A 124,367-nucleotide genomic window follows, 5' to 3' on the forward strand; every position below is an offset into this window, starting at 1 on the left:
GGACAACTCTTGCCTGACGGACCACTAAAGACGATATGCCCAGATTCTGTTCAAGTAGCATCCACATCACAGAATAAGTGCATAGGGGAAGGAGAAACCAGTGACACTTCTGTACAGTCTTGGGATACTGGTTTCTTCCACTGCTAGAGAAAATGGCACTGAAGTCCTTCTATTGGTTTAAATAGAAGAGCAACCTGCATCTGAATCTTTTGGACCAAATTTGGATATTTGCACCTAACAGCAGTGACCTCATGTGGAATTATGGAGGTGCACATTTTTTGTATCATTACAGATTATCAGCATGACCCACACAAAGAGAATTTATTTATAAAAATCTAAGGGCTCCTGTCAAAAGGTTGCAGAGGGTCTTTCAAAACCCAGACACAATGACTGATTATGAACTGCACACCACTATACCAAGTGCACGAGAATGGTTAACAAATGGATGAAGCGCTGGAAAAATCTAGAATAGGAAAAAATAATCCTGCATTTCCAGAGAAATGCACTAGATGAACCAACACATCATCTGTCTAAATGTCTGCCAGATACCATTTTATTTTTACACATTCTTGAACAAACTAAATGCTTTAAATACTTGTAAATCCCAAATATGTGTGATTTAAAAATAAAGCCACATTACAGTTTTATTAAATAAGTTAAGAACAGTTACAAAAATGTGAAAATTTTAAAATTTATTTTGAAATATACTTATAGGATCACAGTAAAAAGACTGAACAAAACTGGGCAGGCATTAAAGTGCACTAGGACAGTTTACCTGGTCATGCTTAATCCACTAATAAGACTTCATTTTTCTGTTTCTACTCCCTTATACTGTGCAAGACAAAAAGTTTCAAATTTTGGCTTAGTTATTCATGCACCTTTACAAAAGTACTTTGCTTCCTTTGGGCCCAATGGTATGAGCGCCCTCAAAACACTTCACAGGATACGTTCAGCCCTAGCATTGGGTGAAAATTTTCAGCCAATAGAAATGTCACCAAAAAATGCCTTTTTCAGATCATCAAAAACTATTCCCGAATTTGGGTAAAATCTAACAGTTTCAGCCAAAACAACTTGAAATTTGTGTGTGGAAAAAGTCAAAACATTTCATTTCAAGCATTTAGAAACATTTCTTTCTGACATTTTTCTTCAAAATGGCATTTCATTATCAAATTTGGCCAATTTAAAAAAAAACAAAAGAACATCACTACAAAAGAGGGTGAAAAATACCACAAAACTGCCAAATCAAAACAAAAACACTCATAATGAATATAAACATGAAAAGACTATTTTGACTCTATCTGAAATGTTTCAGACAACTGGAAATGAAAGTTTTCCAAGTTTCTTGGTTTGATTAAAAATTTTTAAAAATTGGTTTTTTACAAATTTTTTTTTTTTAACTTTTCGGTTCAGCACCCAAACCAAAAAATCCATTATTTGCTCAGTTCTATTCGGCTCTTTGCAGGCTCAGGTTCTAAATAATCATGGGTCTAATGCTCACACACAGCTCCTGCTGACTTGTAAGTGCCCCTAACTTCTAAATAAATAGGAGATAGAGGTATTGCAAATAGGACGCGGGGACCAATGACAACTATGCTTGCACATTTATGAGCAGAATTTTATCCCATACTCTCCTGTGCATCTTCTTCTCCCTCTGACAACCAAAAGGACAAGATCATCTAGAAAATTACTTACAGGGCATTTCCAAAACTGTTTTGCTACTGGGAAATATCAAAATATTTTGCCAAATTAAAAACAATTAGTTTCCCAAAATAGGTTTTGAAGTGGATATGTCACATCTGGGTCAAGAAAAAAACCCACCCAGTTGCACTACAGTCCATAGGCAGATTTTTTTGCTCTTCTCTTCCCTAGAGTATGAAGACCAGGGCTAATCTTTTTTTGCAATGGAATTAAGCTTGCATCCTAACAGTCAGTACTCAAACACCACAAGAGTAACAGTCCAAGTATCCACTTTACCAAAGAGGGGAATTACAATATAGCCCTTTGAAAAATACAAACATTTGCATACATATAGCGATACACACAATTACTCCTGGGGGAATTCTGCAAAATTCTGCGTATTTTATTTGTCAAAATAACACGATATAATCATGCCAGTTTCAATTATTTTGGTAATTTATTTCAAAATAAATGTCAGCAACTATGTCTGTAACAATACAGACAACAAAAAAGATTCAGGAAATGTTTTTTTGACAAATAGATTCCTTACTAGGCACGTTACTACAGAACTCTGAGTAATAATTCATTTAAACTACAATACAGAAACGTATTTCCCACACCCCTCAGAAGCAGTGCAAAGGCCTGGGGGAATCAGGGGTGACTGAGGAGCTGAGGGAGGGGAAAGTAATTGCTGGGAAGGAGCCTAGGTGTGAACTTGGAGCATGTTGGGTGTGGATGGGAGAAGTACAAAACTGCATCTTTTTTGGGCAGGGAGGGATTGTTAGGGAGCCTCCACCATGCAGACGCTGACTGACCCCTAGCCCCTCTCAGTCAGGCAGGCACATCTGCCCCCATCCCCATGTGGCCCTGCACCCCCACTCAGCCACCCCACTACCTCATGTGGCCCTGCACCCCCACTCAGTCCTCGACCCAGTCTGTGCCCCACTAGCCCTTCTGAACCCCAGTCTGTGACCCTTTCCCCAGCAGCCCATGCTGTCCGTCCTCCCATATCACGTGCCTCCTGACCTGGCCCCACGGACAGGGCGCTGTGAGGGAGGCAGCCTCCCCTTTCCTATCCGCAGCTGGGGCTGCTCCCACCTAGGAGCAGCTGCTCTCTGTTCTGGCAACACAACAGCCCCTGGTGGGCAAAAGGAGTAACTGCAGCACCTTCCCAGCAGAATGTATTTTCTGCTGAAAAAAAATTCTGTGAAGCACATAAAGTCTGTGCATGCGTAGTTGGGCAGAATTCCCCTAGGAGTATACATGATCAGCTGTGTCATAATAAATGTCAAATGAACAAGAATTGGACATTTTAAAGGATATGCACAAAAATTTAGCACACTGAGCAAAATATTTCAGTTTAGCATAATCTTAAAATTACCAATAACTGTAACCAGAGGCATAAAAACCTAAATTTAGGAGCATATTCTGCTGTTACACATGCGCTTCACTGACTGCAGATGAACTATAAACTGATTTCAGCATGTTTGCATCAGTTCATATGAGCGCAGAATCAGACCACATACTGCACAACAAAACAAAGTTTTTAGACTAATGAAGCAGTGCAACATGCAGCACATTCCCAATTATTGATGTTTTATTCATCTGGAAATTTAGATATCTTCTCAAAAGTTGAATATTACTAACAGTTTCAATGTATTATTTGCTGGTAGTAGGAAAGTCCAATCATTTTACTTCAAATAACTGAAATACTGTTCCATATGGACACCAATGGATTTCAAAAAGTGTAACAGACCAAACTTCATAAACCATTTTTTGCAAAAAGGAAGAGAATCCAGCTCATGCTGCATTAGTTGTGTTGACTGTGTCAGGCTCATAAGAGCAAAGAGTAGTAAAAACATACTTTGTCAGTAAAGAGGCAGATGCAACTGAATGCACACAAAAGAAGCAGATGACCTGGAGTATGAAAATGCCATTTTTATATTGTTACTTTTCAGATTAGAACCACACTTTAAAGAGAAGGCTTTTCACGATAGAAAATTTAGACTCAAATTAAATAAATAAATAAGCTTAAGGCAAAGTCTGTATATGAAGTTGTTAATGTTAAAAGATGTTTGCAACAGAAGCAGCAAAGTTGCACAAGGAATCAACCTACAGAACAGAAATATCTGGATTAAGGAAGGTACCATGCTAGTCAAAAAGCTATTTTTAATCTGTTCTAGAACCAATGATTCTGGGTGCTAATGAAATGTCAGATGTTACACCAAGTCTGATCTCAGCACTACAGCAAACATCTTTGCTTGTTAATATGTGTGTTCTCTTCTTGACACAGAAGCTGAGTGATCTAGTTGTGCCACACACGTTTAATGTTGTTAATCATACTATGCTACTAAAGAAAGTTACAACAGAGTAGTCCTGCAGCTGGCAATTCTGTAATTCATCTTAGTCATAATGTATTTTGATGGAAAAGAAAGTCTATTCAACAGGAAGAGTGTTTCATTTAATAGAGAAGAGTGGTTCTGCACGCAAAATAGCATGGAGCATAAGGCCGTAAGAAGAGGCTCATCAGTTTAACAAAGTGGCTGTGTTTTGAATTAGACTTTGGGTGTGCGCTTTTGATACACAAACTGAAGTCCTGAATAGTTCATTACTAGGTGTACAAGAGTCTATCCTAAACACTATAAAAAAAACGCTATAATTTTAAAAACAAAGGAAATACAAATCAGAGATCCAGTTTACTACACGTGACATCTGTTTTGTCATCATCTACCTGTTTTGGGTTTACAGTAGTAGCATCAACAGGACTTAAGTAAAAATCCCTTAATAGTGGCAAAATTCTTCAGAAGTAGCTGCCTTTGTGCATCCACTTGAACAGTCTTGGCTCTCCAAAGTTTGCTCAGTTAGAACAAAATCTAATCAGGAGTGCACTGTCTTTCAAGCTTCCACCTGAAGTCACAAGGACTTCCCACAGCAAATTTTATGAAACATGCTCAGTGCAATTTTTTCCTTCAAGGAACCAATTTCAATTAATTGTTGTGGATTTCAAGAAGCAAATTTTATTCCTGGAGATTTTTTGTTTTGTAAATGACAACAGGCTTTTAAGCCCCACTCCTGCAATCTCATTTGAATGAAGGCCCGACTGTGCAAACTGATTGCTGGATCAGGGTCTAAATGTGTAAAGTTCCAAAACATTCTGAGCTACAGTGTTATATGTTTATAAAATGTTTTAATTAAGTTTCTTGAGGCTTAGTGAAAAGCAGTTTCCAAACAAAGGGTCTGATTTTGCACACTTTTACTTATGCAAGTAGTTTCAATGACTGCAGGCCAAGCCCTAGCTGAACAAATATAAAATATATTTTGTATAGAAAATACTAGTATATAAAACATTAAAAATCACCTTGTTTCACTTTGTATCAAATATGAACAGCAACTGTTACTCAAGTGAGTTTTGCTTTTAATACTCTAGTACCCAAATTGTTTCCAAAGAGTTCTGCTTTCCTGAAGTGCCAGTAACTGGGGATGCCCAAATTTTGAGGAAAAGAGGGGGGAAAAAAAAAGAGACACACACAATCGAGTTCTCATATGATATCATCAGAACAGAGCCTAAGCTGAAGAAAATAATTACATACCTTTTTTCCACCCTATTAAAGAGGCAAATATGAACAGAAATTAAGAAAACATTGTCAATTCGGTTTTAACCATTGTAGCTCTTTCCTGACTTTTAAAAAGTTCTGAGAGCAGATTTTTTGTCCAACTAGCCCACTTAGGCAGAGGTTGGCATGGGTACGAGCATGTTCAATGCACCACCACTTTTAGGTTTCTCTGCTGTAGCAATTCTGTTCAGTTTGTCAACCTGTGTCTGCCAACTGGGTATTTTCTTTGTAGTCATATGACGACGGGCGTGTTTTGTCAAGTGATCACTGCGCATGAAACGACGGTCACACACAGGACAAGCAAACTTTTTCTCTCCAGTATGAGTTCTTCGGTGGCGAGAAAGTTCATCTGAGCGGGCAAACTTTTTGTCACAGCCTTCCCAGTTACAGCTGAAAGGTTTTTCTCCTGAATGGATATGAGGGAAAACAAAACAAGGTTATTTTTACGATAAAAAAGAAAATGGCTTTAAGAACTAATAATTTAGACTCCAGCCTTTCAGACTCTTAAGCACATATATAAATTTATGCACACAAGTCCCATAAGATTAAGCATGTGCTTAAGTGGCTGCTATATCAGGGTCTTAGACAATAGTACATTTATTGCTTTTGTTAATTTTCTGATTTAACATTTTAAAAAAATGTTGCCAAACAATTCAGAGTTTAGGGGAGAATATTTTTGCATAAAGCTACAGTATCTTTTGACTGTGAACTTTGAGAAATGAACCCCTCTAGTAGGCTGTACTAGAAGTCAGAGGCTGTACCATGTCATTAGAAAGTACTGTAATCTCAAATAAAGTCTTGGATTTGATCTCAATGTCATAATAAAATGCTCAATTCTTCAAAAGAACACAGCAACTCAACTGCTAATAACAATTAAGAACATAATTACTAAGATTTTGGATCATTTACTGAGCTATATTTATCATTAGATTTGGGCAGTTCATCAATTCCACCAAAAAGAAGTTACATTTTATTACTCATGTGGTGTGAAACAGAAGTAATATAAGGGATCATCCTGCATTCCTTTCACAAACTAAAACTTCCATTGGCTTCATGAGCATTTTGGATGCTCAAGGAACATAAGTGTGAGCTGAGAGCTTTAACATCACCTTTACTAGTTTCTGATTACTATATGTGTGTAATACACAGTTGTGCAATTTTAGAGCTATTCTAATAGCAAGTGATCTAATACCCACTTTTACCCAGCGATAAACATTGACTATCCAAAATATACTTACAGATAAATCTGAAAACATGTGCTCCATTCCACAAGGAAGCACTAGAAAGAATTCTTACATATTAAGAGCTAAGTCCTTCCTCTATTGCACAAGATAATCTTCCTCTCTCTCAAAGCCGGAGTAAGAGAGGGAAGGGTAGGTCAGCTATTGTTCCTCCTGGCCTTCTGCAAGCTCTGTTTGCTAGTTAAGAATCACAGTTAGGCCAGTGTGCTCCAGTTCCCCTATATACATGCTGCAGTCTTCATGTTAGAAGGGATGCACACAGCTTCTTTTCAAACCAGAGGAAAGATGTTCTGTAAGGCACACTGCCCTTATCCCTGGGCCATCCTGCACTGCACCAGGATAACTCAGGAACCCACTACGCCAGCCATAAAGGCTCTTCCACTCGCCCACGCACCCTAAAGGGCAACAAGGGGAATATTCTACCTCTGAGTCAGAGATCCCCAATCTGTGGGGCTCATTCCCCTAGGGGGCACCAAGAAACGTTTGGGGGAGCCACGGCTGGGGCCAGGGTCAGCCCTGATGGGGGGGGAAGAGCACAACCCAGCTCCACTCTTGGGCCTGACCCCGGCTGCCAGCCCCATGCCTGGGGCTCCGCTCCCAACCCCAGCTCCACAGACAGAGGTAAGGGCGGGTACGCGAGGTAAAAAGTTTGGGGACCAATGCTCAATTTTCTTGTTTAGGGGAATATCGACTCCCTGAATTTAAAAAGATAAATTGTCAGATTAAGTGGAAATTAAAACAAGATTATGTGCTGAATGTCCATAGAGTTAGACCAAACTCAGGGGAAAACCAGGGAAGAAATACATCTTAAAATAATCTCCCCTGCCCCCTCCCTCCAAAATAAACAAATATAGCACTCTGGCACCCTTTTAATGAGAACCCAGCATGCATGACTTGCAACAGACCAGGATTTCAGAAGGGAGAGAGGAATTATTAAAACATACTTGGTAAAAATATATTTCTGCTCTGACTGCTCCCCAAAAAACAGTCCACAGGTATTTGTTATGTTCAATTTTCATTTCAGTTTAACAATTCTGTGCACACAGTGGTCACAAACTAAAGCTGATCAGTTTTATTTAACCAACAGTTCTATTACCCAGCACAGTGGAATTCACTACAGCTCAGGACCTGGTGCTCATTCTTTTAGTGAAGTCAGAATGCTAAAAAACTGGAAAAAAATACATAATTCCCTATTATCTTAAACAGGTGTATAGAGTGGATTCTGTTACGTATAGCCTGATGAACCATAAAAAGACAGACACAAAAACTACCTGTAGGATGATGTGTCACAACACCCCCTCTCCAAGAAAACTGGTTTATGTAATTCCTTCAGATCATATTAAATATAACACAACTCAAGTTTAAAAAAAAAAAAAAACATTTTGGACCAAGTTTTGCTTTAATTTACACTCTGAAATTCTACTGATGTCAGTGGAGTTAATCTGGGATTAAATTACAGAAAAAAAATTGTCCCTTTTTTGTCTGTCCTTGAAGAATGTCCTCTACTCTCCCACAATATATGGGAAGGTTTCTATGCCACCCACTTACCCCTCTCAGAATTAAAATGCAGAATAACATTCTTCCAACAATACAAGTGAATATTCTTGTAACAAAGGACTTGCCCTCCATACGCACCAGTGTGAGTACGAAGATGGGCTTTGAGGTGGGAACTTTTGAAGTAAGTTTTCCTACAGCCTGGGAAGTTGCAAACGTAATTTCTCCTCCTTGAGAAGTCCATTTGAGATGCACAGCTTTGACCAGAAGCAATAAAAACTGGTGCAGGAGCAAGAGGCAATAACTTGGTGTTTCCAACAGTCATTAGAGTTTGTTGGCACTGAGGTGTCTGTGCAACAGCAGTCTGTGGAAGAACCAACATAACAGTCCCCTGAGGCACAGAAGATCCCATGAGAACAGGCTGAGAAACTGGGGCTGTTTGGGGTAAAATAGGTTGGACAGTAGTTGCGACTGTCTGTGTAGGGGGTTTTATAAAGGCAGAAATCATACCTCTTTGCCTGCTAAAAGGGATCATTTGGCAGATGACTTGGGGGTTTGAAACAGGGGTAGGTAGCAGCTGGGTGGCTTTTTTCTGTAGGTAGTTGTCACAATTCTTTGGTAAACAAGTCCGCGGTGAAACAGGCCTTATTGGCTGTTGCCCTTTATTGGTAGTGTTACAACTGGAATTGTGCAAATAAGGCTGATGTACTGATGAAGTATCACTAATTAAACCATCAGCAGTATCCATGTCCTGTGAAACTCTGGAATGTCTTCGGTCTTGTGCTTCAGACCAGTCTGTGGAAGTGCTGCAATTGCCTGAAGTTACCTTTGTTTTAACTTGCACAGCAGGAATGTGTGGGTAAGCAGAACTATCGCCTGTATGACGTATAACACTGGTTGCCATGGCCCTGCAAGGCTGAGGGGCAGGTGGCTCAGATATTGCTGACTTCTGACTGGACTGCCTCTCCACGTTTATGACAGATGGTTTGGCTATGGCAGATGCACAGTTTGTAGCGGTGACTACGCAAACAGATGTATTTGCCATGACTGTCCTTGGTTTGGAATAAGTGACTTGTGAAGAAAGGAGCATTGTAGTCGATGGCTCAACAAAATCAGGGCTGTGGGGTGGGGTCATACACTAGAAAAATAAAACAAAAGTATACAAACATAAAAACAGTCATGTGTTTTCATAGTGGTTATCAACCTTACTTTAAAAATAAAGAACACACAATGAAGATCTAGAGCATAATGAAGAGTCTAAAGACCCATATTTTAGGAAGCTATGACTAAAACATTAACTTCTTATAGAGTGGCTCTTCTGGAAAGTTCAAAAGCCTGCTAGTATCAAGTAAACAGTGATGCAGCCACAATACTGCAGGCATCAGCTCTTTAGGCTCCAACGCCCATTTTCACCCCTCAGATAATGGATGCATCTATTTAAATACTGTTCACTGTGCGCTGTTCTTAGAAAACAGGATAGCAATTCATAGTGACATTATACCTGTTTAATTGCAGGTTTGCAATGACCTAAATCTTTTATTAATTATTATTCTGTCAGTTGGAAGCTCATCTTGGAATAGATATGTTTGGAACTGCTCTCCCCTCTCTTCTTGAGCCACTTCTCCCTCTTCCCTCCACTGCTGCTGAGAATTTATGCCTCTTCCCAACACTGCTGCAGAAGAGACCAGCCACTGTTAGGAGATGAGAATGTGACCTATGAGGTCTATCAGCCAGTCATCACCTCCTCTCAATCTTCCTCCTCCTTTTTCCTAGACTTTTATTATGCAAATGAACTATCAGGTAAAATGAATTTCTTAACATTCTGAAAGATTAAAACGAATTAGCTTTTTTTCCAAGTTCTTCTTGGATATCACCTACAACAATACCTACATAAAAAACACAAGAGAAGCTATACTGGGTCAGACCAAAGGTTCATCTAGCCCAGTATCCTGTCTTCTGACTGCGGCCAATGCCAGGTGCTTCAGAGAGAACGAACAGAACAGGTAATCATCAAGTGATCCATCCCCTGTTGCCCATTCCTAGCGATCTGAGAATCAACTGTCATCTGAAGTGGACCAGAACTTTGGAGAAATAATCAGGTGCATGTACAAACGCACAGGCTATGGAAGTATCACGATGAAGTGGCAAGTTTAATTTCAACTTGCTTTCATGCTTTATCATAGCGTTTAACAACATTTCTCCTGCATTCCAAGAATTCTTTTTTGTATTATCTTTGCAGGTAAATCTATACAGAGTCTACTCCTGGGGGAATTCTGCAACATTGTGCAATGCAGAATTTTGCAGAAATTAATGCTCTGTGCACAGAATTTCTTTTCCCCACCATAGAAATGGGCTGTAATGCTGCTGCCTGCCACTAGGGGCCACTGGACCCGGCAGAGCCCACCTCACGTACAGAAAACACTGCCAGGGGAAGGGACCAAGAGAGCTACAGGGTTGGGGGGGGGGGGGGGCGCCAGGAGGGGGAGGAGAGAGAGAGAGTGTGAGAGAGGGAGAGAAGAAACTCCACACAAGCTGGGGACTGAGCATCAGGCTCTTTCTCCCTCTGGATCCCTGGGCTCTGATGGGTAGTGGGGTGGCTGTCTGGGCTGGGGGAAGCCCGCAGCTGAGGTCTGTGGGGGAAAGGGATGGGTTTCTGGGCAAGGGGAGGCCCCGCAGTTGGTCTCTGGGGGGTAGGGGATTTGGGTGTATTGGCTGTGGGGGGCCCAGAGTGGGGCTCCGAGTGGGAGGGGTTGTGGGTGTCTGGCCCCCTGGCGGGGGGGGGGGGGAAGAGGGGGCAGAGAAACAGGAAATGGTTTTGTCACAGGGGTTTCTTTTAACTCTCTACTGCTGGGGGAATTGTGTGTGTTTCTCTGTCTGTATTGTTGCAGACATACTTGCTGACAGGTAATTTGAAATAAATTACAAAAGTACCTGCAACTGGTGTGATTATGTGGTGTTATTTTTGCCAAAATTGGAAGAATTCTGAAGAATTTTAAAATATTGTGTGCAGAATTTTTATATTTTTGGTGCAGAATTCCCCCAGTGTCCTCTTACTCAAAGTACTAAAGAGAAACCTACAATAAACTATCCAAATAAGCTTGCCCAGGACATCAGTTAAAATGAACACTTGATCAACGTTTTTCTACTTGGCTTTAAACAGGAGCTCAAAACATTTTGTTTGTATCATCACATCTATTACTGAAGAGATGACGGAATTATCCAAACTGAGAAATGTATACTTTACATGAAAATAGTAATTACATATACAGACAAGTTAGGGGGTAAACATCACTTTTGACAATAATCAGCATTTAAAAAACAAAGATACGGCTCTCTCCCCAAAGACAACAAAATTATTCAGTATAATGGGGATATAATATTAATAATATGTTATCTGTGGTCATGCATATTCATTTTGAATTTGTTTTTTTCTTACCAGAGTAGACAAAAAGTGATAATCCTTTGGTAATTCAGAGGCTGCTTCAGCATGCATTGTGAAGTCACCTGAATCTGAGATGGGCGTAAGTGGCCTTATCTTTAATAGGTCACCTTTCTGTGATCTTTGACCCCAGGAGCTCATACAAACAAGCGCCTCGACTGCTTCTATGTCATTCTGCTCTAAGGTGCTGCACGTAGACCTTTCACTGTCATGACGCTGTCTTTCACGTATAGATTCATATATGTCCACAATGTCAACCTAAAGGCAATCAGATCATTAGTTGTTAGGACAAGTCAGAAAAAAAAGTTACCACCACCCACATATTGTTTGCTTATAATGAAGGTCACTTGAAACTCATTGTATGCCCAATGCAAGATTTTTTTTTAAAACCAACTCAGTTATTCAATATGCAAACCTTTCCCCTCCCACTCCTACCAGAGTACATCTTATCTCCCCACTCCCACCCCAACTAGCCTTGCAGAAGAATGACTCACTAGAAAGGAATTGACCCACGTAGCTCAAATTTCCAGACTAACGTTCTTGGATTATTGTTGCTCTGAGTAAACATGTTCTGCACATGCACACACACATACACAAAGTGACTCCATCCCCTGCTTTGTGTAGGGAGGGCCATTTTCTGACTTGTCATGAGGGTTTTATTTAGCATCAGTCTAATATTTACTGCTGTTTAGAAGAATGAGATACGGGCAGAGAATCAAGGGCTCCCAAGTTCCAAGCACAGGTCTGCTGCTTACTCAAGCTACGTCTACACTACAGCATACGTAGGCATAATTTATGAAGCTCAGGGGTGTGAATGAATCACCCACCTGAGCGACATAAGCTACACCAACGTAAGCACCAGTGTGGAGTTTCTCCCACTGACATAGCTTCTGCTGCTCGCAGGAGGGCTGGAGTAGTTAAGCCAAGTGCAGAGTTCTTTCATGTTGGCTTAGAGCTATACCTGTCTGCGCCGTTCTAAACTCTCTAGTGTAGCCGTGCCCTCTCAGTGTATAAATTTGGCAAGTCATTTATCCCCCATATTATAGATGGAGGAAATTGAGGCAGAAAGATGCACACATAGGAGGGCACTATGATAACTGGATGTGCGTATGGTGCTCTATGGTAAAGCACTATGTAAGAGGTAGATATTATTATTAGGGCATTTGGGGATGGGAGAGGAACCCAAACATCAATTTGTTTACATAAGCAAATACTGCATTAGTGTACTTTTTGGGGGGTTAAAAATCCTGATCTTTCCTTCAGTGAAAACATATACAAGTTTTGCAAATGCTCACTGTGTGTGCTGTAATGACTCAAGTAGCCACATGTTGTTGCTCTAACACTTATAGTCACTTTTCCCCACATAAAATGAGTGATAACAAAAGGGTCCACTCCACCACTTCTTGCACACCCAAAACTCTAAACAAAATCAACTATAATTCTGAGTGTGTGAGGACAGCAGAATCAGGCCTTTCTTTAGATTATAAACTAATCTAGGGATTAGTTAGGGACAATGCTTAGATACTGCAATGATAGGTCCTACTTGAAAAAAAAAACTCAAGCAGATTAGATGGCATTGGGTGAAATTATGCCCCCACTGAAGGTCAATGAAACCGTGCCATTGACTTCACTAGATCCATAGTGCCATGCAGATACACATGTGTAATAAATACTATGTATTATGTACACAGTTGTGTGGCAGATACATTCAGCGCAATGGATCTAAAAAGCAGGCATTTATCAAATCCATAGAGTACTCATCCACCTGACAAATCATCCCAGATTTAAAGGAAGCCTCAAGGTTCAAAAAAAAAAAAAAAATTCCAATTTAAAGAGTCCTTAAACAGACTAACTGCTCTGAAAATTTTAGAAAAATTTCCCACAGCTCTTGAAAAATCATCTAATTACTTTATATAATTCTTTGATTACAACATGAACAGTAGAAACCACCAATCAGGACCAGGTCTCCACTGTGCCGGGCACTAGCCAAACTCATGAAGACACAGGAGCTGTCATTCTTTGCAAGTCTCCGCCCTCCAGGCAAGAAATAGCTTTCCAAAGCCCTCCATCCACACCACAAAGAGGTTACGCTCCACGCGGGGGATTTCCTTTAGACGGGCTGCGTTCGTGAAATAAAGGCGGTAACCAAACTCACAGCCGGCGCCGAGAGGAGCCCGACAGCTTGTCCCGAACTCACCCCGCGCGCAGGCACTGTCTGCAGGGGAAGTCGGCGCCTGCAAACAGCGGGCGAGCTGGCAGCGGCCCCAGCTGCTGGGCGTCTGCCGGAGCAGCAGCAGCGCCACGGGCCGGGAGATTCCCCAGGGCCAGACCCTGAATGTTTGTTTTCAGAGGGGGCCGATCCTCACCGGTCTCGTTTGCCCGCTCAAGAGGCCAAGAGGGGGAGGCCGGGCTCCCAGGCAAACCTGACGGAGCCCCGGAGCCGAGCCCAGCGGGCTGGAAGGAGGGAAAGCCCCACCCCCAGAGGGGAGGGGACGGCGGGGTTTCTCCCCACCCCGCGGGGCCCGCCGCCGCCGCCCACTCCGAATATAACTCCGGGGCAACGTGATGCAACAAAATACCCTGCGGACGGCGCGCGGGCTCCGGCTAGCGAGCGCCAAGCTGCAGCGGAGCCCGGGCTGGGCGGGTGCCCGGGGAGGAGGAGGCTGAGGGGGTGCAGCGCGGCGCGGCTGTGCTGCCCGCCCCGCCCTGGGCAGCTGCAGCGCCCCCCCCCGGGTGCACGGACCGCGCCGGGGGTCAGCCTCGCCCTCTGCCCCACGCCGACGGCAGCGGTGCGACCACGGGGGGCGGCCCCCGCCCGGCCAGGGCGCTGGGAGGGGAGGCCGGGCTCACAGGCAAACCACGCGGGCGCTCGCCCCCGTGTTCCTCCCGGGGCCAGCGGCGCGCTGGCCACAGACGCCCCCACCCCAGGGCATGCCCGGGGCCGGGGGCAGGGCCACGGGGAGCGGGCTTGGCAGCGCCCCTGGCAGGAGGTGGCCGGCTTGCTGCCTCCGGCGCCCCACGAGGAGCCCCGCATCTCGGGCGAGCGCGACGCGCCCATCACCCTGGCATCTGGGCACGGGCGAGCCCTGGGGGAGAGCGAACCCGCAAGGGAGAGCGGCTGGGCAGCCGTTCCCCCAGTGCCCCCCTCCAGCCCAGGGCAGCGCCGGCCGCGGGTACTCACAGCGGGGGCTTCTCCCATCTCCGAGCCGGGCATGGCGAGGCTCCTGCAGGCAGCAGCGATGTGACAAAGGCAGCAGCCAGCGCCGCCTCCGCTTTCACCTCCCCCGCCCGCGGGGCCGGCCGCGCAGCAGCCCAGGCGGGGGCGGGGGTGGGGGTGGGGGGGGCACACTAGCTACTCCGTGCACTAGGCGTGAAGGGGGAGGAAGGAGCGGGCAGCCCCCGCACCAATCGCAGCCTGGCCTGGCCCGCGCCGGACCAATAGGCAGCCTCGGCCGGCGTGATCGGGGCGTGCAGCCTGCCTGATAGCAGGAAGGACTCAGCGTGGGCATGTTCGCGGCGGCGGCGGCTCACTCGGAGCCACCCGCTGGAAACTAGGGGAAAGGTCAGCACGGGGAAAGGGGGGCGGGGCTGTTTGTCGCTGAGCGGCGGCCAGCCCGGGAATGCCTGCGCGCGCGCGCGGGGTGTGGGAGAGCTGCTGCGAGCTGCAAATCCCTCCCGTCCCAGCGAGGGAGCCCGGCTCCGGCTCCGGCTCCAGCCCGTGAACGTGAAAGGGGCTACGCCCCCCCCAGCCAGCACAGAACGCACCCCCGCCCCCCACGTACACAACTCTTGTTTTTAGAAACAAGAGCTCTGTCGGTGTAAGCTCCAAAGCTTGTCGCTCACCAACAGAAGTTGGTCCAATAACAGATATTACCTCACCCCCTTTGCGTCTCTAACATTCTTGGATCAGCTACAACAACAGTGCATACAAACAGTAGTATTAACTCTTTCGCAGCTGAGCAAAGCATGTAAGAAAGGAGAGGGCGGGTCCTTTTCAGAACTGCCCTGTCTGCACCGGCGCCAGGGACAGCACTACTAATTTGTAACCCTTCCCAGTGGGGGCTGGATGGCAACCACCGTGTCTCGCAGCCCCTTGTTCCCGGAGGACAGCCAGGGCTCCCACTTTCCCCGGCACCCCAGAGGAAGTAGCAGTGCTGGCCTGGCAAGGGACCACCCCGTGGAGCTGGAAAGCTTTCTTCCCCCTGGACTGATGGTAGAGATTCCAGCACCTCTACTGTGGGGTTTGGGACACATGAGGGGACACCTAGCTCCAAGGTCAGGTACGAGTTTGACTCAGCCACATCGATATCACTACGGTATTGCCAACCCCAAATGTTCAAAAATCGGGAGTCAGGCCCCACAGAAATCATGACATTAGCTCAGAAATCATGAGATTAGTACAGCGAGGGGTTTTCTTGACCTTCAGATTTTTGAGCCCTTAGCTCTACACTGCCCTTTGAGCCCTTAGGTCTACACTGCAATTACACAGCCGCAGCTGGCCCATGCCAGCTGACTCTGGCTAAGGGGCTTGAGCTAAGGAGTTGTTTAATTGTGGTATAGATGCTCCCTCTTGGGCTGCAGCCCATGCTCTGGGGCTCTCACACCTCACACAGTTCTTGAGCCCAAGGCCCCAGCCTGAGCCCAAACATATACACTGCAATTGTCCCCACAGCCCGAGCCCCCCGAGCCCAAGTCAGCTGGATGTCTAATTGCTGTGTAGGTATACACACAGGGTACATTTAGTCACATTTTCAATCTTTTCTTCACAGCCAAGAGGGCTAGAAACTTCACTTTTTTTAACCTGATTTTTCTATCATAACCTTTCAGAAATCCGGCCTTTTTTCTCCAAATGGTTTAAATGCTTGTCCACACCTTGGCCTCCAGTCTTGATTACTGCAACCTCCTTCTCGCTTACTTGATATCAATATCTCTTCCTTCCAATCCAGCCAAAATACAAGTTAAAAAGATTTTCCTAACCAGTCTATGAGACACACTACTTTCCTCTTTGAATCTCTCCCCACTGCCTGCTACATCAAATGCTCCTCATTCTCATCTGGAGAATCTGTACAACTTTGCCCCAGCCTACACCTCAGATCTGATTACAGGTTATATGTTTCCCCTTGTTTCCTTCTCTCTACCAATGATTTCAGCTCTGTCATCCTTTCATTTCCTTCCCATCTCCATATCTTCTTCTCTGCCACTTCATATGTAAGGAACAACCTCCTAGTCCCTGTGCATCAGCCTCTACATTTGCATTCATATGCCTCATGTCTTGGTTACAGGGCTAATTGTACCTCTGACCCCTTCTCTGATCTTCCTGAGGTATCCCCTCAGGTGTCAGGGCAAGTAAGTCTTTACCTCTCCTGGGGAGGAATCCTGCAATTCTCCCACTCTCAGACTGGATCCTGAGCCACAGTACCTTGTGGATCAACCCTGATTACCAAGTCCAGCTGAGTTTGGCACCTGCAGTTTTTCCCCTCAGGAGCTTGTAACCAACAGTAAATAGTGACCAGCGTGTCTTCTCAGACCACTTATTGTTTAATCATAACAGTAAGAACAAAGCATAACATGGATGAAAAAGGGTTTTAAAATAACCAGAGGTCTATATACACATGTATGTTGCCTGGGGAAGTTCTATGGCCTGTGTTATACAGGAGGTCAGAAAGGGCGTCTCGCACTCCCCGGTCCCTACCCATACGCAAAGTACGCAGCTGCATAGGGTACCAGGAAACTTGGGGCTGTGTGCTGCTCCAGCCCCTGCTCCGCCTCTTCCCCATGGCCCCCTCTCCTGCTCCGCCCCAGCCCCGCCCCCACGCCAGGCCTTCCTCTGAGGACTGCAGCAGGGATTGGGCCCACCCTGCACTCACTGGTGGCGGTAAGTGGAGTGACCCACTCACAGCCTGCTCCACGCCGCTGGCTCCCAGTGGTGCTGCCAGTAAGTGCTGTGGGGCAGTTCCTCCTGTTCCCCAAGCCCCAAGGCTGGGAGCCGGGGGAACAGAGAAGAATGGGCTGGGGCCGGGTCACTCTACTTCCCACCGCCCCGTGAGTGCAGGGTCGGGCCTGCCCTGCACTCACCGGGTGGCAGGAAGTGGAGCAACCCAGCCCCAGCCCGCTCTGATAGTTGTCATACATTTTAATAGAGCAGCTCCACATCCTTCACACCTCAAAAAGACTTGTTTCTTCTGTGAAGCCCACCTTTGCTAACTCATGTCAGCCATCTCCACCAGTTAAAAAAATGATTGTCAGAGACCAAGATAAAACTAAATAATAATAATAATAATAAAATTATAATAATTTAAAAAAAAATTGCCACCTTCCTCTGAGTTTCCCAATGCACTGAGTCTTACTTGTGCCTCTTGAACTAAAAATGCCTTTGGTCAAGAACTGTCTTTTTATTTATATTTTGTACAGGGCCAAATACATCAACCATGCTTAAAAATAATAAGAACATCAGAATGGCCCTACTGGGTCAGACCAAGGGTTCATCTAGCCCAGTATCATGTCTTCCAGCAGTGGTTAGTGCCAGGTGCCCTAGAGGGAATGAACAGAACAGGTAATCATCAAGTGATCTATTCGCTGTCGCTCATTCCCAGCTTCTGGCAAACAGAGGCTAGGGACACCATTCCTGCCTATCCTGGCTAATAGCCATTGATGGACCTATCCTCCATGAATTTATCTAGTTCTTTTTTGAACCCTGCTATGGTCTTGGCCTTCACAACATCCTCTGGCAAGGAGTTCCACAGGTTGACTGTATGTTGTGTGAAGAAATACTTTCTTTTATTTGCTTTAAACCTGCTGCCTATTAATTTCATTTAGTGACCCCTAGTTGTATTATGAGAAGTAGTAAACCACACTTCCTTATCTACTTTCTCTATACAAGTCATGATTTTATAGACCTCAATCATATCTCCTCTTAGCCGTCTTTTTTCCAAGCTGAAAAGTCCCAGTCTTATTAATCTCTCCTCATACGGAAGCCGTTCCGTACCCCTAATCATTTTTGTTGCCCTTTTCTGAACCTTTTCCAATTCCAATATATCATTTTTTGAGATGGGGCAACCACATCTGCACACAGTATTCAAGATATGGGTATACCATGGATTTATATAGAGGCAACATGATATTTTCTGTCCTATTATCTATCTCCTTCTTAATTATTCCCATCATTCTGTTCACTTTTTTGACTGCCGCTGCACATTGAGTGGATGTTTTCAGAGAACTATCCACAATGACACCAAGATCTCTTTCTTGAGTGGTAATAGCTAATTTAGACCCCATCTTTTTATATGTATAGTTGGGATTATACTTTCTAATGTGCATTACTTTGCATTTATCAACATTAAATTTCATCTGCCATTTTGTTGCCCAGTCAGCCAGTTTTGAGAGATCCCTTTGTAGCTCTTCGCTGTCTGCCTGGGTCTTAACTATCTTTAGTAATTTTGTATCATCTGCAAATTTTGCCACTCCTTTTTCCAGATCATTTATGAACATGTTGAATAGGACTAGTTCCAGAACAGACCCCTGGGGGACACCACTATTTACCTCTCCACTTTGAAAACTGACCATTTATACCTACCTTTTGTTTCCTATCTTTTAACCAGTTACCAATCCCATAATAGTATTATAATAATTATATAATAAAAATAATAATAACACTAATATTAATAAACAATAACATTAATACACACAAAAACTAAATTAAAAGACCATTATTAAGATTTCAAAGTCAAGCACTCGAAAGTTAGGACATGCCAAAATTAAAGCTGACTGTACAATCTTAATTTAGCTCTCTGTGAAATTTTCCAAAAAAAAAAAAAAAAAAAAGACAGTCTGAGGCAGATAGCTGGCATGGATAATTTCAGCCCAAATTGTTAAAGTTTGGCAAAGTTATAAGCAACTGAAAATAGAGTCTTATAATGGGCAGTGTTAGGCAATCTTAATAATAGTGTCTCTACCAGTCCCACCTATTATAAATACTCACCCAATGAGATTTTGCAGGTTAAGTAGATTGGCAAAGTATATCAAATGTCCTAAGAAAGACAGCAGAGGGAAGAATTTTGAGGCCAACAGACCATTAGGAAACAATACACAGGTACAGAGCTGAATCTGTTTTTATGCCCTCTGGGCAATAAGCAACACAGTATCCACCAGCCAGTATCCACACAGTAACTCCGTTTTCACGACTGCCATTAACTGCTGACTCTTCTAATGCATAGCCCAAGGAGAAACAAGTGAGAAATATTGGGAAAGTAAACCAAAAAGAAGTCTTTTAAAAAAAAGAGAAAGAGAACAATCTGCTGCACTTTTGGATAAGTGTGGGTGGAACGCAATTAGAACTTATTTGGGGCTCTGATAACGCAATCACTAGTTTTAAAGCCATTGCGGGGGTGGGGGGAGGGAGTTAGCTATTAGGATATTTTACCTGGAATTTTGTACATTAGTTTTATAATGTTTTATCTTCAGTGGTTCATCACCACCATTTGGATGTGTTCACCCTGGTATAAGCACAGCTGTACGGTGTAATAGTACACCATACAGCTGTGCTTATACCTGCAGATTCTGGGACTTCTGAAGCATCTATTCCATAATGCTCAGCATTATTGCTGGAAGCAGGGTCTTTCGGGTAATTTTTAGCTGCAAAGTATTGCATTTTGAGTGATGGAATTAGGAACCAGGATAGCTGGTCTGTGTCTTTCTACACTGTGGAGAAATTGTTGATTGCACTGGCTGTGCTAGAGATGATCTAAAGATGTTGGCTGAGATTTTCAAAGCTGCCTAAAGAATTGCTATTAAAACTGATGGGAATTTCATGTCCAAATCCTTTAGGTGGCTTTGTTATAACTAGCTGAGCCAACAAATGCTGAAAAACACCTGACCGGCTGTTTTGTGTGGATACTAGGAATGCATGTTGTGTTCTCAGCAATGCTTTGTTGCAACACCTCTTCACCTAGAACAAACATATCCAGAGATCTATAAGTGCAGTGGCAAAGACATATATAATAAATGTACCTTAAAGGAACTCCTTGAACTTGAAATCTAGTCATTTAAAAAAAATAGTTAAAAGTCATTTCAGGAACACTTGGTTCTGAGCCCTCCCCTGCCCCTGGCCAATTTTTGTGGGTTTAAATTTCAACCTACCCATTTTTAAAAGAACATTTCTGTATCCCCTGGTGTTGTCTGAAAAATCCACACAAACAAAAAGGGGGAAATAACTGAATAACTACATAGAGGATTGAGTGAAAAGTCCATAATGCAAAAAATAAACTGGAAAAATAAAGAAAATAATTTCTCTAATGACTTTCATTTATAGTGAAATAGATTCAAACAGCAGTAGAGAAACATTTCAGATAAAAGTCTGATTAAGTTGACAGCGTTATTTAAATATGTTTTTGTGGTTTAATCATTAAGTCTTTTATTCTATTTGGCCAATATCTTTACTTTTTACTCAATAGCTTTTACCTAAATACATTTTAGGCATTTTACATGGGAGGGATCATTCAAGTAACATCTTATCAAAGGTTTGACTCAAAGATACTAGTTGGGAATCAGCTAGTGGTGGCTTAAATGACATTAATGTGAGCCTTGGAGGGAGAGGGAAATGGGGAGTTGGCAGCAGTTGTTGAGCAGCATCATTTCTTCCAACATCTGTTATTGTAAGGGCTGGCGAATGGAATTGGCAAAATGGTTAGATATGACTGGAACAAAGATAATTACATTGATTTTGAGCTGAATACAAGATGTGTTTCTCAAAGGTAAACCTAATAGTATCTGTATACTGAACAGAGCTTGAGGGAATCCCCAAATGTTCATGGAGACTTTTGACACTTGGGGTGAAATCCTGGCCCCACTGAAGTGTGGCTGGGGTTTCACTCTTAGATTTCAAATGAAAAAGTGTTAGGACCCACTGAGAGTGACACCAGCCCTGTGGGAGTAACCTGGGTGCAGTGGTCCACTGTCAGAAATTCCACTCCGGGAGGCAGGGGCAACGCCAGCCTCTTCATAGTGGGTGGCTGAGGTGAGCTAGACAGAAAATTGGGGGGTCTGCAGCCCCTTCAGCATGAGGCCCCACCCCCTCAATGGCCCTGGCCCCTGCTCCTCCTCAGGTAAGTTCCAGCCCCATCTCCTTCCCCCCCACCCCGAGGCTCTACCCCAGGCTTGGCTGGCTGCTCCTCAGCTCCTCCCCACCTTCTGATTGCTCATAGCCGGTACAGCCACCAGGGTTGGGGGACCCACCTGCGGGGCTGGCAGAGCCCTTGGGGAGCAGCGACCATGGGCGTAGGGCCCAGAAGCCCGGGCAGGAGCAGGTCAGTTCAGGCGAAGCCCCTGGACAGGGAGGGGATGGAGGTGGGGCAGGGACTTTGGGGAAGGGGTTTGAATGGGGGCGGGGTGGGGGGAGGAGGCGGGACCGGGTTGGAGTCAGGGCGGGGCCGGGGGCAGACGGAGAGTTGAGCACCTGCCGGCGCCCGCAGAAGTCGGCGCCTATGGCTCTTGAACCCTCCGCCTGGGCTTACTCCTGTGCTGCTTCTGGCAGCAGGACTGTCACCTTCAGAGCTGGACACCCCGCCAGCAGCCACCACTTTCTCTGCTCTGCCTTCACAGCTGGGTGGCCGGAGCATGGTGGCTGCTACCAGGTGGCTACGGGCAGGCTAAGGTAATTTTTGGGGTGGCTATAGCCCCCGCAAGCCCCCTCCAGTGCCGTCCCTGAAGGTAGGAGACTGAAGTGGAGCTAAGTGGCTGCAATCCCCCCTCTACTGGAGGAGTGTAGCTGGGTACATGACTACCTAACACAATTTGAAACCACATCTATAGTCAGTGCTGTGTGTAGCTGCAGAACATGCCAACTAACCTCATTGAAAAATAAAGCATCACTTTTTTCCTAGACTGGACAAGGCCTTAGAGGGGCGTGGAACCCACTACTCTGCGGATGATACTAAACTGGGAGGAGTGGTAGATACACTGGAGGGCAGGGATAGGATACAGAGGGACCTAGACAAATTGGAGGATTGGGCCAAAAGAAATCTGATGAGGTTCAATAAGGATAAGTGCAGGGTCCTGCACTTAGGACGGAAGAACCCAATGCACAGCTACAGACTAGGGACCGAATGGCTAGGCAGCAGTTCTGTGGAAAAGGACCTAGGGGTGACAGTGGACGAGAAGCTGGATATGAGTCAGCAGTGTGCCCTTGTTGCCAAGAAGGCCAATGGCATTTTGGGATGTATAAGTAGGGACATAGCGAGTAGATCGAGGGACGTGATCGTTCCCCTCTATTCGACATTGGTGAGGCCTCATCTGGAATACTGTGTCCAGTTTTGGGCCCTACACTACAAGAAGGATGTGGATAAATTGGAGAGAGTCCAGCGAAGGGCAACAAAAATTATTAGGGGTCTGGAACACATGACTTATGAGGAGAGGCTGAGGGAACTGGGATTGTTTAGTCTGCAGAAGAGAAGAATGAGGGGGGATTTGATAGCTGCTTTCAACTACCTGAGAGGTGGTTCCAGAGAGGATGGTTCTAGACTATTCTCAGTGGTAGAAGAGGACAGGACAAGGAGTAATGGTCTCAAGTTGCAGTGGGGGAGGTTTAGGTTGGATATTAGGAAAACTTTTTCACTAGGAGGGTGGTGAAACACTGGAATGCGTTACCTAGGGAGGTGGTAGAATCTCCTTCCTTAGAAGTTTTTAAGGTCAGGCTTGACAAAGCCCTGGCTGGGATGATTTAATTGGGGATTGGTCCTGCTTTGAGCAGGGGGTTGGACTAGATGACCTCCTGAGGTCCCTTCCAACCCTGATATTCTATGATTCTATGTAGCTGGAGTGGCTAAGGGACTGCTGATACTGTGTAGCCCCTCATCAGCCACTACCAGTGGGACAGCCTGTGAAGCCCCTGAATGTTGAGTGGCAAACAGGGGATAGTCTTATTCATACATGAACTGCCTTTTTCACACAGATTTTTGGAAGAAAACAGCCATTCTTCAAGTTTTTGTGTGAACCTAAGCCCCATTGCTCAAATGTTCATGCATGGTCTGGGTACTGTGAGCCTCATTTTCAACCCTATAGTGCAGAAAAGGCAGATATGTTCAATAAATGTCTCCATTCTGTATTTGGGGGGAAAAAACAGATGGTGCAGTCTCATCATATGGGCATGAGAGCACTCTTTCCATTCCACTAGTACCTCTAGAGGATGTTAAACAGAAGTTACAGAAGTTGTCATGGGATAAGAGGGAAGATCCTTTCATGGATTGAGAACTGGTTAAAAGACAGGGAATAAAGGGTAGGATTAAATGGTAAATTTTCAGAATGGAGAGGGCTAACGTGGTGTTCCCCAAGGATCAATCTTAGGACCTGCGCACCATAGAGGCTGCCACACCATAAAATGACAGGGAAAAAAAGGACAAAAGAAGGGGCCTGGAGGGGAAGTCTGTAGTCACTTCCTGGGAGATGGGAGGTGTCTGGCAAGAAGACAAAGAAAGGAGTAATCTATGTTTACTCCCTGGGAAGAGAGAGTTTGGGTTGTTAAACCCAGAGAAGGGGGGCAGAGAATAGAGCAGGGGAATAGGAAGGAGTCCAGGGAAATAGCAGCAGGGTCTGTGAGCAAGCAGACCACAGTTCCTAGACAAAGTCCCTGGACTGGAACCCAGAGTAGTGGGTGCGCCCGGGTTCTCCTATCAGTTGCTTGGGATGTGGCATAGAACCTGGCCTTGGTGCAGAAGACTGTCTGGAACTGCATGTGGACAGCTGACCCAGTGGGACTTTGATACCCCAGAAAGAGAGGACTGTACAGTGACGTGGCTGGAGGTCTGAGGAGAAACGTGGTGTGAGCAACCACCAGTAGGGGGTATCAGACTTGAATGGAGCTACTCCCCACACATGGTCACAAGGAGGTGCCACAGTGGTGACTGGACCTCATTACACATCCTTTTCAGAAAGCAAAGGTTGAGATCTCTTTGGAAACCTTCCAATAAACTTCACCCTTGCTAGAGGGAGGGAGTCATAGAAACTGCAAGTTTCAGAGTAGCAGCCATGTCAGTCTGTATCCGCAAAAAGAAAAGGAGTACTTGTGGCACCTTAGAGACTAACAAATTTAGATTCTAAGATGCCACAAGTACTCCTTTTCTTTTTATAGAAACTGCAAGAAAGTGAGTGGTGGAGCGAAGATGGCTTTTAGGACACGGCAGCATCAGAGTAGAAAGGGAAGCTGGTTGTCGAAAAGAGTGAGAGGTGCAGGCGTTAGGGCTGCAGAATGGGCTGGGCATGGTGAGAAGGCTAAGGAAGCAGCTCAGAGAATCCATGAGAAATATCAGAGAAGATCATGGGAGTAGTTGGGAAGGGATTGGGGGAGCATCCCAGCTCTCCAGGGAATATCCAGCATCAGAGAAGTCTCTGAATTTAAAACCAGAGCACAAGCCACAGAGTTCTGGTCTAACTTGAAGGTAAGGCCCTGTGTGGGCACAGCTCTGAGGGTTAATAAAGATAGATCCCAAAGGACCACTTTGCCTTCCCCTGTTCCTTAAATGTTCCTCTGTTTATATATACTATTCTACCCAGCAACATCCCAGAGAGGGAAATGCCATAGAAGTGCTGAAAGAGAGAAATGGAGCAGCTGAAAATAAATAAGAGGGAAAAGGAATTCAAACAATGTACACTCCACCCTCATTGTCATGTCATCTTTCAGAGCCCAGCTGAAAGGGAGCCCTTATTTATTATTTGGGGACATCAAATAACATAGTGGATGTTTCTGAATCCCAAGTCTGGCCTCCAGACTACTAACCTCCCCACCTTTGTGAGACATATGTATGCCAGTTCCTTAGGAGGAGAGTAGGGGTGGACAGTGATGAATTAATCCTTTCTGATGCCCTAGGACAAGAATGCTGTCCTTTCATCCCACCCCTCCCAAAATTAGAAAGTAAAAAAATTGCCCCTCTTTTCCCTTCGCTATGGCCTCTGTCGGGCGGAAGCATTGAATTCAACAAACCAGCAAAATGGCAAGAACAAATGAATTGGACACAGTGTCCAAGTGATCAGAATACAACCGATGTGTCATTGTGAAATATATGTCCAAGTCTCATAAAAATTCAAAGAGAAAAATGTTTTTAAAAGTCACCTGTATACCCCTGCTCCAGTTTATTTTGACCACTGGATTCTAGCAAAATAAACCTGTGCCACCATTTTTTTTCTTTTGTCCCCGCAGACATGTTTCTTCTAACACCTGGAAAAGAAAGAGTGATGTAATTCAAAACCTTTCTGAGAAGTAGGAATATCCAATGGCATCATTGCTCTTTACATGCGCCAATGAGTCTTTGATGGCTGCTGAGTGTGATCTGTGAGTGACAGTCCCGTCCTGCAGGTAGGGCACACCCACAAACTAGCAATGCTCCATGTGACACCCTGGCACCCCAATATTCACTCACCACTGTCATGTAATTAGGATATGTTTTGTAGAAAGTATGTTATGTGAGGTATCATAGAATATCAGGGTTGGAAGGGACTAAGGAGGTCATCTAGTCCAACCCCCTGCTCAAAGCAGGACCAATCCCCAATTTTTGTCCCAGATCCCTAAATGGCCCCCCTAAGGATTGAACTCACAATCCTGGGTTTAGCAGGCCAATACTCAAACCACTGAGCTATCCCTCCCCCCATTCTAAAAGTCTTGATCTGCTAGACATTAATATCTCGTTGGACTGTGTGTTATCATCATATGTGAAGTGATGAAGTTTGGTTATGTATGTGTTACTGAAACATGTTGTGAGGTTGAAAACACCCACAAGCAGCCTTTCAGGTACAACAGTAAAAAGGCCAAACAATGTTAATTGCTTAATGAGGAAATGCACACAAGCACAAGGATTACCCCAGGAACTGTATACAATAGTATACTGTATACAATACTCAGAGATAGCACTACACAATGGGAATTGTTTGACCCAGGTCACAGAAAAAGAGCTTTCCAGCAAGTGGGAAGAAGATTTAAAAGGGGGACAATGACATCATGAGGATACCTCTCTTTCCCTGCAAAAACACACCTGGAAACACCTGAGGGGCAAGGACTGAACTGTGGGAAGTGATGGTCCCAGGGTAGAAGGATCTTTAGCCTGTGTATGAAAACCTGGGAAAGCCAAGGCAGCTTGTGCCTTAAGAGTCTGCCAGCCTGTTTATCACTCAAGGTGTGAATTGCTAATTTATATCTTACCTCTCTAGTGTGTTAAGCTCAGTTTGTGGTTTTTGTTTATTTACTAAGATAATCTGCTTTGATCTGTTTCCTATCACTTAAAATCTATCTTTTGTAATTAATAAACTTGTTTTTGTTTTCTCTAAAACCAGTTTGTGGAATTCATAACTGGGAGGCATAAAGCTGTGCATATCTTCCTCCACATTGAGAGAGAGGGCGGATTTCATGAGCTTACGCTGTATAGTTCTCTGTGCAGCGCAAGATAACACAATTTGGGGTTTACACTCCAGACAGGTGTGCACTTGGGTGCTGGGCAACTCTCTAGCTGAAGCCTTCCCATGTGGTGCTGATTTCAGTGTCTGTGTCTTTTTGCAGCTGGGTGTGTCCCTACCTGTGTGTATGCTACAGGAGGCTTGAGGGCCTGGCTCAGCAAGACAGTGTAAGGGAGCCCAGGCTGGTGGAACAGGCAGGCTCACTGGTACCTCAGTACGTCAGGTGGCACCCGTGGGGGGGGGGGGGCGGGGAGGTAATCTATCACACTCTGAATCCAAACAGCAGATTCTTTCCTCCTCTGACGCTGGACATAACAAAGCTTGATCTAGTCCACCATACAATGCCTCAGTCCATCTACAAGTCTGCTCCTCTGGTTGGAGGAGTATTCTGCACTCCTTTCCCAATCATCCACAGAGATTCCAAAGGATGCTAAATCATCTTTGCAAACATCCTGAAATCTGCACAGCAGTCTGCCTCTCTTTCTAGACCCTTCACGAGCTTCAGAGTACAGCACACTTTTTGGGATCCTGTAGTCCAGCATTCGATTGACATGTTCAAGCCACCTTTTCTTCCCATGAACGTTCCCATGAATGACATACCAGCACAATTTAACACTTCCACATTTGTCACCCAGTCTTGCCATATTATTCAAAGAATTTTATGCAAGCATCTGATATGAAAAGTATTTAGTCTTTTGGTATGTTTGGCATAAGTCATCCATGTTTCTGAGCCATATAGAAGAGTGGATAAAACACTTCTCATAAATATGTATTTTCACTTTAGTTGACAATTTGTTATTGTTCCAGGCTCTGTCTTGCAAAAGACCAAAGTTCCTGGTTGCTTTGCCAATTCTACTAGTAAGCTCAGCATCAAGAGCTATATCGCTGGTAACAGTAGAGCTAAGGTAGCAAAATTAGTCGACAACATCTAGATGAATACCATATAAGGTGATATCTGGAACTGGTTCTGAAGAGTCTTGGTGCATGATAATAGACTTCTTCAAGCATATTGCTAGCCCAAATATTTTGCATGAATCAGAGAACTTGGTAATAAGATGTTGTAGGGCATCAACACTAAGAGCCACAAGGGCTGCATCATCTGCAAACAAGAGGTCCCTCATGATGATCTCCTTCACCTTCGTCTTAGCTCTGAACCTTCCAATGTTAAGCAAAACTCCAGCATGTCTAGTGCTAAAATAGACACCATTTCGAACATCACAGAACGCATATTGAAGCAGGAATGAGAAATAAATATTAAACAATGTAGAAGACAGTCCACAACCCTGCTTCACTCCATTGTTGATGTTAAATGAGTCAGACTCTTGGTTTTCATACATTACAGTTGCCTTTATGCTATCGTGTAAGCATTTCACAAGCCTCTTCAGAACAATGTAAAGCCCTGACTGACGAACCACGTCAAAGGCTTTTGTTAAATCTATAAAAGCCATGTACAGTGGAATACGCTTCTCTCTGCACTTTTCCTGCAATTGTCTTACAGAGAAGACTATGTCTATGGTGGACTTTCCCGAGCAGAAGCCACACTGACTCTTGGGATATATTCTCTCAGCTAAAGTTTGAAGTCTAGCTAAAGATTTTTCCCACTATGTGAAGAAGAGATATACCTCTGTGGTTATTACAATAATTTCTGTCTCCTTTGTTTTAATAGAGTAGGATGAAACAAGCATCCTTAAAATCTTGCAGAACAGTTTTTTCCTTCCAACAGAGTAGCAACACTTCATGCAGTCTTTGCACATTTGTAGATTTCAGCAGGTAAACAGTCAGTCCTAAAGCTTTGTTGTTGGGAATCTTTTTGATGCTTTGTTCAAGTTCCTCCAGTGTAGGTTTGGCATCCAGCGAAGTCATAACTTCAAACCCAGGCAATTTGTCTAACACTCGGTCTACTACAGGCTCCCTTGAGTATATCATTCCATAGTGTTCAATCCACCTCTCCAGTTGCTTCCCTTTATCAGTTATAATATTGCCATCCAGATCTTTCAGTGGAGCTGTTTTGTTCTTTATCAGCCCAATGGCTGTTCTAATGCCCTCACACAACCGTCTACTGTCACCTGCATCAGCCGCCTGTTGCATGCTGTCACAGAGACACAACCAAAATTCTTGAGCACACCTCCTGGAAGCTATTTGAACAAACAAACAAACCAAACTATAGACTTTGATTTCTTGATCAGAAAGCATGTGTATCTCATTGCTCAAAGAAGGATCAGAAAACTCTAAAAATATTGATTCATCAAGGTAAGAATCTATAGATGGGACCACTGTTAGAATAGGCGAGTTAGCCACAATTAACCCATAACCTCCAAATGTTCGAAGATGGTTGTCTCTAAAAAGCAACACCTGAATATAAAGTACTTCTGTCTTGTTTTACCTGTTTGCCTCGCTCATTACACTTTAATTGTCCTTAATGTTGACAATATAAACAGAAATCCATTCATTAGTGCAACCATCTATTAAATTGTTTCTCTCAAGGCAGAAATTATTATTCAGTTTCTCAGCCCAAAATGAATTTCTCTTGAAAAGTTTCCCCCACACATAAAAATTAAACTTGTATGTAGATATATGTTGTAAGTGAATACTAGTGCATATGAAAAGCACAGTAATGAGACTTCTGAAGGCTGAAGTTACTGTTGGCTGAACCAGAGAAGTAACAATGTAATCTTCCACCTGCTGTCCTAACAATAGGCCTCAACCTCATTCTGACCAGATGGTATTTCATTCTCCAAACAAATTCAGTTCTTGGCCTTTCAGGTTCCACTGCCAAAGCGGTTGTGATGCCAAAAGTCATCGGGTGGGTGTTTTTAAATGCGGACTTGTTTTCTAGGACTTGATCTGAAGCCACCAATTAATTTCACGTAGCCCACCTAACAGCCACAATTATGGCAACTAGCTTCTTGGGTTGTATTCAAACCAGTGATCTCGGAGTGAAAAACCCTGAAATCCAGTATCAATTCCTTGCGTCATCCAAGAAACTAACATTACATTTTCATATGGATGTGGACATCATACAAATATTATGTTGTTATTTTTCATTTGTTGCATATTATGTGTTTATATGGTCCCTAGCACAATGGGGTTATGATCTTTGGTTGGCATTCCAGGTGCTGCCACAATACAAATAAATAATAAATAAAATAATAATAATTAATAATGAGACAAGGTGGGTGAGGTAGTATCTTCTATTTGACCAACTTCTGTTGTTGAAAGACGAGTTTTCGAGCTACACAGAGTTCTTCTTCAGTTATCACCTTGTCTCTCTAATATCTTGGGACTGACATGGCTACAACCACACTGAATACAATAATAATAATAATAACAATCATACTAATAATAACGATCACTTGTCTGCCCCTGCTACTTTCCCCACAGTTACTCCTTCTCTTATCTCTTATTGATTTAGTGACAATGGAACATGGATGCCAATACAAACATCTTAAAGTTTAACAAGAATAAAAAAGAATATTTACTGTCCTGCTCAAATGCAGCTGTCTTCATCTTTTTCAGTTACTCTGGATGGTACTGATATTACTTTTGTTTATCCTAGCTAAAACCTGAGCATATTTTACCCCATATGCTGTATTAAATCTTAAACAAACAACACTGACAGATTTCCTCTCTCTTTTTGGCTATCTCAGGACTTGCTCGGGCACGTTTCAGGCTACATACAAAGACACTGATTCATCCCAATTTGTCCTTCACTGCTTACTACCAATTTTTGATGTACACTTTATGCAGTTCTCCTTTAGGTAGGGTCAGAATTGTGTCCTGTGTCGCTGCAGCTGAGGCCTGGTACAAGGGTTGTCCATTAAAACTTTACATCTGAAGGGATTCTGGTAACACAGAAGCTTTTATCTGAAACATAAGAAGATACCAGGATTACTGAAGACTGCTGGGGCAGTGAAGGTTGAGTTTTAAATGTTCCTGCTGCCCCACTACCCCTAAGTCTACCACTGTCTTTTATATCAACATTGAACCCAGTAGTTTGGACAACTTGTTGTCACTCATGGAGCCCAATACATGCTCAGGAAAATCTAAGAATATCCCTAGCTCACAGTGTACTGGAATTAGTGCTCTGCTCTGAACTCCTACCTGAAGAGAGACTAAAAGCGTAACGCTCTGCCCCTTCCATTCTGATGTGTGGCAAATGCTCTAGGATTGATATGATGCCACTTGCATGGTCTCTTGTAGGCTGGCTGACAGGAAATGCATTCCCAACTCCCATTTTACAGCTGCCTGGTGAGGACTTGGTTGCAGTTTGAGAAACAGGGCTAAAATGAGTTTGAGCTGGGTTGTTCAGTAAGGTAGCTGCTACAGTGTAGATGGGACTTCAACACTAGAGTTCAAACCATATTAGTCAAAGCCATATTGAAAAATGGTTCTTGCTTGAAAGGCACTAGCACTATTTCAAACCCTAGGGTAAGGTTGTGTCTACACAAAGAGATTTTATCAAATTGAGTTGTATTGGTTCTACACTCCTAGCATTTGTTGCATATTATCTCACAGTAGATTGAAAGCTATTTTAGGGCACAGACTGTGTCCTCCTGTATGTTGGTACAGCACTTAGCGCAACGAGGTCCCAAACCTCTGGGTGTTAATAGAATACAATTAATAAGTAAAATACTAATAGAAGTATATGGAAACAATCATATGTCCATGGAAATGGCTGGTGGGGGTAGGCTCCATTGTTGGCCATGAGATACTGTCGACAGCCATCCCATCCCATCCCTTCCTTCAACAGGAGGGCGTCAGATTTATTTTAAGGAGCCCAGGATTAAATCAGTGTCTCTCAACCGCTTTCATGAAGTGAATTTACGCTACAACAAAAACAAATTCCTTCCCTATCTACTTCTCTTCCCCAACTGAAATCAACACAAACAAAGGGAGTCTGTGAGAAATCATGGATCAGGTCACCTCCCCTTTCCACACAATCCAAGTTGCAGCCGTTACCCTCCCTCAATGTATGTTCTCCCTTTGAACAGAACTTCCATTCTCCACTGACCCAGCACAACTTAAAGTAGGAATAGCTAATGAGACATTTAGGTGTGCGCCAGGGGAGAATGGATGTACGGGTCACAACCCAGGCTGATAGCACGTCATCAATAAAAGTGTTGTCATAGAGACAGAATGGCTCAGAGCATTGATATACCTCGCATGGTGGCTCAGAGCCCCCACCTAGATCAGCAGTGGTTGTAAAGAGTAATCCTCTGGTAACTGTTTGGTGGCAGCTGTGAAATGAGTTTGGAGAGCTCAGTTCTCAGGGAATCAGCCACTTCCCAAAAGCCGCCACCAAAGCCATTGTTACTAATTGGCAATTGTGTTATCAGAGAGAATGTGGATGGCGCTGTAGGCTAACCCACGCCAGCTCCTGCGGGGAGGGGCAGGGGCTCTCCAGCTCAATGTTGAGTCACCCTGATGGGGTAGGGTTGCTCCTGCCAGTTGTACACAGGCAAGGATTTATATAAATGCTAAGGATATACCTTGCTGCTTCTGCAACAGGCTCCAGGTTACTTTCTCTGTGATTCAATTTTAGTGACTGTTGTGGGATGCCAATTCAAACACCACAGGGCCAAAATCATCCTTGGTGTAAAGGGTGCAACTCTGCCGAGGACAGTTGCTTATTGGAGGGCTGAATTTGGTCCCTCATCTTGTTTGGTCTGTTTGGCTGTCACTGAGCTCACGGCTCTCTAAAACGTGGGCGTGTTTGATCCCAGGCTCTTATCTGCTTTTTGTTTAGTTGTCGTTGGCCTGTTTCTTGATCAAGGTTCATATGTACTCAAATAGCTAGGCAATTCATCCTTCCCACATGAGTTATTGCAAGGAAACTTACACAGGCCATTTGTTTTGACAACCTGTTTAGTTTGTTCCAAATGCCAAGTCCTGCTCTCTCACATTACACAGAATACCTGTGGATCACTGCATGGTGGGGTCAGCACCCAGACTCTGTGCACAGGTAAAAACACACAGCATTCTCCCCACTTCCCAGTTTTTCCCACAGCATTAAACAACCTCAGACAATGGTAGTAAGCGCACTCAGGGAGGCCACCCTCCTTAGAAAGGGGCTCTTCTTGGCTGAACAAGGAGGTTGCTCAACCTGTTCCAAGAACCACAATGGAAAATTGCCCTTCTTGTTCTTTTGGGTCAGTTCTAGGACACCGAGACCTTTTTAAGCCTTGTGTCCCTCTTTCCATCTCTCGCATCCTGTTGGGTGATGCTTGGCTACCTACTACCTCACTGGTATTCTGATCCTGTTGTCTGCCCCTGCCACCCCACTAATGACTCCTTCCCCCTTCTCCTCCTGTCCATGTGTGACCCAGGTCCCAGTGAGGGCCAGCTGTGGTCACTCAATTAGGGTGAACTGCAAAGAATGGAGCCATCCCCAAAAAACTGGTCGCTATTCCAAAACTTAGATTTACCAAGCCAGCATAAAACAGCTTCTTTATTACCTTACTGATTACTCAGAAGTCCAAACAACACAGTTCCCTTAAAGTGATCCAGCCTCAGGACTCCATCCAGGTACCTGTAGTAAGATGAGGCCCTGAAACATAAACCCTTGGTATCAGAGGCCTGGTATGAGACCTAAGGCCTGAGTTAAAGTAATGGTCAAGACTTTGCTAACATAAAGCAAAGTTAAGCTGAGAGCCAGAGGCAGGCCCTGCTCACAGAAGCTGGCAAGGAAAGGGCTGATGTTGCCTAAATATATGCTGTTGCACAAACATATATCTAAAGTGTATTGGATATCAGAGCCATACACAAATGGTACAAGAACATTCTTATACCGTCCACATAAATAACAAGGACAGGGGCAAAAGGCTAGTATGATGGATAGAGTTGTTTTGTTCGAACCAACATGTACAATGTGAGAGGCGGCACCTTACTGCATAGAAGGGTGGTGCACTGTTACGTAAAGGGGTTGCACCTCAAGATGTCAGGAGTGTTATGTAACTTGTTTGTACCTGTGTATAAGAATACATCCCTAGGGCGGTGTCTCTGTCCAGCCTAGGGGGCAGTGGAAAGTCCTGCCACTGACTGAGCTGTGTCCATTGTCAGGGAGCATATAGGGACTAGCAACAAACTGTAGATATATAATCCGGGGAGCTAGAGATTGTGTTTCTCTTCAACAATAAACCAGGCCGACGTGCCTTCGTACCTTACTGGAGTCTGGGGTCATTGGGGGTTCTCTAGGGGTCTGCTGTGCCAGCAATCTGCAAGGCCGGGGCAGCACAGAGAGGGGACACACGCACACACACAGCCGACTTATATCAACATAGAGCAAGAGCAGAGCACCACACCGGTGGCATCTGACAACAGTGCCCATGTCAAATATGATGATTTCTGAAAATCTTATTTCATCATATAAAATAAAAGGTTCTACCAGTCTCAAAGGATCGGACACATTACCTCCCAGGTTATTGAATATTCCAGATCTTACCCAAATACATGCTATAGCCAATTCTTATTAACTAAACTAAATTTTATTAAAAAACAAAAGAGAAAGTATGGTTAAAAGATCAATATACATACAGACATGAGTGCAAATTCTTAAGATTCAGATTCATAGCAGAGATGGTGACCTTTGTAGTAGCAAAGAGTTCTTTCAGAAATAGTCCACAGGTTATAGTCCAATGTTTATGTTTCAGGGCGATCAAATTAGAACTGGGATCTCAGTCCTTATGGCTTAGGCTTCACATGCATGAAACCTTAAGCAGATCTAAGATGAAAAGGATCAGGACTGAAGGATCTTTTATACAAGTTCAGGTCCTCTTTGACAAGCTGGAATTCCTCTGGGAACTAAAGGTAATTAGGATGACTTTGAAGGAGGTCCATCACCCATACTTAGCTATATGAATTAACATAAGGCAATTGGCTTGTTCCTCCACCATTCACAGATGCAAAAAGAAAAGGAGTACTTGTGGCACCTTAGAGACTAACCAATTTATTTGAGCATGAGCTTTTGTGAGCTACAGCTCACTCCGATGAAGTACAAGTACTCCTTTTCTTTTTGCAAAGACAGACTAACACAGCTGTTACTCTGAAACCATTCACAGATGATTTGCTATACATTTCAAAGAGAGATGAATACAAAGATAGTCCGTGTTTACAATTCATTTAAATGCTAGGATGTTATTTTGATCTCTGAATTATCAGAATACAGCATAGACAGGGACGGTTGATTATATCATTTACCATTACCCATATACACATGTAAATATGCAAAAACACAAACATTATCTCCCCACAGGTATTTAAGGGTTGAATTTGAGCCATTTATTTTGCAGGATGTTTAACACTTTCTAGCCATGCGTCACACCGTGAATGCCTCAGCCTCTGTCCTGTGTCCCTTTTTCTCCCTACAAAATCCGAGTTGTCTTGCTTTCCCCTGCTCCACTTTCCCTAGCCTTCAAGCTTCCCATTATTCTCTCTCTTCTGCTCTCCTCGTTCTTTGGGGGTAGAGAAATTAACATCACTTTGCTCTTCCATTTCTCCCCCAGCCCTAGGAATGTTTCCCCCTCCATCTCAGCTTTCTTGTAGCAGAAATTTAAAGCTAAGAAGGAGCCACACCAAAAATAATCATCTTCCACTGCAGCTGAAAAGGACAATGGCAAGCATGAAGGGAGCTGAAAACCCCCAAGGAGGCACTATGCCAGGGAAGTCCCTTTGGAGAATGCCAGAGCAAAGAGCCTATGCTGAGGACAGCGGGGACAGGACAGAAAGTCTGAGAAAAACTCTGTCCTTGGAACCCCATGGTAAACGTCAACTCCAACATGTGTCCTCCTCCTTCATGGAGATCTCCCTTCCATTGAGATGAGAACACGACTGTAAGATCTACAACTGTAGGGAGAGCACACTGTTGACACTAAGATCTACCATGTGACTCTAAAGCAGAATTATGCTTAGTGTTTATTAAAAAGGCCTTGAGTCCATTTGAGCTTGTGTTTCTTAAGTCACCCTTGCAGTGCACAAGACAGTGGTGATTATAAGGTGATCTGGTTCCTTCCACACAGACAATACCACAAACTGTTCATTGACCGGGTGAATTTTGGCCCTTAACATTCTATGAGCATTAACTAATTTTCAGTTCCTTGTTTTAGTGACAACCAAACCTGCTTGCTAAGACTGATGTGTTACAGTTTAAAAATAATAAACTCTGTGACTATTTACCACTTCTGGTGCACGGCTGCATTAATTTCGGAGTCCCTTTGGATAGCATTGAGACTACTCCTGCCTGTACAACCTGCCCCCTGGGCACATTTACTTCATTGTTACATCTCCAATAAACAACTCTGTCAGATTTTTCTTAGGACTGCTTGTGGGGCAAAATCCAGATGTGCTCAAAAACATGCTGATTTATCCCAATTCAAACTTCACATCTACTACATCACAGTAGTGCAGTGCAAGCTTGCTGTGGCCATATTTCACCTCTCCCCCCACCCACTAACAGAGGTTTCACCTGGCTTGTTCAAAACACGGGGGTTGAGATTGTAATGCTGGGGAGGAGGGTAGGGGAAATCACACTGCCTCATTGAAGCTGTTGGGAATGATAGGCACCTTCCATTCAGGCTAAAATGAGGGAATAATTAAGTGCCCCTTTGTTTAGGGAAAGCTAACACAATGGAAAACCACCACCTAATGACTAGAGCACAAGCAAGCCTGGGTAATGGCATTTCCCAGGCATCTGATAAAAAACATAGATGCAGGGGATTTGATTTGATTGCGGGGGTGTGTGACAGGGAGAGCGAGAGAGAGCAGAAACACCACAGAAGCACACACAGGAGGCAGCAAGGAAGCCTGACACACAGCCAGAGAAGCACTTGTAATGTGACTCTGCAAGAAAGCTATGAGAGAGAGCTTTTGGGAAGAGTGCTGACTGGAAAGAGACATGGAACTGTGAGCAAAGAAACTGTCTTGTTTGAGTCCTACTGTGTTCAGGTGAACAAGACTTTGATGCAATCCTGTTTATTTACATAGAATTTACATAAAAACATACCTTAACTCCATTATCATTTTTCTCCTCTTAAAAGATATAACCCACAAGACCCCAAATTTTGGCTAACTACATGGGTCAAAAGGGGTAACAATTTCTTTATACGAACCAAAAGATCCACTTCAGCTTGGTTCTCAGAAACCTTAGTGAAGAGATGGCAAAATTCTTCTTATTGCCTGAAAGCACTGGGCCTGGATCATTTGTAGAGGGGGTCATTACATACCGTAAAACCATAAGTGGTGCTTTTGCACTACCTTCCTGTACAACGCTATTTTTAATATGCACTAACTCATGATAGACAGAGATTCTGACAGATTTCCCAGCTTCTGATTCCACACCAGCACCCTGGCAACTGTTGGTTACATGAAAACATGATACAAGGACAATATTACAAAAGGACACATTTTAAAAAAAAACAACAATACAGTTTAATACGATGGGTTACATCCACCTCACTTCATAGCTGTGCAGTTCATTTCCTCTCCCCGGGTACAGGACTTGACATAGGTAAGCACTGTGTCTCCCTTTGTTGCATGTAGTTCCCTCCACCCTAATGCCTCAGGGTGGAGGGAATTCTATCTTTTTGGGTGTTTGTGGGTCCTACCCGCACCCAATTTTAAAGTGAGAAATGTAATCATGGTTGAATTTACATCAAACCACCTAACATATAGCCAAATGAGATGGGCAGCAACCAAGCAGGATGGTCAGATTTTGATATTCTTACTCATAAGTTCCTTACTTTACTAGTGTCCTGTCAAGGTTCCTTCCCCACTCTGAACTCTAGGGTACAGGTGTGGGGACCTGCATGAAAACCTCCTAAGCTTATTTTTACCAGCTTAGGTTAAAACTTCCCCAAAGTACAAACTATTTTCCTTTTTCCCTTGGACTTTATTGCTCCCACCACCAAGCGTCTAACAGATATATAACCGGGAAAGAGTCCGCTTGGAAACTTCTTTCCCCCCCAAAATCCTCCCAAACCATACACCCCCTTTCCTGGGGAAGGTTTGATAAAAATCCTCACCAGTTTGCATAGGTGAATACAGACCCAAACCCTTGGATCTTAAGAACAATGAAAAAGCAATCAGGTTCTTAAAAGAAGAAGTTTAATAGAAGAAAAAGTAAAAGAATCACCTCTGTAAAATCTGGTAAATACCTTACAGGATAATTAGATTCAAAACATAGAGAATCCCTCTAGGCAAAACCTTAAGTTACAAAAAGACACAAAAACAGGAATATCCATTCCATTCAGCACAGCTATTTTATCAGCCATTTAAACAAAACAGAATCTAACGCATATCTAGCTAGATTACTTACTAAGTTCTAAGACTCCATTCCTGTTCTGTTCCCGGCAAATGCATCACACAGACAGAGAGAGCCTTTGTTTCTCCCCCCCTTCAGCTTTTGAAAGTATCTTGTCTCCTCATTGGTCATTTTGGTCAGGTTCCAGCGAGGTTATCCTAGCTTCTTAACCCTTTACAGGTGAAAGGGTTTTTCCTCTGGCCAGGAGGGATTTTAAAGGTGTTCACCCTTCCCTTTATATTTATGACATGTCCCCTTATCAATGAGATCACTTGTGGAGTAAAGGGTTTCTGAATGTGAGTGACATTATCGGAAGCAGGCTCTCAGAGCTTTGGACTAGGCTACAGCTAGTACAAAGAGTCACTTTGAAAAATAAGAACTGTGACAGAGACAACTCTGCGCACCACATGGGAGTGCTCTGTGGAATATAGTTTGAGAATCCCTGCTGCAGGCCACACAATGTCTTTCTACTGATCTCAGTGAGAACAAGATGTAGGAACCACTGAGCGAAATCTATGGCTTTATGCAGTTGGTCGGCCCCCATAATAAGAATGGCCCCTTCTGGCCTTCACATCCATGAAGACTGCACAGAGCAAAAGCGGTATGTGGCCTCCGAGTCACAAGATGGGCTACTATTTGACAGCCCAAAACAGCTTGCAAAATAGTCCAGAAGAAATAATAAAACATAACGAGCTGGGTGGAGCTCCCCTGGGGATCACCGGTGATCACGGGCAGGACTCAACATGGTAGTGATACGCCTCACACCTAGTTTGCACTGTTGGATTTTCTGTGCCCTTTGCTTTTTCCTCCACCTTGAAGTGGTTAACATTTTCTCCAGGATCCTCCCTTTCTCCTTGTAACCAGGGGGCATAGTAAAAGCTGTAGGGAAACATGTTCGGGAAACATGGCTTCCCCTTAGTGCAGCACTGTTAGCTCCATTACGTCACACACTTGCAAGGTGCTGGGCATCAGGATGGGATTGTTCATGACATCATCCATTCACTGACCACACAACCTGATGCCATCAAATGTGGATTTTTTGCATGGTGCCTCCAGCTCCAACATGAGGTGTATGTGGGGTTTCACATCATTTCTGAAAATAAAGCACAGAAATTAATCAAGGTGGGAAGAGGTGGGGCCGTGGCAGAAGGGGTGGATGGGGGCAGGACAGTGCCTGGGGCTGAGTGGAGGTTGAGTACCCCCGAGGAAAATTAGAAGCCGGCTTGGGGGGTCCACAAATGGGATTTAAAAACTTTTAAATCAAAATGGGGGTCCTTGGGTTGCTAGGGTTTGAGAACCGCTGCTGTAATCCATTATTCTGAACAGCAACCAGTGCGATATTTATTACCTTGGCTCGACTTCGCATTTTGCTTGGTGACTTCAAGTTATGTCCCAAAACCAATGAGCAGCATATTCAAGAATGATCCTACTATTTTCATAACATAGTTACAGGAAATATGGAGTGAATTACTCTGCAGGCTGAAATAGGAAAACTATCCTGGGTGGCAGATCTGTTGGATAGCTCAGGCACTCCAAGCTAAGCTTTCCAGATGCAGAGACATGAGTTACAACAGATGTGACATGCAACTCCTGTAAATGCTACCAAAGCAAACGTTCAGAGTCTACAGCTTGAAAGTAGGGGAAAGGTCAAAGCAAAGAGCGGGGCGGCCATGCTGTCTCAATAGCTGCCAAGTAGAAATGAACCTGAGAACAGGGCAGGCTGTCTCCTAACAAAGGGGAGGTGGTTTTGAAGGATAACTGGCAGGCTTTGGAAGTGAAGACAGCAGCTCGGTGTTCTCAGGCTCAGCACTGCAAATACGTGCTGTACGTTTTATATGGGGTTGTCCTGAAAAACGGGTCAAGCGTACAGCCCAGCATGTGGATACTTAATGTAAACATAAAAGGGGATACATTCCGCCTCTGCTGGGGCGTGAGTAAATTTATCCCCTGCAGCACTGGGACTCCAGTGACATGAACAAAACAGGAATTTAATTTTTCCACCACCACCACTTAAAAAGGGGGTTTGGTTTCAAAAGGCCTGTTTGTTCTATCAGATTGCAGGAGTGTTATTTCTGATGCAGTGTAAGCATTATACGCCTACCTGATGTCACCCAGGGATGTGTGCCAGAGCAGAGATTTCCTGCTGTTTAGAAACTGGAATTGCAGGCTTTTGTGGCTGATTCACTAGGCCAGGGGTGGCCAACCTGTGGCTCCGGAGCCATGTGCGGCTCGTCAGAAGTTAACATGCGGCTCCTTGTATAGGCACCGACTCCGGGGCTGGAGCTACAGGCCCCAACTTTCCAACGTGCCGGGGGCTGCTCACTGCTCAACCCCTGGCTCTGCCACAGGCCCTGCCCCCACTTCATCCCTCCCTGCTCCCTCCTCTGAGCCTGCAGTGCCCTTGCTCCTCCCCCTTTCCCCCCAGAGCCTCCTGCACGCCACGAAACAGCTGATCGGGAGATGCGGGGAGGGAGGGGGAGGCGCTGATCAGTGAGGCTGCCACTGGGCGGGAGGTGCTGGGAGCATGGGTGCAGGAGCTGGTGGGGGGATGCCGATGTCTTACTGTGGCTCTTTGGCAACGTACATTGGTAAATTCTGGCTCCTTCTCAGGCTCAGGTTGGCCACCCCTGCACTAGGCAGTTTCTCTCCCCTACCAAAATGGTGAGTCTTGGCCCTGGGCCCTTGTGCCCCACCACTGCATGCCTCCCATTCAGTGAACGATCTAATTCACAGCAGAGCACAAACCGATCCCAGGCTGAGGTTTGGAACAGCTCATACGCCACTGATAGGAACTGAATGGTGGGCACTGGCTGGTACCTCTTACAAATTGGGCCGGATCATCAACTGATTGCAGTGAAGCTATGCTGAGGAACAGCCCCATTGACTTCAGTATCACTGTGCCAATGTACACCAGCTTGGGATCTGCCCCATTTAATTCAGAGGAGCAATGCCAATTTCTGCCGGTTTGGGATCTGGCCAGTGGATTCAGCAGAGAGGCAGCACATACAATTGGATTGTGCATGGGACTAGGTACCTCAAGCCCCTGCCCTGGTCACCGACTCACCGCTGGCCTAGAACGAGTCACCTAAGCCAAAATTTTCAAGCACAGGGGCCTAAAGATAGTCCCCTAAATCCGTATTGAAGCCTTGAGCACCCAAAGTCAACAGCAGCTGTGGGTGCTCAGCATGTCAAAATCAGGCAATTTAGGACCCCACATTGGAAAAGTTTAGCCTTCTTCCCACAGGGGAAATACATCTTACTTCCGTCTCACATAGGGCTGTTGTGAAGGCTTGCTTGGTTGATGCTTTTACAGGGCTTTGAAGATCTAGAAGTAAACTGTACCTTCAGTACCCTTCAGTACCATGGAAGTGAACATAATTGCATTGGTGTGGCCAGACTGTACAGTGGTATGTAAATGATAAGAGATTCTCATGGCTACCCCCTAAAGGCTGGGAACCACCGTGCTAGAAGAGATAAGGGAAAGAAGGACTATGTTATAATGACAGGTTTCAGAGTAGCAGCCGTGTTAGTCTGCACTCGATTAGAGACCTAAAAGTGACAATTCTTCAACAAAAAAACTTCAAAAACAGACTCCAACGAGAGACTGCTGAATTGGAATTAATTTGCAAACTGGATACAATTAACTTAGGCTTGAATAAAGACTGGGAGTGGATGGGTCATTACACAACGTAAAACTATTTCCCCATGTTCATTTCCTCCCTCCCACTATTCCTCAGACGTTCTTGTCAACTGCTGGAAATGGCCCACCTTGATTATCCTCCCTACAAAAGGTTTTCTCCCCCCCCCCGCTCCTGCTGGTATTGGCTCATCTTAAGTGATCACTCTCCTTACAGCATGTATGGTAACACCCATTGTTTCATGTTCTCTGTGTATATAAATCTCCCCCTGTATTTTCCACTGAATGCATCCGATGAAGTGAGCTGTAGCTCACGAAAGCTTATGCTCAAATAAATTGGTTAGTCTCTAAGGTGCCACAAGTACTCCTTTTCTTTATGTTATAATGCTGCCTTCTGTGATATGCCCACTCCCCAGACTAACGAGTAACTGGAGTGTGGGATTCTCAGGGAAGGTTGAGTTTGGTCTGGGATGTGGTTTGTGTTAAATTAAGTTGGTTTGATTTTACAGGTGCTACAATAAACCCCCTTGGGAGCACGTTGAATCTTCCTACAGCTTTTGGCAGTTATTTGTTTGTTGGGGAGGGGAGTGGAAATTGTGAGCATTTGGGATTTTTTTGACAGCCTGGGGCACCTACCTTACAAAGTGCCTGGCATAGGCAGAGGCTCAATGGTGCCAGTGGGGCTCAGTACATACATAGGAGTCTATTTGTATGTGCACATTGCACGGTTGGGGTCTAGGCCAAGTACAAAAACTCAGCAATAGTTAAGAATATAGAATTTCTCTTAAAGCCCAATTTTCTGCCATTTTGGCTTTCTTGTGGGCTGTGTTCTTCATAGCAAAATGTGACTCTCTGTTCTCATTACAGAAAAAGCCTCTCAATCCCAGCAATATGTCCAAAATCCTCCTTACTATATGTTGCATGAGATGCTAATTACTTTGGTATGCAGCCAGGAGAAAAGTGCAATAGCTTGAAAGAGTTCCCAGGAGTAAAAGAAGCTGTTTTCCACCAGATGGCTTACCCTAGTCACATACCGTTACTTGAGCTGCTTCTCACTCCCTGGTTGTTTTCTTTTCCCTCGTTGGTTTGGTTTGGTTTGAATCAAATCTGTACGTAAAACTAGTTGATAGATAAAAAACTCACTTTCTTTCCTGGCACTTTGTGTTTCTACCTAATACATAGAAATTTGGAAGGGGGGAAAAAGGAAGGAACAACAGAGATGGGCCCAAATTAAAACCCTGGATCCAAACTCTCTTGGACTTTGGAATCAGACTTTGTGGCTTGGACCCATTTCTAATTAATATCCTGGGTGGCAGGAGCTGGGAATTCTTCCAAGTTCTTGGGGAAATGGCTCTGCCCTGAAAGCAAGGGAGGAAATGTGTCATATTCTCCAACAGTGAATCCTCTGGCAGAGTAAAGCCATGTTGATGGGCTCAAAAGAGAGCCTTAGGCAGTCCTCTTAGGCTGCCTAGAAACTGGGAGTGTGTTTGGATGCATCTTTATGGCTCAGCCAGGCCACCAGTTTAATATCTGTGCATTAAAACATAATATCAATAACTCTATAATTTCAGTGCTCTGATTTAAATCTACAAATTCAAGTAAATTCAGAGGTAAACCAAGACCACCACCCTTCCTCCAAATCTTTTCACAGTCTCTTTTTCTGCATCATGTTCAAGCTCACCAGTCTCATCTTCCCAGCACCACCCCTACCCCTGTTTCTTCCTTCATCCCATTTCCACCCACTCTTACTCCTTATGCTCAGACTCTCTCCTGACTGCTCTGTTTGTCTCTTTCTTTGACTCCCAGCCTTTCATCTTCTTTAGTACCCTGCACCATGTTTGGAACAACCTCCCAACCACCCCCACCCCCTATCAAATACTGCCTTAAAACCACATTTGGCCGAGCTGCGCTCTCTCTCTCGTGCATGTTGGGTCTTGGTTTTGGTATTTCTGCACCCACGTAGCTGCACTGGTGCAAGGCTCTTGCATAGTGCTGATGAGCTGCACCGGTATAAAAAATGCCTTATGCCAGTGTAATGCATCTACTAAAAGTTTGCACCAAGTCAGCTGCATCCATGTAGCTGAAAAAGCCCCAATGTAGACAAGGGGTAACATTTCAAAAGCAGCCAACCTTAATTCTGCCATTGCCTAATTTTTGAGTGCTTGATGTCGCAACCTTAATAGGGCACTTGTAACATAATTGTTTGTGTATCGAGCTATGGCCACATAACATTCTGCAGTTGTAGTGTATTGTACTGTACTGTACTTCCTCTGCCCCCTAGAGCTTCCTATCTAGAGGCACAACTAGGTCCAATACAAACACAGAGATCGGTTGTGCTCATTGTAGGAGGAAGACATCATGAAAGAGTTGAGCTAGCTCTGTTCAGATCGAGACTCAGGAATCTTGGGTTCCCTTCCAGGCTCTGGAGGGACGTGTGCTCTAATGGCTCAGACTCTTCTGCCTGCTTCCACCCAAGTTTGACTTCTTTGGCCCCATCCCTTCCAACCTGTCCCCATTCCCGTCCTGTCTCTTCCTAATCCCTGGTTCCTCATGCCAGCTACATTCTCCTTGCTTATTGATCCTAATCTCCACTCCTCAAGCTTTGCATCCCAGTCCCACTGTCCTGGCCCAGCCACTCCCAAGTGCTCCCTCCCAGCTCCACATCTGATTGCTCTCTCCCCTCCCCAGGTTACTAAGGAGTGACCACATCCTGAGAAACAACGGTTTTACCCATCCCCTCGGAGTGGGGTGTAGTTTTCGGCACAGTGGAAAGTTACCAAACATAGAATAAAGAAAGCAGCCAGATGACCAGGAGGGGTTTAACTAAGGAAACACTGGAACAGAGGATTGTAGCTAGAGGGCGTGGTCTCCCTCCGTGGCGGTCGGAGGTGGGACCGCGAGCGTCCCATGGATATCTGCAGCCACCATGCCTGAAGCAGAAGGGTGGGACAGGAACCGGATCTATAAAAGGCTGGCCTTGTAGCTCAGTTGGAGTAGAGCTGCCATACGAGCAGGGCATCTCTTCCCCCTGCCCCATTGCTGACAGAGGCCGCAATACTGCCAGAGAACTGGAGAGACTGCCAGAGCTGCCAGACACCGAGAAGCTGTTGGGGCTGCCATGCACCGTTTATCCCAGCCAGACCGATGCCAACCCCGGAACCCAGGTACTCCTGGACTGGGAGCATAGGAAGGAGGCCAGGGAAGCTGAATAGTGCTTTGCTGTGTTACTCACTGCAAGCTGGCCAGCGTGTTGCAGACCGATTTCCCTGCTGACCTAGTGGTGGACCACTCTGCCACTGTTAGGGCCCTTAGCTGGTCTGTGTCCCCCTACCCCCTCTTGCCACCCCACCACCAGGAGTGGCAGCCTCCCCATCTTTAGGCCAAGAGGCCTGCATTGCTCTGATGGCCGCCTGAGCTAGGACACCAGATGGTTTAGCTGGCTCTCTCGCCAGAGAGCTAATCCCCACCCCCCGTAGACTGCTGTGTTGCTCTGCCTGACTGTAGGCTGGAGCCATTACATGAACCGATTGCTGCTCCAGGCAGACAGACTCCCTACTGTTCTGCCTGTCTACAGGCCAGAGCCCTTAACTGATTGCTGCCTGTCCTGATTAAGGGACTGGCGCCTATAGACTTCTTGCTACCCTGCCCGACTGTGGGCCAGAAGCATTAACAGTGTGCTGTCTTGCCAGGGCTCTCAGACCCAGTTGTTGCCTGGCCTGGACTGCAGGCTTGGACCTATTGATCACTAACAGTCAGCTAATTCCCCCCATGAAGAGAGTCACTCTAGGAGCATTGCAGTGAGAGGGTATGGCCTCCCTCTCTGATGGACAGGGAGGGGACCGCGACTCTTTTACAAGGACCGTGAGCAGAGCTTGAGCTAGCGGTTGTATGTCTAACCGGGCTGGGAACCCCCCGCCCCGGTTGCAGCATGGACACTCTGGGAGAGGGTGTGTTTAAGGAGCAGGGAGTCTGAAGGGTCCAACTAAGCAGCTGGATAGTGAGCTCAAGTGCTCAGGGTGGAGTGCGCAACAAAGTGTCTGCCCCCTGAGAGTGCACCTAGGAACCTCCAAGACTGAGGCAGTGGCTGGACTCCATTCAGGCTCTGACGACTTACAACATCCAGGGACCAAGGTTTGGGTCCCCCTCACAGCAGTCTGCAGGAGGCACCCAGCCATATCTCCGACATGGGTCAGTGGAAGAATCTGGCTCACAGCTGAACACAGGGTCACGCTGAGGCACCTGCACTGTAACTCCCATGAGGCACTGCAGCTGTTCAGGTGAATGCAGATGAGCGTCAAACTGAGCCAAAATAAAGCGTCGCAACAGCTCAGCAACGTCTCCACTCGGAACGTTCCATGGCACAAAAGAGTCACTGCTTGAACTTTTTGCCCTGATTGAGGATGAAAACAAATGTTGAAATTCCAGTTTTCAACCATCTCTTGTAATAAACTGTTGCATTTGGCTTTGGTACATTGCCCTATTGTAAATGTATTTCAATAGTGCCAAGATTTCACCAGACCCAGAATACCCTTTGTGGCATGCACTCACATGCACCCTACACCTTTCACGCATATAATTAAACTGGTTCTCATTTGGCACCCTCTCTGCCTGCCTCTCATTAGGTTCTTTTATATGGGATACTGATGCTGCCTTGTACCGGTCATGTCACTGGCATCCACTGATACAAGCAGTATGCATGCCAGGTTTGGGACTCTCCCAAGATCAGAAGTCCATGAGAACAAGCCCTAACTTCTGCTTTTGGAAGCTGTTCCACCTACGCCCTGCTGTGACCTCACCTACCATGCCCCACTGACCATGCTCTCCCCTGACCCATTCCCTCACCATTAGGCCTTTATCTTCTTCCTCTGGGTCTTCTTGGGACTAGCTCCTGCAATATTTCCCCTCCCCTAGCACCAGGGAGCAGAGACCCTTGCAAAGGTTTCCGGGATTCATTGCGTAGAAGGCAGCAGGAGAGGCTGAAGAACGGGAATGGCACAGTTCACTCGTGGGGCCGGGTGCTTGTGGGACTCTTGCAGCTTCCTCCCCCCCCACCAAAAATCTCCTTAGGGAAAGAGAAGCCTTACCTAGCAACCCCAAGAAGATGGCCACAGGGGAAATGGCCAGTGAAAAGCCTAGGACAAAGGGGAGATGTTGGAGATCTTAATGCATACCCTGAAGAAATGTAGGGCCAAGTGAGTGGTGGGGCCAGGTCCTAACAGTCCTGACCATTATTTGTATTGCAGGACTATGCTGGGCCTGAAGTACCAGGTCTCTTAGCTCCTCACAGTCTCTGTGCCAGTCTCTGAAACACTTGCTCCTGCCTGTTCTGAAAAGCTTTATCTATACAGCCAGTTCTCCAAGCAGTAGCATCTCATCCATCCGCCATCCCCCTCCTCCTTCTCATTTGCATTTGCAAATACAGGTTGCACATTTCTCCTAACAACCTATCTAAATATAGTGCGCAGGGGCTGGGCTTAGCACAACTAGACACCTACGTCCAAGTCAGGGACTCCCAAAAGGCGCACTGCGCTGCAGGTAAGAGGTTTGCCTGCTTGACCCTCTCTGACATGCCTGTGGATTAGCAATCATGTGCAAGAGACACCCTGGTCAGCCAGCACCGAGACCTCTGCAGCTAAAGGCACAACCTGCTTGAGGTTAAGCTAAAGAACCGGGCTCTGCAGCTAGGGGCTCTAACTGACTCATCCCCTCTGTGCATCAGGCACGGTGGGTCCCACAGACTTAAGCATGATCCAATATGCCCTTTGGAACATGGCATCTATACAGAATCACTGGGTAAGGCAACTCCCATCTTTTCATATGCTGTGTATTTATACCTCCCTACTTTATGTTCCACTCCATGCATCTGATGAAGTGGGTTTTAGCCCACGAAAGCTTATGTCCAAATAAATTTGTTAGTCTCTAAAGTGCCACAGGAACTCCTCGTTGTTTTTATAGAATCATAGATGGTTAGGATTGGAAGGGACCTCAGAAGGTCATCTAGTCCAATCCCCTGCTCAAAGTAGGACCCCAAACTAAATCATCCCATACAGCTCATCTGTGCCTTCCCTTGCATGAACGCTCCCATATCTTCTGGCAGTGCCTAGGGCCAGCCTTTGAAAAAGCTGGCCAGAACTAAGTGACATTGCAAGAGAGGGCTGAGGGATAAACAACCCTTCGCCTCAGAAAGGAGCGGAGAAAACAAAAAAACAGCAACAGAGAACATTATTGTGTATGGCAGCTGCAAGCCCCACTCCAGAGCCTGGCAGCTGCGCCACAACACCATCCAGAACCACTTAGTGAAAGCCATTGCACCACGCCTGGGGGAGGTCGCCGTGAACTGCGCCATCCCCGGTACTGACAGCCAGTTGCGACCTGACGTGGTAGTCACCGACGAGACCCAGAAAAAGATCATCCTTGTCGACATCACGGTCTCCTTCGAGAACAGGACCCCGGCCTTCCACAAAGCCCGAGCTCGTAAGCTGGAAAAATACGCCCTTCTGGCCGACACCCTGAGAGCGAAGGGCTATGAGGTGCAGATGGATGCCCTGATCGTCAGAGCCCTGGGCACTTGGGACCCCTGCAACGAGCGTGTGCTGCCGACCTGTGGGATCGGTCGATGCCACACAAGGCTCATGCGGTGCCTCGTGGTCTCGGACACCATCCCATGGTCCAGGGACATCTACATCAAACACATCACCGGCCACCGACAGTACCAGGAGGTGTGAGCTGGTACGACATCGTGCACCAACTATGGGAAAGGGACTGAGAGACTTTTTCCATTGGACCATATGAACTGGAACCATACACTCACTGAACATTAAATCCCACCAAATAAGGGTAGATCCATCCCCATCATTGTATCCACTCATTATACTCCACACTGAACATAGCCATTATATGGACAACATACCCCCACATCTCAATGTCTGTACTTTGACCGGTTAAACTTTTACCCCCAATCAGAGAGATTGCAGGTTATGTATTCCTTACGCCACCAGTTCCTAAACCAAATTTTGCACCCCTTGATAATCTGTACCTTATTCCCTGATAACCAGAAACTTCTATGCTTAAACTCTGTACCATTTTCTTTTTACTTCAACATTATCTTAATAAAATTTATCCACAGCTGGGCGCTCTGCAGTGCCAAAGAGACACATTCCCTGCCCTAAAGAGTTTGGAGTCTGGGTTTAGACATAACCTGGTAAATGACAACTGACAAAGGGAGAGCAGAGGGAAGGGAGAGCAAGGGCTGCAGTTAAGATCATGGGATTGCTTGTTTATTTATGTGCTTGTTTTGCTGGCAAAAGCAGGGTTGAGGGAGTGACCTTTGCAGTGAGCACTGAAGTTGATCCAGGGCAGGAAATCAAATGGGTAGGTTTGTGAGAGAAAGAAAGATGCAAGTGCGTGCATCAGCATAGAAGTCAAAGTCCCCAAGGATGAGGGGGGCGGGGAGGAGAGCCATCAGTGAAGGGGGGGGGGGGAAGCTGGGTAGTGGCAAACAGTAATGCTAGGAGACAGGAGAAGTGACAGCAGGTAGCTCTAAGGAGGAATTAAATACACACAAGAGACTCTTCATACCTGGTTATTAGATCACTTGAGTTTTTCTTTTCATCAGATCAAAGAGTCTGATCTCTGCAGTCAAAGCAGCAGAATAAGGGGAACAAAGAGCCTGCATGAAAAGAGGGTGACTGGGGATTTAAAAAGAGGGAAGAAAACCACATTGCCGCTATGTCACACAGCCTCTCACCTCTCACCCCAACTTGTGGCCAAACACTGAATCATCAGCTTTCAACCCTAACAACAGGCAACCAGCCAATCCATTCATGCCATCCCTCCAACCCACAGGAGAACATGCACCTGCTGCATGATCAGGCAGGGTGGCAATCAACAGCCAGCTGGGCCACCTGACCCTCCCCGCAAAGCACAACAGGTACAGCCTAATGCTGGGAAAGCAGAAACAGCTCAAGCCAGGAGCCAGCTCTGAATTTGAATAGCTCAGAAGTGTTTGGCTAAAACCACAATACATGAAACACATACAGCTCTTTAAACCACTACGAACAAGGAGCCATGCTAGAGGGTGTTTCATCCCTTGGAGCTCCCCTCGGAGAAAGCATGTTGACTCAGGCCCCTGTTCGCACATTGCCGCTAAGCAGCTGGCTGTTGACAAAGCTGAACAGCAGGAACACAGATGGAGCTGTCCCACAGGGGGGAAATAAACCAAGCACCTGATAAATCTGATGTTACCAGGGCTAAGGTAAAAGGCAATAGCTTTTCAGCATTTGTTCTCATTGCTGTTTTAATGATTTACTTTTGGTCTTGGGACACTGACCTTACCTTGGTCCTGGCAGGGGCTTTTGGAACAGCATGTCTAAATCAGTCCTCCTTCCCCATGGCAGATATGTACATTTCCTGTTACTTGTACGGAATGTGAACAACAGTGGAAGTGGGGTCAAATAGTCTGAGAAAGGGGCTGGGGCTTTGTCACTTGCTTGCTGTCACGTCTATCACCTGCAAAATGGGGATAATGATCCAGTCCTTTGTAAAGAGCTTTGAGACAGTGGCGTAGCTAGGAGAGGAAATTTGGGTGGGCCCAGACTGTTGGGTGGACAGACAGTGACAGACTCTGCTAGCTCAGCTACTCCCCCATCGTCATGCCCTCTGCCTAGCCCTGGTGCCTGCAGACACAGGGCTTCACCTGCCAAGCTGGGCACACGCACTGGGCGGTGCAGAAAATGGCATAATAGAGCTGCCGGAGCATAGCTTTCTGAAGGGCGGGTGCATAGCTCCCTCCTGGATTTCTGCTGCCTGAGTGATGTTCTGAGCCACTGTGGCAACAGTACACCCCTGCTCACCTTTCGGGGGGCCTGGATGCTAAGCTGATGCTAAGCTGCTGTCCACCCTGGCCCACCCGTAGCTACGTCCCTGCTTTGAGAAGTTTGGAGTTAAGACATCACCACACCTGTTAGCACAAAGAATTATTACAGTGTCATTGAAGGAAAGTTAAGCCATGAAGAGCCTAGAGACCTGCCTGGCCCCAGAAGTGATCTACTGGACTATTTATTATTGTTTGCAAAGTCTATGCCTTTTTTTAAAAAAGAATAAAGAGTAAAATTAAAGGTGGCATCTTGCTGGGAAAATCCCAACAGTATCCTTGTCTGGCCTTTTGAGCCAGAGCCCAAGGTAGTACTCCTAGCTCTGTGGTGACAAATAGGTGAGCCACCCAATTCTTGGGCACTTAAACGCCCCCCCCTCCCCCGCTGCACCCCCAGAGGTGACCACAATCCAAGGGCTCAGGTAACTCTCTTGGGTAGCTGTGGCTGGAGATATGTATGGGCTTTGTCAGTGTCTCTCTTTGAGCGCTCCCTTTGTCTCCATCCATTCCACTTGCACCTTCTTTCCCGCCACCCCACCTACTTGGAACAACCTCCCCGGGAACGTACACGCAGTCCCACTACTCTCCTCACTCAGATGCCTGAACCCCTACCGTTTCCATGGAGCGTTCGAGCTGCAGGGACTGGGAACTCCCTGTACTTCCTGGGGTAGCACTCCGGTTTGCATGGAGTTCTCTTGCCTTTATACATCGGGGGCTAGAATTACTACTGGCACAAGTGGATGCAACCCTGCTGAAATGTCTGGAGTCAGATCCCCCAGCCAACTTGGCTCATTGTGCCAGACTCAGGGCAGCTCTCGGGGCAGCTAACTGTTGGGCACACAGTGTTGCACCCTCCACCCCCAGCTGTGCTGACAGTGCTATGGAGTTAGTCTTAGACCATGCATGACACCTGCTATTCAAAGCCAGCACTGGCTTCCAGGTGCAAATCAAGATGCCTAAACCCCATATGGTTTGGGTCCTGGATTCCTTTCAGATTGCCTTTCCCTTCCATCATGGCAGTGAAGAACTTCACTTCAAGCTCAGTGCAGGACCCTCTACTCTATAGTAGTAGGTTTTTTTTCTCCACGTTGGTCGCACAAAAGGCTAAGTTCATTGACCTACATGGCAGAGCACAGTTCATCTGTTGATTCAGGCTATTGCCCGAAAAGACCGATGATAGAGATGGTGTATTAGAGTTCAGTACAGTTGACATTAGGCACTGGATTGTTTTCTTTGGTATATTTGTACGTGCACCCAGAGACTGTGTGATGGGCATATTTTACATATTGCAAAATAAATCAAGCTTAATCTACTGAGCGTGCCATCAATTCCCAAACTGTGTGCACAGGCAATCGGACAATGGAAATATAGCTTTGTACAAATAAGAAACCACAAAAAACACTGACAAATATTTAAATTACCCAAAATAAATTATAAAAGACCTGAAATACCTTTCACTGCACCATAAGTGATGCATCCAACGACAAGGCCAGGGAAAGAGCTGTCACTGTGACCTTTCTGAAAAGAGGCTGACAGCCTCTGGCGCAGATTTAGAATTCAGATTTCACATTAAAAAAAAAAAAAGATTGAAGTCAAAGCAGCAACCAACCCTCTGTTATAAAGCTCAAGCTCACCTCTCTGAGAGGTAACTTGGATCCTGCTGTAGGGTGGCTGGTTTAAAAGTACACGTTCTGAAACTCTAGGAGTTGATTTACCTTCAGCTCCATCATGCCTCTCCTTTGCAGATAAGAGGATTACCCCCCCAACCAAACTCCCCCCTCCTCCCCCCCCACCCCCAGAGAGAGAGAGAGAGAGAGAGTCAGTGAGTAAACTCTGGAGAATGCTATGACACACAAAGAGCACAGGCAAGAGCAGTGCCAGCTTTTCCATAACAATCTCAAGAATTGGCTTGTTAACAGCTCCAACTGTGCTTTGGGCCCTGAGATCAAACCAATTTCATGAAGGCCAAAAAGCCATTAGGTTGTAAGTTTTGGACACCACCACCACAGGCTGAATTTGATCTAGCCACCTTAGATGAAAGGCTCTGCATCCATTAGCAATCCACTGAACTGCTCAGTTCCCCCACCCATAGCAGTTGTCGTTTCAGTCTTTGCAACCGGGCAAATCACAGCCGGCAAGCCTATCCTTCTGCCACCGGGGGCTGCTTGCAATGGAACCAGTGCAAGTCGGCTCAAAGGTGCGTGCAGGGCTTCATGATTCTGCACCCCCCAACATGCTTGTACACACACACTAGGGTCTTACTATGCCCCAGAATGCAGTAGGTCAGGGCCAGGGATGCTGATGCACTGGCCCTTGAGGGGACAGGGATACAAGTGCTACAGACACTGCTGTAGCTGAGCCATTCTGCCAGCTATGCTGCTCCTCCCCAAGGGGAGCCTCCTTTCCACTAGGAGAAAGTGCCGAGCTCCAGTTCTGCTAAGGCTGTACTTAACCTAGTAGCCATGGGGAAGAGGGGCCCTGGCTGTAAAAAAGTAAAATGTCTTCCAAACAAACTGGGTACCAGAGAAAAGTCAGTGGCCTCCCCAAGAGCTACAGAAGCACCAGCAGCATTCCAGCTTCTCTCAAAGCTGCTGTTTGTTTCTTTTAAAAATTAGTAATTTCACAAGGCCCACCCAATGCTACACAGAGAAACAGGAGCATTTTTCACAAATAGCCTTCACTGCAGCATCCCGGGGCGGAAACACACAGCAAGGTATTTCTGAGTCCACAGTTGCAGACAAGAGCCGGAGACACTGCAAGAGTCTAATAGGAGAGATTGGGGGAGTGGCAGTGGGTTATAGATCCTTTTGCCTGTACGCTCACCTTGTCTGAAACAAGCACTGAGCAGGTTTGTATTGACCACAGCAGCTTGTGATAGGAACTTGGTGCTCATGTCACAAAAACCAAATGCCCCCCACCTACCGGCACCCTCATGAGTAGAATCAGCAGTCACTATCGGCCAGTGGTTCCCAAACTTTAACAGCCTGTGAACCCCTTTCACTAAAATGTCAAGTCTCACGAACCCCCTCCTAAAAATGAATATTTCCAGGGATTTTCTCCTTTACCTGAGTATAAATTATAAAAGCAGTGATCTTGGAAATATTAAATTTGTTTTTACGACATTACACATTATTATTATTTATTATAGTATTTTTATTACATTACGAAAACAGCAAACACTCTTCCCAGATCTCACTTTTGTAGCTTGTATCACTTTGAATAAGCCTGTTATAAGAAAAGGCTCCTATATTTCATCAAGGAGTATCAAATGTGAAACAGCATGAAGGTATTCAAGAAGCCAACTCAGAGTTCCTCCTACATAGCATTCAGGTCTGGAGCAGTCCAGGCAAACAACACATGTTACAATAAAGCTTAAACTTGTTCACAATTTTAAAAACACTAGCTGCCTACTTAATTTTAAAAACAGCAAAAAATATCCACCTCCCTTTCCATTTCTTATAAGGAGTCTTGAAATTTCAATCTCCTCAGTGTGATAATATGCTTGCTTTGATCTGCATAGCTCTTGGAAGTCCAGGGGCTCCGGGCTGCTGGCCCCATGTTGCCTGGGGTCCCTAGAGACAGCTCTGTCTACCATTAGGAAATCCCCCCCCCTCCCCAAGAACACCCTGTAACATTTCACAAACCCCGTTTGAGAACCACTGCTATAGGCTGAGACGTGCAGCAGGTCAAGGTACGGGAGCTTGTGCTGCCATCCCCTCAACTGTACCTACTCTGTGGCTAAACAGAGATCTTCACGCTCCAACCCACAGTCTGGCACTTCTCATCCCGGACAAGATAAGGAAAGATCCATTCATTCAGCTACTTAACTGTAGTTCTACACAGGCTTCTGTCAGCTCCCCTAGGAAAGCCAATGGTACCCAGTTTCAGCTAAAAGCAGGGAGAGGCTGATCCCTTGAGAAATGGCATGACTGGTAATGTCCAGTGTTCCATTCAGGGCTACTGGGCTGTAAAGTCTCCAGCTGGACAGAATTACGTTTGCAGAGGTACCAAACTGTAAACAATGGGCCAATTGCGCTTACCAAAGTGCAATCAGGCGCTGCAAATTGGTGCTTATGATGCAGCAGTTCTCCACTTTTTTTTTTCTTTTTTTTGCCTTCGAGGACAGGCTGAGAGTTTAGAAAACGCTTCCTAGAGGCTATACGGAAAGAAACATCTTCTGATCTTTTATTTTAAACCTCTCAGTTCAATTAAAGAACTATATTAGTGACAGCAGAACTCCACAGTCATTAGAACAACAATGGGTGAAATCCTGACTCTACTGAAACCAATGGGAATTTTGTCATTCATTTCAATGGAGCCGCCCAATAATCCTTTACCTTAATAACTGTCAAAATATGCATGCGTACGCACATGCACACACTCTCTCTCAAGTGATCTATTTGGCTTGAAACCAATAAATATTAAACACAGTTTTGGTGTTCGCTATGAGGAGATAAAAACAAAGCAAGGGGCGCCTCTGTTGGCTGATATCTGTAAGAGAAATTAGAAGGCAAGGTTGTTTTTTTTTTTTGTTTTGTTTTAAAATTGCATGTTAGTCACAGCAGAAGGGAGGCTAAAATTTGTTAATTACATGAGAGTCTCGTAATTAGAAATGGACATATAAAATTTAATAGCTTTGGTTTAAAATATATCTTCAATTATACAATTAAAAAAAAGCAAAACAGTAGGCAAGACCAAAAACTCCAGTTTGATCAAACATACAACATTGCTATTATAATAAGACCCGTTTCCCAGAGTATTTTATAGTGGAAAACAATCCCTAATTTAAGTCACATACTTCGTTAAGGTAACAGTACAAGAAAATCATATCAAGTCTACATCTACAAATGATCTAAATCTACTTCCCTAGCCCTAGACTGATTCTGTAATAAAACTTCCACTTCCAATAAAAATGAATTTGTATGTCTACATGAGTGTATAAGAATTCCCTCGCCACAGTAACATTTCCCCCCGAATATATAAATGGAAGCCCAAATTACAGTAAATTCAGAGAAACTTGAGTACAACAGAGTTCTGTTTTTTTCTTAAAACCAGGACGTGCTTAGGAGAGATTACATGCTGGTGCAGTCTCATCAATATGCCCACAGCATTACAGACATGTTTCTTTTTTAGGTTTGAGTCCTACAAGCTGTCTGCAGTCTGCAAAAGCACTGAGCACTCAATGTTTGCTGAAAACTTGTACAGAGAGATTGTCACACAGCATGGAGAATATGGAGTGCTCAGTAGGTCAGCAAAACTCTGTCCCTGCACCAAATTGATCACTGAGGAATAATGGAGGGGTAGCAGGCCTGGTGCTGGAAGACGGGGGAATAGTCAGAGTAAAGGCTATGATACAATGCATAGCAGCAATTTTAAATATTTTTAATATTAAATATTTTAAAATTTAACAGTGTTTTGGTCACAGGCAGCCACTGCTCAGTTTCTCTTCCCACAGCTGCAGGCTTGATGCTTCACGATGAACACAGAGCATGGTGAGCTTGCCAGCCTGCAGGGCCCACTCCCCAGACACCTACTTGGATTGTGAGCATTGTGCTACATGGCCATACTGGTGGCTTGGGCCTTAATCTCTCAATCCTTATCTATTCACCTGCAGGATCAAGTTCTCAGGATCACAGGGTCTGCCAGACTGGATCAGCGTACTGGCTCATCTAGTCCAATATCTTGTCTCTGACAGTAGCCAGCACTGGATTCAGAAGATGGTATGAGAAATCCTGGAGCAGGCAGTTACGGAATAGCTGGCCGTAGGGAAAACTTCTTCATAAACCCAAGAGGTTGGCTTATTCCCTGGAAGCACAAGCACACAGCTCCTCTCAGGTTCAAGACTGAGAATACACAATCTTACTACAGGTACAGAATATGAGTAACACAGCCATTGTAGAACTTTATTTGGTAGTGTACAACACAAACCTAACCCACCACACCTCACGGTGTACAGAGTGGTCTGCTGTACGGTAAGCATCATTCCTTCTGCTTGGGAAAATCCTCTTTAAACAAGTCATCTCTGTGCGTTCTATGAATATAGAATGTGTGCTCAGGTTTGGCGCATACTAGGCTTTTAAATAGCTGGTTGCCTGTATAGAGTATCCTTTTAGGGAGGGTTCATTGCATATATTCACTGTATATACATGAACACCATATTTTTTGTATATATTATATATGACTCCTATGTACACATTTACAAACCTTCAAAAATATATTGCACTTATATACAATACAGCTTCATGTCAAATGAGTTCACACAGCAACTTAGGTAAGTTCTTCATGAGCAAGGCAGTTTTACATTCCCGCAAAAATTAAACAAGTGATTTCAGCAACATGCCCTGTTCAGCAGTAAACATTATTGAGTCTAGTCTCCCATAAGCATCAATGAGAGTTGTGCAGCTGCATCTACAAGAGAGCAGTCCAATAAGACACTATCAGCTGATAGGCTCACATGAATATTTAATAGATAAATAGAAGTTAGAATATCACCACTATTTCAAGGCTTCTCTCCCCATCCCCATTTGCTAATGTTTTGTACATAAATATTATTTAATTCCTGATATCTTTGTTCACTCATTTCAAGTGCACTGAGTTATGAGCATTGTTTTGTCCTTTGGGAAGAACAAAAATATGACTGTATCAACTTTGCTAAATACACAGTGCTCCGATCCCTGGAAGAACTGAACTCATTGGGTTTCTTCTAGAGAAAGCGATTAGTGTGTTACCCGGAAGACTAAATTACAGAAAAATGTTCATCTGAGACCTTCATTTAAAATCCACAGAGGTTCGATGGCTTTGGTCTTAGATCTCAGTGAGAGTGAGCTTGTAAGATCCTCCAGTCTCTTCAATCTGTAGCTGGAAGGTGTCTTCATTCGAATAGTGCTTCACAATATTGTCGTCCATGTTGATCAGGATTCTAGAAAGTAAGGCTGGTAAGTATTATAGTTTAAAGTGAAGAAGTTACCAGAAATGCATTAAGTGTTTCTGATTTAAAGCTAAGAGAACACTTCTGGACTGCCCAGAAATAACTCGGGATCTCTGCTACCCCTCTTTGACCCTTCATCTCCTATCATGGTTTAACTCAGTGCTTCTCAACCAGAGGTATGTGTACCCCTGGGCGTATGCAGAGGTCTTCCAAGGGGTACATCAACTCATCTAGATATTTGCCTAGTTTTACAACAGGCTACAGAAAAAGCACTAGTGAAGTCAGTACAAACTAAAATTTCATACAGACAATGAAATATTTATACTGCTCGACATATTACACTGAAATGCAAGTACAATATTTATATTCTTATTGATTTATTTTCTAATTATATGGTAAAAATGAGAATGTGAGCAATTTTTCAGTAATAGTGTGCTGTGACACTTGTATTTTTATGTCTGATTTTGTAAGCAAGTAGCTTTTAAGTGAGTTGTAACTTGGGGGTATGCAAGTCAAACCAGACTCCTGGAAGGGATACAGTAGTCTGGAAAGGTTGAGAACCACTGGTTTAACTGATCTAATCTGCTTCAAAAGTTACTGTTGTGGCTTGAAGCCACACTTACAAACCACTGTCACAATCTGAAAGAGCTGCAAGACCAGCATGTGGGAAATGGAGGGAGAATGATCTCAAAAATGATAAATAGAGCTGGGAGAGAGTCACACACACAAAATCGCCTGGTTGTGACACTCACCTGAATGCAAAACACATGGGAGAACCAGGTCCAAGACCATACTCTGTCTGATTCCACTTTGTATAAATAATTAAATGTTCACTGGTGCAGGGACTTGGACAGGGGTCTCACATCCCAGGTGAATGCCCTAAGCACTGGACTAGAGAGTCAGTCTCTCGCTTTCTGTCCCAATGAATATTTATTTATTTATGCAAAAAGTAGAACAACTCCAACAGGAGAGATGGAGACAGACTCCATCCCAGAATAGCCTGGGGGATAAGGCACTCACCTGGGATGCAGGAGACGCAGGTACAAGTCTCTGCTCTGAATCAGGATGCTGGAGGCATCCCAGGCAAGTGCCAAAACCACTGGGCTTTGGTTATTCTCGGGTGCGGCCTCTATATTTTTGCAGAAAATATCAAAAGGTCTCAGGTTTGTCCCACAGCAGAACAGGAAATTTTTTGAGATCTTGAAGGTTTTCATTGGATGGGAAAACCTTTTCCAACACAGCACTCCTGACCCACAATCTTTATGATCCTAACTCAGTTTCAAGACACATGGATAGTTCACAAAGCTCTGAACTGGTTCAGCTGGACACCTAACAAATATAGAAACAAGGTGGGTGAGGCAGGATCTTTTATTGGATCAACTTCTGTGTGTGTGGCTCAAAAGCTTGTCTGCCTCACTGAGATCCTCCTCATGTCTGGGAAAGGTACTCAGAGGGTACACAGCAACTAGACACCCACAGCTGGCCCATGCCAGCCAACTCAGACTTATGGGGCTGTTTCACTTCTAGTAGACATCTGGGCTTGGGCTGGAGCACAGACTCTAGGACCCTGTGGGGTGGGAGGGTCCCAGAGCTCAGGCTCCTGCCCGAGCCCAAAAGTCTAGACAGCAGTAAAACAGCCCTACAAGCCTAAGCCCACGAGGTCACGTCAGCTGGCACAAGCCAGCCATGGGTTTTTCTTTGCTGTGTAGACGTACCCAGAGTTTCACAGCTAAATACAAGGAGGAACAGGCTGTTTAGCATAAGTAGTGAACACACATTTCAAGGGACCATTCAAGGTGAAGTGGCCATTTAAACACAGCTACAACAGTGCACACAACTTAACAATTATGGATGTAACAACAAAACACAATGGGGATGGCAATTCAATTGCTGCAATCTGGATACATCACACCACTTCCTCTTTTCCTGAAATGGTCTTTATGGATACAGATGCCTGCCTAAATTGAATTGCCTTTGGTTAGCACACTTTCAATTCACACCTTTCCCAGGCAGTCCTGCTTTAGTATTTTGACTCATATGAGGACAGCTCTTTACAGCACATTCCAAAGGCATGGAAAATTAAAGGATTGAATACTGTGTCTAGTTCTGGTGTCCACAATTCAAAATAGATGATAAATAATTGGAGATGGTTCAGAGAAGAGCCATGTGAACGATTAAAGGGTTGGAAAACATGCCTTAACCTTACAGTGAAAGACTCAAGGAGCTCAATATATTTACCTAACAAAGAGAAAGATAAGGAGTGAGTTGATTATAGTCTGTAAATACCTACATGGGGAACAGAAATTTGATAATAGAGGGCTCTTCAATCTAGCTGACAGAGGTATAAACAAGATCCAATGGCTGGAAGCTGAAACTATACAAATTCAGACTAGAAATAAAGTGCAGGGTTTTTGTGTTTTGTTTTAAACAGTGAGGGAATTAAAGACTGTGGTGGATTCACAATCAACAACAATGTTAAATCAAGACTGGTGTTTTCCTTAAAAAAAAAAAAAAAAAAAAAAAAAGATTTGTTCTAGTTCAAACAGGAATTAATTCAGGGAAGTCTGGGGTCTGTGTTATGCATGAGGTCAGACTAGATAATCAAAATGGTCCCTACTAGCCTTGTAACCAATCCGTGCATTTTGGAACAGATTTAGCATCTGTGTTGTGTATGAAGGGAGCACGTGTACATGCAGGGGGTTTATAATGTGTATTTTATTTTTTTTTTAAAACAGCTGGACAACATCACAAGATATCACCCTTTCTTTGGAAAGCTGTGGTAGATGTTACTTGAGACATACTCACCCTTTTTTACATTTCTTGAAGATTTTTCCAATTTTATCAAAAGGAACATCATACTTGTCAGATATCTAGAACATAAAAAGAAAACAGAGTCCCTAAATGAGAGAGACTGTAGGTCACTTTGTTTGATTTACATCATTGTATCGTGCACCTGAGTAAAAGTGAAATACAAAAACCCTGCCTTGCAAGATTGACATTCCTAAAAAGTAGCCCAATCAATCAACAGGACATGCCAATTTTTAATCATTATGATTTCCAGTTTACCAGTGGATTAATTACTAGGACAGGAATCAGAGTAACAGCCGTGTTAGTCTGTATTCGCAAAAAGAAAAGGAGTACTTGTGGCACCTTAGAGACTAACCAATTTATTAGAGCATAAGCTTTCGTGAGCTACAGCTCACTTCATCAGATGCATATCGTGGAAACTGCAGCAGACTTTATATATACACAGAGAATATGAACCAATACCTCCTCCCACCCCACTGTCCTGCTGGTAATAGCTTATCTAAAGTGATCATCAGGTGGGCCATTTCCAGCACAAATCCAGGTTTTCTCACCCTCCACCCCCCCACACAAATTCACTCTCCTGGAATTTGGGTGGGGGGGTGGAGGTGAGAAAACCTGGATTTGTGCTGGAAATGGCCCACCTGATGATCACTTTAGATAAGCTATTACCAGCAGGACAGTGGGGTGGGAGGAGGTATTGGTTCATATTCTCTGTGTATATATAAAGTCTGCTGCAGTTTCCACGATATGCATCTGATGAAGTGAGCTGTAGCTCACGAAAGCTTATGCTCTAATAAATTGGTTAGTCTCTAAGGTGCCACAAGTACTCCTTTTCTTTTTAGGACAGGAATGCAATCAATCAGTTTCAATGCTTAAATTTTCTTATTTTCACTTTGAAGTTTCTGGTCAAATTTTTCAAACATCCATATTTAAACAACTAAATAAAAGTGCTCTCATGACTGAGCCCTGAGCGAACCCTCCGATTTCAACAAACTACTGAATCATGTTTTAACCACAACTGCCTCTATCAGGTGGTAACTGGGTTCCACACCATGGTGGCTTTATGTATGGCAGAACAGGCCTTGAAGAAAACTGGCACTGGTCACCAGGGATCTTAGTTTTCCATGATAAAAAATAAAAATAAAATTCTCTGATAAAAACCCTAATTTTTCTGCAATTAAAACAAAATGCTAAACTTTAGTTTCCCTAGCCACTGGGGAGAGGGAAGGATATGCTGCCCCCACATCCCAGAAGCAATGAGGTGAGGAATGTGCATGCTCTGCTAAGGAAATATCCTACAGCTGCAAATATCCTACAATAATTGGCAAAATGAGGTCAGTATAAAAAACAGCAGTCACCTCATTAAGTATTTTATTACATAAACCACATAAACCCGTAAAACCCACAACAAAGTGGTTGTTATTGTTCTACAACCAATTTTCTTTGGCAAGTTGCTTTATCTACAGTTTTGTTTTTGTTCTAATCTCACACTGATAGCAAATACCCATCTTGCATTACGTAGTAACAGGTGGGGATTTCCTGATTTAGATCTGTTCTAGTACATACATTCTGCTTGCTCCTACATCAGGGTCTGAGTAGAACTGGGTCAATGCTACAATTGGGTCAATAAACTCTTCTTCCCCCTGTACCCCCAAAGATTAGGTGCAAATGCTTTGTAACACATCGTAAGTGCAAGTCACAAAAGCCATGATGGAATCTCAGATTAGGGAATGGATTTTGGATCCCAGGACTAAGGCTAATGAGTACTTTCACTTTACCACCTTAAACCCTTCAGCCGTCAAACCTTAACAAGACACTGGTTGGACAAAGACAAGCAAGCAAAATCAAATGACCAAGAGTTTCAATGTTTGTTGTAAATTCAACAGGTACTCCCCAAAGTAACCTCTACACTTTCCCTGTACCCCAGCAGGCAATTGGAGGAGTGGGTGATATTTTGCAATTTAAGGGCTTGTCGACACTGCACCACAGTGCAGACTATGGGGGTGTGAATTGCAGAGCGCACCAAAATTTCATGCACTAACTGCTCTGCATGGATGCTGCTGGTGTAAAGAAGGTACCTAGCTGGTGCGAACATAGTCCTGTTTGAAACCACAGACCTTTTTAGTTTGTACCAGCAGCCTCCACACAGAGCAGCTGGAGCACATTTTGGTGTGCTCTGCAATTCACGCCCTTGTAATCCAAATTGTGGCGCAGCATAGACGTAGCTTAAAAATCACACTATTGTAGCCAGTAGCAAGAGCTACAGTTAAGGGTGCACAGCAGTTTCCATTCCAACCTCTCCGTTTTCACGTTTTCACACGCTCACAACTTCCTGAACTATTCACTTTTTTAATTTACATTTTCCAGGCTTGGTCTCAGACTAAAGAAGAATTTTATTTGTGAGTGCATGTGGGCATGTCTGTATAAAGTTAAAACAAAATCCCTTCAGCCATTTTTTATTATGGATAATAAAAAAACAACAACCAGTTTTCCCATTGCAAAAATAGATATTTTGCTGTAACCCTTGTTCAAAAACACCTTGAAATTTGGCATTAACATAGTCCCTTGGAATGAGGATACAATTCGCTAGGCTTGGAGGGAAAACAAAAAGTAATGAGAGACTGATAAAAATATAAGCCATTTGGACATGCTCCAGAAACTGTTCCAGCAACTAATTAAAATGTTACCCCCAAACTATGAAAAACAAACAGTCACAAAGTAGGACCCTGCAGATTAGTTTTGATACCAATGGAAAAATCTGAAAAAGCTTCTTCTGCAGCTCGGTGGAGAGGATCTGGATGAAAAATGAACCTAGGAGTGTATATTTTCCAATATGACTAGTGATTTTGGGTGCCTCAAGGTTTTTGGACATCCAGTCTGAGACACCTAAAAGGTACCTGATGTTCACAGAGTGCTGAGCAGCACCCATTCTTCAAAAATCAAGCCCCTTCAAGATGTCTCAAAGTTGGACACACAAAAATGGAGGCTCCTAAAATCACCAGTTACTTGAAAATTTAAGCCATGAGCTTCATCTGCTCTCTTATGCACAGATTATTCAAACTCTGAATTCTTAAGAGTGGAAAAATAGATCCCAGGCAAACATGTTTAATATTTCTAGAATCCAGCTATTCTTGACTGAGAGATCACTACTTCGAATGTATCTGGAACTACCACTAAACTCGCTAGAGCCCACTGCAGACTTAGCTGCTCCCCTGATGAGCTAAGCCCACCACAGCACCAGTGAAGGATGCCGGTAAGGAACGGTCTTTGCTTGCTCTATTTTTCAAAGTCAGCTTTAAATAGAAACTGAGGAGTTAACTGCAGTGTTCTCCCCCTTACTCAAAGGTCACTTAGGCGGAGAACCAGCACCTACTTTTTAACTGGAAGCAACAGAAATATTTAGATGACTCAAACTGCAGCTATGATTCAAGCTCCGCCATACTTTAAGTATTTAGGGAACCAGATGTCATGCTCATGGTTTCACAGACAGGATGCAAGGTTTTATGAACTGCCCTGATACTTACAGCTTCCATTAGACCTTTCAGAGATGGTGTCTTTAGCATAAGTGCATCAAAGACTTCTTCCAACTCCTTTCGGACATACAGCAACACTGAATGCAAACCAGAGAGAGTGCTTTAATATATATTTGTTCCTTGAGGACAAGGCATAAGTGAGTGTTGTGAAAGCACAGAGTAACATACATTAAGATAATGCAGAGAAGATATACACACAAACTTAGTTAAATCAAAAATGTACCTTTTATATGCTTGTTGAAAGAGTGACAAGCAACAAGACATGCAGAAGTGTCCCAAGCTCAGGTGCTAAACACCTTTGCCTTTGAAACTATCCTGCATTTGTCTCCATTTGTTAATGAGATAAAAGGCTACACTGGAAATGCTTTTAGAGAAGGCAGAGTAGTTGAACAAGTGGAACACACATCCTTCAGAGTCTCTTGGCTATGGGATGGCTTGGCCCATGCTATCTGGCTGCCTGGAGAAACTGTTAAATAAAATAATGCAGCAGATACCAGTTCAGTTACTCATGTTGAACTTGCTATTCCTTCTCTTTAGTTTCTTGCAACGGTCTATACTTTCCCCCCCATTTTAATCTTGTCTCTCCCCCTCTTTGCTTCCCCATTTCACTTCCTTGCTATTGTTCAGCAATATTTATTAGCAATCATGTTGCTCCATTTAGTAGGATATGGATCTGATTCCCCGCTCCAAAGACTGGACTGAAAGAATGAGAAGCCAGACAACCAGAGTGTCCTCCAGCTCATGGAGACGGAGCCATTACACAGAAAAACAGCCCCATTAAAAACTACATTAAGGCTGTGCAATAAGCAAATAAGAGCAGGGAAATGTGGACATGTAACAGCTTCAAAGTCCTTAATTCACCCTCTAATTACTAGGTATTGTGGCACATATTGTTTACTATGTTTGATAGCTCACTGCTCTGATGCACCTGTGATTTGGAAAAATATACTGTAACATCTAGGTCAAACGGGGTGAATTAAGCTTGGATGCTTGGAGATTTTTAATTTGGTGGAGGAGGTTTTAAAAATGAAGGCAGAAGGAGGGGGGCGCATTTAAAAGCGAACAGAGCAATAACCATCTATACAAGGGAAGCAGTGTGGCTTAGTGTACAGAGCACTGACGGACTCTGGACTTCTACTTCTGGTTCTTGCATTGGCCTGCTGGGTGACTTTGGGCAAGTCACTTCACCCCTGTGCCTCAGTTTCCCCATCTGTACAATGGAGATAATACTGGCCTCCTTTGTCAAGTGCTTTGAGGTCCACTGATGCAAGTTGCAGTGGGGGAGGTTTAGATTGGATATTAGGAAAAACTTTTTCACTAAGAGGGTGGTGAAACACTGGAATGCGTTACCTAGGGAGGTGGTAGAATCTCCTTCCTTAGAGGTTTTTAAGGTCAGGCTTGACAAAGCCCTGGCTGGGATGATTTAACTGGGAATTGGTCCTGCTTCGAGCAGGGGGTTGGACTAGATGACCTTCAGGGGTCCCTTCCAACCCTGATATTCTATGATTCTATGATGAAAAGTGCTATATAAAAGCTAGGTATTATTATAGAGCATAAATATGATGCTATGGCAGCTACCCACAGAATAAGGTCCCCATTTTATGATTTACTAAAGCTCTCATTAATTCTCATTTTCCCTTAGCAAACATCTTCATTTGTTTATCGCAGCCAGAGGGGAAGGACAGCCATATGGTTAAGGTTGTAACTGGGACTCCAGAGACATTGGTTCAGTTCCTCATCTGCCACAGACAAGTCCTTTAACCTTCTGTGCTTCACTTTCTCCATCTACGAAACGGGGATGATAGCACTTCCCTAATCAACAGGGTGCTGAGAGGTTAAAAACCATGAAAAAAAAAAAAGCCCTGGAGAAAGTGGTACGATTCTAGCTGCGGGAAACAGACACAGGGAAGTTAAGTGTCTTGCCAAAGTTTACTCAGCAAGTCAATGTCTGAGCTGTGAATAGAACCAGAAGTCCTAATCACGAGACAAAAACTCCCACTGTTCTTAAAACCAAAAATTATGTATTTGCAAGTTTAGCTGGCTCCCCTGCTGAGGCACAAAAGGGAATATTTTCTTCCCAAAATAAGTGCTAGCAGGAGATGCACAGATGAGAATCAGATGGGCACATCAAAAGAGAGCAGACACTACCCTCCCTGACCCACCCAAAGAAAAGCATTCCTACCCCTTACCTGGCTTTCTTTCATGGCAATGCAACAAATGTGTCAAAAAAAGAAAAAGTTACCTCGTTTTGGTTCCTCTGTTCTGGTCAACTTATTGGGAGGTGCAATAAAATCATCTTCAGTTATATAAGGCCCCCTCTTCATATTAGAGCTGCAATAGGGAAAGAAAAAAAAAGCATCATCAGTAGGAGCAGCCTTCTTGCCTGGAAGCAGGGAAATGGCCACGTCATGGATCTTATGATGTACATAATTTGAGAACCTGGGTAACTATTACCCTAATTACAATGGGCATTACTTTCTACACAAGTCAATACACATTATTTACAACTGCCCAGGTGCTTTGATTCTGCTGCTGCTGCTGTTGCTTATAGGTCTGACTATGGTCTGGGGCTTACATAAGGGGAGGAGTAAAACACAGAATATTAGAGTACATGGCAAGCTCTTTGGGGCAGGGACCTCACCTTCCTAGTTGATTTTACAGCACCATGCAATTCAATAGTGTTATAGAATGGATGAAATAGCGAGTCTCTTACCCTTCACCCTCCAGTTCTTCTGGTGCAACTGGAAGGACCTTTAAAACAAAACAAGAAAAAATTTTGAGTATACAGAGAAAGGTGCTCTATATTCAACTATATTGGATAGTAAATGACATGGGACCATTAACTGGAACCTACCACAGTGTGTGTGGCTAGCTAGCTAGATAGCTAGCTAGCTAGATAGAAAGAAAGAGGACCTGAGAAGCCAACAATAGGAACATAGAGATCAGACCAGAGCTCCTAGACCAGTATCCTGTCAGTGGCCAGCATCAAACGCTTTACAGGAAGGTGAAGTATTACCTGCCCACAAAGCAAGTTTTCTTCCTAACTCCCATTTGTTAGGCTTATGCCATGAAGCATAAAGGTTTATATGATCACACTTAATACTAACTTTTTGCTCCCAATTGTTATACATTTAAGAACCAGCCCAGTGGCTATGTACAGTATTATTACATAGGCAGACAATGCCCCTAATTTTATATTAAGGGCACACAATGGCATCACATACATGAGTCCCACGCTGAAGACTGGAATGGTGAAGGTCAGGAATAAAAAGAACTGGCTGAGTGTCAAGATCTTGGGATGGCTTGAAGACAGTGACGTCTGTCCGCTTGTGGGAAGGAAGCATTGGCACTTTGACATCGGGAACTGTAAAGAGATATCAAAGATCATAATATATGGATATTTGTAATATATGGATATTTAAGACAATGACATGGTTGTAGCCTTACTCGTTAAGAGCAATGTATTGCTGTTAAGCAGTGATGTGCTGGGGTGGGTGTGAAGGGGAGGGTCTTCGGATCCCATTGTTAATTTCTCAGCCTAGTTTTTTTTGGGGGGGGGTGTGGAGAGTAGGGGAAAGTGTGAGGTTTTCCCTTCTCTGATGGAGTCACCTATTCTGGGGACCACTAAATCACCCTGGCCAAAGATGCTTATTCCTTTTGGAATGGGTCACATGTCAGGTATTTTCAGTAAAATCTTCCCAAAAGATAGCTAAAAATCCTCGCGGTTCCTCCCACACACCCCAATTTCAAATGGCAGAGTTTAAACACTACTCTACTTTCAGTGCACTCCTATTTTTTCAGGAATCTACCACAAGCCTTTCCAGTGAGTGGCAGGAAGTGTTTGCCAAGTGGCATTGCTTCCCTCCTTGGCTGGGGTTAGGAGAAAGGGCTTTTGTCTAAACGGGTAAACAAATGAATTAATAGATTTCCCCCAGTAGCTCACTCCTTCTCTGTGAGCTCATGCACTCTGGTATATGGGCATGCCTTGTTTCAATATTGGTAGCATATCACTTCTTAAAAGCGCACAGAGCTGATCAATATTTGTTTCACTTAAGAACATTTATGAAGGATGGTCTTATGGGCACAGGACTGGGAGAGTCACATCTAGGTTCTAGTCCCGCCTCTGCCACAGACTTCCTGTGTAACTCACTGTACCTTTCTGCACAGTGCGGGGGATATTTCAACCTCACAGGGGCTATGAAGCTTCAGTCACAGAGTATTGAAAAGCATTTGGAGATCCTCAAATGGAAAGCACTACAGAAGCATTGTTACTACTGTGAAGTAGAGTTCGGCAAGATGCCAACATTTTGCAGAATGGAAAGTTGTGTGAAAAATTTTGGTTCACCATTGTGAATTGAAACAAAACATTTCAGTCTAGTTCAATATTAATCTGTTCCCTTGTTAGCCACTGTGTGCCTCCTGGCAATGTCGTTTGGGTGCTTCTGGGATGGACCACATGTACTACAGAGCACTGTGGTCACAAGACTCCAATGATGCAGCACATCAGTTCAACCAGCGGGAAGAAACCACAGTGCATCATGGGAGATGTAGTTCAGCTAGGAAGCCTAGCCTACAGAAAATGGAGTATGAGGTATCTAAACTACAGCTCCCATGAGGCACTCTAGCAGCTCTGATGAACAGAGATTAATGTCAAACTGACCCAAAATGAAAGATTTTAATTTGGGTTGGCAAACTGAAGTGTTTTGATTTGGGTTAAGCCTGCCCAAAATGAAATATTTCATTCTGAATTTCCCATGGAAAAAAAGTTGAAAAAAATTTCAAAACAATTAGTCAAAAATTTAAATTCTGTGGGAAAACTGATTTTCTAAAACTTCAACCAAAATTTACCAACCAGCTCTATTATGGAGCAATCCATATAGATACAGCAATTGTGTCTCTGGAAGCCACTGTAATGCTTATAGCTCAAAAATAGCCAAACAATATGTATTCAACCTTAATGGGGAAATAAACAGTACATCTGGGCTCAGCCCAAGCATAGGAAGTTTAGCTCCATAAGCAGCATTTATGAAGATAGATACGAACTTCTACAAATGGGGGGTTTAGCATGCAATTACCCTTTCTCAGCCATTAGCTCTAGTACTGTACACAGTCGTCTCTGGATCCTGCTTGGGCTACTGTACTTGGGATAGGAGACACCCCCCCCACACACACATACACACTTGTTAAATGCTAGCAAAGCATTGATCCTTCTTTTTATGATATATTTAAAAACTCTGCCCTCCCTGTAACTGCCCTTGAACAACTGAGTTTCCCTGTGTGATTGTGTTCTTCTGCGACCGCAAGGCCTGCATTTGCTGGGTCAGGAAACCCTGTTTAAACAAACTGTGAGGTTAATGCTTTATTGAACCAAATCAGACTGTTAAAAGCAGAGCTTCTGACAAGCACATCAAGTGGATGTAACATCTTCAAACAGCCCAGAGGAGAGACAAGGAATACACACTTTTCCTTGCTGCACAACGTGAAGGAGAAACAGGGATACAAACTTTACACCAAACAAACTCTGTTAATGTATAACTGACCATCAAAACATTGGCTCCGTAGGAGTCAACATAAAAGTATGATCTGCAGGAGAGAATTAAGAATGAAAAGCAAACAAATTTGGAAGGATATAGCTAGAAAACCTTTTGCTCATTCCAGCATCAAGCCCCTCGGGCTTACTTTTACATGCGTAGAAACAATGCCTAACTAGAGTATTAACTAAAAAGGGGCAGCTCAGCTCTAATGGGTCAAGTACAAGGCTGGGAATCAGGAGATCTGGGTTTGTATTGCAGACTCTGCCAGTGACTTGCTGCATAGCCTTGGGTAAATCCCTTAAGCCTGATTTGCAGAGGTTCTGGGTATTTCCAGCTCCTACTGACTTCATTTGGAGTTGCAGGTGCTCCACCAGTTCTCAAAACTAAGCCCTTAACATTCAGTTTCCCATCTGTAGAAACAGGGATAATAATGTTTACCCAACTTTGTAAAGTGCCTTGCACAACACTTTTCATCTTTGATTGCAAGTGCCAAGTGTGATTTCATGCTGGTCCAAATAGCACTGCCTTCTCCCTCTACTCTCTGGCTCCTAAAAGCCATAAAGTGATTGGATGTACAGTGGAGCCCACTCAGTGAGCATATAGTTTCTTTTCGAGTGAAGAAGAATTGAAGTTCCTAACTTATCCTGTGCATTGCAAAAATACAGTTCACAATCCCATATACAGTGGATTCAAGTGAAGCTATTTTATGGGAGGAAAAAAAGGCAAGCAATGACTCCTTTCTAGGAAAATTCCATTGTACTGAAAACAAAACTAGTCTGTAAGTGACATGAGGCCTACGATTTAAACACTTGGCGGAATAATTTCTACTTACAGGCATTCAATTGGGAGCTGGGGTCAGTGCACTTGCCTTTTCTTTTGCTTTGTTTTCGTTCTTCATCCCTGATCTTCCTTTCTGCTCCCTGTCAGATGACAGATTGGGGAAGAAGGGAGAAAGAAAAAAATAGTCTCTCAGTTGTTTGTTTGTAATACCCTCAGTTCAAGGACATTGATCTTTACAGAGAGAACACGTGGCGGTCAGTCTCACATTAACCACTTCATCAGGTCAGCCAGAAAATACCTCTTTTGAAATCTGTCCAGTACTTATTCCGAAGCACTGTCATCAAATCAAAATTTAATGGAAGTATGACAATCACTTGAATTTGTTTTAAGTTTGGGACTGTGGTAAAATGGCAAGTTACCACACAGTTACTTCAGCTTTTCCATACACTTAAGAGAATAGCAGTGTCTAAGATATAAAACAGCGATCATTGAATTTTTCTCTGATCAAAAATATTCCTGATGCTATAATCAAGCTAAATCCAGAACCCCTAGAGTTTTACAAGGATGGAACAAGACATACTAGCATGTTGAAGAGTCTTGGTCAGCAGCAACTGTGCCATCTTTCACAGCACTAAAATAATACAAGCATCACTTTTCATCCCTCAGAACAGTGCTAGCTTCTATGGGATCAACAAACACCTAATACAGAATAGATGGAAGCAGAACCTACCTCACATTTACAGAATTCCCTGTCCCTCCAAAAAGAATGTGACCAAAAAAAAACCTCAACAGCTAGTCAAGTTTTCTATGACGTATAAGCATGTAGATACCTCAGGAAGTAGGGATGGTCTAAGGCTCTGCCAGGACCCAATGAGATTTGAATTTGTTTCCAAACTCTGCCAGAAAATTCTTGTGTGATCTTGGGGCAAGTCACTTAGTCTGTCTCAGTTCTGTGAAACAGGGATAACAACTCTTCACTTTCTCCCAAATTTCATCTGTCTTGTCTATTTAAACTGTAAGCTCTGTGAGGCAGGAGTTTTTAAATGTATTTTGTACAGGACCTAGCACAACAAGGCCCCAGTCCCAGTGGGGACCTGTCACAGAGTGGGTAGGTGGTGCTGCTACTGGTTCTATTGCATTAATTCAAAGTGAAACAGTGATGGAGTCTCCTTAAATTAGCTAAAACCTAAGAGTAAGCCATATATAGGCCGGACTATTAACTTCGGATTCAGAACAATCATAACCAAAGGATTGGCTAGCCAAAGTGGCAGCATCCCTATGCTCATCTGCATGTGCCAAACACCTAAGTCCATTGCCTGCCCAGAACATAGGATGCAGTGGAAAATTGTGAGGTGTGGAGGAAGATTTGGTGATTTGCTTTGTAAAAGGAAAACTCAGATTGGCTTGTAAACAACGCTTGGGGAAAGGACACGTCACACCAAACACAGCAGAAATGTAGTTTCTGCAGTTAAAGTAGTTGCATTTCTGAACCATTTGCCAATTTTCAATACAAAAGTAAAAATGGAGGTCCTTGCACACTGAATTCTCCCCCAACACAATGAAATTTGACAATCTGATCAGGAAAAACCTCTCAAATAAATAATAATAATAATAGGCAACTATAAGCTTCACACAGTGTTAAAGCAACTCCGATGACAGCCAGAAGTAGTCACCTAGAATCCTCCTGTTATTCTCACCCACAAAAAATTGTGTAAGAAAACATACAGGCTAAGCAAGAGAAAATGTACAGGCTAAGCAAGAAGAGTCACTTCCAAATGACTGGATTTCAGGCCAGAATTCAAAGTGTTCAGTGATTCAAAGTCGATTCTCTTGCAGTACTGACAACCAATAGCATAACTTCATCTGCTGGGCTAAGCCACTGTAGCAGAACCAGCAAAGGGTTTTTGGGCTCAACAGCAAGGAATCACTTTAACAAAAAGAAACAAAAAAATCACACTGCTAGACATCTGATAAATTAAGAAACAATTATACAACATAATGTAGGTTAATAACGGTGTTTGGACAACTCAACACATCTATAACGAGGCTGTTACATGAGGCAGTATTGTCTAGTGATTAGAACACAAACGTTCGAGTTCTAATCCTGGCATTGCCACCAGCTCTCTCTGACCTGGGCTAAATCACCCAACTTCTTTATATCTCAGTATCCCCCCCCAGCAAATGGAGATATTTACCTACCTCATAGGGGAGATATGGGATTCATTAATGGTTGCATGGCACTTTGAAGATATAAAGCTATACACAGGTACCAAGTATTCTAGTGTCATTCTAAGTAAACTCAAGGGGGTGGTGACATTAAGCCCCAGGATGGAGAACTGGTCAGTAGCCCAGGAAAGATGGTATTTGAGCTGTGGTTTACAAGACTTATCTGTTGTTTAGTGAAGCTTATGATCAACCTTTGTAACTGGTAGTGGGCTTTTTGATTAACAAGCAGTGAGTTCTGCCAAGCTAGAATAAATGTTATTTTATTAAAGCAAGGTCCCCAGATGCCTCAGTGAGTGGGGCCAGTACATGTTCCTTAATAAAGATGGGATGTGGAATCAGAAAGGCAGAATGACTTTTGGCGAGGGTGGCAAGAGCAAAGGTCAACCTCACCAGAGATGATGGGGGCGGGGGGCAGAGGAGGAACTGGCAGAGCCGACACCACAAGGGGAAAGAGGAGGAGACACGAAATTAGAAATAGAGGAGGGGAGGCCAGCCAGCTCCAGAAATAAATTAGTTCAAAGAGGAAAAAGATGACCCAATATTAGACTTGCAGGACTTCAAGGCAGCGACCAACATCTTTGTTCTATAAGGCACCCAATGTTTTGGTGCTGTGAAAGCAAGCAGCATGGATATATTCTATCATGAATAATTTTTCCTTATGTTAATGGCCTGTCTTTGTCCCCTAAAAAATGGGATGGAATTAAAAAAAAATAAAAAATACCAAGGCTGCCACCATTAACACAACCCACTCTAACTTCAAGACTGAAGGGGCACAACAACAGCCTGCAACATTAACAGAGCAGAAGTGTTGGAATGTAACAGCAGTCGAGAGTCAGTGAGGGCCAGATGGGTCAGTTCAAATTTTGCCTCAGCCCTATATTTTCTTGTTCACACAGGGTTAAGTCAAGTACTTACTGTTATTCATATGTAATATTTCAGAATTGCAATTTCTCTATTGTACATTTTTAAGACATGTACGTGTATATTTCCAATATGTATTTGAGGAAATCCTCTTTTGTTACACACCCACAACCATACAGCTGCATGGAACTTGGTTTTTAAAAAGCGATGCTGGTTCTGAGTCACAGGAGCACATTAACAGCCTCTCAAATTCCATATACAACCAAATTCCACTTATTAAGCTTTGGAACATAGGAATCTCCAGATTGGATCAGACCAGTCGTCCATCCAGTCCATATTCTATCTGTCACTGACAGCCAAGACCAGATGCTTCAGAAAAAGCCTCAGGAAAACCCTGTATGAAGCAAGAGTTAATCAACGTGGAGAGCCTCTTCCCAATCCCATCAGTTAGAGGGTGGATTATGTCCTGGAGTTTAAGGGTTCAGTTCCCTATTAAAACTTCTGGTTTGTGGGGTAGCTTTTTGTTTGTTTGTTTTTAAATCCTTAAGATTATAATTTCACTCCTGGGCCAGTTTATATCCATTTGTTCTTGTGTCCACATTGATACTGAGCTTAAATAATTCCTCTCCCTCTCTGGTATTTATCCCTCTGATATATTTATAGAGGGCAATCATATCTTCCCTCAGCCTTCTTTTGGTTAGGCTAAACAAGCCAAGCTCCTTGAGTCTCCTTTCATAAAATAGGTTTTCCATTCCTCGGATCATCCTTGTAGCCCTTCTCTGTACCTGTTCCATGTTTAAGAAGGATAAATTCAAACTGGGAGACCAGAACCAGTTGAGACAATGATAGTCAAATTTCTTTTTGAGAATTGTTACCTCATGAAAAATTGGGTTTATTTGTTAAGCACCAACAATGTGCTTAACCCTGTACAAGCCAGACTCTGTTCTGAAGAGCTCATAATTTAACAAACAGGTAGAGGAAGCGTAACAGGATCCTCAACCCTAGAGCCACTAACAGCACCATTATAAGCAGAGCTGTGCGAGTAACTGATTATTCAGGAAAAAGTAAAGGAGTACTTATGGCACCTTAGAGACTAACAAATTTATCTGAGCATAAGCTTTCGTGAGCTACAGCTGAATGCATCCATTGAAGTGAGCTGTAGCTCACGAAAGCTTATGCTCAAATAAATTGGTTAGTCTCTAAGGTGCCACAAGTACTCCTTTTCTTTTTGCGAATACAGACTAACACAGCTGCTACTCTGAAACCTGATTATTCAGGGTGGTGGCTGCTCTAGAAATAAAATAAAATAAAAAAAAGAGTTTAGTTCAGGTTGAACTGCATCTGAAATTGTTCAGAATTTTCAGTGAAATGAAAATTTCAGGTTTGTTCCTGAGCAGAGATTTGAACCTATGCCTACCATATTCCAGGTGCATACTCTAATCACTGGGCCAAAGCTTAAAAACAGAGGGCAGCAGCACCAACACCTCCTCTGGCCATTCTGTGAATGGCTGAAACTGTGTGTGTCAAATTTGCAAATAATTTGGAGTCAAGCAAAAGTGCATTTTTCAGCAAATAATCTATTTGCTCAAAGTGAATTATAAAATCTGCTGTCTCTTTATTATTAGCAATTCTTGTACACAGCCAGCAACTGCCTGGAGTTTTTTTTTCTGGCAGTCTGAGTAGAATGATTTTTCTCAATTCAGTGATAATATAACAACCTGGCATGGTGTACATGGCATGTCCTTACTGTGTGAAGTCTCATTAAATATGAATTAAATAATGAGATAAGCGTCTAGCAAGTAAGTAACAAGACAAGAGCATACAGTAATAATGCATATGACATATGCATGTTGCAAGGCCAAAGGCCAGTGCTCCCAGTCCTTCTGAAGTTTATGGACAGCTCACTTCATCTGTACATTGTGCAGTGGGTCACTACTATTCTATAATGCCTGGACTTCCAAACAGATGTTTATTACAGTGGAATATACAGATCCAATCTCCATGGAAAAGCTTCCCTCTAGCTGAAATCCCAGTTTGAACATTTGGCAAGGCAATGCAACTGCATGGGGGGGTTCATTTCACAGTGAAGTTTTGCTGCAGGTAAATTCCACTGTAAATATCCTCCTTGAATTGAAGTAAGCTAGGGCTAAAGGATATGTATCGGGATAGAAGGAAAGGGTTCTTCCTTATTCTGTAATATACAGACCTAGTAAGCACCTAACCCCCACACCCCTGCAGACAGAATTGTAGGCCCTGATCCTGCAACTTGCTGCACACAGGCAGACCTGGGTGCCTATGCAGAGCCCTGGTGATGTTAATGGGGTTCACCCATGTGCAACAAAATACAGGCACATCTTTCATTGGCTGACTCATTAAGCAGATTAAGTGAGGGGATCTGGGAAGCAGGTCTTTAGAGAAGATTTCGCATTTCATGAACATCTCTTCTCGCTCTCTCACCTAGTGGGACTGCTAAACACTGAGGATGGCGTGGAGGTTAAAGAAATTCTAGGCATGGCCCAGTATCTAAACAAATACTTTGCCTCAGTCTTTAATGAGGCTAATGAGGATCTTAGGTATAATGGTAGCATGACAAATGAGAATGAGGATATGGAGGTAGATATTACCATATCTGAGGTAGAAGCGAAACTCGAACAGCTTAATGGGACTAAATCAGGGGGCTCAGATAATCTTCATCCAAAAATATTAAAGGAATTGGCACATGAAATTGCAAACCCATTAGCAAGAATTTTTAATGAATCTGTAAACTCGGGGGTTGTACCGTATAACTGGAGAATTGCTAACATAGTTCCTAGTTTTAAGAAAGGAAAAAAAAAAAAAGTGATCTGGGTAACAACAGGCCTGTTAGTTTGACATCTGTAGTATGCAAGGTCTCGGAAAAAATTTTGAAGGAGAAAGTAGTTAAGGACATTGAGGTCAATGGTAAATGGGACAAAATACAACATGGTTTTACAAAAGGTAGATCGTGCCAAACCAACCTGATCTTCTTTGAGAAAGTAACAGATTTTTTAGACAAAGGAAACGCAGTGGATCTAATTTACCTAGATTTCAGTAAGGCATTTGATACGGTGCCACATGGGGAATTATTAGTTAAATTGGAAAAGATGGGGATCAATATGAAAATTGAAAGGTGTATAAGGAATTGATTAACAGGGAGACTACAGCGGGTCCTACTGAAAGGTGAACTGTCAGGCTGGAGGGATGTTACCAGTGGAGTTCCTCAGGGATCGGTTTTGGGACCAATCTTATTTAATCTTTTTATTACTGACCTCGGCACAAAAAGTGGGAGTATGCTAATAAAGTCTGCGGATGATACAAAGCTGGGAGGTATTGCCAATTTAGAGAAGGACAGGGATATCCTACAGGAGGATCTGGATGACCTTGTAAACTGGAGTAATAGTAATAGGATGAAATTTAATCATGAGAAGTGTAAGGTCATGCATTTAGGGATTAATAACAAGAATTTTAGTTATAAGCTGGGGACGCATCAATTAGAAGTAACAGAGGAGAAGGGCCTTGGAGTATTGGTTGACCACAGGATAACTATGAGCCGCCAATATGATATTGCCGTGAAAAAAGCTAATGCGGTCTTGGGATGCATCAGGCGAGGTATTTCCAGTAGAGATAAGAAGGTGTTAGTACCATTATACAAGGCACTGATGAGACCTCACCTGGAATACTGTGTGCAGTTCTGGTCTCCCATGTTTAAGAAGGATGAATTCAAACTGGAACAGGTTCAGAGAAGGGCTACGAGGATGATCCGAGGAATGGAAAACCTGTCTTATGAAAGGAGACTCAAGGAGCTTGTCTTGTTTAGCCTAACCAAAAGAAGGCTGAGGGAAGATATGATTGCTCTCTATAAATATATCAGAGGGATAAATACCAGAGAGGGAGAGGAATTATTTAAGCTCAGTATCAATGTGGACACAAGAACAAATGGATATAAACTGGCCATCAGGAAGTTTAGACTTGAAATTAGACAAAGATTTCTAACCATCAGAGGAGTGAAGTTCTGGAACAGCCTTCCAAGGGAAGCAGCGGGGGCAAAAGACCTGTCTGTCTTCAAGATTAAACTTGATAAGTGTATGGAGGAAAAGGTATGATGGGATAACATGATTTTGGCAATTAATTGATCTTTAACTATTCACGGTAAATAGGCCCAATGGCCTGTGATAGAATGCTAGATGGGGTGGGATCTGAGTTAATACAGAGAATTCTTTCCTGGGTATCTGGCTGGTGAACCTTGCCTGCATGCTCAGGGTTCAGCTGATCGCCATATTTGGGGTCGGGAAGGAATTTTCCTCCAGGGCAGATTCGAAGAGGCTCTGGGGGTTTTTTGCCTTCCTTTGCAGCATGAGGCATGGGTCACTTGCTGGAGGAGTCTCTGCACCTTGAAGTCTTTAAACCATGATTTGAGGACTTCAATAGCTCAGACATAGGTGAGAGGTTTATTGCAGGAGTGGGTTGGTGAGATTCGGTGGCCTGCATTGTGCAGGAGGTCAGACTAGATGATCATAATGGTCCCTTCTGACCTTAATATCTATGAATCCCCTCCGATTCCCCTTCCACCCATGAACCCTCCCAATATTCCAACAGCACCCCTCACTGAATACAAAAATCATGGCCCAGTGTTTAGAACACCACCCTGTGAGACCCAGGTTCAACTTCCTGCTCCACCACAGGCTCTCTTGTATCACTAAGAGTTAGTGTAATGCCGACAGAACCCGGTCATTGGCAGGCAGGATCGAACCGGGGACTTCTGGAGCTTCGTGCATGAGCCTCTACTACATGAGCTAAAAGCCAGCTGCCTCTTAGCTAAGGCTGTAGAGCAGACTCATTTAACTCTCTCTAAGTGGTCTCAATGCCACTTGATGGGACAGAACACTACACCCAGGAGGTGTGGGGGTTACATTAGTTTCCCAGACCTGAAGAGTAGCTCTGTGTAGGCTCAGAAACTTATCTTTTATTGGACCAATTTCTGTTGGTGAGACATTACCTCACTCACATTGTCTCTCACATTAAAGATTGTGAGGCATTCAGTTACTATGGTAATGGTGATCACTTAAGTACCTAAGATAAATAGATGGAACACTTAAGTTTCAAGCCTTGGCCACTGTTGACAAATAGTTCTTAGGAGGAGAGAAGGTGACTAATGAGTCATCCTCTGCAGTCAGATGGAGGCACTGCTGCAGGTTGGGACACACAACTAATAGAGGTGACCGGTCAAGTCTATTTTTATACTATTTAAACAGAGCTTGAGCCAATATTTGAGTGATCTGTATTGACAGAGATGTGTTCCCTATGTAAGTCCACTTCAGAATCTGGGTGAGGGACTGTCTATGTGCAACAATCATGCTAAGAAATTACATCCTCAACTTGACAATATTTTTTGGGTGCAAAGAGATGCCCACAGATTAAATCTGAAATATATATTTTACAATGCAGGTCAAATGTATGAGGTATAGGGGAGGAGTCATGCAAAGAGAGAAGACAAAATCTAAAGTGAAAAATTATATAAACGGGGTAACTAACTAGATCTGCTGAAATTTATGATGCAGACTAAAACATTTTCCTCTGAAGCAATGAGCGGAGTGTGGATTTGCCAAATTAACAACTGGTTTATTAAAAGCGAGGGAGTTTGGAAGTCTGTTATTTTAGCTTGTAACTGACTGAGGAAAGGTAGTCCAGGGGTTAGGGCACTAGCCTGGGTTCAATTCTCTTCTCCACCACAGACTCTTAGTTTGTGTCACTTAGCCTCCCTAGGTATATCTATACTGCACACTAAGCCCAGGCTCTGACTCAGGTTTGAGCCAAACACTCCCTTCCATTTACACATAAAATAGTTTGGACTTGAGTCCACAAGCACTCAGGACCTGCTATGGGGGTTGGTCAGAGCCCAAGTCCTGCTGTCACTCTGGTCCAAGCCCTGTTCAGTTTGGAAACAGGCCAAACGACAGACCTGAGTCACAAAACCAGGTCCCGCAGTCCCCGGCTTAGTGTGCGGAGCAAAATGAGGATAACAGCACTTCATTTCCTCACAGGGGTGTTGTGGAGGGATAAATACATTAAATTGCGAAGACCTTTTATATACCACTTTTCATCAGAAGAGCTCAAAGAGACAAACCTATTTTTTAAAAATTATTGAGTAAATAGTGAGCAAAAGAAACCCTCAGGAAGAACTAAAGGTAAAATTTTCATAAGTGCCTAATTCCCATTTTCAAATAACTTATGTGTTTAGGAAAAAGTCTGTGGGATTTGGGAGTCAAGTCACTTCGGAGAAAATTTTCACAAGTGCCAAAGACACTATTCTGGCCCTGCTTACAGTATAGCCCCTGTGATGGGGCAGAATAAGGCTGGGTAAGTGTCCATCCATGCATTATAACTGGAGTGATAGTGACAGAAATATTAAGATTAAACATGCAGTGTTAGGCAATTTTTAATGGTAGCCTGCACTTTGGGGTTGAGAGTTCAGAATTTGGTTGGAAGAAGCCCTGGGCTCATAGGTGTGCTTTTTGCTGTTCCTGGGAAAGTCTGCCCAGATTTGGATGAGTTGTAAGCCATGAAAAATTGTCATTTGTGAAAATGTGGTCAAGTTTTTAAAACTTCCACCTCCTACAATGCTGCACTCACAGCTTTAGGTGCTCTACACCTGTGGAGAAAAACCAAACCATAAGCGCCAAGCAGAGCGCTCATAACTGAGGCATTCAAAACTAGTGGAGACTTGAAAATTTTGGCCTCAGTTTCCCCAACTATAAAATGGTATTAGTGATACTTCCCTATCTCACCAGGGCAGTAGGAAAGCCACACACATTACTGGTGAGGTTCTCAGATATTTTTATAATGAGCACACTAAGAAAGCACACAAAGAAATAGAAAATTCCATATTTAGCGATTTTGGTAAAAAATAGACTTGTTTGTTCCCTGCCTCAACAGAATTTCAAGTTTGAACTGAAAACCAAGTATATAGAGTTATTTGCCGTTGGCAACTGTGACATTCAGTATCATCTCCCAATGACCATTCCCAAAGTCAACACTGATTGTGCCTAAAAATGTTTTGCAACACTCCAGCATTCTGAAGGCAGCACATTTGTCTGAGGTCACTTCAGCATCTCTGAACCAGTTTTTTCCCCCTTACAAACGTCAAACACATACGGAGTTTTCAGAGATTATCTAAAATAGCATGTGTTAGAATCATAAAGGAAAAGGTCATTTACACTAAACAGAGCTGGAGGGACAGCCTTCCCCAAGCCCTCATTTCCAAACTGGCCTGAACTTACCTTGTCACAGAAGACTTTAATCTGGCAGTAGGCCCTGTGGATGGGTTTGTTACTCCTGTTATTGTAGCTGTAGGTGTCAATCTGAATGTTCAAGGGCAGCCCTTTAACTCCTTTCTGAGAGGAGAAATCTGTGCTGAGGCAGTTTACAGAAATAAAAACCTGTAAAAGAAGAAAAAAGCTTCCATCAGCAGCAATACATACATTCTTAGTGTTTGCTTCAGCCAGCCATACTGAGTCACAGTGTAACGACTCCACTTGGGTTTACTGTAGGATTTGAATCCAAGACCTTCAGAACTAAAGCGGTGAGTTTCTACCACATAAGCTAAATGACTGCTCGCATGAATCAGTGGATCAGCTACTAATGGGATTACAAAGACCCATCCTCCTAGTGTGGATTACAGCAACAAATATCAAATCTCATGCAGACTCTAGTTAACTTCTGAAGATTTTTATGCCCCAAGAAATATTTTGCCTATTGTAACCCCTTTTTAGGGGAAGAAATCCTTTCAGGCCCCATTTTCACTGGCCAAAAGAACAGTGTTTAAAAACCTTACTTAAAACCGGGGTCAGACATGCTTGCAGCAAGCACAACTGAAATCAGTTTGGATAGTAGCAAAACCATATTAGCTCCATGATCAAATTCTACTCTTGAGACTGATCAGTTTTTAAATAGAGTTATTTAATACGGGTTCCAATCCAGCAAAGACCTAAGGACATACTTAACATACAAGCACTCCCATTGACTGCAGTGAGATTACTTATGGGTCTTAAAGGTAAGCACGAGCCTAAATCTTTACGGGATCAGGGTCTTGAACACTTCCTAGCAGTGTTCACAACATCCTGCTAGTGCTCAGAAAAAGGAAGTGGAATATGAATCCTTTTTCATTATTCAAACTAAATGAAAATGTTAATGGGAAAAGTAATTTTTTTTAAATAATTTGAGTTTCATAATGCAAGGGCATGGGTACAGTTGCAGATGTAGAGTGCTGTGAGTTAAACCCGCCCTCAGAGAGCGTAGTAGGGAAAGCACTGCAGTGTGTTCACACTGGCAGCTGCAAGCACACTGGCATGGCCACATTTGCAGCAGCACTGGGAGCGGTGCATTATGGACAGCTAACCCACAGAGCACCTCTTCCCATTCTGTGGCTGGGGCTTGTGGGAAGAGCGTGGGGGGTGAGGGGCATTTTGGGTCCTGTCCCAATGCCCCGTGATGCATCGCTTCGCATTCCAGCAATCCCTGTGCTTCCGTCCACATTTGGTGCCATCTTTCAAAATTTTTTGTACTGTGCGCTCTGTCTTCCCTTTCAGTCTGCGGGAATGGAGCCCGAACTGCTGAGGAATATGCTGATGGGTCTCGCCAGCACGTCACAAATGGCAGTCGAGTTACTTCTTAAGCTACAAACTGACAGTGAGGAGTCCAGTGATGATGTCGACTTGCATAATGCACATGACACGAGATGGCTTGTAGCATTCATGGACATTCACCGCAGTGGATCGCTGCTTTTGGGCTCGGGAAACAAACACTGAGTAGTGGGATCACATCGTCATGCAAGTCTGGGATGATGAGCAGTGGCTGCAGAACTTTCAGATGAGAAAAGCTACTTTCATGGGACGGTGTGCTGAGCTCGCCCCCACCCTGCGGCGGAAGGACACGAGATTGAGAGCTGCCCTACTGGCAGAGAAGCTGGTGGCTATTGCAATCTAGAAACTGGCAACTCCAGACAGCTACTGATCAGTCACAAACCAGTTTGGAGTGGGAAAGTCGACCGTTGGAATCGTGTTGATGCAAGTTTGCAGGGCCATTAATCGCATCCTGCTCAGAAGAACCATGACTCTGGGTAACATGCACAATATTGTGGCTGGCTTTGCACAAATGGGTTTTCCTAACTGCAGAGAGGCAATAGATGGCACGCACATTCTGGCACCGGACCACGTAGCCTCTGAGTACGTTAATTGGAAGGGGTCTCTCTCTATGGTTCTCCAGGCGCTTGTGGATCACCCTGGGCGTTTCATTGACATTAACGCAGGCTGGTCTGGAAAGGTCCATGATACATGCATCTTTCGGAACACAGGCCTGTTCAGAAAGCTGCAAGCCAGGACTTTCTTCCCAGATCAGAAGATCACCATAGAAAAAGTCAAAATACCCATTGTGATCCTTCGAGACCCCACTTACCCTTTAATGCCGTGACTCACAAAACCCTACACAGGAAGCCTTGACAGCAGCAACGAGCGGTTCAACAGGCTGAGTCGGTGCAGAATGACTGTGGAGTGCGCTTTTGGCCATTTAAAGGGCTGCTGGTGCTGTCTGTATGGGAAGCTAGACCTGGCTGATGACAACATCCGCAAGGTTATATCTGCATGCTGTACCCTCCATAACATTTATTAAGGGAAGGGTGGAAAGATTCACTCAGGCATGGACCTCAGAGGTACCAAATCTGGAGGCTGGATTTGAACAGCCAGAGAGCAGGGCAATTAGAGGGTCCCAGCATGTGGCTGCAAGGATTAGAAATGCCTTGAAGGAGTAATCTGAGGCTGAAAGCCACCAGTAATGTTTGCTGCCCTGCATGGGAGTGAAGTGCAATGGTTCCAATGTTAGAAGAAATCTGTTTGCTACACTGACTTGCAGTGCCTGTTGCTTTCCTGGGCTAAGGTATCTTTTACTTAATGCAATAATAAAGAATGTTTTCAAAGCCAAAAAATCCATTTATTAAAAAGAAACAAACGCTTGGGAAACAGAAAGGGCAAGGGGGTGCGGTTAGGTGGGGAACAGTACAATCACAGATTTGCATATGTCCTGTTATCATACTCAGCCTTCCTGCAACGAGTGCTGCACTTCTGGCTGGCTAAATGCATGAGATGGGGGTTGAGTGCAGTGGGTAAGGGTCGTAGTTTGCAGGGCTGGGTGGTGAAGCTACAGGTGTTGGATGCAGCTGGTGGCGATAAGAACCTGGATGTTGGGGAAAGTGGATTGGAGGTGACATGGGGGCACAAGGGAAAGAGTTTTGGGACAAGGGCTGCAGTGGGGGAGGGGAGAAGCATGGAAGTGCTTCGCCTGTAGAGCGTCGGCTTGGCACTCCATAATGCTTAGCAGCCGCTCTGTGGTTTGGTGCCGGCAATCCACATTCTGCTGGCGGACCCTCCTTTCACTCTCCCGCCACTCCTGTGCTTTTTGATTTTCATTAAGGGACTGCTGCATTAGTCATGCAGCATGTCCTCTTTGCTTCTATGTGGCCGCTTCCTAATTCTTTGGAGTCTTTTGGCCAGTGATAACACGGACGGCTGAGATCTCAAGGTTGCATCTGTAAAGCCAAAATGCAACACTTAACAGAGGCAGCATTGTTCACACCAGACAGAGCAATGATTCGGTGGTACTTAAAGACAGTCTACACAATAGCAGAAATTGCACGTCCCAAAGCAAGCGCACATAACCCACAGGGGCCCCAAAATGCTGAGTAAGCAGATGGGCAAGTGGGACTGACTGTTTCACGGCTGTGCTGTCCTCTGGGGTTCTGTGCCTTGGAGAGAGCCAACAGCTGCAAGGGGCCCCTATACTGAATACTGTCCCCACATTTTCCACAGGAGTTCGTCCTGGAAGATATCTTACTGCTGAGGGTGACCTGGGAAGCAAGGGAGGATCTTCTACTACAATGCAGCTTCCGCCATGGCCCGTATGCAGCTTGCCCGTGTGCAGCAATGGTCCCCCCGCCCCTCACAGACAGCGGTGTGGACATGTTAGCCTTACTGGGACAAGGAGCACAGTAGCTCTGCCAAGGAACCTGCACAAGCGGATTGCCCAGCTTCTGCATGAGACCTTTGAAGAGATCACTGAGGCAGATTACCACAATGTGAGAGAGAGCACATCAACGCCCTATTCCGCATCTAGGCATGCATGCAGCCCTAACCCTCCTCACCCCAAGAGCCCGCAGCGAACAACTTCCTTCCCAAAATAAAAGCCAATTTCCAGGCACCTCCTCTGGTGTTTGTTCTTTCCCAAGCACCGTCCGCTGCGACTGGCTACCTTCCTTCTGGCTTGAAAACAGCTCCTGGCTGCATGCATCTAGGGATACCAGGCTGTCTCCCTCCTCCGCAGCACCCTCACTCCTGCTTTCCTCCTCCTCCTGCCTTGTTGAACTGGGCTCTGAAGTGTCCATGGTGGTCTTCGGAGTGGAGGTGGGGTCACCCCCAAGTATTGCGTCCAGCTCTTTGTAGAAACAGCAGGTCGCAGGGGCAGCATCAGAGCAGTGGTTTGCCTCACGGGCTTTGTGGTAAGCATTCTGCAGCTCCGTCACTTTAACCCTGCACTGCAGTGCGTCCCGGTCATGGCCCCTTTCCATCATGTCCCTTGATATCTGCCCGAAGGTATCGTAATTCCTACGGCTGCAGCGCAGGTGGGATTGGACAGCTTCCTCTCCCAAACACTGATGAGGTCCAGCACCTCGCCATTGCTCCATACTGGAGATCATCTGGAGCGTGGAGGCATGGTCACCTGGAAAGATTCGCTGAGCGCTTCCACGTCTTGCTGACCAAACAGGAAGGGGATTTTCAAAATTCCCAGAGAATTTAAAGGGCGGCTCTGACGGTTGGTCACCTGAGGACAGGGCAGTAGAGTTCAAAGTGATGACCAGAGTGGCTAGAACAGGCATTGTGGGACACTTCTGGAGGCCAATGAGAGAGCATTAATAGACCAGGGCGTCCACACTGGCACAGCAGTGCTCCAGCCGGGGCGCATCAAGCGTTACGCTTCTCGTTGAGGAGCATTACCAGGAGCACTACAGCCGCGGAGTCCAGGCGCTATATGTGCCTTGCAAGTGTGGACGCATCATGAATTAGGGTGCCCAGGGCTACTTTAATGCTCCCTAACTTGCAAGTGTAGCCATGCCCCTAGATCTTAGTAGTAGCAGAGGAATGGAATTTTCTAGTTGTCCTATTTAGGGGCACACTCATTCAAGAATAAAAGATAGGAATCCCTTCCCATCCTCTAAAGAAAGCAAGGATTTCAGAGCCAGAGGCCACAGCAAGTACCTTAACCAAGACTTTGAAAAATATTGCTCCAATATCTAACTGCAAGTTTGTTTTGCTTATTATAATAAACTAAAATTCTAAATATCAGTAGTGAGTGAGGGACCCCTGCTGGTATTTAACTGGTATTACAATTTGCAAATTGAAAACAGCTTACCCAGTTTAAAAAATAAAGGTGTTTTTATGCAGCATTGTTGTCATAAGTTGCAACACGTTTTACAAGTATTATAAAAAGGGGGGTAATCTAGTAAGTATTACAGGTGAGATACAAGTTATTCCTGTTTCCAAGGGATTTTTTATAAGAATACTGTCTGCAGCACTGAGAAGGTAGCTTAATTATGATGAAAGAAGGTGCATATCTGCACTAGATTTGAGGTTCCCTGATAAAATTGTTACTAAAGTTTGATTTTCAAAAATGCACATGCAATTAATATGAACAATGGCATGCACAATTAAGAAACACAGCCAACGTGACTGTCGAGTCAGGAGAGTTTCATGCAAATGGCCAGATACGAAGGTAGCTATTGGCACGCACCCTTACCATAGTATTGCATTATCACTCTAATCGAACACACAAAACAGTGTAGTTTTAAGAGTCAGTCCCTTAATGTCTCTTTGGTTGCCCACAACCTCTGGGAAAAGATCTAGTGTTAAAAACATATGAACTGTTCACACATTTTTCAATAAATATCTATGAATCACTATGGCAGTAGTATGGCAGCTAGCCCCACTTTTGAGAATTTTATAAGAACGAACGAACTACTGCTACCTGACATTTTAGGCTGTGCACTGAATGGATTTTGCATGGAAGCAGCAGCTAAAGCCCTATGATCCTGTCAAATTGATTCTATACACTTTTGTGCAATATTCCAAAGCAACAGTGCTTCAGGTTTTTGATTTGAAGGAGGCAAATATGTAGCTAAATACCATTAGAGCTGGAAAAAGGTTTTAAGAGTTTTAAAAGTAAACCACTTATAGTAAATTCACCAGAATGGTTTGCCAGCTTCTAAGCCACCCACTCCTCCCTGATCCCCCACAAGATGGTGTGGGCATATCAACACAGCCAATATTGAGCTATTTATAAGATGCAGTGCAGATCTAGGTCCTGCTCATGTAGCCTGTACTCGGGTAGAAAGCTCTGACTTCGAACAGATGTTTTGTCTGAGTAAAGACTGAAGGATTGGAACACCTGAGAGCATTTTGCATTGTATAAGGGAGCGAGTGGAGGACTGAGGAGTTTCCTCTGGTTTTGGATTTATATAATGGATAATGTTGTCTTATAAGCAGAAGTGTTATTTTTAATTAGTACCGACTCCTAAGGGTTGCATGTATATAGCTTTGTCTGACCATAATGAATGTTTATTGGTGTACGTCCCTTGTGTCTGTATCACTTTAATGAAGTAGGAATATTTGAGAAAAAGCAAAGACTGTTTTCCTCCAGAACACATGTGCAGATACAGCTATTACGACTGGTTTAATAGAGCCTTGGAACTTTCAAAAATATATCATTTAATATTACACCTCTAAGCTCCAAAGCACATGGGGGGAAATCTTTAGACTAGATAGGCATCGATTCCTTAGTGCCATTTTCCTTTGGTTGGGAGGTACTGGCATTCTCAAACTCTAGGTCTCTCTTTTCAGCTTTCTTTGCATTTGCTGGAAGTGGCGGTGGGGAGAGAGGTTTTTGTAAATTCTAATCGACTGACCATGCAGAGCATCCTCAGCACTGTAGTCTGAAGTTAGAAGTTTCTGTCTAGATGCTAGACATGTACAACATTGATGGACTTCAGTATACACATCCCCTATTTAATCCACTAGTTCCATGTGAATTTGCAATTATTCATTTACCAGGTAGCAAGGATTTTTGTTCCATTTGAAAATAGCCTTAATTTGATTAAGTCTGGCTTTAAAGGCTGAATCCATTTCTAGGATAAATATCATTATTCAATCTTCTACATTCTAGAAGAGGGAGAGAGAGAGAGAGAGTCCTAAATCCTAGTCTTTTCTCTCTACCCCTTTTGGATACAACAGGAACCAGTCTAAACTGGCCATATGCAGAAACTCAGCTTAATTCAACATGATGTGTCCAATCCTAGTGTGAGAGTTTCACCCTTTCCATAGCAATATGCTAGTCGTCTGATGCCAAACAGATTGCTTTAAAATCCCACCTGAATGGAGTCTACAACGGTGTTCTTGGGAACAGTTTTTCTAGTTAAGTGTAAACTTGATTTCACAGATCTTGGGAGACAGACCAGTCCTTGCTTACAGACAGCCCCCCAACCTGAAGCAAATACTCTCCAGCAACCACACAACAAAAACACTAACCCAGGAACAGGAGTACTTGTGGCACCTTAGAGACTAACAAATTTATTAGAAGTTAAGTATCCTCACACCTTCTTGTCAGCTGTCTAAATGGGCTATCTTGATTATCACTACAAAAGTTTTTTTCTCCTGCTGATAATAGCTCATCTTAACTAATTAGCCTCTCACAGTTTGTATGGCAACTTCCAACTTATCTGTGTGTATATATATCTTCTTTCTGCATGTTCCATTCTATGCATCTGATGAAGTGGGCTGTAGCCCACGAAAGCTTATGCTCTAATAAATTTGTTAGTCTCTAAGGTGCCACATGTACTCCTGTTCTTTTTGCGGATAAAGACTAGCACGGCTGCTACTCTGAGACTTGATTTCTTTCAGTCACTTGATTCAAATCTGTCCTGAACAAAGTTCTTAAAAAAAAACACAAGGGTGAGTGACTAACCCAGCTACATCCCCACCCCAACATTTTCAGAAGAGAGAAAAATGTAACCACAGAAGTCATTCAGCATCTTTAGCCTGTTCAGCAAGATTCCTCTTCAGCTGTCCAACCTATTTTTCTGAGGGCAGTTCCACATTCTTGGCTAGATTAAGATTTGCTTGTTACTTTTCAAAAACATTTTCATTTTCATCTTACCTCCCAGGATTCAGCTTTAAAAAGAGATGGCATTTAAAAAGCACAGGATCGTCAGCCCCAAATGTTCAAAACCCATGGGTCAGGCCCCAGAAAGTAAATAGCTTGGCTTAAAAAGCATGAGATTGTTACTGAAAAAGAGAGACATTTTGGGTTATTTTTGCCTTCTCATTTTGAGATGTTAGGCGATACCCGCATCATATTTTTAAATTTGTCTCTGCCACCAAGAGGTCCAGAAACTTACTTTTATTCTTAAAGGAAAGTTGAAATTCCCCCCTAATCACACAGCTCCTGGAGCTGGGAATTTGAGGGGGGGGGAAATATTGTGAGTGTTGGCAATACTGCATATACAATTTAGTATCAGGGAAGATGCATGTATGTGTTAACTTTTATTTTACACTTCTATAGTCCTTTCCATCAGAGACTCTCAAAAAACATTACCAACAGTAATTAAGTTAGCTTCCCAATGCCCCTTTGAGGTCTGTAAGTATTATTCCTATTTTACAGAGCGGAAAAGTGAAGCAACAAGATTAAAGCAACTTCTCCAAGGTCACAGAGGAAGCCTATGGCAAAGCAGAGCAGAGAATCCAGATCTCAGGACTCTCAGTCTGTGCTTTAACCACAAGACCATCTCATATTTCAAGGAAACCTACTGTACCTACCTTAAAATCTACAAGAAACACATCATTAATTTTAACAAACGCAGGGATCTTTAAAAAAAATTGATAAATTAAGTCAGAATATCTGTGATGTGCCCTCAAGGAAGAGCAGCAGATGCAGCCAAGAACTTTTCCACATAGCAGTTTTTACTAACAAGACCTGCCTTTCAAACAAACCAGGAAAAATGAAAAAGTGTAATTAAAGCACAATCAAAGCACTGCAGAAGCTTCCCGGTCACTGAGCTGAAGAATAGCTTCTTAATGAAGTCCTGTGTGCCCAAATCCCTTCTCTTCAGTTTATCTTGGCACCACACAAATGATTCCCACAATTTAATTTAGTCAGAAGCCTAAATAGTGGAGCTTTCAAATGAAGGTAAATGATGTTCACTGTATACATAGTAATAAAAAACAGGAGTCACCAAAAAGCAAGCAAACAAAATGGTTTGGGAGATATTTATACTCCCGGATCAGGGCCCAATCCAGTGTGGCAATTCCTATGCTCCTAATATTCACTGTGGTTTTATTTTTTGAACTACTGCAGGCAAATCAAATCCTATTAATTTCCATGCATGCTACATTATTCTTGTACCCAGAAGAGTAAGATACGGTCCAACAATTCAAAGACACATTAGGTACTGTTTTTATAGTCAACATTCAGATAAAGCTCCAATTCTTTTCTAATATACCTGAAGGCAAAGTGCCTCTAGTTTTTGACAGAAAGTTCTGCAGCCTCATTTGCATCTCTTCAGCTACGTGCAAGTTTAAGCTTTCACAGATTCCAAGCCCAGAAAGGACCACTATGATCATCTAGTCTCACCTTCTGTATAACACAGCCCATAGAACTTCTCTATAATAATTCCTGAAGCGTATCTTTTAGAAAAAAAAAGAAATCATTGATAAAGAATCCACCACAATCCTTAATAAGTTGTTCCAATGGTTAATTACTCTTACTGTTAAAAACATATGCCTTCTTTCCAGTCTGAATGCATCTAGCTTCAGCTTCCGGCCACTGGATTGGGTTATACTTTTCTCCAGTCACATCCTGGAGACCAACCCAGACCTCGACCCTCACTCCCCACCCCCAAAACTCCTGCACAGCCCATCATCAAATATTTGTTCCTCATGTAGGTACTTATATAGACTATAATCAAATCACCACTCAACCTTCTCTTTAGGTTACTGTACCAAAGTCTTCATTAGCTCCACATGCAGAGGGCATGCTCACCAACTTATTCTGCACAGACTTATTTCCCAACAGAATATCCTCACATTTATCAGATGTGAATGGTCTTCACTGAAGACTGGCTCCTTGGCAAGTATGAGGTTTTCAGTTTAGCAGTTCTGACTCAAAGTTCAGAAATAAGTACTGGAATAATTTCCTTAAGGTAACACTCGCTCCAATAAGTCAGCCAATTTTTAAGTGTACTTTAGAGCCAACAGCCATCTGGAGAATATTTAAGCCCAGTGTGTATTTAATTCATGGAGTCACATACACTGTGAACAGGAACTTGAAGTGTGCAAGGCACCACCAAATTTCCACTTTGGGCTCTATTCACAGATGCTTAAAATACTTGGGTAGGCCTCCCTCGAGCCTTGGCATGCAGAGGCTAAGCAGGTATTCCTCCCCCCCCCAATCTACAATACAGGATACCCTCCTTAGCAACTGACAGTGGTTTACTGTGCTTTGAGTAGGGCTGCTCTTTGGCACTGCAGCAGGGAGCATTGAGCGAAGGGTGGGGCAGCATGTGCTATATGCTGGACCAGCCAGCACACAGGAGCGCACACAGGCAATCGGTCCACTCCCTGGGCTCAGCGGTGCAGTGCCATGCGATGTGGCCTGGCTGCCACTGGCTCACACCACATGTTCTGCTCACCCAAGATGCTTTTAGTTTTTGGTTTGACTCAGACTTCTTGCATCAATCCAGAGTATCTGGAATTCATGTGATCAAGTTTATGCTATTTCTAGCTCATTAGTTAGAGGCAGGTTAAACTGTAACAAGCACCTTCTTAAGGGTTTCATTTGGATACTTTATTCTTCTTGAATTCCAGTCCTAAAATGTTAGGGAATATTCCTGTGTCCTCCTAAATAGGTATAACATTCCATCAGAGAACTGACTGTATATGCTGTACCTAGCATCTTGGGATCCTTTGGGTGGATAGTCACTATAACTAGGCTTGGAATTTTAATTGGTAAATGTTGTTTTTGCCATACACATACAAACCACCCCAAAAATATTTCTATCAATAAATCAAAATGTACAGGGCAAAATAGCAAAAACGCTGTTGAGAACCTAGAGTCTAAATCCAGTGATTTAGACTTATGAATTGGGCTGGTTACAAATGGACTAGCAAATGAATAGTAAAAACATGTATGATTGATTGAAAAATATTTACTTTGTATATTTTGACATATGATTTAACAATTTGTGTTTTAACAGTTTATAAAATTTTTACTTTTGAATCTCACTGTCTACTGTCATTAAATAAGTTCGATCCCCATAATTTCCTGCAACTGAAAATTTAAAAAAGCTTAAAACAAACTGATATTATGTCAAAATTATATTTAAAAAATTTGAATTCTGCCAATCCTGTCTATAACAAGCCACCACTGCCTGTTTGGATTGATCTCCACACCAAATACTGTTCACAGGAACAAATCTTAGCCTCACCAAATGTCTTCGAATAAGGAGAGGCCCATCAGGTCTTAGCTTGCCCTAACTTAGCTTACTTAGGAGGCCTTCACTTGCCTTCTCTGGAGACAGTGCACTAGTTTATATGGTCTCTTTGCTGGGCTGCAGAAAGACTGTCACACTAAAACTATCCCTGCATAAGCACAAATGTAACTAGGATGCCTACAGTACCTTTCTTGCCATGGTCTGGGGGGATGCAAACTCCAGGGCAAGCCCCCGCCTGGACCAAAATTTAAAAGCGTACAGCAAGAGGATGCAGAAAAGAAGATGTGGGAGCTCCTCACCACTTCTTTTAAGTGGGAGCCAATAAAGCCAGTACATTTGTCCAGACTCAATAAAAGGGTTTGAGGACTATTCAGGTAAGGGATAGTCAGGCAAATTTATTATTCTGCCTGCACTAGTTCACTCATAAGATTGTTATGTCTGTGATTGTGTAGTGAGAGCACTCATATACTTCAGAGATGGAAGACATAGATGTGCCTAGACTGACACCACCACAGCTTCATGATACTCTGTCAGCATCTGGACATAAAATGGTATTCTGGGCATGGAAAAGAGATTCTAACAGAGAGCTGCTGGTAGCTTTGCCTTCTGTTCATGGAGTCAACTCAGTCTTGCAAAAAGGGTTATATTACAACTTCTTTTGATGAACGGTTGACTAAGCAGCTTTAGGCCTGGATTCCACCCAAGTCATTCATTGCCCACCCAAAGAAAAGCTGCATTAAAGCAGAGAGATTTTTAATTTAATACAGATGGCCCTAAGTAAGTTGTTTTTCTAAGACCACCTTCAGTAAGTATTGTGAAAACAAAGGGAAAAAATCTAAGAGACAAACTGACAACTCTTGCTGGGAACATTTTCGCTTCTAAAAAAGACAGTGCTCATGAAGACCAAACAAGATGTAGCCAATTTTGATGCTGTCACAATATTTATTCCTTTACCTCCCACATGCTTCATGGTTTTTGCATCACAGGGAGGGGAAGCCAGGGGAGCAGACATGGAGATAAAAATTGGGCAACACATGCATGTGTGGGCTTCACACCCAATATATGGATTGTTTGGTAGATGTGCAGTCCTGTTGCATGTGTTATGGCATCACTCTGGGTATCCCAAGAACCAGTCTATCCAGAATCTACAGTGGCAGGACTGGTGAAAATGGAAACAGGAAGAAAGTTCCACGAAGGACATTCAGCAAGGGCATGAGACAGAACAATACAGCAACATCCAAAGCTGAAATCTTGCCATGGAATGAGTGCGTTAGTTCAAGTTTGACAACTATGGATGGGGAGGAAAACCTTCAATTTTCCACAGCAAAAATAGATATTTCAAGACATTCAGTTAGCTCTTCTTCTAATGGAACATCCCAAGGCTGTCGGTACCTGTTACCACTGGGCAGCAAAACGTGATAACTCCACGGAAAAAAAAAAAAAAAAAAAAGCTTAGATCACCAAGTCCTGTGTTGTATTGCACAGGATCTGTTTTAATGCATCAGAACTTAAATCAAAAATTTGCGTCCAGCTTGCAAGTGGTTAAGAATGAGTGAAACTTGGGTTTGTGCTCCAGAATTCCAGGATAAATTATTTAAAAATCCGTTCCTCAGAAATGTGTACGTTTACTATGACTTCCTCTCCACACTTCATATGCTGCACTCACTTTTGCCCCATGTATTTGTGGTTTTACAGCCTTTGCTTTAACCTGACACCTTTCTTTTATTGGAAATGCAAATAGGCATTTGACTCACCATCCGCCCATTCACATTTCACAGTTTCATTCCCAAACTAACCAAACCTGTACCTTCGTAATGCAACCAAAGATGTCAACACCTTATTTTAATGAGGCATATGACTGATGGTTCATTAGAATGGCATCCATATATATACATGCAATATTCACATAGAAAGTTAAAATTGTTCCTACAGTGAACGCCAAACAAAAATTATGCTAGAATGTATTAAAATAGTATCTCAGACCCACCCAGACAAAAATAAGTCTTCGTCAAATCACAGTGAGTGATCCACCCTCTTCAGAAAAGTCAGTTCAGTGAAACAGACTCCTGCTTACTGCAATACATGGGCAGGTTCCACTGTACAGAGAACACCCATGCTAGGCAGCCTCCTGTTTCAAGAGACCAGCCCAAACTATCTACAAATGGTTTGGGACAATTCTTCTCCACCTTTAGTAGAGCAATTAAACAGCTGATTGTCTGTCATTTAAGATGTCACTGAAGTCAGGTTTCCCTGCAACTTTTCTTAGGCAGGAAAGAGTGAAAAAAATACTAAAACTATGTCCAATTTCCGGGATCACTCACAATAAAGGTTCTCTGGCACCAAATGCCAGAAGTGCTGTACATATTACTACCTTCTGTACCCTAGCTTTAATGAACACAAGTGAGGGAATGTCTACACTTCAATTAAACACCCACGGTTGGGCTGGGTCAGCTGACTCTGGCTCATGGGGCTTGGACTATGAGACTGTAAAACTGAGATGCAGACATTTGGCTTGGGCTGGAGCCCAAGCTCTGGGACTCAGCCAGAGCCCAATCATCTGCACCTCAGTTTTACAGCCCCACGACCCCAAGTCAGCTAATGCCAGCCATGGGTGTTCAACTGCAGTTCAGACATAACCTGGCCTAAGGGACATCTACCTTGGAACTGCAGGAAGCTATGCTGTTGATTTAGAAGGTGGGTCTCTTTAGCCAGCACAAAATTGCATTGGAGCACTATACTGTTAAAGATGTCATTTGTACCGGATATAAAATCCCACAGATAAAATCGCTTGTGTTCACTGAAGCATCCCATGGAATCTTTATAAGAGGAGTGTTAATATCTGTATCCTTGTCAAGTTCCAAACTGGGTAAGTCCATTCTGTCTAGCTACATCTCTCCCACAGTTTGAGCTGAGCAGGCTTCCTTGCCCCAAACTACTGGCTAGTACTATTAAACTGCTATTACCTTTCACTCAAGAAGTGGCCATATTTCCACACGTGGGAAATGATCCCTGGATATTGTCAGCCTTGTACAGTAGAATATATGGATAACAGAGGATTTAAAAAAAATCAGGGGAGCCAGTTCAGAGCCATTAGACTCCAGATTCCAAAGTATGATGGCTAATTCGGATTCCTGCATAGCCAGCCAGCCTTGAGGAAGCCTGACTGGCTGCATTAGCCAACTCTCACAGACTTGAAACCAGGCCATGCCCCCAAAATTTAAGGGTCAGGATGTTCTGCACATCTAATGTCACACCAGTAGAGGTGGTGGGACAGTGGCGCTTGTTGTGACTGGAAAAATGGAGAGTGCTGGGGCCAGGCCATAAGATTTTTATATAGAGACCATATTTTTGACAGTGAGGGCACCAGTGATGATATTCACGGTTATTAAAGCAGTACCTAGAGGCTTCACCTGAGAGGAGAGAGCCATAGAGTAAGAGATAGTTCCTAGCCCAAACAGCTTACAGTCTAAGTCAGGGCTGAGCAAACTTTTTGTCCCAAGGACCACATCTGGGAATAGAAATTGTATGGCAGGCCATGAATACTCACAAAGCTGGGGTTGCGCTGCGAGAGGGGGTGAGGACTCTGCCTGAGGTTGCGGGCTCTGGGGTGGAACTGGGGATGAGGAGTTTGGGGTGCAGAAGGGTGCTCCTGAGGGCAGGAGGAAGATCAGGGCTGGGGCAGGGTTTTGGGGTGTGGGAAGGAGTGCAGGCTCCAGCTGGGGGTACGGGCTGCGAGGTGTGCCTGGGGATAAGAGGTTTGCGGTGCAGAAAGGTGCTCTGGTCTGAGATCAAGGAGTTTGGAGGTTGGGAGGAGAATCAGGGCTGGGGCAGGGGGTTGAGGCAAGGGGGAGGCTCAGGGATGCAGGCTTGTGGCGGCTCTTACCTCAAGCGGCTCCCAGAAGCAGCAGCATGCCCTTCTCCAGCTCCTACGCAGAAGCATGGCCAGCCAGTCTGCACGCTGCCCTGTCCACAAGCACTGCCCCCACAGGCCACAGTTCCTGGCCAATGGGAGCTGCGGGGTCAGTGCTTGGGGAAGAGGCAGTGTGCAGAGCGGAGCCCCATGGGTGCCCCTACATGTAGGAGCCAAAGGGGGCCATGCCGCTGCTTACAGGAGCCAGGTGGAGCAGCCCCCGACCCTGCTCCCTGGCTGGAGCACCAGAGGGGGGCCATACCACTACTTCTAAGAGCTGTGTGGAGACAGGGCCAACTCTAGGCACCAGCAAAACAAGCAGGTGCTTAGGGCGGCACATTTCTAGGGGCGGCATTCCAGCCCCCGCCACCCCAGCTAGCCTCTGCCTGCTCCCCTGAGCATGCCACCGCCGGTCTGCTTCTCCCTCCTCCCTCCCAGGCTTGCCAGGCTTGAAACAGTATTCCCACAGTATTCTTGCCAACAAGTTAAAGAAGTATGGGCTGGATGAATGGACTATAAGGTGGACAGAAAGCTGGCTAGATTGTCGGGCTCAACGGGTAGTGATCAATGGCTCCATGTCTAGTTGGCAGCCGGTATCAAGTGGAGTGCCCCAGGGGTCGGTCCTGGGGCCGGTTTTGTTCAATATCTTCATAAATGATCTGGAGGATGGTGTGGATTGCACCCTCAGCAAGTTTGCAGATGACACTAAAGTGGGAAGAGTGGTAGATACGCTGGAGGGTAGGGATAGGATACAGAGGGACCTAGACAAATTGGAGGATTGGGCCAAAAGAAATCTGATGAGGTTCAACAAGGACAAGTGCAGAGTCCTGCACTTAGGACAGAAGAATCCAATGCACCGCTACAGACTAGGGACTGAATGGCTCGGCAGCAGTTCTGCGGAAAAGGACCTAGGGGTTACAGTGGACGAGAAGCTGGATATGAGTCAACAGTGTGCCCTTGTTGCCAAGAAGGCCAATGGCATTTTGGGATGTATAAGTAGGGGCATTGCCAGAAGATCGAGGGACGTGATCGTTCCCCTCTATTCGACATTGGTGAGGCCTCATCTGGAGTACTGTATCCAGTTTTGGGCCCCACACTACAAGAAGGATGTGGAAAAATTGGAAAGAGTCCAGCAGAGGGCAACAAAAATGATTAGGGGACTGGAACACATACTTATGAGGAGAGGCTGAGGGAACTGGGGATGTTTAGTCTTCAGAAGAGAAGAATGAGGGGGGATTTGATAGCTGCTTTCAACTACCTGAAAGGGGGTTCCAAAGAGGATGGCTCTAGACTGTTCTCAGTGGTAGCAGATGACAGAACAAGGAGTAATGGTCTCAAGTTGCAGTGGGGGAGATTTAGGTTGGATATTAGGAAAAACTTTTTCACTAGGAGGGTGGTGAAACACTGGAATGCGTTACCTAGGGAGGTGGTGGAATTTCCTTCCCTAGAAGTTTTTAAGGTCAGGCTTGACAAAGCCCTGGCTCGGCTTTGGCACGCCCGGGGGAGTTAGGGCGGAGGGGGCACGAAAAAAAAAGCGGGGGCGGCAAAAATCCTAGAGCCATCCCTGTGTGGAGCAGCCCCCGACTCTTCTCCCCAGCTAGAGCGGGACAAGCCCCAGACCCCGCTCCCCAGCAAGAGCTTGAGGGCCAGATTAAAATGGCTGGCAGGCCAAACCTTGCCCATGGGCCATAGTTTGCCCACCCCTGGTCTAAGTAGACAAGGCAGAGGAAAGGTAGGAGCAAGGAAGTGCTATTGTCCTTATTTACAGATAGGGAATGCAGGCAAAGAAAGTAAGTGACTTGTTCAAGGGGACATGCAGTCTGGGGTAGAACAAGGGGCTGAACCCAGATCTGCCAAGTCCTAACCCAGCGGGTGAATCACGCTTCCCATTCTTCCCATGTGATCAATGGCATCAGCCATGTACACCTGATGCCCTCACCAGCACCCTGCCCATTCATCCATCCCCCCGGCTCCAAACTTCTGAGCAGCATCAAGCAGCTTCGCTGGTTAAGCCACCAGCCATAAAACAATCGTTTTCCCCCATGTCACATTCTTCCTCTCACACACCACCTTCCAAATTAAGTAATTCAGAAGTGAAGGTGGGGAAATATTTAGTCAAAGATCTCACATCTATCACTGGCTCATACAAGCTGGCAGGGCCACCTTCAGCATTTCCCAGCCTTCATTTCAGTATTCTCTCCCCCCTTCAGTTCCAATGCATTTTCCATGATATCTTTCAATCTTCCTTCATTCCGCCTCCCACCCACTCCAAAAATGAAACCCCTGTGGAAGGATTCTCCCCTGCCTCTCAGACCAGGCTTCCTCCTGCCCTTCTGGAGCACCCTCAGCTCTTCACCACCCCAGGGGAAGGCAGCACCAGGGTCTCACCCTTTATAGGGTTTAACAGTCCGCTGCTCAGCCCAGTGAATATCCTGACCCACCTACTCCACTATCATTGTGCGGCTTTCTCGAGGCTCTTTGTGCTGTCTCAGAGTAGCCTGCAGGGGGCATTGGGGAGCTGCTGCAGGGATAGTAGTAGAGTACAACAGAACCTGCTTCTCTACACCATTTGATTTTGGAGTTACAAGCTCCTCCCACACGTTTACATACATGAGTGCACAGACAGTGCACAAACACGGTCAGCTACAATGTCACTGTCTTTGCTCAGAGCATCACTATATCCTGCATCAGGTCTCTGATGCATCACAGTGCCAACGCACATGCAAAGCTCTGGGGTTGCAGCTGCCCAGTTACAGGGCATTCTCCCTGCAGAATACCGGAAAGAACCGGGCAGCACTCAGTGCAATGCACACTATCCCTTAAACACCTGTTTCAAGCTACTTCAGTTTCATGAAATAAGCGTTTTCTGTTTCATACACTGAAATGCAGGAATCTGTAGGCTTTTCATGTTTAAAAGACAAAGAATATTTTCATGCCATAACAGTGTCATCACATTTTACAAAATCCATGGTGCATACAAACTCCATTAGAAAATGTACATTTCCATGGCCGACTTCTCTTTTCTTTTGACAAAGCATCTCCGCAGCTGTGGATTGTTACTCCCAGGAGCCCCACGTCAAGGATGCGTGCTGGGAAGAAAGGCTATGTACCCACAATGCGCTGTATCACAGTTGCTGGAGGCAGTGTCATGGGATATTTTACTTCACGCTTCTAAAAAACACATTTATAGGTGTCAGTCCAGTGCTCAGGTTGCCTATCCCATAAATTACATCATACACACGAACGAAGACCTGAGCTTGGCAAGACAACTGATATCAGGGGCGTGCACGAGGGGAGGTGGGGGAAGAGAGAAGCAGCAACACAAACTCCCCCCAGTAATCGTTGAGGGCACAGAACTCCTCTGGCCTTGGTCCTGCGGGGGAGGGAAGAGCAAGTGCCTGCCAGGGCTAGGATGGGGGGCATAGAACATGCCCCCCCAAAAGGCATCAAAGTTAAAATTCTGCGCATGCCCCTGGCTGGTATGGATGCACAGCACCCACCACCATTTGCAACTTTCTCTAACACAGGCAAATCTCTAACATTCAGCAACAGCCCAAGCCATTCCCACAGAAGACTAGAAACCAGAATGAGTGGGGGAGGGGGAAAGAAAGCCACACAGTATCCCGGGATGAATCCTTTGGCTATGGGCCTACCATTTCAGATAACGGAAGGGGCTGAGTAAGCACCCACCAGATAATCAAGGCTCCACTGTATATCAGTTTGTTAAGTGCTTTATCAGTGTACTATCACTGTCATCATTAAAAATAAAGCATTGTACTTATTGCTTTGAAGGACTTCCCTGTAGCATGGGAAGCTCAACTCTTGCCTCATTCCCCACCCTCTCCATACACTGCACCACACAAGCTTTTGTAAAAAAAGTGAGATAAATGAACCATGCAATAAAAATTGTTGAAATTGGCTCAGTCTCCTCCTGATAAGATCACAGTGTTGGGAAAGAGCTACAGCTCCCTCGATGAGTAAGCTGATCAAGATTCACTGTCAAATGCATTTGCTCAAGGGGGAAAAAAAAAAAACCCAACAAGGTTTAAATAGGAGATGTAGAAACCCAGTGTGCTTGTTACAAAGGCAATCCTTTGTGGATCTGTCTCATGTAAAACCGTAGGGTATGTGGCAGCTGGAAGGGAGCCTCCCAGTCAGGGCAGACAGACTCCAGCCGAGTGCATTACAAATAGCTGCATGGCTGTTGCACTGGGTCTGAGCTTGGGGTGGCTGGACACTGTTAGAGCCGTAATCTCCCCACTGCTATTTGTAGAGTGCTACCTTGAGCCCAGCAGCACAAGTGGCTCCCCAGGCTGGGAGCCTCACCCCTAGGTGCACTGTAGAGACGTCTGTGCTTAGCACTCTAGCGAACACCACGCTCAGGCCCACAGGCTCCCTGCTTGCTTCACTCTCAAAATCTTCCATTAAACTGTCAGTTTTACTTGCTTTTGTAAGTTTCCAGCAGTCAGGACTCATGCTCAAAGGCCTGACAGCACCAATTTGGGGGTCTGTCTAACCTATAGCTCCAGCTATTTTTGTGCATGGATTTAATGCCAAACGGACACCCCTGGAAGCGGCCAGTGTCTAGTTATCCACAGAACAAGCAGCACAAGCTTCCCCACACAACTCCTCCAACATGGCACCTCAACCGCACCGGGAGGAGTGGCAGTGGGGGAGGGGAGAGAGAAAAGGTACTTCACTCTCTCCACAATCAGTCCCTGGGCTGACTGCTAGTAAGGGTGCCAATTATCTCAGTGGTAATTTTGATGTGAACACCCATCCACTAGAAAAACGGGCCAAGACCACCTGCTTATTTCACACAGGACATCACAGACCAACGGGACAGAAATGACTTTCGTCTCTACTATCCTGCACTGGATTTGAACCAGTGATTTAGAGGAGAATTGTCCCCCTCTGCCACCCAATCCTCCAAAGGTATTTTCCAGACATTCAGGTCTCAATCCCCCTTTCATAAACCCAAGATGCACATCACTGCCCCAGAAAATACTGTCCCCTCTCCCTGGTCAGGCAGGTGCGCACATTTCACAGGATCTGTAATAAAGTTCACTTATGTATCCAAGATCAACACTGTGCCTTTAGTTCACATCCTTGTCTACTCTCCTGCTTGTGCATTTACCAGCCACAACTGTCTCAAGAACTAAACTAGCCTTTTCATAACAGTGAAACAGATGGTCTCAGTTTCCCAATCTGTAAATAGTTCTTACCTACTTCTGGTTGTTGAAGCTCAGTTAATTCGTGTTTGTAAAGGACTGAGTTCCTTGGATGTAAGTATTATTAAATCTTATCTGCAGCAGTGAGAAAACATGTAGCTCTTTACTCTTGGATCCTGTACAATCTACTGATGGCAGCTATTATTCTATCCAGTTTCCTGAACAGTCCAGCACTTCCATGCCTCAAAACGCATTCAAACCTTTCAGTACGTGTGCATGGGAAAGGCACCCTGCTGCCCAATTCCAGGGTAAAATGGAAAACCATCCCTTTTGGCATGAACAAAGCCAGGACACTAGATTCTAAGTTCAAGGAATTTTAAAGACTGGCATCTGATACCAGACTCACTAGTAATATTTAAGTGAAAACATGCTGCTACAAAACCATTCAGGTTGGAGGTATAAAAGCCACCAGAGCTGGGCAGTGAAGAGTAGATATTATTTACTTTACTTAGCGATAAATACTTAGAACAGCTACCTACTGCCCATCTCCTAAGTGCCTCTACCTCTCCACAATCCACTTTCATTAAGCGGTCAATACGGTTTCCTTCTCCAAGGTCTTCACACCTCCCTCTTGAACGGTTATCCAGTGCATCTCTGAGACTGACAGACTGTGCTGGGCACTGGCCTTGTCTTCTACATGTGCTGTAAAGCACTGACATTTAGAGCTCGACAGACAGACAACCCTGAAATACTTTTCAGTGAGGAGTTCTGCCATTCCCCCATTAGTACTATTTCCAGATGCAGCACTTCAGAGTCCTTCTGGATGACAGATGCTGTATACGTTCTCAGTCATCTTCACTTTGTCTGTTACTAGCTTCAAACATGATGTGTGAGATATGATCAGCTGCTCTCAAACAGGAAGGAAAACTCTGTAAACTGGAGACTAAGCCTTATACCACCAGCATAGGGATGAGCCTTAGGAATTACACAATTAACCTGCAAGAGTCAGTAAATTACAGAAAACCCTCTAACACTTTGCAGCTGCAACTACATCAGCTCAACAGTGGTATAATCTGATCGAAACTGGACCCTTTTTGCTCTCTTTAGACAAGCGTTCTAGCACTTTGAAGATGCACAACTCCTCCACACATTTACTTGGGGTATGGCTTCAAACAGCAACAGCTGCAATTAACAAAACACACCAGCTGTGAGAGTTGCTGACACACTACATCTACCACCTAACACAGTGGCCCAAAACACTGAGTGAGGATCATATGGTGGCTCAATGAGTTCACCTAGAGGCCACTCAGATTAAAATTTATCCTTGCATGCTAGGATCTGTAGTCTCAGTGGAACATAATTCTATAAGGGCAGCTGCAATCTATTCTGTTTAATGCAATTTAGGTGCAGTGGTCTAGGATCCTGGCAAATTGCCAAACTGGCCCCTCTGTTGGAGCATCCCAAAAAGTTACTGGCAACTATCACGACACCATATATTGGTTCCCAAGTACACTAAACCATATCTCCAGCACCTCTGCAGCACTCTTTAGGAAGAAGTTTGGTGCTTCCATGCGTCAGTATTTGTCCAGCAAGATAGATTTCCCTGCTAAGAAACAAAGTCACTGCAAAGCTTTTAATATTTGCTCACGCAAGCCTTCTTAGCCAGCAACATTTTGCCTATTTCTTAACACAAGACCGTAAACAAACTCATTACATGCTAATCATCAGGTCACACACACCCCTCTCTTTCCCCATATGCTGGAAGAGCAGGAAACATAAGATGGGTCACATACCTTTGCTTCATCATTAATGTCCCAATTGAAGGATATGGCATTGTATGCAAGCTCTTCAATGTTACTGATTGTGTTGAAGCTCTCCTTATAGTCGGCTGTCGGGAGGGAGAGGAGAGCATCTTAAACCATACTAAGCAGACAAACTGAATAGCAACTGCAGCTCTTCCACAGTACCCTAAGGGTTAAAGGCTCTGAAAGGCTTTCAGAGGCGGATTGTTAATAAAGGTTGAAAGCAGTTCATTATATACAAAAAAAAAGAGAAGAATTAAAAACAAAAACTAAAGTGGGAAAGGCAACGACGCCAAGCATGGCATGTATCTGTGCCATACCCTATAGTTACATATGAGAAATGTCACACTGCATGACAAGAGTATAAGCTCTCAAAGCTCCTTCAATAATAAAGCTGACGCGCATGCAAATCTTTAAGTGCCAAGTGCTTAATCCCTGCCTTTATTCACAGAAGGAAAGGGCTAGGAGCACAACCCAGCTTTCAACCAAGGAAATCTGGAAGCCAGCCAGTCGCAGCCTTGTCTGTAGGCAAGTGGAAATTTGCAATGTTTTCTTTTTAACTGAACCGAGGACTCACTGCAAGAGCAGCAGCAGGAAGGAGACCAAGGAGCATATTTCAACAGGGAGTTTGTCCCCTGAAAAAAAACACTTACTGTTTAGAAAGCTTGCAAAGCCCAGAGAGTGCAGTTTGACTATACTGGCCAAGATTTTTAAATGCAACAAGTGATTTGGGGGCGTCTCCATTTTTGGATGCTCCAACTTGAGACATCTGAAGAGGGCCGGTCTTTCAGATGGTGTGGGGAGCACTTGGCATTTTCTGAAAATCAGGCATTTTCAAGGCATCTAACATTAGCACACCCACCCCCCAGAATTGAGGCTGCCAAAATACCTAGTCCCTTCTGAAAATACCTTGGCCAAAAACTTCCCTTTGGTTTTGCCACAAAGGTATGGACAGTGCTCAGCCTGGTCTGAAGGTTCCCTTTAAAAAGGGAGTACCACTAGAAGGTCAAACCCTGCCAAGGAAATCAGGCTTGGAGCTTGATACCAGTAATTAGAGTGTTTCTTACCAATGTCAATGCATCTTTGTTTGGCTGTATGCTGCCTCGAGTGCCAGTACTTCCAGTGCCTGATTTGATCTTCTCTTGTTTTGTCTTCGGCAAACACGACCAAGATGACGCTCTTCGTGAAGAGGAAGGGGGTAGGGAGAGAGAAAAACTTTAAAGGCCACAGAGAAAATTTGTTTTGGAAGCTTTTACTGGCTATCAGGTTTTCTGCATTTGGCATGCAAAGCTTAGGAAAAGCCAAGTTACGCCTGGCAAAGTAGAAAACCCTCTTTAGAATGGGAACAAACATGCTAATGTTCTTCAGGGCCATAAAAGAACAAGGTGGTCAGAAGTTGCCCACCTAAAGAGAGTTGGATGCTCTCCTTCCAGGTGTCCATGTCACATAAACCCATTACCACTACTGACTTGCTTGCTTCGCAGGCTCAGAGACACCAGTGACCGAATAGGCCTGGAGACCAATTTAACCTCTTCTGCTCTTCATTGGCATGGCAGAAGGGGAAAGCTGGGCCTGCTGTTGTTGACTTCAGTCTAGACTTGTGTGACTATGGGACTTCAAGGCAGTCAGCCCAGCACCTCCAATAAACAATAAATACCCACAACACTTCTCCCAAGAAGCTGTAAGAGTTGCCACTCACTCTGACTTTGCTGATTGGGTGGTGGACTCCTTCACTGCTGCTGACTTCTTTAAGAGTGATCGGATAAAACTGACCCTTGTTTAGGTACGTCATTGTGCTGTCCCCTGGCTTCTGACGAAGTGACTTGGAAGCTTCTAAGGTGTATTCAAAGTTATTCCTAGGAGACAAAAAGGACATTGATAGCTTCCTGGCAAACTCTTTAGCAAAGTGTTTTACATTTAATTTGGAGAAATTCCAGACTTATTAGTTGAGACACTAAACCCTCAATAGGGAAGGGAGGGGGAAGCAAGACTAGCTCTTTGTTGATAATCAATTCTCTTCATGAGAAAACATTTAGAAAAGCTCTTTGCAGAGAAAATCAATATGTAGGATTGGAGGCTGCCTATTCAAGCTTACTGCAACATGTTCATTTATGTAACAGAAGAATTTCTACCAGTGACCAAAATGCTGTTAAGAGTCATTCAAAGGCTGCTAGGTCCCCTCCTCCTCCCACCAATGTTTCATTCCCCATTAAAAACAAACAAATCCACCCCACATCACCCATTCCCCATCGTAGGTCTCCATACACAAAATCCACACACAGCAAACCTCCAGTGCCTGCTGTAGGTTCTCAACGTGGAGAGAGCAGGCAAGCATCTCTAGGCATCTATCGAGATGAGGCACTTGGGAGCCAGCTCCAGGAGGATTCTGCAGTAATTCTTATTCTCTTAAATGACTAGCTGGATCACACCATACCAAGCTGGTTAGAAATCAATGTAAGACTCCTAGATGGCAGTACAGTGCCATTATCAACCCAACAAAGATAGTTTTCCTAAATATTGCAGACATGACTTTCCAGGTTGTTGAGCACTCAGCTTCAGCTAAAACCAATGGGAGCTGCAGGTGTGCTCAGCACCTCTGAGAATCATGCCTAAAGAAAGGCAACGCAAAAGAGAATTCATAAGCAAGCTGCACCGATTAGTCACAAACAAACTGGCTATAAAGATCAAGCGGCTACAGGACAACAAAGCTTGAAGTATTACCCAGCAATGCTGTCAAAAACGTAGTCCTCTGAACTCATGCTGGCCATCCGCAGATTTAGTTCAGCAGGAAAGAAAACCTGAAAATACAGATAATTAATTCAGCAGCAACAGAATCAAGATTTAACAGCTGCCAGGTTACAACCCTGCTTCAGCTGGCTTAAATATCTAATAGCTAGGGATTGTGGCTAGCATATAGAGTAGGCTGTATATGGGCCCCAGTCAAATAATGCTTTATATGCCAATTAAGCACAAGATCTAGCAAGCGCACTCTGGGCCAGCTTTTAAAAATCAAGCCTTCCTGAAGCTTGCTAACTACTGGAAATCATGGACATCACTAATATGGACTTAGAGCTTAAAGGGAAGCATTGGTGAACCCTGTAGATTTCAATAGCTGCAAGAAAACAAATTAAGAACAAAAATCAGATTTTTCTATGAGCTCAGCTCCCATTCAGACACCTAAATAAACTTGCCAGATTTTCACAAGCGCCCAGCACCCAGTAGCTCCCATTGAGGACAATGGAAGCTGAGCACTTGGGAAAATCTGACCAGTTTATTTAGGTGCTTAAATGGGAGCTTCAGGCAGAGCTCTTGTAACCTTGGCCCACTATTTATTTACTGTTGCTGCTAACAGATTATTATTTCCACAAGCTATTTAGCCAAAGCTTCCGTCATTTGTAAGATTAGCCATTTGCTTTTGATAACGATTTTGTGTTTTATAGATTTAATTCACTAAATTATACTTATGGACCTTTCTGGGAAAGTCTTCTATTTCTAATCCACAGGACTGAGATTTCAGGTTTACATAACTATTAGAGGTGCAACATGATACCTATGCACTGATTGGGTTGCGCAAACACACACACACGCACAGAATATGGTGGGTGATCCCTGTACCTCTTGCACTCCTTCTTTGAACGTCTCCGAGAAGGTGGAGTCCGGCGTGCGCCTCTGCGAGTTCTGAGGCTGAGCACTGGAACTAAACTGATCAGGGTTGAGATTCCTGTCGAAAACCACCACCCGTTCTGGGGGCTCGGGGTGGTAGCCAGTGGGAGGGATGCCCACAGTGAAGCCATGCGGTTGCGTTTCTGTTTTAATTGAATGCGTGGGCATTGTTGCAATGGAAACAGTGACAGTGGTGTCGGGGGTCGTCAGGTGGCCTCTCTTGTCCATGGCCATTTGAGTAGCGTGAGGAAGAACAATATTGAAAGGCACATTTTTCAGAACCTGCACTCTGTTTTCTCCAGTAGAAATGAGTGATTGTTCTGTCGGGATGCTGTTCCTTTAAGAGGAAAAAAAAAAGATTCAGAAAAACCGAACATTGAACAGCAGAATTAGAAACATTTACTGGGCTTTTGGCTAAGGTGAAACAGAATAGCAGCTCCCTGTACTGGTGATGATCAACTATATCTAGGGTTATGGGCTCTAGAATTTATAAAAATCTTTATCCATTTCTGACGCCTAGGACCCTAATTTTGAGCTAGAATAGTATACTTGACCTTAAAATATTAACATCCCATAAACTGAGTCACCCAAAACACAATACACTAAGGGCCCCGCTGACAGGGTATCAAGCACTGAGGGACTCACTTAGTTAGCTAGTATATAAGTTAACATACTATACCACCACACTGATTTCTGTCTTCCTTAACAGACAGAATCAGCTTATCAGAGCTGGAGCAATTTAAACTTGTCTTGGTCAGCTCTCTCTTCAGCTTAGCTGTCATAAACATACAGCTAAGGATAGCATAAAATCCCTCCTTTACCTGTAAGGGGTTAAGAAGCTCAAATAACCTGGTTGGTACCTGACCAAAAGGACCAATAAGGGAAGAAGATCCTTTCAAATCAGGGGGGGGGTAGGGGGGTTTGTTTGTGCTCTCTTTGTTGTTCTCTCTCAGACAGAGAGGGACCAGGACAGGAAAAAATATCTCCTAAAACCCTACCTGAAATAAGCATCCAAGATTACAAAAATTGTAAGTAATAGCAAGGAAATGCATTCTGACATGGTGGTAGTGGTAGGATGATAAGGTGTTTGGGGTTTTCCTTGGGATGTAGGTGGGGCCTTGGGCTGCCCCCGGTGGTAAAGTGTTGTTTGGGGTTGTCCCTTCTGATATCCACTCCAACTGCTACTAGCTTTTTTCTGGCTTGGTTCTGATCTCCCCCGCCTCGATTACAGCTCTGGGCTTCCCATCTGGGATGTACCTATCTATTTCCTCAGGAACACCCTCTAAGAACTGTTCCATTTGCATTAGGAAAGACAGATCTTCCAGAGATTTAACACTTGCTCCTGATATCTAGGCATCCCAATTTTTGACTATGTGGTAGGTGTGTTGGGAAAATGCCACGTCTGGTTTCCACCTGAGGGCTCCGACCCGCTGACAGGCATGCTCAGGTGTTAGCCCCATTCTAATTCTGGCCTTTAAAAAAAAAAAAAGGGTTCATAGCTGTTCATGTGTTCCTTAGGCATTTCAGCTGCCACCTCTGCTAAGGATCCACTGAGCTGCGGCCTCAGTGCCACCATATACTGGTCTGTAGAGATGCTGTACCCAAGGCAGACCCTTTCGAAATTTTCTAAGAAGGCCTCTGTATCATCGTCTACCTTGTAGGTGGGGAATTTTTTGGAATGGGGAGCAGCACTTGCAGAAGGATTGTTAGGGTTATCTGGTATACCCAGCTTAGCCCTTTCCAGATTTAAGCGCTTCAGCTCTAACTCCGTATCCAAGCATTTCGCCTCTGCCTCTAAGCGTTTCATCTCCATTTCCGTCTCCAAGTGTTTTGCTTGTTTCCTCTCCTCCGTTTCCAACTCCAAGCGCTTTAAGGCCATCTGTCTTTCATGTTCTTTGTCTCTCTTCAGCTTCCAATCTGGCTAACTCTAGTTTCTTTTGGACCTCACTTTCCGTCATCCTAGCCTTCCTGCGCTTAGCCTAGCCTAACCCGAGAGCGAGAAAGAAAAAAAAAACAAAAAACCCCAGCTTGTGAATTCCCTTGCTGTAACTTAACTCCTCTGCCACCAGGCAAAGAAAAAAAAACAAAAAAACTCCAGCAGCTTTCAGCTTTAAAAAAAAAAGTATCCTTTAAAAAACAAAACAAAAACAAAAAACACACCTCCCTGGTTTTCAATCAGCCAAAAGAAAAAATGTTTTTAAAATCCTGAGGTCTGTAATTCTGGTTCAAAATGATCCCACTGCGCTGCCACCATGTCAGGGTTCCTTCCCCACTCTGAACTCTGGGTACAGATGTGGGGAACCACGTGAAAGACTCCCTTAGCTTATTTTTACCAGCTTAGGTTCAAAAATTCCCCAAGGCACAAATTCTTCCTTGTCCTTGGACGGTATTGCTGCTACCACCAAGTGAGTTAGACAAAGATTCAGGAAAAGGACCACTTGGAGTTCCTGTTGCCCCAAAATATCCCCCCCAAGCCCCTTCACCCCCTTTCCTAGGGAGGCTTGAGAATAATATATCAACCAAACAGGTAAACAAGGTGAGCACAGACCAGACCCTTGGGTTTTTAGGACATTAAAAACAAATTAGGTTCTTAAAAGCAGAACCGTATTATAAAGAAAAAAGTAAAAGAAGCATCTCTGTAAAATCAGGATGGAAGGTAATTTTATAGGGTAATAAGTTTTAAAACACAGAGGATTCCCCTCCAGGCAAAACTTTAAAAAGTTACAAAGAACAGGAATAAATCTCCCTCTTAGCATAGGGAAAATTCACAAGCTAAAACAAAAGATAAGCCAACGCATTTCCTTGCTATTACTTAGATTTTTGTAATTTTGGATGTTTATTTCAGGTAGAGTTTTAGGAGATGTTTTTTCCTGTCCTGGTCCCTCTCTGTCCAAGAGAGAGCAAAGAGAGCACAAACAAAACCTCCTCCCACAGATTTGAAAGGATCTTCTTCCCTTATTGGTCCTTTTGGTCAGGTGCCAACCAGGTTATTTGAGCTTCTTAACCCCTTACTGGTAAAGGAGGGATTTTTTGCTACCCTTAGCTGTATGTTTATGACATTAGTGTTATAGGAAGAGGGCAGCAAGGAGTGGGACTTAAAATATCATGAATATAAATTAACCTTATGACCCCATGGTTTGTTGGTACGTTCCGCCCCCACCCAGAATAAAAAGAAAAGCCTGCAAAGTTTATGCAAGTGAAACTAATGCATCAGAACCACAGATTAACAAACCACAAATACATTGCAAAGTTTATGGCACCCCACTCAAATTAATCCTGACTACATATTCCAAATGCATCCAGTCCCGTAGTACCTAGTAACTGATGGAGTTTTTGTAAGGACCTGATCTTGAGGGTGGTTGGACGATCAGGACCGGCCCACTAAGGCTCAGTCATGAGCCACCTTGTGTAAACACTGGGGAGTAAATGCTTATCAGCCACCTCCTTACTCCCCTGAAAGGGGTATTGTCACTAGTTCATGCATGGGGGAAAGAGAGCAGTTCCAGTGCATTACTATTCCCTCTCTTGCACAGGAGGTGGTAGGTGGATGGGCAGGCAGGGATGAGAAGTGGATGGAGCCTTGACTTTGAATCAAAATTCAATCCCTAGTTGCTCCTGGGGCACTTCAAGTACCAGCTGTCCCGGACTCCAAAGCCTGTGGTAACTCCACCATCTAACCCTTGGGTTGTAACAAGAGTTGATGTGCCTAGATGGTGCAGAAGAAAGGATTGCAATCTCCATTACAAATGCAGGAGAGCTGGTGCAGGTATGGCAGCGAACTTCATTTAAGCAGCCTTAGCGTTATATCAGGATGTCGGTTAAAGCAAACGTGCAACAATAGAATCCAGTACCTTTTGCTATGATCTTGGTCAGGGTGATCTACATCTGGTTTTGCTGTTGAAGTCCTTCTTTCTCTGGGAACCTGGAGGTATTATACATGTGAGAGTTGAACTGTTCTTATCCAAACAAGGTTAGCTCATTCTCTCCCCCGCCAGGTTTGGAAAGCTAAGTATCAGTCTGTTATGCATCAATTATTTAAAGTACAGTTAACACCTGTAAAGAACTTTACAATGCCAAAATTTATCACCACGACTGTTGCTTTGGGAAGTCAAGTCTTTTCCATATGCTGCTAAAAGGATCCCAAACTAATACAATGGAGCAGTACTTTGGAATTTGGATTCCTGCATAGAAAAAACAAGACAAACTGCTTAAACCTTAGGACAAGGACAAGTTTCCAACCTGGCTGGAAAGATCATCATCTCTTATCAAGTGTCAGCAACTGGAATAATGGAATTGGAGGGAAAATAAAGAGTTGTCACTAGTAACTCTGATAAAGAAAACTAACAGGCTTCAATTTGTCTGGTGACTTTATTACTTAGGAAAGATCATCTCAACAGCTCTGGAGAGCGACATCCTTAGTCTACCCACAGGGGTGGTCTATTTCAGTTTCTCATTGCCCATTCACACCTTTGCCTCTGTGGACACTTTTGGTTGGATATTTTTTGGGCCTGGTCTTGGGACACTTTCCCTAGGAACTAGAATGAGACTAAGTTTAATAATGACAATACTTGGTCTTTATAGAGTCTTTTATATTCACAAAGCAATATGCAAACATAAGCTAATTCTCACTGTGCCCCTTTAAGGAAGATGATATCCTCATTCTATACATGGGGAAGCAGAAAGAGAGGCTGATGGCCTGCTCTTCAGTGGATCTGAGCTCCCACAACTCAAACTAAAATCAGTGAGTGTTTAACACCTTTGAAAATCAGGCCCTGAACAATTTGTCCAAGGACACAGAACAAATCAACAGGAGAACTTGGATGAGTTCCTAACACCCAGTCCCATATCCTGTCCAGTCACACTTTATATTAATTATATAAATATTTATATTTATAAATTATGAAGGATTAAACATGATTAATAGATAGCTATAAGCATATCAGCAGAAGGTGACTAAAACCATGGTTATAAGAAACATTGACTTTTAGGACTCTAAAAATGTATTAAAATATCTAAACTTGTGTATTAACCCTTTATGTTAAGGGTATATTTATAAAGGGTGATTCTTGATTAACTAGACTATGATGCCTTTGATGTAAGTCACTGACCAACTCTCAGTAATGGCTTTTGTCATCTACTGACTGGAGCTAGATGTGAACCAGTAACCTGGACAAAGAAAAATTCTCCAGATTCCATTATTACCCATCATCTGAGCTATCTAGTTCTCCACTTTTCGACATTTTACTATTTAAAGAGGACTGCTACTTACAGTCCTAACCGGCAAAACCCCAACCAGTATTTTATAAAGCTGTGGGGGAGATATGATGTACATTAGGGATTAAACCAAGATCTTCTAAAGTCAGGATACTGGTGATCAGGATATTTGCATTCAGACTCAGACTTTAAGGTCAGAAGGGACCATCATGATCACCTAGTCTGACCTCCTGCACATTGCAGGCCACAGAACCTCACCCATACACTCTGGTAATAGAGCCAAACCTCTGGCTGAGTTACTGAAGTCCTCAAATCATGACTTAAAAACTTCAAGTTATAGAGAATCCACCATTCACACTAGTTTAAGCCTACAAGTGACCAGTGTCCCACGCTACAGAGGAAAGTGAAATATAAAAATATATCCTCCAAATATAAAAAGGGGCTATTGTCTCAGCACACTGTACCACCTAGTCCTTCAAAATGTAGATCAAAGAGAGTTCATTCAATTTAATAAAAATTGCCAGAGACCACATGCCATGAAGTAGTGTAAGGACACTCACTCTATACTATGGTAACACCCTGTTAAAGAGAGAGATCAGATTATTATATTCTTGTATAATCTCCAAACAAAAGCTCACTGTTGTAATTATTATTATTGTTTTGTCTCCGATAGTTACATGGCAAGGATCTGTAAGCTTGTTAAAAACTTCCTAAATATATTGTTAGAAAAAATACAAATGCAGGTCTCTGATTTATTATTTGGCCATTAAATTTTATTTATCTTGAGGTTCCAGGCTACTCTGATAAAACACAAAAGCTACAAGACACTGATAGTTCTTGTTCATTTAAATGGTATGTGCTAATACATTAGAAGGAATTAACTCCAGACCTTCCAGCACTGAAACATGCTGCATAAGCATGATCAGATACTGCACCTTCACCTGACAAATGCAAGCTATTTAAATTATATTGGAAACGCCTAATTTTTTGTAATAGTAATTACAGGCTGATGACAGAAAACCTTAGTAGAAACAGTACTTTTCTAAATAGCTTCCAATTAAAACCTTTAAAATCCAGTGGCTTTAAGTAGTGTAGAGAATGTAAGAGCATCAGAAAATCTTGACCTACATTCTTCTGGAGTAACTAGGGATTTTGGGAACTTCCATTTTTGGGTGCCTAATTTAAGACATCTTAAAGGGGCCCAATTTTCAGAGGGCATGCGCTCAGCAGTTTCTGAAAATGAATCCCTTTCAAGGTGTCTCAGGTTGGGCACCCAAAAATCACTACTAACTTTTGAAATTGTTGCTGTAAATTTCCAAGTAACACTGTTAGAGTTAGGCTAGTCTTGGCTCAGGAGAAAAAAAATTAATTTTTTTTCTACAAAAACTTTTACAGGTGGCAGCCCCACCAGGCTTTAATTTTCTATTCCAGACCTTGGAAGCTCTCACCTGCTCCTTTAACTTAATCTCAGAAAATGACGGATGAATTCTTCCAAAATTTTATACTTTTTTGGCATGTAAGCTTGCCCTCTCCAAACCTTTCCTACAGTTTATAGATGGCGTGAGTAGGGAAGGAAACCCTGAATAAAATACCAATGCATGGCAAATTCTTTGTGCTTCACTAAAAGCTCTTCACTACAGCCTCCACCAAATTTCTCTTCACAGTTTTTCACATTTAAAAATGGATTTAGCAGATTAAAATCCTCTGACAAAAAGGCTTTTTTAGTGGCATAACCAGCAAGCACAGAGGGGTATGGCTTTTTAAGGCAGAAAAAAAGCTTTCCTACAAGTGTCACAGTTATAACTATCTTTACACCAATTATTTTGTTACACGCATTAAGGACTAAACTGAGCTTTGCAACACAGATTATAAAATACTTATATATACACACCATTCAGTTTTATGTAACTATACTGCTTGAAAAATTGGTTAAACTCTTAATAATAGGCATGTACTTTGTATATAACAAGTGTAGTAGTTCTAAAGGCTGGAAAATATGTTTGTCCATAATTAACAATGTTCTCAGTGCTCTTCCAGACACCAAATGGAGACAGTCCCTGCTCTGATCCTGCAAACAGATCGGTGAAAGTAAATGGGATTCAGGAACCTGGCTGTCTTAGGCTCCTTAGAAAATCCCAACCTAAATCTTATTTATTAATATTGTGGTAGCATCCATGAGGCCCAGTTGAGGTCCAGGATATCACTGTGCTAGGCACTACACAAACAAAGACAGTCCCTTGCCCCGCATTTTTATATTCATATACACACTCTCCAGCATTTCAGCCAGTAACGGTTAAAACCTGTGCCCTGAAAATCCTGAGTCAGTAGGCCACACAAGTACCCTGACCTATTACAAAAAAGATTCCAGAACAACCGATTTCTACTTAGCTTAAAAGAAATCTATTGTCGGAAAATCAAAGTTGTGTTTAATTTTTAATTTTATTTTATTTTTGGGGGGAAAAAAAAAAGAGAACCACCAACTTAGAGTCCTCATTACACTATTAATAGCTACTATGCCAAAAGCTACATTACCGTTTCATTCCCTAGCAAATTACTGTTTCATATGCAGGCAAAACAAGTGGAACCTTTGGTTGTTAGGTGTTACTGGTGCCAACTTACTTTGTAATAGTCATATAGTAATCCCAGGGCAGCTGCACTGTCTTCGTCGCCATTGATGCTCATCATGGCTTTGGTGGCTGCTGTAAGGGGATTTTCAAGGAAGGACTTCCAGGCTTCATCTTCACTGGTGTATGGACGCCTCTGGGAGTAGAGAGAGTCATTCTGAAGAACCAACACGGGCCTTTTGCTTTGGTCATAAAAATATGAATCTTTGTTATAATGCATCCAAAAAGTATATAATAAGCATGTTTCACAAACTTTGTAACATTTAAGAATTAGCGGGCAGGTTTTTACTATGTTAATATTATGACTTAATGTGACACAGTGGTTAGTCAACAGAAAGACCAGGGATACAATTCTGATCTCATGTATGTCAGTGGAAATCAGGAGTGACCTCATTGAATTCAATGGTATTACATCAGTGAGATCACAAAACTGCTGAAGATGATAGCTGGCCAGCTAACAAATATTTGGAATCCAACATAGAACAATAAAAATGTTATGAATTTATTAGCCTAAGACACACAGTACTATTAGCATGTTATTAAACAAAAAGATATTGTACAGCAGTAACTTGCTACTAATTCATTCAAGCTCTCTCTATGCACTATAGAGAGTCAATGGTTTCATGCTTTGTCATGCAAGACTAGAGAGTTCACATTAACAAATACCACTGTCATGTTATAAAACAGAGTTAACTCTATTTTCCTTTGTCTGACAATTCCCTCAGAAGACAACTTATTTAATTATTGGGGTATATTTGAAAGTTTTTGAAAGCTGCTGATATTCCATGTATAGTATACATGGAATGTAGCCAAAGGAGACCATAAATCAACAAGGCAGTGCAATTTTCTGGCAATAGAAGCCAAGCGGTTTATTGTATGTTTACCTTTGAGATAATCTGTGATAATGTCTTGAGAGACAATCCCAGTGGGCTACCAGGAAAGAAAATCTACCTACACACAACTCCCCCCCACACACACACACAAAAAGTGTGGATATTACCACTGTGAAAATAATTAGATTTGTTCAAAACATTTTGTTCTTATTGTGAAGGAGAAAACCCCAAGCACTCACACAAGTGGAAGCAGGGAGAGATGCTGTTTGCTGCAAAACAGTTTTACCAGCCTAAACAAGTTAATATTTTAAATTCAGCTTTTTTTTAAAATATATGCCTCATCCACATTGGCCAGACAAACAAACAATGTTGAAACCATGTTAGCTTGAACTGGTTTTAAACCAGTTCAAACAGTTCCCCCATGCTTATTCCCACCTCCAGTGTGCACAGAGGCCTAGTTGATGTTTACTACACGTACTTTGTTTTTCAAAAGTCGAAAGTCTCTTTTTAAAAAAAAAAAAAAACAACCAACCAACCAAAAAAAAACAAAAAAACCCACAAACACCCACCACTCCACACCATACAACCACCATCTATTAAGAAATAGGAACATCTTTTTTGTTGAACTTACTCCCAGGACTATTCAAAGATTGTAACATATTAGAATATTGAAGGAATGAAACACTATCGTCAACTTAATAAATATCCTGCATTTATAACTCCTTTCACCTAGGAAAATTATTAAGTGCTTTGCAAACTATGGATTTGAATCTGTGAACCCTTACTCACCCAAGCGGGCTCAGCGACGTCATGGGGACTACTTGCATGATTTAAGAACAACTCATGTGAGTAAGGGTTTGCAGGTTCTGGATAAAGGGGGATTTATACATACACACAGAGTGGCTGTGTGTCAGTCTGTAAAATGAGCCACCTTTGGTGTAGAGTGTAGCAAATTGGCACACAGGAAATTGTGCAACAATGGGATGAGTTTAAATTTTCTCCAAAGACACAGGGCAAACACCTACTCTTCTGGAAATGAAACAGAATTTTTAGATGTTCACACAGAGCGGACAGGCCCTCAAATTAAGGTCATATAAAAGACTGAGCCACCTGTAGTAGCCTGCATGGAACTCATTTTATCTACCTTCTTAAAGTTGAAGGGCTGAGTTAACCTCGCTTGGCATTTAAACTTGCTATTGAGACCATAAAACCATTCCCTTTCAGCAATGTGAAAAGATCCATATGGAAGAAAAATTAATCTAAACGCAAAACCATTCAGAACTGAACAAGCACTAAACTGAAATCCAGTAAACTCAGAAACTACAATATTTTTTGTAAGACTCGTCTCTCGTTGCAACACCCAAATAAAATGCACAATTGCCCTAAAGGTAACCTACCTCCTCTAAAAGGAGTGTAGAAAGAATTATCTTTAGAATTATCAACAAAGTGTAGGGTTTGGCAGTAACTCAATCTCTTAACAGGATTACAGGTTCTTTTAAGAAAATGAGAACATATTTATAAAAGACAGTCAAACATGCGTTTTTCTGACGATTGACCTGTGATGAGTTTTAGACTTCCATATGTATATTTGGCAGTGATCTGTGCATAAAAGTACTGGACGCTATTAGCAAGTTTTAGAAATAAGTCTTCTAGTGTGCATTTAAATACTTGAAAAAAGTTGATTGATTTTCTGCTTGACCAAATTGCAAAAAAGTAGGAAAATGTGACAGGAATGTGTGTTCTCTGCATTGTAGTGATATTGTGCCAATGCTGACCTCATGTCACGCTTATTCCTGGCAATATTTTCCTACTATTTTTTTTTCTGGGGGTGGGGGGGGCAATTTGTTCATGCAGTCGAACCTGTTATTTCTGACAAACCCAATAATTCTCTCTCAAAAGAAAAAAAATCCCATTGTCACAATCCATTTACTAGCACACTCAATAATAGAATGCTTTTTATTGTTATTTGTCTTACACAGAGCGTGTGGTTGGTGCTGTAGCAAACACACAGATAAAGACAGTCTCTGTCCCAATGACTTTACAGGCCAGAAGACAGAGAGAGATTTAGACATGGGGCTGTTAGGCCTCATCTCCATTAGGGAAACGCTCAACAAAATTCCCCATGAGGTCTCCCATTTTTTAAGACTTACCAGTACTTTTACAAAGTAGCATTAGCCAACTTACTAGAATAATGACAACTTATAAAAGACCCAGCCTACAACTGTCCAAGTAAACAAAGCATATTTTGTGATGCATTCAGACTTACAGCTGCCAGTTTATAAAGTTAAAAAAAAAAGTAGTCATTTGTAAGAAGTCTTCAGGTCAAAATTGAGAATTAGTAAGGCTCTCTCTGTACTTATCTGGCACCCATCACCCTATTTGGCCACCTTGAACAATTTTGAATAATTATTCATATTATTATAGCATCAAATAGCCCTCGTCATGGACCACGACCCCATGATGCTATATTTTGTATACACAAACAACAAGTATGCAATACATATATACACACACACACACACACACATCTAGATTGGTAACCTTTATCATTATCTATGTAATTGCAAATCAGTTTGAATTCAACTACTAGAATCCAACACTTTAAGCACAAACATGTTCTAATAGAAACATCTACACTTTGCAGTACTATAATGTATTGTTTATAAAATATACTATAAAAAACCCAGACATCTGAACACTAGTTTTTGCTAAATACCCTCCTATGAAGTGAAATCTTATTCCTGTTTAGTACTTAAATTGTCAAAATCTAGAGCTAGTAGTAACTGAATGACTGATGGATCTCAAACCACTAACAAGGACCTCAGAATATTGCACAAATAAACTTTGTACATATTTGATGATTGGCTGATTAGCATTACCGGAATGTGTAACAAACCGCCATACAGAGATTAAGAATCAAATTAATTTTGGAACATCTGCACATGCACATTTCTCTCTCAGAAAGCAGGAGCATTCCACATGTAATAAGAAAAGGAGGACTTGTAGCACCTTAGAGACTAACCAATTTATTTGAGCATAAGCTTTCCTGAGCTACAGCTCGCTTCATTGGATGCTACTCTGAAACCTGTCATTATGTAAGGCACTGCATTTAGCCGTATGGAGTGGAAATCCATCAACTGCATGAAAATACAGACTAACACGGCTGCTACTCTGACACATGTAATAAGAAGCACTGTTTCAAATATCAAGCAAACATTCCAAATTTGAGGGGAGAGATTTAAAGTACACATTCTTATTTTTAAAATTTTATAACATGTTCATAACTTTTACAAACTTGAGATTTTAAAATAGATCTTGGTGGGGAAAAAAGCATTTTAAAAGTCATTTTTAGATATTGCCCTGTATTCCATGTTCTTGAATAGAAAACAGCCTACATTATCCATGCTGGAAATGCTACAAGAAATCACAGAACTGGAAGGGATCTCGAGAGGTCATCTAGTCCAGTCCCTGAACTTGTGGCAGGACTAAGTATTATCTAGATCATCCCCGACAGGTATTTGTCTAACCTGTTCTTAAAAATCTTCAATGATGGAGATTCTACAACTTCCCTAGGCAATTTATTCCAATGCTTAACCACCCTGACAGGAAGTTTTTCCTAATGTCCAACTTAAACCTCCCTTGCTGCAATTTAAGACCATTGCTTCTTGTCCTATCTTCAGAAGTTAAGAAAAATAATTTTTCTTCCTCATTCTTGTAACAATCTTTTACATACTTGAAAACTGTTATGTCCCCTCTCAGTCTCCTCTTTTTCAGACTAAACAAACCAATTAATTATTTGTATTTAATGTGTGTATTACACATACAATAAGGACCAGTCCAAGTGTCTGCCTATACAAGGCTACCATTGCTCCACCACAGCACCTACTTGCACAGAGCAAATAGTGACTACAACTTTATAACATATAGGCACAAAGACAAGGTCTCTGCTCTCAAAGAGTTCACAATATAATATTTTGGACTTCTGAAAATGGTAAAGATTGTTAGATTTTCCAACTGACACTGCTAAGAACACCAGATTACCTGGGGAAGTCCATTTTTCCAGTAGCGTGGGTTTCATAAAAATCCATCAGATCTTGGTCCTACAGCATATAAGAAGCTTGTATTTTAAAAGACAGTTTTTACAAATCTGTTGCATCAAGGTCTAACACTGCCAAAGGCCAAGACCAGGAAATCTCTTTAAATTAGAGCAACAATGTTCAAGTCATTAAAAAAACCTAGGTGTGCCTCAGATAATGATGTCCCAGTTAACGCTGCTCTCACTTCCCAGCCCTTGTTCTTAAATCTTCAAGAGGAGAAAAAAGCAGCACACCGCGCAATTCGGTAAGATCCTGCATTAGAAAAGCTCTTCGAAACAAGTGCTGTGGGCGGGGTGAATGTCTACAGCCCCCTATGCACTTCTGAAGGCTGAGAGGCTCCTCCTGACAGACACGGACTGATTATTCGCCGCACTCAGCATTTAAAGAAGAGTGGAGGAGGAGGAGGAAGAAGATGGTGACCAACGCCTCAGTACAGGTGTCGAGTTTCAAAGCCGGACTGTCTTCTCTATAGCTTGATTATAACAGAAAGTGAGCGAGAGAAGAGAGAGCGATTCCAGAACAAAGAACTAAACTAAACTTCAGACACAGGAGGATCCTGAAAGAAAAGGAGTACTTGTGGCACCTTAGAGACTAACCAATTTATTTGAGCATGAGCTTTCGTGAGCTACAGCTCACTTCATCGGACACATTCAGTGGACCCTGATCCTCACAGCTTCCCCCAGCAGCAAGCGGGCCATTCGAGATCCCATCGCTGCACGCAGGGTTGATGGGTCCCAAAGATGCAGGCTAACGCTCGGAGGCCACTACAGAAACCTATGGGCTAAGTCAGAAGTTTTCCTCCCAGGCGGAAGACGTGAGATTTCCCTCTGCCAGAAATAAATGCCTGACTTTGTGGTTGTTATCCGATCCGCGCCCGGGAGCGCTTTATTTAAACGGGGCAGAACGGGCTCGGAAAATCGACAGAGGGGATCTCGGCGGATTTAACGCAAGAGCTTGTACCATGCAGCCCAGAGCGGGGAGCGCCCGACCCTGGGTCCATCTGCCGGCCCTATGCGGGACAGAGATAAAGCCGCACGCCCAGAGGCCCCGCGCTGCACTGGGAAGGCGGGGGTCCGTAGAAGGAGAAAGGCGGACAGGCGCTCGGTCCTGGCTGAAGTTTCTGTACCTCACCCCCGGCAGCCGCAGGTGCTCCAGAATCTGCCAACGTACAAACACACACAGCCCCGCTCGTGGGGGACACCCCGGAGATCTGCTCAGCGCCCCCCTCGCCGCCTGTGTCCGGCCGGGCCGCTTGAAAGGAGCAAGACTATTTCACCAAGGCCGAATAGGGTCAGGTAGGTGCCCGGCTACGGGGCACCCGCCCCAAACCCACCAACAGGGAGAGGCCGACGCTAACCCCCCGTCACTCCGGCGGCTGCTGCCACTCCCTCCTAGAGATCCTGCAATGCTACACGGCCAGCCACCGCCATCCGCTACTCCCGAGCTCTCCTCCCCCGGCGCCCGTCCCGCAGGAGCCCACAAGACAGGGCGAGGATCACCAGGTCACCCCCTTTCCCAGCCCGTAGAAAGAGACGGGCAGCAGCGCCGGTCGGACCTGCCCAGACTCCCTCCCGCTCGCTCGCTCGCTCACTTACTTGTCGTAGTCTTGTGTCATGTCTGGCAGCCAACGGGTGGCAGAACTGGCCCGGCGGGTTGGGACGGTGGCTGGCGGCAGCCCGGGCACTGGGGAGGGGGCTAGAGCCAGAGCAGCGCGCAACCTGCCGCACAAACGGGTTTTGTCAGCTTTTCTGGCTAGCTCAGGTGGCTCTGGGATCCGCAGGTGGATCGCACCTGTGGCCCGCTTCCCATTGGCTCGCGGAGTTCCCTTGGGGGCGGGGCCTCAGTCGCCCAACTCCCCAGGGAGACGCCTAATCAGGTACAGAAGGGCGGGGTTTGGTAACGTTGCGGGTTCTAAATAGAATCTCGGCCGCCAGAGGCTGAGACCGCGCTTGCTGGGCAGGTACCTGTTGAGCTCCAGACGCCTTCTGAACTGCAGCCCCCTGCCACTGCAGCACCCATAGGACCCTAAATCGTGGCCCGCTTCACCACACAGCCCCTAAGAGATCCTCCCTCCCCCTTTGCCCAGACCCTAGCTGGAGAGAAGTGAATGAGGCGGGATGTGTTACAACACAACACAGGTGAAAAAGACACCTAAGTATGACAGAAATTGGGAAGCAGAAGAGTCAGCTAGGCCCTGAGCCTGCTAGACAAACACTGGCTGCTGCAGCATGGGCCTAGGCCTTGTTCCAGTCCCAGGTGGGAATTGGTTATATTAAACTGTAAACTGAGTTATGATTCCTTATTGTCCACCTTTCCCCTGAACATGGGATCACTCTTGTTATAGAGGTGAATTCTCCTGTGGGCAAGTCACTTTTCCCCTACAAAATACAATCATCTCTTAACTAGAGGCTTGCTTTAGTCCACTTTACTATCTGCATGTTACAAAGCATAGGAAGTGTTCGGGCACATCCCTCTATCTTACTTGAACAATTTCATGAGCTTGTTTCCACAATGTTTTCTGAAATTTTCCCACCACAGCACTAGAATGAAGCCCCTAATACAAAGACAGTCCCTGCCTGGACAAGGTTCCCAGGCACGACTGCAATTTCTAATAAAAACATTTCTCTCATTGCACATTGGTTCCCATTCTTCCCCCTCACTCCACATTAGCCTCAGTCTTTTATTTTTCTGCATTACTTCCATGCTTAAAAAAAGTTAGTCTAGAGAAGATTTAAAGAGACAAGAAATGTGTGTGAACCCTGCACATATTGACGAATTATACTGTGACCAAATGCAATTACACACCCCCATCATAGAAGACTGCTAACAGAACTTTTTTGGCACAAAAGAAGGGAAAGTTTAAGACAGAACTAGAACTGCAGCAGTGATAGCTTCAAAGCCTTCTTGGGTTCCACCATTGCTGCAAACAACCAAATATCTTTATACCCAAAAAGATGCATACAAACATCACCTCTGAGGCTATGTCTACACTGCACACTTTACAGCAGCACACCTGACAAAATAATACCACCCCCCAAATCCCTACACTACTTTAAAGGATGTACTCCAACATAAAACCCATAGAAGGACAATTCCACCAACCAAAGGAAATATGAAACTGAAGGGAACAAATCCTCACTAAGGGCCTGCATATGGAATTTTACCTTCCTCTGCTTCCACTGGCTCTTTTGAAACTAGCATTCTAGCAACCAACATTTTCATGAGCAGCAAACGTCTAATATCATCTTGATAAGTACTGTAATCTAATTTAGACTCCGTCCTATCAAAGTGAATGATAAACTGCTTTAGACGGTCCTTTGTGCCACAAAATGAAAGTCAGTTTTATTTTTAAAAAATACATACAAAATATTCCCCTTTTGCAGCCCAGAATAAACAGAGAATAATTCCTTATGCTCTCTGTACAGCAGATGATAAACTAGAATCCAACTATATAATACAATGCTGGGTATTTCTCTGAAAATCTGGGTTGGTTCGTTTCTAGTATAAATCACAAAAGCAACTAAGTGAGAAGCATAGGAAGAGATTTCCAACTTTCTTAGGTGTTGTATATTTTTGCACTGCTCACTTTTGTTCTGTCTTGAAGTTGCTAGGGATGCACAGATGCAAATTTCATTTGAGTCTATTCTCTGCAGTGCTTATGCATAACCATTATTATTATTTATTATTAACAACAACAAAATACCACCACACTTGGCAGACTTTATGTGGGCTCAATTCAGGCATGGTGTCGGAGCCACACCCCTGAAGTCAGGCGTCACCCTATTTACATCAGGCCTGAACTGCTAAAATCCCATTGAAGTGTCATATATGTTCTGCATTTCTTTCCAAATAGAATGTTTATCAGGGTTTGTTTGTTTGTTTTCTAAACTTTAAATAGAAGTTCCTGCCTTTTTTAAGGAACTGTTCTTCTTGCCCGATTGATTCATTGATGACAGTCCACTTTGGCTACATCTACACTTGGAGCCTGGGTCTAATTCCCAACTCAAATAGGCACTGGCATTATTGAGCTAGTGCACTAAAAATAATCGTATAGCTGCGGGAGCATGGCAGCAGTGGCATGGGCACTTGCATCCCAAGTACTTATCAATGAGGTCCAGGCAGGTTATACACGCAGTGGCTAGACCTTGCTGCCACTGCTTTTGCTACCGCGGCTACACTAATATTTTTAAGCACGCTTGTTCTGTCAGAGCTAGCACAAGTATGTCTACTGGAGCTGGGAATCACACCACTAGCTCCAAGTGCAGACATAACCTGAGTGATATTACAATAATTTCAATGCTGAGGAGACACAATGGTACAAATCTGGATTGACACCCCATTGACTGACCTGCCAGTCACACGCTAGACTTTGTAATACCATTGTAAATACCTCTCCGATGTCACTTGCAGGACTGCATAAGTCACTGAATGCAAGAGGCCCAAGCGGATATTTGCAATGGGGTTACATCGTGGAGACATGGTCCTGATTCTCTACCATCTTGCACCTTGTAGTCATTCACACTTGTGCAAAGTGGTATAGAGTTGTACCAGTCTGACTGGGTAGCATTTTGAAAGGAGACTCCCTGCCATGTGTTGATTGGCTGTTTGCTCCATCGCCCTCCATCACAGTCCCTGCACCTCAGCCTCATTCCACTCTTGCCCCTTATACCTTCTTTACTTCCTCCCCTCTCTGTTTTCCCCTGTCCTGTCCTTTTCACCCCCCCTTGCTTCACTTTTCCCTCTCTTTTCTCTTCTGTTTAGAAAATCCCCTCCTAACTGAACCCCATCCAAAAGGAAAAACAAAAAAAGAAAAACTGGAATTTACTTGCTATTTGCTGCCATCACACTGATCATTCTGCTTGTGCATCACACTGATCACCCGGTGTCTGTCTTGTCTATTTAGATTATAAGATCTTCTGGATAGGGAATGTCTACTACTGTATTTGTACAGTGCCTACCAAAATGCGGCAGTACCCTAATGAACAAAAAATAATAAAATGTTATACTAACTTTGAAAAGGTGTCAATGCCTCCACAAGGTACAAGGCAGTGGAGAATCCAGCCCAAAGTGCTTTATATAAAATCTG

The 124,367-nt window shown here is 43.9% G+C and overlaps 2 protein-coding genes and 1 long non-coding RNA gene across 9 annotated transcripts; all 3 read right to left on the minus strand.

Annotated features, from left to right (window-relative positions):
* Nucleotides 1-677: 677 nt before the first annotated feature.
* Nucleotides 678-14,779, minus strand: KLF11 (KLF transcription factor 11). Of its 3 annotated transcripts, XR_014711169.1 has the most exons (5): nucleotides 14,647-14,779; nucleotides 11,463-11,723; nucleotides 8,537-9,164; nucleotides 8,168-8,390; nucleotides 5,560-5,697 (listed from the first exon to the last, which is right to left on the minus strand). XR_014711169.1 is itself a non-coding variant. In XM_084625064.1 (4 exons), the coding sequence occupies exons 1-4, from the start codon at nucleotides 14,677-14,679 to the stop codon at nucleotides 5,402-5,404; spliced, it is 1,587 nt and encodes a 528-aa protein (XP_084481190.1). In that variant the 5' UTR covers nucleotides 14,680-14,779; the 3' UTR covers nucleotides 678-5,401. The 3 variants fall into 3 exon arrangements, 2 of the variants coding, with proteins under 2 accessions (XP_084481190.1, XP_084481191.1); XM_084625064.1 differs by having other exon boundaries at nucleotides 678-5,697; nucleotides 8,168-9,164; XM_084625065.1 differs by lacking the exon at nucleotides 5,560-5,697 and having other exon boundaries at nucleotides 8,167-8,390.
* Nucleotides 14,780-17,828: 3,049 nt separating this feature from the next.
* On the minus strand, nucleotides 17,829-39,839 carry LOC311518363. Of its 3 annotated transcripts, none has more exons than XR_014710958.1 (7): nucleotides 39,539-39,839; nucleotides 38,206-39,283; nucleotides 33,353-33,444; nucleotides 30,634-30,761; nucleotides 25,564-25,668; nucleotides 19,444-19,492; nucleotides 17,829-17,996 (listed from the first exon to the last, which is right to left on the minus strand). It is a non-coding gene; the product is annotated as an uncharacterized lncRNA (long non-coding RNA). The 3 variants fall into 3 exon arrangements; XR_014710959.1 differs by having other exon boundaries at nucleotides 30,619-30,761; nucleotides 39,539-39,838; XR_014710960.1 differs by having other exon boundaries at nucleotides 30,616-30,761; nucleotides 39,539-39,838.
* A 15,505-nt stretch (nucleotides 39,840-55,344) lies between these two features.
* GRHL1 (grainyhead like transcription factor 1) lies at nucleotides 55,345-120,999 on the minus strand. Of its 3 annotated transcripts, XM_084624773.1 has the most exons (17): nucleotides 119,226-119,590; nucleotides 114,347-114,533; nucleotides 110,365-110,435; nucleotides 106,466-106,850; nucleotides 105,572-105,648; nucleotides 104,550-104,706; nucleotides 103,918-104,029; nucleotides 102,842-102,936; nucleotides 80,665-80,823; nucleotides 70,335-70,422; nucleotides 67,193-67,332; nucleotides 66,682-66,719; nucleotides 66,211-66,299; nucleotides 63,960-64,045; nucleotides 60,433-60,497; nucleotides 57,466-57,618; nucleotides 55,345-56,504 (listed from the first exon to the last, which is right to left on the minus strand). In XM_084624773.1, exons 1-16 carry the CDS (start codon nucleotides 119,270-119,272, stop codon nucleotides 57,504-57,506), a joined length of 1,911 nt encoding a protein of 636 aa, XP_084480899.1. In that variant the 5' UTR covers nucleotides 119,273-119,590; the 3' UTR covers nucleotides 55,345-56,504; nucleotides 57,466-57,503. The 3 variants fall into 3 exon arrangements, with proteins under 3 accessions (XP_084480899.1, XP_084480900.1, XP_084480901.1); XM_084624774.1 differs by lacking the exon at nucleotides 119,226-119,590 and adding an exon at nucleotides 120,877-120,999 and having other exon boundaries at nucleotides 55,345-57,618; XM_084624775.1 differs by having other exon boundaries at nucleotides 55,345-57,618; nucleotides 70,371-70,422; nucleotides 119,226-119,592.
* Nucleotides 121,000-124,367: the final 3,368 nt, after the last annotated feature.

Source organism: Lepidochelys olivacea (genome assembly GCF_965140295.1).
Source record: "Lepidochelys olivacea isolate rLepOli2 genome assembly, chromosome: 3".
NCBI classification, from domain to species: domain Eukaryota; kingdom Metazoa; phylum Chordata; order Testudines; family Cheloniidae; genus Lepidochelys; species Lepidochelys olivacea.

Excerpts from the sequence above, each read along its gene's own strand:
- KLF11 (XM_084625064.1), bottom strand. The coding sequence starts at position 14,679 with ATGCCCGGCTCGGAGATGGGAGAAGCCCCCGCT. Across the intron at positions 9,165-11,462 it reads ATCACTTTTTGTCTACTCTG|TGTATGACCCCACCCCACAG; the intron begins GTAAGAAAAAAA and ends TTATTTTTCTAG. Across the intron at positions 5,698-8,167 it reads CCATCTTCGTACTCACACTG|GAGAAAAACCTTTCAGCTGT; the intron begins GTGCGTATGGAG and ends ATATCCATTCAG.
- GRHL1 (XM_084624773.1), bottom strand. The coding sequence starts at position 119,272 with ATGGATTTTTATGAAACCCACGCTACTGGAAAAATGGACTTCCCCAG. Across the intron at positions 114,534-119,225 it reads GGAAAAATGGACTTCCCCAG|CAAAAGGCCCGTGTTGGTTC; the intron begins GTAATCTGGTGT and ends TTATGACCAAAG. Across the intron at positions 60,498-63,959 it reads TGAAAGGTCTAATGGAAGCT|ATATCTGACAAGTATGATGT; the intron begins GTAAGTATCAGG and ends TTTATGTTCTAG.